At 37.0% G+C, this 143357-nt stretch overlaps 13 protein-coding genes, 1 long non-coding RNA gene, 1 other non-coding gene and 3 pseudogenes across 21 annotated transcripts in view; 13 read left to right on the top strand and 5 right to left on the bottom strand.

The window, feature by feature from the left end:
• Positions 1–2831: 2831 nt before the first annotated feature.
• Positions 2832–4495, top strand: LOC125472322 (ATP-dependent DNA helicase PIF2-like). The gene is given in 3 exon segments (XM_048573594.1): positions 2832–3125; positions 3128–4018; positions 4152–4495. Coding segments are annotated over 3 exon segments (1254 nt in total). The 5' UTR covers positions 2832–2845; the 3' UTR covers positions 4235–4495.
• Positions 4496–5430: 935 nt separating this feature from the next.
• On the top strand, positions 5431–6942 carry LOC103928705. Its single transcript, XM_018642884.2, has 3 exons — positions 5431–5464; positions 5711–5768; positions 6306–6942. Exons 1-3 carry the CDS (start codon positions 5431–5433, stop codon positions 6940–6942), a joined length of 729 nt encoding a protein of 242 aa, XP_018498400.2.
• Positions 6943–27571: 20629 nt separating this feature from the next.
• On the top strand, positions 27572–31188 carry LOC103928682. 3 transcript variants are annotated; one of them, XM_009337766.3, is made up of 4 exons: positions 27584–27795; positions 28600–28843; positions 29446–30650; positions 30752–31188. In XM_009337766.3, the coding sequence occupies exon 3, from the start codon at positions 29456–29458 to the stop codon at positions 30629–30631; it is 1176 nt and encodes a 391-aa protein (XP_009336041.2). In that variant the 5' UTR covers positions 27584–27795; positions 28600–28843; positions 29446–29455; the 3' UTR covers positions 30632–30650; positions 30752–31188. The 3 variants fall into 3 exon arrangements, with proteins under 3 accessions (XP_048429735.1, XP_048429734.1, XP_009336041.2); XM_048573778.1 differs by having other exon boundaries at positions 27572–27795; positions 28600–30650; positions 30761–31188; XM_048573777.1 differs by having other exon boundaries at positions 27582–27795; positions 28600–30650.
• A 2475-nt stretch (positions 31189–33663) lies between these two features.
• On the top strand, positions 33664–34741 carry LOC125472543. The gene is made up of 3 exons (XM_048574182.1): positions 33664–33990; positions 34359–34617; positions 34722–34741. Exons 1-3 carry the CDS (start codon positions 33664–33666, stop codon positions 34739–34741), a joined length of 606 nt encoding a protein of 201 aa, XP_048430139.1.
• A 7948-nt stretch (positions 34742–42689) lies between these two features.
• On the top strand, positions 42690–44882 carry LOC103928680 (annotated as a pseudogene).
• Positions 44883–49862: 4980 nt separating this feature from the next.
• Positions 49863–53892, top strand: LOC103928678 (glycine-rich cell wall structural protein 1.0). Its single transcript, XM_009337758.3, is given in 9 exon segments — positions 49863–50092; positions 51465–51545; positions 51633–51721; positions 51909–51983; positions 52150–52259; positions 52344–52490; positions 52657–52719; positions 53123–53253; positions 53256–53892. Coding segments are annotated over 9 exon segments (1143 nt in total). The 5' UTR covers positions 49863–49969; the 3' UTR covers positions 53580–53892.
• A 6311-nt stretch (positions 53893–60203) lies between these two features.
• Positions 60204–63644, top strand: LOC103928676 (protein SULFUR DEFICIENCY-INDUCED 1-like). Its single transcript, XM_009337756.2, is given in 4 exon segments — positions 60204–60418; positions 60421–60506; positions 62509–62877; positions 62953–63644. Coding segments are annotated over 4 exon segments (888 nt in total). The 5' UTR covers positions 60204–60387; the 3' UTR covers positions 63355–63644.
• A 6639-nt stretch (positions 63645–70283) lies between these two features.
• Positions 70284–74191, top strand: LOC103928677 (annotated as a pseudogene).
• A 2739-nt stretch (positions 74192–76930) lies between these two features.
• Positions 76931–79120, top strand: LOC103928674 (pantoate--beta-alanine ligase). The gene is made up of 4 exons (XM_009337752.3): positions 76931–77606; positions 78261–78374; positions 78496–78627; positions 78841–79120. The coding sequence occupies exons 1-4, from the start codon at positions 77019–77021 to the stop codon at positions 78955–78957; spliced, it is 951 nt and encodes a 316-aa protein (XP_009336027.2). The 5' UTR covers positions 76931–77018; the 3' UTR covers positions 78958–79120.
• Positions 79121–79165: 45 nt separating this feature from the next.
• On the bottom strand, positions 79166–82975 carry LOC103928704 (putative vesicle-associated membrane protein 726). The gene is made up of 5 exons (XM_009337778.3): positions 82666–82975; positions 80201–80342; positions 79983–80103; positions 79755–79817; positions 79166–79569 (listed from the first exon to the last, which is right to left on the bottom strand). Exons 1-5 carry the CDS (start codon positions 82853–82855, stop codon positions 79426–79428), a joined length of 660 nt encoding a protein of 219 aa, XP_009336053.2. The 5' UTR covers positions 82856–82975; the 3' UTR covers positions 79166–79425.
• Positions 82976–90798: 7823 nt separating this feature from the next.
• Positions 90799–92504, top strand: LOC125472480 (annotated as a pseudogene).
• Positions 92505–92687: 183 nt separating this feature from the next.
• On the bottom strand, positions 92688–96317 carry LOC103960658 (guanine nucleotide-binding protein-like NSN1). Its single transcript, XM_009373141.3, has 9 exons — positions 96160–96317; positions 95712–95953; positions 95170–95278; positions 94895–95068; positions 94567–94784; positions 94139–94403; positions 93780–93959; positions 93461–93672; positions 92688–93243 (listed from the first exon to the last, which is right to left on the bottom strand). Exons 1-9 carry the CDS (start codon positions 96176–96178, stop codon positions 92866–92868), a joined length of 1797 nt encoding a protein of 598 aa, XP_009371416.2. The 5' UTR covers positions 96179–96317; the 3' UTR covers positions 92688–92865.
• Positions 96318–96446: 129 nt separating this feature from the next.
• TRNAM-CAU lies at positions 96447–96531 on the bottom strand. The gene is given in 2 exon segments: positions 96447–96482; positions 96494–96531. It is a non-coding gene; the product is annotated as a tRNA-Met (tRNA).
• Positions 96532–104210: 7679 nt separating this feature from the next.
• Positions 104211–124065, top strand: LOC125472542. Its single transcript, XM_048574181.1, has 20 exons — positions 104211–104331; positions 104430–104512; positions 116782–117075; positions 118464–118512; positions 118691–118811; positions 118977–119074; positions 119169–119330; positions 119486–119622; positions 119779–119872; positions 120203–120340; positions 120595–120695; positions 121197–121310; positions 121403–121629; positions 121747–121804; positions 121893–122067; positions 122168–122291; positions 122388–122446; positions 123164–123309; positions 123397–123567; positions 123649–124065. Exons 1-20 carry the CDS (start codon positions 104211–104213, stop codon positions 123952–123954), a joined length of 2778 nt encoding a protein of 925 aa, XP_048430138.1. The 3' UTR covers positions 123955–124065.
• A 1875-nt stretch (positions 124066–125940) lies between these two features.
• On the top strand, positions 125941–128325 carry LOC103927731 (probable serine/threonine-protein kinase PBL26). The gene is given in 4 exon segments (XM_048574260.1): positions 125941–126404; positions 126620–127039; positions 127148–127530; positions 127780–128325. Coding segments are annotated over 4 exon segments (1335 nt in total). The 5' UTR covers positions 125941–126259; the 3' UTR covers positions 128167–128325.
• A 3185-nt stretch (positions 128326–131510) lies between these two features.
• LOC103927715 (uncharacterized transporter C405.03c) lies at positions 131511–133917 on the top strand. Of its 2 annotated transcripts, none has more exons than XM_009336661.3 (4): positions 131511–131649; positions 131948–132639; positions 132740–133163; positions 133447–133917. In XM_009336661.3, the coding sequence occupies exons 2-4, from the start codon at positions 132100–132102 to the stop codon at positions 133761–133763; spliced, it is 1281 nt and encodes a 426-aa protein (XP_009334936.2). In that variant the 5' UTR covers positions 131511–131649; positions 131948–132099; the 3' UTR covers positions 133764–133917. The 2 variants fall into 2 exon arrangements, with proteins under 2 accessions (XP_009334936.2, XP_048429807.1); XM_048573850.1 differs by having other exon boundaries at positions 131548–131649; positions 132057–132639.
• A 281-nt stretch (positions 133918–134198) lies between these two features.
• LOC103927713 (desumoylating isopeptidase 1) lies at positions 134199–136596 on the bottom strand. The gene is made up of 5 exons (XM_009336660.3): positions 136473–136596; positions 135712–135799; positions 135517–135614; positions 135097–135413; positions 134199–134886 (listed from the first exon to the last, which is right to left on the bottom strand). The coding sequence occupies exons 2-5, from the start codon at positions 135718–135720 to the stop codon at positions 134495–134497; spliced, it is 816 nt and encodes a 271-aa protein (XP_009334935.1). The 5' UTR covers positions 135721–135799; positions 136473–136596; the 3' UTR covers positions 134199–134494.
• A 5962-nt stretch (positions 136597–142558) lies between these two features.
• LOC125472379 overlaps positions 142559–143357 on the bottom strand; it is a 2861-nt gene continuing 2062 nt past the window's right edge. For 3 of the 4 annotated variants that reach the window (XR_007254321.1, XR_007254322.1, XR_007254319.1), the window contains exon 3: positions 142559–143357. This exon is cut by the window's right edge and continues 342 nt beyond it. This is a non-coding gene — a long non-coding RNA (uncharacterized LOC125472379). The other variant, XR_007254320.1, reaches the window with a different exon arrangement.

Genomic DNA, 143357 nt, shown 5'->3' with positions numbered 1-143357 from the left:
GATGCTCTCAATTCCTCCCCACAATGGTGAGCTTAGTATATAATTTTATCTTTATATAGATATGTGATTAGTTACAAAGAAAATTCTTATACTGAATGTTGGATATTCATGTAAAAATATCAGAAGAAGAACATGCAAATAGAACCAATTGTCATGTGCGCCAAACCAGAGGAAGAAGAAACCACAATTGTGTGCTAGAAATTATAATGAGAATCGGGGTATCCTAGGTTGCCAATTATCTGCTCCAACCACATGTCCGTACTGCTATGCACGATTGTTTGCTCGAGAAACTTTGAATATGTGTTGCTTGAAAGGAAGAATTGTTTTACCCCCAATACAATCCCCACCAGAAATGGTTGCTCTTTTCTCTGACCAAACAAATGAGGGTAGACACTTCAGGCAAAATATTCGAGCTTACAATCATGCATTTGCATTCACTTCAATGGGAGTACACGTGGATGAAAGAATTAATATTGGTGGTCGTGGGATTTACACATTTCGTGCTCAAGGTGCATTATATCATAAGATTGGTGGACTTTTACCAAATGAAGGGAACAGACCGCGATTTTTACAAGCTTATATATATGACACTGAGCATGAAGTTGAAAACCGAATGTGTGAAAGTGAAGTTTTAGATAGACGTGTGGTTGAAAAGATACAACATATGTTGAACAACCATAATCCTTTTGTTCATACATTGCGAAGCCTCGGACAACGCCAAGATTTGCCGAATTGCAAGTTGATCCTAAAAGAGCAACCAATAGATCGGCGTCAGTATAGTCTACCATCAGCATCACAAGTTGCGGCAATTATAATAGATGGAGATAATGCCACAATTGCAAATGGAAGGGATATCGTGGTGGAGACAATTAGTGGAAGACTTTCTCACGTCCGAGACTATGTTGGATTTTATGATCCCTTACAATATCCACTATTGCTGCCTTACGGTACATATGGATGGGATGTTAACAGTCGTGATGATGGTGGAAGAGCAATAACATGTTGCGACTATTATGCTTATATGTTACAGGTTTGTACTCATAACATAATTTATTTCCCGGTACATATAGATGAATTATGATTCCTATATTAAAAGCAATATATGAAATTTGCTTTTGTAGATACGCCATAATGGATCATCACTTTTGCTTCGAGGTGGACGTCTCTTGCAACAATATGCTGTAGATAACTACATTAAAATTGAATCACAAAAACTTAGATGGTTGCGTTCTAATCAAGCCACAGTTAGAGCGGATCTCTACAAAGGACTTGAAGACTCTCTAAATGCAGGTCAACACAATGCAGGTATATATATCGTTTCAGTCATCGTTATTTAGAAATATAACTTTGTTTAAAGTGTGTACAATATATATAGCTAATTGAAAATAAAATATTATTAGGTAGCATCGGGCGTAGAATTATTTTACCATCATCATTTGTTGGAAGCCCACGTGACATGTACCAACGATATCAAGACGCAATGACTTTGGTTCAAAGATTCGGAAAGCCAGATCTTTTTATTACCATGACATGTAACCCAAGTTGGGAAGAAATCAAAAGCGAATTACTCGCTGGACAAACTCCACAAGATCGCCCTGACTTACTCACTAGAGTATTTCGTGCAAAACTTGAGCAACTAAAAGAAGACATCATTGAAAAGGGGGTATTGGGCAGTGTTGTTGCTTACGCATACGTTATTGAGTTTCAGAAACGTGGTCTTCCACATGTGCATATGCTGGTTGTGTTAGATGAAAATGATAAGATCAATAACCCAGATGAGTATGACCGAATTGTTAGAGCTGAAATACCAAATGAAGATGTAGAGCCTCAACTTTATAATGTGGTGTTAAAGCATATGATTCATGGCCCGTGTGGGATTCATAATCCTCTATCTCCATGTATGAAAAATGGGAGTTGTAAGAGAAAGTTTCCCAAACCATTTGCACCAGTCACCGTTCAAGGGAATGATTCGTATCCAATTTATCAAAGGCGAGGAAATCGATTGCCCGTCTCACTTAATCGACAAGGAAACATAATGGTTGATAATAGTTGGATCATTCCATATAATCCATGGTTGCTGTTAAGGTATGATTGTCACATCAATGTCGAAATTTGCGCAAGCATAAAAAGTGTCAAGTACTTATATAAGTATGTTTACAAAGGCCCAGACAGAGTGACAGTTGAAGTGCAATCAGACCCTCAATACGATGAAATAAAGCAGTTTCAGGATGCAAGATGGGTTTGCGCACCAGAGGCATTATGGAAAATATTCAAGTTCATTATTAATCGAATTTATCCATCTGTTGAGCGAATGCAAATACATCTTCCTAATATGCACCAAGTTCAGTTTCGTGCCGATGAAAGCATAACAAATATTCTACATGATGAGAGTACAAGAAAGACAATGTTGACTGAATTTTTTACACTTAATCATGTGGATGCAGAAGCGCGACATTATTTATACATGGAGATACCATCACATTACAGATGGATTCAAGCTCAAAGAAAGTGGTATAAAAGAAAGAATCGTAACAAAGTTATTGGGCGAATATATGCAGTTTCACCTGCTGAAGGCGAAAAATTTTACCTTCGAATTCTTCTTAATCATGTTAGAGGACCAACATCCTTCACAAACTTGAGAACAGTTAATGGGGTTTTGCATCCAACATTTAAGCAGGCAGCAGAACAACGAGGTTTGTTAGAAAGAGATGACAGTATTCGACAATGTTTGTTAGAGGCCTCCACAATTCAGATGCCGTCGGCTTTAAGAAGATTATTCGTCACCATATTGGTATATTGTGCACCAATTGGTGTTCGAGGGTTATGGGATGAGTTCTGTCCATTCATGATGGAAGATTATGTTTCCATGACTAACATAACTCCCACACTTGCTACCAACATACTCTTGCGTGAGTTGAACATACTTTTGGTTCAATTTAACAAGAGTATAAACGAGTTTGATTTGCCCCAAATGACAAGAGGAAATGAATCAAGTTCAGGAATGACCGGATGTATTGAAGATGAAATATCCATATGTATTCCACAACAAGATCTTGATGCAATTGAACGCTTAAATGATGACCAAAAAAGTGCGTTTAACATAATAATGGGTGCAATTCAACATCGGATAATGCAACTTTTTTTGTGGATGGTCCCGGTGGAACTGGAAAAACTTACTTATATCGCGCATTGTTAGCAAGCTTGAGAAGGTTGGGGCACATAGTATTAGCAACAACATCATCTGGAATAGCAGCTACGATATTGCCTGGTGGGAGGACAGTACATTCTAAATTCAAGATACCACTTAGTCTCGATGCATCATCGATGTGTTCGATCGGTAAACAATCTGATTTAGCAAAGCTAATACAAAAGGCAAAGGCAATTATTTGGGATGAAGCAACAATGACGCATCGTCATGCATTTGAAGCACTCGATCGAACGTTCAGAGACTTAACAGATATTGACTTACCATTTGGGGGGAAGATAATGATATTTGGGGGAGATTTTCGACAAGTTCTTCCTGTTATCCGGAAAGGAACCAAGTCCGAACTAATCCAAGCAAGTGTTGTTAAGGCATCATTTTGGTCACAAGTAAAGATTTTAAAACTCAAACAAAACATGAGATCCATAAATGATTGTGAATTTTCAGAATTTTTACTTCGTGTTGGTGATGGGAATGAAGATGTTATTATGGATGATATGGTAAAACTACCTGAATGCATGGTGATACCATGGGAGAGTGAGCATTCCATTAATCAATTAATTGCCAAAATCTTCCCTGACTTAGAGGATCATATAAATGATGCAACCTACATGGTGGAAAGGGCAGTGGTAACTCCTACAAATGAAGACGTTGATATGTTGAATGAAAAGATAATCAATATGTTTCCGGGTTTAGAAGAGACAATGTATTCATTTGATTCAGTTGAGGATGACGCAAGGAATTTGTATCAGCCAGAGTTCTTGAATTCAATCTCACTTGGTGGTTTGCCTCCGCACAAGTTAACTCTGAAAAGAGGTGCTCCAATCATGCTTTTAAGAAATATTGATCCGAAATTGGGATTGTGTAATGGTACAAGATTATTGTGTCGTGGTTCTTACCGAAATCTTATTGATGCTGAAATTCTAACTGGACAATTTGCCGGATCCAGAGTTTTCTTACCAAGAATCCCTCTCAAAAGTACTGATACTGCTGGGCTTCCATTTGAACTTACAAGAAAGCAATTTCCAGTGAAACTAAGTTTCTCTATCACTATAAACAAATCTCAAGGTCAGACAATACCACATGTAGGCGTTTACCTTCCAGATCATGTCTTCAGCCATGGACAATTATATGTGGCTTTATCGAGGGGGGTCTCAAAGTCAACCACAACCGTGTTAGTAAAAAGTGGCTCCATAGTAGGCCAACAAGGTGTATTTACACGGAATGTAGTATACAAAGAAGTCTTGCTTCATTCCAGCTAATTATGGTGATTCCTAATAGGTAACAGCTTTATTAACGATAGCCTTTCAGTATGCATTTCTCACTTATCAATTAACTCTTTTTATTTGATTTTTAATTTTCTCACTATCGTTTGTAGATTGGCAATGAAAATTTGAAGCATCAATCATGAACAAATGGGTGGAAATTGCAGCATTGATGTCAATATGTAAACTTTCTTTTCAAAAGAAATAGTGACATATACACTCTATGAGTATTGTGAATAATGTACATATTATTATGTAGGATTTATATTTTGACATTTAAATTGTTTTGTATTTTGCTACGAGTACTTACTGTTTTCATCTACTATTTTTTATTTATTTACATATACTTGCTATCGTTCATAGGCTTTAGGTAGGAACTTGCATCTAAAATCGTATGTTGTTTGATAAGTGCATGAATAACATTTAAATCATTACTTTACACAAAGTAAAAATGAAAAACATGATAACTTTTTAGGACGTGCATGATAAAAAAAAAAGTTCCTCTTTGCACAATACATTTAAAGTATATCTTGACAATTACAATGGGAAAAACTAACACAATACACCTTTAGGGGCGCGTAGCGCCCGTGATGCAAAAATGCCTCTCGCACGCACGTTAGTGCGTGCAGAGAGGCTAGTATTTATTTAAATAACATGTATTTTTTAATTTAGAATGTTAATTATTAAATTCCATATATATTCTTTTGGCCTAATATATTCCTAAACCGTATTTCTGTACGTGGCCTTTTTTTAAGGATGTGCCGCTGGTTTGTGTTTCCAGAATTCTTCTTCCACGTTTGAATTTTGTGATCTCATATTTGAATTTTGAATGGACTTATCCATTTCACTTAGTAGTTATTTTCGTTATTTTATATTGATATCATGTGAGATAATTAGACTTATTCTTTATTTTCGAATGCCTGAGGCTGTTATGTTTAGAAGGTTTTATCGAGATTCTCTACAATGTCGACCTTGCTGTCTGTGGTACGTTCAGAAGGTTTTCAGATAATTATCTTGTTGTGTGTTTCATCGATTTTAGTCTGGGTTCGAAAAGGGATTGGGATTGATTATTTTGTTGTGCGTTTGCTGCTTAATGCTCTATTTGCTTGTATTTCTTCTGGTTTATGCTTAAATACTAGTATTTCTTTTTGTATGTTAATTAACATCATGCTGTATTAATTCTGTTATATTTTTTAATTAACATCATGCTGTATTAATTCTGTTATATTTTTCATTTGTATAGGTTTTTTCCCTCTTGCATTTGCTTTGGTTGATGCTGAAGATGAGGCTAACTGGACTTGGTTTTTGATGAACTTATCTGCCGTATTATCTGAAGATGAACGTACCATTACATTCATATCGGGCCGGCACAAAGGATTGCTTCAATCTGTGGCAAATGTTTTCCCTACTTCTCCACATGGATTTTGTATTTACCACATAGAAAAGAATATTAAGAAAACATATCCCATTGGCTTTGGGAAAAAGTTTCGAAAGACAATGGTCCAATTATTCAAGAACTGTGCTTATTCATCCACTCCAGAAGTGTTCGACGTAAACCTGCAGATTTTGAGAAAAAAGGGTGGTGGACTAATTGACAAATTTTTGGAGGATTTGCCCAAAGAGAACTATTTAATGAAGAGGTGCTTGTGTACATGATTTGGTTTAAGACTTGCCGTCCTACCACTATTCCTTTTCCTCAATTTTATTCCTTCTCGTATTATGCTTTCATTGAACAGTATATTTTTAGGAGTTTTCAGTTGGTATGAAATCTTGGTTATGGAACAACATAATGTTAGGATTATGCAGTGATTTGATTGACATTTTTTTTTTTTTGGCAGGTACGGTGAGATGTGGTCAAATGTTGCCGAGTCATTCAATTCTTGGATTAGGAAAGAACGATTATTACCAATATTCCAATTGGTAGAAAGCATAAGAGTTAAATTGATGGTGATGAATGTTGAGAGACGTATTGCTGCAGAGAAATGGAACTCTTATTTATGCCCCGAAATAGAGAACCAGTTGGATAAGTTAATGGAGGTGGGAAGACATTGGCACATTAGCCGGTCAAGCGAGTTTGTATTTGAAGTACGTAGCGATGACTCGGTAATGGTGGACTTGGAAAAATGGTATTGTTCATGTTGTCAGTGGCAGATTAAAGGTTTCCCTTGCTCACACGCAGTTGCAGCTATCATGCACAACGATGGCAATCCTTATGATTACATTGAAGACTATTTCACAGCTGATTACTGTAAGTCTTCATATTCTTTTCCAATTGAACCGATTCCTGACATCCATCAACCCCCACTTGATATAGTGAAGGATTTTGTCATCAAGCCTCCAGTGACAAGAAAACAACCCGGCAAACCAAGGGTTAAGAGGATTAAGTCTAATGGGGAAGAATCAAGACCAATGAAGTGTGGGAGGTGCAAGAAGCTTGGACACCACAATAAGAACACTTGCTCAGCGCCCTTTTGATTATCAATCATATCTATCTTCTTTTTTTTTAATTTGCTCAGCACCCTTTTGATTTTGCCCAATATTATGTTTTTGGTAATAAATCATTATATTTTTTTATCTTACCATTATAAACGCTTATCTTTCATACTCAATGTTGTATGTGATCAGTTATCATACACTTTTGAAAGACAGCTCATCTTCAAAATATTCTCAATATCCCAAAAACTCATATATTAGGGAACCATTTGATAATCAATATTATCTATATCGCTCAGTAAATTACATGGTAATTTACAATAGTTCAAACTTATCGTATTAATATGTCAATATAATGCTCATTAACGTACCTATTAGTTGATAGTTTAATACCAATTGATCATTAATATGTCAATATACACCAACACTTCGGTAGCTTCTTATGTTTCAAAAATAAAAAGCTTTATGTACCAAACGCCTGAAATGATCTGATTTAATATTATTTTCTAAACCAAACGATCAATATGAGTCAGTGTAACATTAAGTAACGTATCAAACTCCTGGTACATTACAAACACATATTGTATAACGTTTTTCCAAACCGATACGTTTCAAATATAAAAAAACTATACATACCAAACGCCTGGAATGATCTAATTTAATATTATTTCATGAATCAAACTATCAATATGAGTTAGTGTAACATTAAGTAACGTACCAAACACCTGGTACATTACAAATACACATTGTGTAACGTTTTTCCAGAAGGATACGTTTCAAAAATAAAAAACTTTAGGTACCAAATGCCTGGAATTATCTAATTTAATATTATTTCATGAATCAAACTATCAATATGAGTCAGTGTAACATTAAGTAACATACCAAACACCTGGTACATTACAAATACACATTGTATAACGTTTTTCCAGACAGATACGTTTCAAAAATAAAAAACTTTACGCACCAAACGCCTGGAATGATCTAATTTAATATTATTTTATGAATCAAACTATCAATATGAGTCAATGTAACATTACGTAACATACCAAATACCTGGTACATTACAAATACATACTGTATAACGTGCCACGATGTACCTGAAATATTTTTAGTCAAATAATTTGTACCATTATATATATATATATATATATATATATATTCTAAGCTGCCAAATGTCCACACGAATCATATATATAGCACACTACACGGCTCATAAATCCTAGGCTGCAAACGTACCAAAAGCTACCAATTAAAAATTGCGATCTACATAATGTTAGGATTATGCAGTTGGTATGAAATCTTGGTTACGGAACAACATAATGTTAGGCTTATGCAGTGTTTTGATTGACTTTTATTTTTTTGGCAAGTACGGTGAAATGTGCCGATTCATTCAATTCTTGGATTAGGAAAGAAAGGCTTCTGAAACTTAGTGTTTCCTAGTGTTTCCTCGCCTCAGTATCTTTCTCATACAGTCCCTCTACTACTCTATATTAGTCCCGCTGTCCAGGCGCATCACTGGCCATCCCCACGGTGCTTCTCAGCTTCAGAGAGTGGGGATAGGCCTGGCGGTTTCAATCCTATCTGTGGCGTGGGCGGCAATTTTTGAAAGGTACCGAAGGAATTATGCGATACAGCAGGGATACGAGGCTAGTCTCTTAAGTGCAATGCCCAACCTAAGTGCAACAACCAAATCATAGCCAACACACAAAAAGATCAAAAACCTTCGACTTCAAAAGATAATCAAAATCAACGCATCCAACTGATAATTTGAATAAAAATCAATAACTAGAACCTGAATACCAACGTCGACCTTAGTGCGGAAAGAAGGCTTCTGAAACTTATGGTACGTTCATAGGAAGGAAGAAAGTGCCGCTGGAAAATTGAATTCACTAGAGATAAATAACATTGTTAATATCCTTCTTATATTCAACAATTAGTATTCTACTTGGATTAAAACTCTAAGACATTAGTTAGCAAGAATCTAGGAGCCTTGCGTGCAGTTTGGCGTGAAGAAACTGGATACGGGAAACACGTATGTTAAAGGCTATAGCAAATTATGTAATTTAGCTACATTACAATGGGTTAATTAAAATACACATGGTCCCAAAATTGTAGGAGAATGTTTAATCAAATTGTTAAAATGAATAGATGTTTAATCTAAGAAGCCTAAAAATGAAGGGTCTATATCAAAACGCCCCAAAAATGAATGTATTCTCTTCAATTTTTTTTTCAAATTATTTTATTTATTTATATTATAACATGTAATGTACTAATTTATTTCATCAATATATGAAAGAATCTATCGAAGCTAATTTTTAGAGATGTTGTAAGCTTCTACATTTTTTTTTAACCAATTGTCAAAGTTGGTGAATTTTTTCGTTATATTGAGTGTAAGTTTCGTACATTGAAATAGATAAATTAACTTAAATTATGATAAATATGATAGTTCAAATGATTTAAATATAACCCAATTTAATTTTCTCTTCTCTCCTCATTAGAGCCTTTCTCTCCGTTTTGTGAGAGTCTTTCTCACTACTCGTGTGAGCTTTCAAATTCCATCAAGTAGTTTAGCTGTCGGCCCTTGCCTTAGCAAAGGTTAGTGGCAGTCCTTTTTCCTTCTTATTTTCCTTTCCTTCCGTCTTTGTCTGCCTGTTTTTCCCCATGTTTTTCAACCCAATTTTCTTCGTTCTCCAAATCTCCCTGCCTTTGATTTAACCGCTCCTAGCCCAAGATCGAAAAGACCTATTTCTCATCCCTCCTTTCCACGATTTTCCCAATCTGCAACCACCTCTTTCATAGTGTTTCGTGACTTTATTGGAGGTTGTGTAGAGCTCCGACTTAGGTACACATACCACTACCTTCCTTGTGTTTGCCGTTCTTGGCTCTGTTGCCATGTAATTTCCCGTTGACTTCCTTTGTTTTGTGGTTTAGATCTTTGTTGTGGTTGCTTGTGGATGTTGAAGATTTCTTATTTTTCGATTTTGGGGATTGGAGTGTGCTCGAGCGAAGATTTCTCGGGAGAGGGCTCCTCAGCTCTCAGCACATCTCCCCAAGGGATTGGCACTTTGGAGGTGTAGTCGGGCTCTTACTTGCTGATGTGCTGCAAGAATAGGACAAAGTTAGTTTTGAAATGTGCCTTTATAGGGCCTTAGGTGTAGGCCTTGAGGCTCGCAATAAAAACTAACCAAGTGCTAGGCGTGCCAATGTTATCTCAGTATAGCAGATGTAGAACAAGATTGTGTTTAGTCGATTACTTGTGCCCCAAGTTACTCGGACTTCTTATTATCAAAGGATTATCGTGGATGGGTTTTAATCCACATTAAGTTCTTTTTCTTGCCTTCTGACCAAGGACTTTTAGTTCATAGTCTTGTATATTTCGAATAATGGGAGTCCAGATCCTTTAAGTCATTTGTTTGGTTCTTGATTGGTTTTAAATGAAAGCATAGCCATTAAGCTGACTAAATCCAGATGCAAATGAGACTCTTAAAGTAGGAACATAAATGGATATGACTTGAATACATGTTGGATAATACATTAAGCAGTAAATCTATTATCTTAGAAAACACACAAAGAACTTTAAGTAAGATTTCACCTTGTCGGGTAAGGTTGAACTTCTTGCAATCACTTCTCTTTGAGTTTACAGAGGTTTCTATGCTAAAAAGGGGATGGATGGTAAGCCAGTTTACATAAGAGAATCGATAGTACACCACTAGGGGTGATAACAGAGCTTTAAACTAGATAAAAGATAGCTTTTGTAAGGGAGATATCCTAAAAATGGCTGAGATCTGGGCGAATTACAGCTTTTGGATCCAAATCTGGCTTGAGAGGAGAGTTTGTATGTTTGTTTGTTTGATTGGTTGAGTGTCCTTGTCTCTAGGGCTTCTTCCTCCTTTTATAAGCAGATTAGCCCGACTCCAGTGACTTTGCTCTTGCCCGAAAGCACTTAGAGGGTAGTGAGTCATCAACTTTTTACTTGTATTGCCATTGAAAAGTGCTTTTTGGCTGATTGTGAGTTAGTCCCCATCACTTGACGTTCAAATCATAGGCACATGGCCTATGTATTAATGGGAATGCGCCAATATATCTCTGGGCTTGATGCTTGGGCCTCGGGCAAGTCTCCCTTTAATTGGTATCTCTAGGCTTCCATACATTTGCAGCCCAATGTTCAAATATTAACCTAAACAGTGCCCCCTTTAATCATTGTTGAGGCTACAATCCCAGGCACTAATAATGATTAAATAATCGTCACACATTAACAACCGTCGCATGCCTTCACTTGGGGCTCGCACCATTTAAAGCAACCGTTGGTTAACAAAACCTTTGCACTAACCCAGGAACTCCACTGTTAAGTAACCACCTATTATATAATCCTTACTTAACCTCTTCAGCAATGCACCTTAACCATTTCAAGCCTTCAAATTCTCAGAAATTCCAGTACATTCTTGCCTTCTCAGTTCTTCAATCCTTCCCTCCTTAATTCCAACTTTTCCCCTCTCAAAGTCCTCAATGGCACCCAAAGTTGCTTTAATTCAATCTCCTTACGAGACTAGTGAGGGGATTTCCACCATGGGCTGTCTTCTCAATGGCCTTCATCGTCATCGGGCAGGCCTGCACACTGAATTTTCTTCGAGGAGGGAGGAATGCACTCTTTAGGACCTACATAAATTTCTCAATTATTGGCTTCTGTAGCATCCTCAGAAAGGCGCACTGCGTCCAACTTCTGTTTTAGGACTTCTATGGCTTTGGGGAGTAGCCGGGCAGCTTTAATCGCACCGGTAGATTCCTCTTGTGAATATAAAGCTATCTTCCCTTGCACTGGTATCCACAAAGCCCAAACTTCCCCATATCTTCTATTTTCTTGATCAATTCATCATCATATATGTATGCTTCAGGATCAACTACCACGACAATGTCAAAGACTTTAGTAGAACTTGTGGAAGAAGGCTCTACTATAGAGGCAAGGATTATAGAAGTGTCTTCTGCGATTAAAAGGTTGGAGGAGTAATCGTCCGTACGAAACAGCCTTACCAGAAGATAGTCAAGAAAGTAAATGTGGAAGTTGAAGATGTTGAAGCTCAGTTAGCCATTTTAGGATAGTTACCTTAGCCAAGGATGTAAAACTATTGATCTATAATTTCAACATTAATGAAATGAAAATGACTTATTTAATCTTCTTTAACTTGTATTTTCTCCTTGAAGCTAACTATAATGAGCAAATAAACTAACTCTCGGATCCCTTATAATGTTTAAGCTTCTTCAATGTAACAATTCCCAACATCCCACAAGGTTGGGTAATACTTCTTTAAAAACTTAGCATTGATGGATTCCTCTACAAGCTTCCTTCCAAATCTGCCAAGTAATATCCTCTTTTGTCCAATACTTGGTTGATAATGAAAGACCCTCCCAAGTCGGGCTCCACTTCTCAAAGCCTCTAATCTGAGCTCCCAAAGGCAGAATTTCCTTCCACACTAACTATCATTTCTCGAAGTTCTTCAACTTCACCTTCTTATTGTATGTTCGGGCAACAATTTTCTTCCCCTCTTGAATTTTATCTAGAGCTTTGATTCGAGCTACATCTAGATCTTCAACTCCTTGACACATAGCCTAAATATATTCTTCACTGTGCAACCCAAATTGATTTTGAATCCTAACAGAACTCACATTTATCTCCATGGGGAGAACAACATCTTACCCAAAGGTTAAGGCATAAGGAGTAGTTACAGTTCCTGTTCTCTTGGAGGTTCTGTAGGCCCACAAAGTATCTCTCAACTTCTCATGACACTTCTCTGGACTATTTACCACCATTATTTTGATAATGTTCACTAAGACTTTGTTGATGGCTTCTGCTTGACCATTTGACTGAGGGTAGTAAGGACTAGATTGGATCATCTTAGTCTTGAACCTACAGCTGAAGCTTCCACCCACTTAGTGAAATAAAATGTTGCCACGATTATGAATGTATGTCCTTTACTAGAAGCTGGATGAATTTGCCCGATAAAGTCCATTGCGCATCCTCGGAAGGGTCAAGGATTAACCACAATGTTCAAAGGTACTAAGGGCACATGTTGGAGAGGTCTATGTCTTTGACATTCTTCACATCCTCGAGCATAGGCATTGCAGTCTTTCTCCATGTCCGGTTAGAAATAACCATATCTCCTAAGTAACCACCTTATCTTGGTTCCTGCCTGATGTGCTGCACAGTTTCTTTCATGTACTTCGGCCATTACCCTGATTGATTCTTCCTGGCCTAAGCATTTTAGAATCAGTCCATTTGGAGTCTTTCTTAGTGATTTTCCTCCCACAAAACATACTTAGTTTCTTGTTGTCTATTTTTCTTACTTGTGGGGAAGGATGACTCTTTTAAATACTGAATAATAGATGTCCTCCAATCCTCAATCTTTATTTCTTTAGTCATCACATATAGGCTGAATCCCCTTTCAAATATAGAAAGGAGATTTATTTTCTGAACCTTTATATCCCCTTCAAACTTTCTTTCTTGGATCTGTGCTCTAGAAGCCAATTGTGCCATCTCATTGGCAATTGCGTTTGACTTTCTGGGGATATGGCTGATTGATATTTCAATGCCCTAATAGCTCAATAGTTGTGTAGATGCCAAATAATAACTTGTCATGGTGATGTGTCTGCATTTGTACTCTCCATTTAGTGGATTAATCACCAACTCTGAATCACCAAATACTTTAACTTCAGTTGCCCCTAGCTCTATCAAGATCTCCAGGCCAATTATCAGCATCTCCTACTCTGCCCAATTGTTGGTAGTCTCTTAATAGTCTAGGAGAAATGAATAACAATGATGAGCACCTTTGGGATCAATGATAACAATCCTGGCTGCAGTAGCAGTTTGAGTGTAAGAACCATCAAAATACAATCTCTAATGAGTGATCCAGAGACAAGTTATTCTTTTTATCTCTTGTTGGATCCATTCTTCTCTGCCCAAGAAGGCTTTGCTCGATAAGATCCACATACTGGCTACCTCCAGGGTTCTTGGGATGTTGATAATCTCATCCTGAGACTCTTGGTGTTCAGGCAAAAAGTCTACAATTGCTTGCCCGTGATCGCTCTCTGGGGTACATACTGAAAGCTGAACTCTGAAAGTGCTAGAATCCACTTTCCAATCCTCCAAATTAGCATTGGTTTTGATAACATATACTTGATTGCGTCAGTCTTGGCAATAATGTGGATGTGGCAAGGTAACATGTAATGCCTTAGCTTGCATGCAGTGAAGTATAGAGACAAGCATAACCTCTTCCACTGGTGTATATTTTGTCTCTACTTCAGTAAGGATTCTACTAAGGTAGTAGATTGCTTGTTCTTTTCCTGCCTTCATTGTTCTGAACCAACAAGCTTCCCATTGATTTCTCAAAGGCAGAAATATAAAGCTTTAAAGGCTTCCCTCTCTAAGGTGGCATGAGCACTGGTGGAGAGACCAAGTAAGCCTTTTGATAAGCTCATATCTATATATATTTTACATCCAATTCACTTGTCTTTCTTAGTTAGTTCCTTATATTTTTAAGCTATTTACTTTGTTTTTGTGTTTTGTAGGATTTGTCAAGCAAAGAAAAGAAAAATAGCACAAGTGAAATTTTAACTAACAAATTCGTCAAAACTGCCTGTGCAGGTCAGCTAACTTTGGAAGCAGGTTACGGACAGCTCAGAATGAATTAGAGAATGAGCCTTATATGCTTGGAAATCTACGGATGTCTATTTTCTGGAACATTTCGCGGATTGTTAATATCACTTTTCTAGAAGAAGTTATGGTCAGTTTTAACACTGAAAGGTTCCCAAGAGGCTAAGCAGTTTGTAACTGACAAGAAAGCATTGAAAGCAATAAATCCAATAAAACTAACAGCCAAAACTGATGTAGCCAAGAACAAGCCAGCTAACACATATTCAAATATCAGAGGAAATGGAGAATTAAGTAAGAGTAATGGGCATAAAGGCTGCCCAAAAAGTTACAATTGTTTTAGCATTTCCTCTCACTTATTGTCATCACTAAATGGCTGTTAGTGGGGTGAGTTATGGAGAAAAAACTGTGGCAGCAGAAAAGAAGAAAAGACCTACAGGTTGCAGCAGCAAAGGGGAAGAAAAGCTGAAAAAAAAAGATAGAAAAAAGGAAGAAAAGTAAGGAAAAAAAAGAAGGCTGCTGCGTTGGGAATGAAGGAAATGAAGGAGGAAATCTTGGCATTCTCTTCTTTCGGTTTTATCTTCTCAAACTCATGTCTTTCTTTTGGTTTAATTTGAGAATTATGTGTAACTAATTTTTAGTAGTTAGGGGCTGTTTTAAAGCCCCGAATATGATTGCAAGTTTGTTATGACATTTCGTTTGAATTACTTTTATGATTGGATGAAAATTGGTTCACTACTTGTCTTATTGATGAATTCTTTATGTGTTTTCTACGGATGCATACTTAGTAAGCATATCTAGGATTCTAATGCTATGAATATGTGTGTGCCTGCCCTTGCCAAATGAGGACCTACATATGCTCTTGAGTAGTACTTGTTAATTGCGATTAACATGTGAACCAATTTCTAGGATAAGTAAGACAACGCCAGTACTTACGATGTCTTGTGATGACTCAAACTCTTTTCGTTCTTAATGATTTCTACTTGTTAAATCTATGAACACACCATTCGAGATTGCATTTGAGGAATTAAGTTAAGTTGAAAACGACATTCTCTTAACATACTACATAAGAAAGAGTAATAGGTTGAGTTCTAACATTGAGCCAACTTGAGCATTTTCATCCAAAAATGAAAGGAATTTGAATGAAACATAACATGTTTGCATGATTATTTGGTGGTGGATAGCAATTCCCCTAACTCGTTTTTCTTAATTTGTGAACTACTTAAAAATCTGTTTCTGTTGTGTTTTTGTTCGATTTAATTTAAATAGAAAATCAACTCCAACAAAAATCCAAAAAAATTGTGTGAGTGTAGGTCTGTGTGTCTAGTGTCTTCATATAAAATTTCGTAGACTTTAGATAAGTGTAAGTCGGTCTAATAATTATTTTTCGATGACTGGTCAGTAGGGACAGCAACACAATTTTTGTGACATTTTAAGTAGTTAGATGAGACAATCTTTTGCGGGAAAGACCCTTATTTTCATATGCTACAATTGACAAATCTTAGTGTTAATAAGGAAAATCAATAGGACATTTGTGTGCTACTTTGTGGTGTGCCTTTAATCCTATCACCTTTACTCTGTCAAATGCCTCTTGGTGTGGTGGACTCTGCTCAAATTCTTCTTTGTCTTTTAATTTTAGCAAAAGAGTTATTGGCTGAATCTTACTCGCCAAGTTGGCAATGAATCTTCTTAAGAAGTTGATCTTTCCCAGCAGCCTTTGCAATTGTACTTTATTAGTGGAATAAGGTGATTCCATGATTGCCCGAGCTTTGTTTTTATCAACTTCTACACCTCTTTGATGAAGAAGGAATCCCAATAAGTTACCCTGACCTTACTCCAAAAGCACATTTCTTTGGATTCATTTTTAGCTTATGAATCCTCATTCTTGTTAAGGCTTGTCTGAGGTCTACCAAGCGCTGCTCTTCAATTTTAGACTTCACCAGGATATCATCAATGTATACTTCCATGCTATGGTCAATCAAGTCATGAAAAATGGCATTCATCACTCTTTGATAGGTTGCACCAGTCATTTTTGAGCCCGAAAGGCATCACTAAGTATTTGTATGCTCCAACATGACATGGGCACCTAAAAGTTGTTTTGTGTATATCTTCTTTAGCCATTTTTATCTAATTATAACCGGCATTCCCATCCATGAAAGATAAGACTTTGTGTTTGGCAACTGCATCTATGGATAAGTTAGTCATAGGCATGGGATATTCATCTTTAGGCGTGGCTCCATTGATGTTCATATAGTCAACACAACATTGGACCACCTTAGTTATAGCTTTTAATACAGGTACAATGTTGGCCAACCACTCGACATATTCGGCAAACCTAATAAATCCAGTTTTTACCAGCCTTTCAATTTCTTCCTTGACCTTTTCTTCAATCTCTTTTGACATCCTCCGTGGTGCTTGCTTCACAAGTTTATACCCCTCCTTAATAAGTTTTCTATGTTCTACTAAGGTTGAATCTAAACCTGGTATTTTAGTGTAATGCCAAGCAAAACAGTCTTTGAACTCATGCAGAAGGCTGATTACCTTTCCTCGATCCTCAGTTTCTAATAAGCCATTGATCTGGATAGGCCTTGGATCTTGCTTAGTTCCCAAATCAATGGTTTCTAAAGGGTCTTGTACCTCTGGTGATGGTTTCTCAGGTTCTGCGCACACAAATTCAACTAACTCTAGGCTCTCGGGCAAGTCTTTTGGCCCATCCAGGTCATATATACATTCAGCCATTCGTATGGCTGCTTCCAATTATCTCCCAATAATCCTCTCTTCACCTATGTCCTGGCCACTTGAGACTTCTTCCTCTTATTCCTTTTCCAAGCCTTCCCTTTCTTGCTTTTTCTCTCTTCCATACACTAACAATCTTTTGATTAAAGACCTGACTGCAATCACTTGGTCATTCCTTCTTTGTTCTGACATTACTGGTGTCGGGGAGTTGAGACAACATGGAGTCTATCCCATTCTTCCCTGGTAAGGAACAATCATTACTCCAAAATCTTTTAGGTCGTCACCTTAGTTGAACGGCCGTTCTTATCAGCTCCTAAGCACTGGAGAATACCAATACTAGGATTATAAAGGTTGGCTTCTACCACATTGGCAGTAAGGAGGAATGGTCGTGACTCGGCCTCTACAATCTCCCAAAATCCTGGTCCCAAGGTTCATTCTTCATGGTAAACTGCTACTTCTTGATGCAGGGTGGAAGGCATAGAGAGAACTTTGATGAATCCAATCTCGGCCCAGTAAAGCTCCATATGTGGAAGTACTATCCACAACGAAGAAAGCTAACATGATTTGCTTGGAACCCAAGTTAAGCTCCAAGGGTAATATCCCATAAGTTTTAGTGATGGCTCTAGAAAATCTGGAAACTGTTAAGTCCATGGGGATGAGATTCTTCTCACTTCTACATACCTCTTCATCTGCTTGAAAGGCAACACATTGACCGTGGCTTCCCCATCAATCAAAACCTTTTGAAGGGCACTTCCTTCAGATAAGCAATTACATAAATTGGCTTAAGATGGTTGGCTAGGGTCAAACTCGAGTGACTGAAGACCATTCTATCGGTGTAAACTCTCTCAAGCTCCATCCTTGTAGGCTCAGGAAAACTTACTTCTCTTCTAGTTTTCAGGGAAATCTTCTCTATACTTCTTAACACTTGCACCATGGTGGCTTGCAAGTCTTCGTTGGTTACCATTCCCCCCGACTTCTCATATGAGGTCGGGCTTCTCAGGACAGCGGGTCCTTGTAAGGAGGGAACATTCTCCAGGTAATCTGTCATGCTTGATTTTGGTAGACACTGAAGTGGCCCGTATTCTGTATTCCACCTGAAGGTTTTTTCCTTCCTTCCTTCTTCTTGGCATACAAGACTAAATATGTCACATCGAGCGTGCCAAAACTATGTTTGGGCGAAGATTTCTCAAGAGATAGCTTCTCGGCTCTTAGCATAGCTCCCTAAGGGATTAGCACTTTGGAGGTGTAGTCGGGCTTTTGCTTGCTGATGTGCTGTGTAACATCTCACATCGCCCAGAGGAGTGATCCTTATATGTATATTCTCATCCCTACCTAGCACGAGGACTTTTGGGAGCTCACTGGCTTCGGGTTCCGTAAGAACTCCGAAGTTAAGCGAGAAGGGGGCTAGAGCAATCTCATAATGGGTAACCCACTGGGAAGTTGCTCGTGAGTTCCCAAAAACAAAACTGTAAGGGAATGGTAAGCCCAAAGCGGACAATATCGTGATACGGTGGTGGAGCGGGCCTGGGAAGTGATCCGCCCCCAGGCCGAGATGTGACAATTTGGTATCAAAGCTTAACCCTGGCCATGGTGTGCCGATGAGGACGTCGGGCCCCTAAGGGGGGTGGATTGTAACATCCCACATCGCCCAAGGGAGTGATCCTTATATGTATATTCTCATCCCTACCTAGCACGACGCCTTTTGGGAGCTCACTGGCTTCGGGTTCCGTAGAAACTCCGAAGTTAAGCAAGAATGGGGCTAAAGCAATCTGAAGATGGGTGACCCACTGGGAAGTTGCTCGTGAGTTCCCAAAAACAAAACCGTGAGGGAATGGTAAGCCCAAAGCGGATAATATAGTGCTACGGTGGTGGAGCGGGCCCGGGAAGTGATCCGCCCCCGGGCGGGGATGTGACAATTTGGTATCAGAGCTTAACCCTGGCTATGGTGTGCCGACGAGGACGTCGGGCCCCTAAGGGGGGTGGATTGTAACATCCCACATCGCCCAGGGAAGTGATCCTTATATGTATATTCCCATCCCTACCTAGCACGAGGCCTTTTAGGAGCTCACTGGCTTCGGGTTCCGTAGGAACTCCGAAGTTAAGCGATAAGGGGGCTAGAGCAATCCTATGGTAGGTGACCCACTGGGAAGTTGCTCGTGAGTTCCCAAAAACAAAACCGTGAGGGAATGGTAAGCCCAAAGCGGACAATATCGTGCTACGATGACGGAACAGGCACGGGAAGTGATCCGCCCCCGGGCCGGGATGTGACAATTTGGTATCAGAGCTTAACCCTGGCTATGGTGTGCCAATAAGGACGTCGGGCCCCTAAGGGGGGTGGATTGTAACATCCCACATCGGCCAGGGAAGTGATCCTTATATGTATATTCCCATCCTTACCTAGCACGAGGCCTTTTGGGAGCTTACTGGCTTCAGGTTCCGTAGGAACTCCGAAGTTAAGCGAGAAGGGGGCTAGAGCAATCCCATGATGGATGACCCACTGGGAAGTTGCTCGTGAGTTCCCAACAACAAAACCGTGAGGGAATGGTAAGCCCAAAGCGGACAATATCATGCTACGGTGGTGAAGCGGGCCAGGGAAGTGATCCACCCCCGGGCCGAGATGTGACATGCTACAAGAAGAGAACTGAGTTAGTTTTGAAAGGTGCCTTTATGAGGCCTTAGGTGCAGGCCTTGAGGCTCACAATCAAACTAACCAAGTGCTAAGCGTGCCACTGCTATCTCAGTATAGCATATGTAGAACAAGATTGTGTTTATTCGATTACTTACGCCCCAAGTTACTCGGACTTCTTGTTATCAAAGGATTGTCGTGGATGAGTTAAGTCCACATTAAGTTCTTTTTCTTGCCTTGTGACCAAGGACTTTCAGTTCATAGCCTTGTATATTTTGACTGAGAGGAGTCCAGGTCCCTTAAGTCATTTGTTTGGTTCTTGATTGGTTTTAAATGAAAGCATATCCATTAAGCTGACCAAATCCAGATGTAAATGAGACTCTTAAAGTAGGAAAACAAATGGATATGACTTGAATACATGCTGGAGAATACATTAAGTGGTAGATCTATTATCTTAGAAAACACACAAAGAACTTTAAGCAAGATTTCACCTTGTCGGGCAAGGTTAAACTTCTTGCAATCACTTTTCTTTGAGTTTACAGAGGTTTCTATGCTAAAAAAAAAAATGGATGGTAAACTAGTTTACACAAGAAAATCGATACTACGCCACTAGGGTTGATAGCAGAGCTCTAAACTAGACAAATGATAGCTTTTGTGAGGGATATCCTGAAAATGTTTGAGATTTAGGTTAATTACAGCTTTTGGATGCAAATCTGACTTGAGAGCAAAGTTTGTATGTTTGTTTGTTTGATTGGTTGAGTGTCCTTGTCTCTAGGGCCTCTTCCTCCTTTTATAGGCAGATTAGCCCGACTGCAATGCACTTTGCTCTTGCCCGAAAGCACTTGGAAGGTAGTGAGTCATCAACTTTTTACTTGTATTGCCACTGAAAAGTGCTTTCTGGCTGATTGTGAGTTAGTCCCCATCACTTAACATTCAAATCATAGGCACATAGCCTATGCATTAATGGGAATGCGCCAATTTGTCTTTGGACTTGATGCTTGGGCCTCGAGCAAGTCTCCCTTTAATTGGTCTCTCTGGGCTTCCACACATTGCAACCCAATGTTCAAATATTAACCCAAATAGAATGGCTTGATCTTGACATCTTCTGGAGGTGTTGGCTAGTGTAGGATTAGAGGCTACTCTGGCGGCGGCTAAGATAATAGGCTGCTAGGTTTTTTGCTTTGTGTTTTGCTATGTTGGGCTCCAAACCTTGTGTTGGGTTGAGCTTTCTTTGCTATGTGGAAGGTCCATTATTATGCTTTGTGCTTCACTTGTATTCGGACCTCCTTTTATATAAATTTGTTGTGCTGGTAATAAATTTCACTTTTGACCAAAAAAAAAAAATTGATTTAAATATTTTCAGAGCTCAAAACAAATTAAAAGTCGAAGCGTAAAATTAGACTGAAAGTTGAGTATATTACTATTGCCCAACCTGACACTTCTTGCGCATTTCCTTTAAGGGTAAAATGTGATTTAACCCCTGAACTATTTAAAATCAGCCAATTAACCTCTTGTCATTAGATTTCATTCATCATGCCATCAAATTCAATGGCAAATTAGTCATTTCATCATCATTTCTTACCTGTTAATGATAACCAACAATACAATTATGACATATGGACAGAAAATAATGTGTAAAACATATATAGCATAAAAAGAAAACATAAAAAAAAATGTGTAAAATAATGTAAAACATTATTTTGTGTCCATATGTCACAATTTTATTGTCAGTTATAGTTAACAAGTAAGAATTAATAATGAAAAGACTAATTTGCCTTCAATTTAACGAAATAGTGGATGGAATCTACCTACAAGGGATTAATTGCCTAATTTTAAATAGTTCAAGTGGTTAATTTACCAAAAAAATAGTTCAGATGATCAATTTCAACTAGGGGTAATAGTTTAAGGGGTCAAATAGCAGTTTACCCTTCCTTTAATTACTTTTTATATTAAAATAAGGACTCGTTTGAAAGTTTTTTTAAAATGACTGAAAGCATTTTTGGATAAAATATTTTTAAAACTAATTCTTATTAAAAATTCAAGTAAATCCTGAAAAATCACTTAAAATGTTTTTGGAAGCCGAAATCAATTTCAATATAAAGCTAGTCATTTGAAAAACACTTCTAAATGAACTCTTAAATGATTCCATATCTCAACATATAATAATATTAAACCTACATATTGGGTGAACAAACAAATAATAGTGTACAAAATGTGAAAAATGATGGTTGAGAAACATGAATCATATGACTCTTACAATTTTATAAAGGGGGTGAGTTAGGGATGTTTTGGTTTTTATGCTTTCTAAACGATTAGTATTTGGTAATTAAATAAAGAAAACAACATAATTGTTGTTTAATTTTATCTAAGAGGAAATTTGTTTTTCTTCATCCAAATATGTGATTGATATATTTGTCATTCTTTGGAAATTTGGCCAAAGATTTAAAAGGTGACTGGTTACATGTGACTAGTGAAATCACTACATTTGTGCTTTAGTATTTTCGTACTTAAACCAAAATATGTCTCACGTTAATTATGTTAAACAAAATTTACTAGAATTAGACAATGTCCCAAAGAAATAAACAAACCTAGTTGAAGATGACGGAAATATCATAAACAACTCCCAAATAACAAAGTTATTTATAACTTATTGGAATTGTATAGCCAACTTAGTTAGAACTTATAGAAGGTGTGAGACATGGTAAAAGCATTAAGGTTTGTCTGTGCATGTGCCAATATCTCAAACAAGCAAATCATGATGTCACAAGTGTAGGGTGCATACTGTTTAGCAGTTTATGTTTTGACTATTCTCACATTTTATAGATATGAGTAATCGTTTAAAAAATGAATTTTCAAAATGTCTGTATGCTTCAAATTATAAGTATATGGTAATCTAGGTTCCATTGTTTTTGGTCAATTTTCACCATTTAAGTTGCTGGCATGGACTAAATTACACAATTCATTCTTATGAATGAATACGTAAGCATATGTTTATTGCTTGTTTGAGTGCTAGCAATGAGATTCTCCAATATCAGCTAATAATAGTTAGGATTTTCAAAAGAAGATATCATTCTTTTGATGAGAAATAAAAAGGAATATAAAAAAATTGAATGGCTAAAGGTGAAGCAACTATTTTCTAAGAAACAGAATGAAAAACAACAAGAGTTGGAGTCTCAATGATATTCTACAATCAAGACAATTGGCTGAATCTTGAAACCATTTCATAAAAGTTCATTAATATCTTATTTTTATAAAGCAAATTGACTTCGATTCTTGAATAATCCACAACACTTCTGCTTCTACTGTAACAAAGGATACAAGTTGATGCTCACGATTTTGATAGCCATACTAGTGATTTCCCAATGGTATGTGCTTATGCATTACTCACCCGTCCACCTCTTCAAACACCTCTGACTTGCATGTGTTAAGCATTGCCGCTAAAGCTCATCCTGAGCCAGGATCAAATTTCATTAATGCATAGAAGACTATAATCACGAGAATTAAACGTGTGATCAACAACACTAGGTGTGAAATCCCGTTTCCGGATTTCACTGTTATAATCTACGTATTTGTATTATTGAGATTTTATATTATTTTTCGAGAATTTATATTAATTTATTTGAAATTAGATTTCAATTAAACTAGTTACGAAGAGTGAAGTTTGGAAAATTATTATTTACTCGTTGACCTTTCAAGGTCACAAGTAACGTTTTCAAATAGGTCTCCAAGCCACGAGCGCATAGGCGAAAGCTGTTTGCGAGTCCGGATTATAACAGTATGGTTATGAACATCTGAAGTGGTGTTTCTAAACTATAGACTTTAATTTTCTTTAAAACTCCCACTAGGTGGGATGGGGAACCAATGTAAGGCTTGGTTTTTGGCCCAATCACTTAAGGAAGAAAGGAAGGACCAAGAGAAGGAAAAAAAAAAAAAAAGGGATATTTTCCCCTCCATTCTCGTGGACCCATTTACCCGCGCCAACCGGGAGTGGTTTTCGGCCACTTCCACCATTTTTTCAAGTAAAATTCAACTATCCATCACCTACAACCTCTTCCACCATCTCCCATCTTCCATTTCCACCCCAAGGTGAGGTTTTTAGGTCCAAAACAGTGTAAAAACCGTGCGGGTGACCCATAGAGCTTTGATGGCGATTCCGCTGATCCGGTGAGTTTCATCACCCATCACCACCCTTAGTCAACTCCCCTTGGACCCAGGAACAAGACCCAACAGGTTGTAGAGGCGTTGGGACATCGAGGAAGTCAATTTGAAGAACACCCACCTTAGGGTTCTGGCGGTTTATGGCCAGTTTAGGGGTGTTTTCCTGCCAAATTGGCATTGGCCGCAGGTATAAAGTTTACTCTACTTGTTGAGATCTTCATTCTTGTGAAATTTGAGAATTTTTGGAAAAAGTCGAATTTTCCTATATATAACATTCGATTTATGAAATATTGTTGGTTGAGTATATTTTCGATAAGGTCCGCCACCTGAATATTCTAACAGTTGACGATCTTACCATTGAATTGACACCAAATTTTAGTATGCTATTGTAGATATGGTTTACGGACCTTAGGGAATTACTATGAAAATCTAGTAGGCCTATATTGGTTTGATACCGACTTGAATATATGAAATATGATTATTATCTTAATTTCTTATATTAGTATCATTTGTGAATATGAATTAGTCTTATAATTATGATTTCTATTGAAATGTGAATTTTATATATTTAGCCATAGACTTATGCTGATTAACTATGATTTGGCTTGTGTACTAATGATGTTTGTAATATATATGAGTTTAATTATCTTTTTAATAATGTGAATGATAATTATGATGAATGTTATGACAATTATGGGATCTAAATATTGTTTGATAATTATTTGGTTATGTTTGTCAACTGAATACCTATTTGAACTTGGCATTACTACCTAGCAATAAATGGAGATGGAAGTCAAGAGATGAGTTAGGTACTTTATTAGATTTTTAGTAGAAATAGTAATTAAGGGAATTCCTTGTGTTGTGCTCCATCTGACTTGATGCTGGTTGATATGTGGAATCGATGGCATGTATGCGTATAATTATGTTTAATGTGTGATGATGAGATTGCACCACGTAGTTGTGGTACATGGATGGTCCTGCTTGGTATATCCGCGATGGGGGGACCATATGTATTTAGGGGTGATCATGCTTGGTATATCCGCGATGGGTGATCACTGCTTGCACAATGAGTTTATGCCTATGGTCTTGCTTAGTATATTCGCGATGGGGAACCATACGCATTCTAGAGGTGATGATGACTAGTTGTACATGGTACATTTTTAGGCGATCATATATGGTTTGGTTCCGTTGAGTGGTCCGGAACCCAAGGTTGTTGGATTTCGTAGAGTGGTCTGAAATCCCATTATTTGAAAAGTAGCTTGACCTAACTGTGTCACTCTAGCCTTAGTTATATATATATATATATATATATATATATATATTTTTTTTTGTGTCAATGGTTTCGAGAATCTTGTGAATTGAGTTAGAAAAGATGTTGGACGTCGGGTGACTCCTTCAGGATTTTCTACGATTCAATTATGATTTCATAAGGTATGAATTTAGAAGATATGAGAATGATTGTTATTACTTTGATCAAATTAATTAATTAATGTGGCTAGAGAATGGTTTTCTGTTTCGTCGGTTCTTAAATATAATGTATGTTGTGAATTATGATATCATGATGAGACATAATGATTTATATGTTGGATGAAAGAGAAATCATGATTTCATGAGGGTTTGTTATGTAGCCTAAGCCCAGGAATTTCATGCTGTCAGGTTATAATAAATGTTTGAGGAATGCTATGCTTTTCTGCTTGAACTCAATGAGATAAACGTCTGATTTTGTGAATAGTGAACTCTGAATGGCTTGATCCCTATTGAGGGTACGTAGGCAGTTTAATGAGGAGGTTGGATGCAACCATAAGGTAAATGAAAATTTTCTTTGCAATTTGATTCTTGAATTGTGATTTGCCATATCCTGGAGACGGGGTATGTGAGATATACGAGTATTTGGTGACGTTATGTGTCAATCCTGGACGTATGTCGGGCGTATGTCAATCTGGACATATCCTGGAGTCGGGGTGACACTAGGGATGGGCACGGGCTGGGCCAGGCCCAAATTTGAAAGGACCGGACTGAACCAGCTTTAAAATGGAAGGGGCCTGGTATTGAAATTTCTGAAGTTGGAACCGGCCATAACCCGGCCTGTTTGAAACTGGTCGTTCGGGCCAGGTACACGGGTCCAATAGAAGGGAACGACGTCATTCAAGTTTGTCTTCCTCCAACGCGAAACCCAGATGCCCAACGACATCAAGAAGTCCAATCATAAAACTATCATGACTGAAAGGCACTGAAAACTTGATGCTCTTAAGCTTTGATGATCTTCACCACTTTAACGTGTAAGCTTACATACTTTGTGAACCAAAGTCTCAGTCAATTCAGTGATTGCATCAATAAATAAAACAAAAGGTTAATCAAATGTATTAGTTTTGTGCAGAAAACTGAATAATTTCCAATCATTCGTTAACAGAATAAGAAATCCCACGGAAACAAAAACCCTAGTCAAATTGAAAACTCTTAACTCTGAAGAAACCCAAACCCACCGCCACTAAACATGGGTTGGACCTTGGAAGGTTCTAGGTTATTTAAGCTTAGCCTGAACGATCATTTCGCTGATGAAATGGGAGGCCTCGCTTCTGGATCTTCGCGTCTAACGCCACGTGCTTACTTTCTCTTCGAACTTCTTGCAGACCTCCGCTGCCGCGCCGTTCAGCATCATCACGTCTCCTTCAAACGACTTCTGCGACGCTCGTAACAAAGCTTTGTACTCATTCAGTACTTCTGCACTCGCCATCTCAATCTCTCAGCTCCGCCCCTCTCAATCCCCTCTCTCTTTCTATAGAGTAACCCTCTCAGTCCCCTATCTCTCTCTGATCTGGACCCATGCACCATCTTCGTCCATCTAAGTGAGATTTCGATAAAATCGAAGGAGAGACTGAGCATATTACAGTAAAAAATAGAGGGATCTGAGGAAGTTTGGTGATGTTCGAATTGGGGGTGAGAGAGAAATGAGAGACGTCAAGAAGTTTGCTGGACTTGTAGAAAGTGAGAAAGAAATGAGAGACACATGAACTCGAAGAAAGGGTGGGTTCCGGTTTGGAATCAAAGAAAGGAGAACACTCTGAAAGCCTGGGAAGGTTTCATTTTGTATAATTATTGTAGAAACAAGGCCAATTTCATTATATTAGCATTATAGGAATGGGCCTATCCATTCAGGGGTTTCTATTCCCTCAGTAGTGCCTTCTATTGCATTATAAAAACAGGCTAGTCCGAGGTCCCGTGGGTCTGAAGATTTGGACCCATCCCATCCCGTATATATCACTGTCCCACTCCGCCCCGCCCTGTTTATTCTCAACAAAAAAAAATGGACCCGCCTGAAACCGTAATTATCCGTTCCGACCCACAGGTCCTCTACTCGTTTGCCCACCCACCCCTAAACGAGACTATGGATGCAAAAACGTTTCGTCTATTGGATGCAGGATCAAAACGCGAGATCAAATGGGCCTGCCAGTAGGCCCCACATCCACCTGATTACCGCCACGTGTCATCAACAGAAAGGGCAGGTAGTCTCGACCGCTCCATCCATGATGGCGGTTGCAAGAGCCGCTGGTTTGTGGTTACCCTCCATTTTCCCAAACGCATTATAAAATCCCTAATCTCATCTACCGCGTTTCCTCACAAAATTTCCCAAATTTCCGAAATTTCGATCGAAAATCTCAGCGACTTCTTCACGCAATCTGTCTATCTCTCAACCGCCACCAAATTCAAGGAAGAAATCAAATAATTGCTCTTTGTAAATCTTCGATTTCTTTGCGTGTCTTCAATTTTGGAATTCCAGTAATTTAATTTGTGTTGATCTTGTCATTTTTGTGGGTTTGATCTAGTTTGATCTTTACGAATCTGGTTTTTAATGGATTTTTGTGATTTTTTAGACCTGAATTTAATACCTTTTTGTTTGGTTTTCTGATCCCATGATGATTTGGAATCTGAAGTGTGCTAGATTTAGGATTAGGGTTTGGAAGCGATTTTGGGTTTATACGTGGGGTTTAGATACTGATTTTTTGATCGCGTAAAGATCGGATTTTTGTAATGATTTAATGACCATATTGATCCCTACCCGTTATAATGCTCAATTTATGTTTAATTTTGCTTATTTCCTCCTATTTTTGGTAATTAAGAGGATTATGGTTGCTTAAACTTTGAATTTTCACTCATTTTGTTCATGTGAAACGGGGCGGGTGGATATAAGAACTTTTAGAATCTCTAAACAGAAGGGGTGAACGCTTTTAGAATCTAAGAATAGCTATAGAATTGGTGCAAAATACTTAGCTGGTGATGTGGCATGATCCGATTGTATGTGTTGTAATCATGATCTGAAGTAAATGGGGTGCATGATATAGTGTTTTCGGTTTTTGTTAATGATCATACGATGGTGGTTAAGGTTTAAAATTTCGGTTCAAATTTCATCTGGTCTGGATACATTTATACATGATGATGTTTCTATTAATATTGCTTCTATATATTGCTGAAAAATTGCCTTGATTGAACTAAGATGTTGTGTACATGCCATTGCTTATGTCTTGTCATATAACTGCAGGTCTCAGCCGCATTTGTGACCTTGTGGCCTAAGACGTAGTCGTTATAACAAATCAAGAATTCAATTCCGTCACTCTGTACTGTTGTCCATTCGCTGCATTGTTTATCTCACGTTTGGAGCATTTGTAAGAGTGGTTGCATTGTGATTTCTGTTAGAGTCAAGTAAAGATTTGGTATTTTTCAGTTGGTAAAGCAGTAGAGATCAGAAGCCCGAGTAGGGAATTTATTTAGAACTTTGCCTTCTGGTAAGTGTATGTAGTTCAATGGTTCCTTATATATCTGATATATTTCAAATCATATGTGTTTTATATTAGGGATGTTTGTCTGGATGGATAATTATTCTGATTGCACATAATGTTAATTTCTTGGGAACAAAGGAATTACAGGTCCTGGCAGTAATAATTTGATAAACCCTCATAGTAGATGACTATTTTTCTTTTGTATTAGACTGACTACATTCTTTTAGAAACTCCAAACCTGATTGAACTTTTTTCTGTACGTTGTCATTGACCTAGATTTTGCGTAGGTTCTTATCTCCTGCTAGTCAAATTGAATTTGACAGTTGTTCAAAATTTTGTTAGTACTCCCGATTTGAAGACATATTGTTATGTGAATTGGATGGTGAAGGGATAATGTGAAACATTGTACAGAAATATATACCAGAAAACATTTGTACCCTGTGCAATCCACTTTGATGCTTCTATTGTTTATTTTGTGATAAGAGAATAAATTGCTTTTGTTTACAACATGACCGTAGTGTATTCCTGCTTATATAATTGATGAACTTTGATTATGCATGATGGTACTTTTGTCATAATAACTTCAACTTGCTTAGTAAATCAAACAGTGTATGCAAGATGGCTGGTGTGAAACGAAGATTAGATACTGATTCAGATATTTGTGCTCTTAACAAAGAACTGGATGCCGTTTCATGCCCCATCTGCATGGACCATCCACATAATGCCGTTCTCCTGCTTTGTAGCTCGCATGATAAAGGTTGCAGATCTTATATATGTGATACAAGTTACAGGCATTCAAATTGCCTGGACCGTTTTAAAAAGTTGAGGGAAAATACTAGGAACAGTCGAACTCTACCCAGTCCTTTACCTATAAACCGTTATGGTCCTAGTATTACTTCTGATCTGAACATCCCTCTGAGAATAGACTCAAATGAAGCTAATGAAAGTCACAACCTGATTGAAAGCAATTCTGTATTATCTGTTAATTTACCTGGACCGCCACAACAACATGTTATTCAAGATTTAAATAGGCCTTTTGAAGCACAACAAGAAGGTGTTATGGAAATGGTTGATTCTGAGTCATTTCAGGAAAGGGCTGAACATGATGATTTGGATGGGGAAATTTCACCGGAGTCCCAATTGAGCTTGAAATGCCCTATGTGCCGTGGAGCCATTCTTGGATGGGAGGTTGTAGAAGATGCCAGAAAATATCTTAACCTGAAGAAGCGAAGTTGTTCTCGGGAATCATGCTCATTTTCTGGAAACTACCAGGAGTTGCGCCGGCATGCCAGGAGAGTTCACCCAACCACTAGACCCTCTGACATTGATCCGTCTAGAGAACGAGCCTGGCGACACCTTGAGCACCAGAGAGAATTTGGTGATGTTGCAAGTGCTATTCATTCAGCCATGCCAGGTGCTGTTGTGGTTGGGGACTATGTTATTGAAAATGGAGATAGGCTACCGGGTGGAGGGGAAAGTGCTGCAGGTGAAGCTAATGGGCCTTGGTGGACTACTCTGTTTTTGTTTCAGATGATTGGCTCAGCTGACCGTGCTGGGGAACCAAGGGCTCGATCGAGGGCTTGGACAAGACATCGGCGGTCAGCAGGTGCTTTAAATGAACGCCGGTTTCTTTGGGGTGAGAATTTGTTAGGTCTTCAGGATGATGACGATGATGACGATGATGAGGACGATGATGATGACAATATGCCTATGATTAATCACAGAGATTTGTCTCCAATCCCCAGAAGGCGTCGGCGTTTAACACGCTTGAGGTCTGATGAGGATCGACCATGAGAAGTGTCCTTTTAATCTGGTAAAAATTTACAGTTCCTTGACCAAAAATTGATATATACTGGATTTTTATATCAATTTGCCTTTGGTTGACTCCATTGGTGTCTTTGACAATTGTTCCAGTAACTGCAGAAAATCCCAGTCAGATGAGACTGCCTACTCCAAGAACTGCATCAGCTTGTTGGAACTTAGAAGAGTGTTGAAAAAGATCAAGCTGATCGTTGTGGGGCAATGGCGGTGCTAATTTGAAGGGGATTCTCTTAAGCCCGTGTTCTCTTTACCTGTGGGAGGAATGAGCCTGTGGTTCACGTCTAGCAGCCCTAATCCTCTATTTCAAGTAGGCAGAGGTTGCCAACAGAAGTTGAGCCACAACTCTTTCACTTTCTGGCCGACACGAGCCAAATGCTATTCCGTACTTGTATGATATGGTTATGAAGTCGATATCAGTTCTACTCTATGCTTGTTTATAAATAACATTAGACTTTGTTTGTATTAAAATGTAAATAGTTTATGCATCAATCAAATTTCAGGTTGAATAAAAGATTGAAATTTTCAAGCAAGCCGAGTGTGTGTGTTGGCAGAAGTTTGAAACTTGCCCAACTTCATGGTTATTCGTTTCGACTTTGTATTGTATGGAAAATGTTAAGCTTTTAATTCTCATTCAAAGATTGGCCGACGGGGAACGTAATCACCCGAGAGCGCGGCTAATTCTACGAAATGTCGTCCAAGACGAAGAATGACCCCCGTCAAAACCATCACAGGCGAAGGCTTCTCGTGTTCGTGTTGCTGAGCACATTGTGACAGCTTGTGAGAGAGCGTGGATGGTATTACAACCAAGAGAAGCAAGCAGAATTTGACATGAATGATAAAACAGTGACAGGATTAGTGAGAGCAACTTATTCCTTCCCAACAGTGAGCATTTCTGGGGAACCAAATATTAAGATATAAAAGAGCATGAGCCACGTCACTCTTCCTTGGCCTTCATCAAGAATGTGGTGTACAATGGAGTTCCCACAACCTCAGCCCTTGATTTTATTTGCTTCAATGGTGGAGATTGCTGTGAGTTGCAGATGCAGTTGCTGCCACAAGTTCAGGGGAGCTAACATATTCCATGAAACCCCAATGAAAATGAAAGGGCAGAGAAGGCTCAGACACAGACAAAAGCTCCACAAACAAGACCTCTAGGCCTATAACCGGTTCTATATTCTGCTCTCCTCATCTTTCACATTACGTAACTATTCACGTGATGTGAGAAATAGAGATAGAGAAATATACAACTGATTACACAGAAGAATCCCCAAGTTTAGTTTCTAGCCCCACGTGAAACACAAGAAGTTCTTGCAAGCACCAAGTATAACTGACGCAACCCTAAAATATCTCCTTCCCACATGCTCAACTCAAGCAACATGTAAATTCAATATTAACTTAGTTTTACGCATACGAACATAGTATGTGTGCGTATATGAATATAGATAACAGTAGTAGCCTTATTAATTATACAGCTCTAATCAGTTAGTAAGTTAGCACGATGCTATTCATTCATTTTCATTGACTTCCACTATGTAATTCTAGCATCCGAACTTTATTTCACAAAGACATTCGTCAAAATCGACAACCGTGACTTTTTGTTACCTCGAAATGTAGATGTATGTGTACGTGTGGAAATGGATAAAGAGCTGCCTGGAAATGCAGCCATGCCCAACTGGCCAAAATATTGTAAATGTTATGGAGTCTGGAAGACGGTGATGACCCTTTCTTCCTTAATTTGTAACATTTTTTTTAATATGCATTTCTAATGTGCCCCTTCTTTCTTTTGTTGATCTAATTTTAATCTTCAATATTAATGTGAATATGTACTCCGTTTTTGTGTCCTCTTGTTTGCAAGTCAAGTTGCAAGGTCCTGTATTCTAGCTCACAAATTATCTAATTAACCTTGCAATAATTCCCATGCCAACGAGCTTAATTTTTATCCCCACTTAAACTCAGTTTACTAGGGTAAATTAATATTTACAGAGGTAAATCTTGGACAAGTAAACTAATAGGTTTTTTAGCCAAAACAATTTCTAAGATTGGCATAACTACTCATTTTAATCCCTAACATTAAAAATCAATAGAAATGATTCTTAGTTTGTCCACCGTCAATCATTTTGGTCATTCCGTGAAAAACTTCCATTAAGTTGAGGATATTTTTTACCAATCATTCCCCTACTTGTTTTTCCATTTAATGGAGATTTTTCCGGAAATACCAAAATGATTGGCCGTAGACGAACTTGTGGACCACTTCTATTAATTTTTAATGTGAAAGACCAAGGTAAAGAGTTATGTCATTCTCAAAAACAATTTTAGCTAAAATGCTATGCAGACAAGGGGACCAATAAGAGTGATGAATCATGCAGGTAAAAAAAAAGCGTGTAAATATTTGTATATAGTAGCATTTTTGGATCAAAACTGATCTCTCTTGTAAACAAAGCAGCTTCTTCAATGGCTATTTAGAGCTAAAGTTGGACAAGAAAGGGAGGAGATTTCTAGTTCTACCAACAAGAAAGCAACAACTAATGGTAAGATATCAAACTCGATTTACTTAATCAGGGCAGTTTCGTTGATAATTGTCAATTTTAATAAGAAACTATTTAAGATAATAGTCGATTGCAATAACAGCTGGGTTCATGTTTTATTTTCCCTTCAAAATTATGTTTTAAGTGTTTTTTGGCTGTGAAACCGAGTTTTGACCATTAACATTAGGACATAGATTTTACTAACCTATTTATTAATTTATGAACTTTCCATCCTGATTTTCAGATCAAGAAGTTAAACCAAATTACGTAATCGTCTTTAGGCGCGGCAGCGTTGGTGTTTATCGAAAATCAAAAGGAGTTGAAGAAAGCAAATTGGGTAGCAAGAAGTTCAAGCCATTTACATTTCTACGTCAAAAAGATGTGGCAACGGCTTGCTTTTATAGCACTCTTCAGCTGAAGTGACCTAGTAGCGTAAACAGAAGGCAGGCAAGGCAGCATTGGATTCAATCTATGAAGATCATGAAGAAAGAAGATATTGCAAGAGGTCTGGGAATTAGTAGCACCAAGGCGGATTCGGCGAATGTAGGCAACAAGGTTTTACCGGTGACTGATTCAACGTTATCAACATCAACGAGCACAAATGCACAATGTGGCACGTCAGAGAAGAAAGAAACGCTTAAAGGGGACAGAACCAAAACCCTGTCAAGAATGAAGGAGCTTCTGAGATGGGCTGCTGCTTCAAAATCAGACAAGGGTGGAAAATACTTTCCTCGAAAGGTACGATTTTACTTTTTTGTTTGGTTAAACTTCATTGATAACCATTTTGTTTTTAGTTTTCGTTTTTTGTTTTTCTGATATTTTTTATTGGGTGGACGTGGACTAGACATATTGATACATATTCTGAGAGAAGCAGGTCCACAACGGTACTAGTTCTGCAGCCATACGTTGTTCTTGCGACCTTCTCTAGCCATTAATGTTCAAACTTACTACCACACATTGCAACTAGAGAATCTAGTAAAACTGTTACTGTGAATGTTTGTTACCTCCAGGTGGAAATCAAAGTTACATACTTTAACTGGTCCTAAATTATGCAGATATAGCATTACTTAACTCTATGTTTCTCATAACGTGCTCGTGGAGTCTTAAAAGTAACATCCACCCATCTATGATTGGTATCATTTATGGTTGAGACTTGAGTTATGTTGTCCATCCAGGTTATGCAATTTCAAAACCGGGCAACTCTGAAAGCGGTACCATATGATGATCAACTACGCAACGATTCACCGAAGATCAGGTTCAGATGGGATTTGGAGAGCTGCTCCACCTCATCCTCTGCCTATACAGCACTTTCAACAGCATCTTCACTCAAGAATGATCAGATCATAAGCCTTCCATCTTTGAATTCGACAAAATTTCAACACCTGGATGACTTGGAGCCCAGGAAAGGGAACTGGATCACCTCAAACTCAGAATGTATAGTTTCTGCTTAATCATTTCTTTTTTGTTAATTACTTGAATTTTAAATTTAAATTGCTAGTACTCTATATATTCAACTAATTATGTTTTTGCTTGAACAGTTGTGGTGCTAGAGCTATGAAAATCAAATCGAAGAATCATATTCATCCGCAACCGAATCGATCAACTGCTTAGTGATTGTATCATAATTAATGATTATATTTTGTGAGAGATTAAGATTGAAACGACAAATCAATGCAAGGAAAAGGACCAACTGCTTAGTCTTCCATGTAAATACTAATTCAGCATATACAAGTGGACCTCGAATATCATTTTTTTTCTATCATGCCCCAAAGTCTTTGTCACGTGTGTAGATATCAAATTTCGGTGAAAGCGAGATTTTAAAGGAATTAACTTGGCTGCTGAAAATTTCAGCATCATTCCTACTTACAACCAATCCTGTGTGGACACGTGTCCAACTTTTGATTTTAAAATCAAAAGTTGGATACGTGTCCACACAGGATTGGGTGTAAGTAGGAGTGGCTGCTGAAATTTCAGCAGCCAAGTCTTGTTCGATTTTAAATTGCACAATTGTGTGGCTCAATTATGTTGGTCTTGCAAACTCTTCCCCACATGAGATTGAGGAAGCTTATTTCTCCATGAACTTACTTGATTTGAAGTGTTGCCCAAAATCAATTAAAAGTTTCCACAAACATTTTCATAACATTTTTAGAAATAATTCGCCATTGATATATTCTTAAGTTTTGTACAAATCGAGAAAATACAACTAATATTGTTACAGTTGATAAGTACATAGAAGGATGTCGCTAACTTAAAGTTAAAACATAATCTTGTACAAAATAATTGGTTGGTTAAGACAGCTTAAGATAAACTACATTATTAATTCGCCAGCTTAACATTACGATTTGGAAGATGATAGAGATATTACCTAATACCAAGATTACGCAAAGATTTCGTTTCTAATCCAAATCGGGAGAAATTCTATCATGCTGCTGTAACCGGAAACACACTCACAAAGAATGGGATTACCCCGCACTCCCACATTCCCACACTCACAAGAGTGTGGAGTCTCGCTTAGCTCCCACAGAAGAATTTCTCCTAAAAGAGACATTGAAGAACTTTTTTTTTTTTTTTTTTACCAAACTCTATATCTACACTAAGGGAAAATAGGTGAGTTAACCTCATAATGGGCTAGCAATAATATGGTTCAAATTCGCCTTTGGCGAGAATCGAACTTAAGACTTCTCACTTACAAATGAAGAGGAATACCACTAGACCGTAATACTAAATGGTTAGACCTTGAAGAACTTGAAACAAAGAGTTTATCCGGGTAGTGTGACTATTGGATATTGGGCCACGGGCTCGTAGTCGAGAGTTTTGGTTTAGGCCAACGCTTAAGTAATTTGGCTATTGAATGACAACCACAATTACCACACCCTTATTTATTTTTAACATTTTATTTCTGATTATCATATTCAACAAAACAAACTTAAACAAGGAGCAAAATTAAAAAGAAACGTGTAAGACTAACTTCAACTCTTGGAGTAAGTCCTAAAATTTTCCTTCTATTCCCCCCTAAGTCTAAATTTCCTTCTATTCCCCCCCTATTGAATAATAACCACAATTACCACACCCTTATTTATTTTTAACATTTTATTTCTGATTATCAGATTCAACAAAACAAACTTAAACAAGGAGCAAAATTAAAAAGAAATGTGTAAGACTAACTTCAACTCTTGGAGTAAGTCCTAAAATTTTCCTTCTATTCCCCCCCCCCCCCAACCCCCAAAACCCCCAACAATTTCTTTCCAACCCTTGTGCTAAAATTGGGTTATGTTAGAACTCAAAAAATAAATAAAAAATAAAAATAAATAAATTCCCACTCAGCCAAGATTTAGCCCAAAATTAATTGTGGAGCCCACATGTGAGAGTAGAACAAAGGAATGAACTGGACCCACCAACCTAGACGCGTGCTAGGCTGGCTCAAGCTTCTTGGCCCATCCACGTGGCACTATCTCCCACTTGTTTGCTGGGAATTATGAGCCTAACGGCTCTTTTTCTGATCGTGCGGCCACAATCAATTGAGTCGTTGGTTGATTTAATGGTCCACATTCAAATCTTTTGTTTAGTTTTATATTTATATATGTATTAAATCCAACGGCTGAGATCAAATATAATCAAATTTAATGGTAAAAAAAAAAATCTAACAGCCCAAATTTAAATCCAACGGCTAAAATAATTAAAAAATTATTTAACTTAAAATTCTTTAAATCATTTTAAAAATATTTTCAAACGATCTTGCATATTAAATGAATATGTGTATTATAAACAAATTCCAGATTTTTAGGTGTATATTTTCCTGCTGCTGGACCAGTTCAAGATTCTAGAAAAACACCCAGGCCATTGGGATAATGACCAACCAAGTATGCTTCAAAATTTTGGGAAATAATATATCACTTTTCTTTGCTTCAAAGTCTTGAATATGATGTGTCACTTTTCTTGCTTCAAAGCCCTGAAAATGATGTCACTTTTCTTTGTTAAGTCGGTGGAAAATAGCCTATGGCGCTTTAGTGTATCCACGGAAAACAATTATATTTAGGCACTCTAGTCCTAGTTTGTTTATCACATATTCTTCACCCTTCTAATAACTAATTATTAAACTCATTAACGTTATCTCTCTAAAAATTGTGGAAAATAATCTCAAACGTTTGACCCAATTTAATTCTAATTCAGTTCTCTAATTATTGTGATTACTTGAACTAACCTCAATAACTTAACTTTTAACTTCACTTGAGTTTCAATTGAGCTTCGGTTGAATCTATTTTAGAGTCTACTTGAGAATACTTATGTAGTAGAAGTGTTTTTATTAAAAGCAACAGTAAGATATTTATTAACAATTCAAGTGTTTTCTAACAACTAACATGAAGGCGCTTTCTAGAAAAGCACTTCAAAGTGCTTTTTATTACATAAAAGTGTTTTTATGACCGGTTTTTCAATGTGCCAGAATATGGAGTAGTACACCACATGTAATTATACAAGTAAAGAAAAGTTTCATTTTTCATGTATTCTTTTGTTTGTATAATAACATATAGTGTACTACCCACTATCCTATATTTCGAACACATTAAAAAATCTCTCAAGAATTAGGCGAATCTGCTTTTCAAACCACCAAAATTGGACCCATTACTCATTTGGTAATTTAGTCCCACAGGATAATTTTCTTGTACTTGTGATTTCTTGAGTGCAATACTAAAATCTGTAAGCTAGGAGTAGCTAAGATTTCGTCTCCTTTCCAATTTCCATTAACAACAAAAACAAAAGAACAAAAGTTGGTTTTCCCATTTTTCAAACAACAATTACGTTCCATTTCGTGCATCTAAGTAGGTTATAATTTTTAGATTCACTAATTTCACTGCAAACAATCTACTCCAAACCAAAAGAATAAGTATGAAACAAGCTGTACAAACAACCACATTTTAGTAATATAAGGTATTTAATTTAGGAAAATACCTACAAATAGGACAATTTCTTAATTTTGGATAGAAATATGATATTTCAATATGCACACGCATGCACACGACATGCACAACAATCGAACATAAATAGGATTTACCTACACCTTGAAATGACTTAATTGTTTTCGTATATAAATGAGTTATTTCCTCTGATTTTCTTATTTTCTCTCTCTACTTTCTCTCTCTCTCTCTTTCCCTCTTCTCTCACTTTCTCCCTCATGCACTCTCTTCCCTTCTCACTGTGCACACATAGTGCATAGTCATCCCAACCAATATCGTCCAAATCGAAGCCACCACTAGTTTCATCTCGTCCTCACGAGTCGAAAACACCTAGCCTAGTCACGAATCTCATCCCTGATTGTTGGGATCAAAACTCAAGCAAGCCACGAGTTTTTCGGCAACACAGCAAATAATCGAGGCTCAGGACTAGGGTTGGGCAAATGAGTAGAGGAATCGCAGGTTGAGGTAGGTAATCACAGTTCGGGGCAGGTACGGGCCGGTTCCTAATATTTTAGAGAACAAATAGGGCAGGCTGGGCCAGGCCCTTTTCATTTATAGGGTCGGCCAAGTCCAGATACTTAGAAAAACGGGTACTCGACTGACCCGTTTCTAATTATAATGAACGATCGAGATTGAATGATAACCTATCATCCAATCTCAACCTTTGGTTTCAACCCTAGTGAATTCCTCCCGAGTTCCAAAATTAGACTCTTAAACCTTTTCCCTCAGTCCCTCGACTCCCTCGTCTTCAACTCTTAAATTCTCAATCGTCTTCTCCTCCTCACAGTGCCCACTCGCCTCACTTTACTGATGTTGTTGCTCAGCCCCGCCACCACTTCACCGAAGCCTTTTTACTCTTCAAGCAATCTTAGATTTGTAGTGCCGGTAAAGTTTTTCGTTCGATACCACGTCTCAGATGCTGAGTCAAAGATTTGGATGAGCAAGTCCGGGCACCGACTCCCTTCTTTCGACGACTTTGGCGCCATCGCAAGGCCTCGCGCTCCTGGCATCTAACAATGATGTTTTCATGGAGGAAGACTTTGTAAGTATTTTGAGGATCGACGAGAGTAGAAAGCATGGCCAAGCCTCAAAAGCCAGCCAATTAGGGTAATTCCTTTTCCATTTTCTTTAATTTATGTGTAATGCTTGCTGTTGCCAAGAAATTGAGACTTAGAGTTCTGATTTTCTTTAATTCTGTGTAATTTCAGTGTACGATTTAACTGATTCGATTTGCCGATTTGGTTATTTGTGAGATTGATTGCTTGTAGTTTTGTGTGTAAGAGTAATGGGTTCTGTTAGAAACTATGGATCTGAGATTTCATGGTTTGTTTATTTCGGGACATGCATGGAAGAATCGTTAACATGTGCGGAGTATATACATTGATTTGGTTGTGTTTAAACGCATGTAGTGGAGAAATGTTTGTAGGATTTGTTTTTCTGTGTTATGAGTAGTGCAAATGAGTGTCTAAAATGGTTGGTTTTGCTTCTGCTTCTGCTCAACAGATCGGTACCGTTCCCAAACTGAAAAAAGAAGAAGAAGTAATTAGACCCGTTGACCCGTCCCGAACTGGCCGGTTTGAAACGGGTCAGATTAGGTCTGGTTCCCAAACTAAAAACCTTATACCCAGCCTGACCCGACCCGCTACATTTTAAAATGGGTAGGTCCAGGTTCCTTCAAATTTAGGCCTAGCCCGACCCTGCCCAGTCCTACTCGAGACCACCACCATTGGACTCACATCAAGAGTGGAACAAAGCCCAGTCATTAACTATTGGTGCACAAAACCCATTTGTTTTTTGCTCTCTTCCTTCCAATATTTGTGTATTAGTGGGATTAAAGAAGTGAGCTTTTTCATATTTGGGGAAAAGAAAGGGAGAATAAACCCAGAAGTTGTATGAAGTAATAGTGAAACAAAATTTAATCAAATTCTCCCTCTTTTATGTCATAGGATTTAATTTTGATGCTGTTTACTAAATATTGGCAAAAATTGGTGTCTTGTTGGATGAATTTTTCAAGATATGCTCATGTGTGTACACAATATGCATATTATATGCTCATAGATCTGAGCCAATCCAAAAACCCAGAGCTCACAACTCTCTCTTCGAAATCAAAAAAATAACGTCATCACTTATGACGTCACCAACATATACACTATATGCACACCACATGCACAAAATTTGTGCAGCACATGCACATGATATGCACAGAACTAGACATCGCGCAACGAGCTACTTTTCACATTAATAAGAAACTTTAACGGCAACCTATTGCTATAGTGGATACAATTAAAACATAATTGTTACATATATAAGGTTACAGTGGCGGTTTGAAAAATCTTGTTATGTATATCAATCACCAATTAACCTGTGCACATGGAAAACATGATACTCGTTGTCATTATTTCATGGACACGCATGACCATTAACGTCTCTAAGCTTTCTTAATTTTGTTTTTCGCTAAAGCCGACTAAGTTGTGGTCATACTCACTAAATTCTGAGGCACAACATACGTGCATCATAACTAGTCAACATTTTCGCTTCTCATATTAAGATGTAGCCATGCACACCATATGCACATTACGGAAAATTTTTTGCAATTGAACACTTAAACCAGAAATTGTTCCATTCCAGTTTTGCAGCACGTCAAAACTTGAAATTTATTCCACAACCTATAGGCCCCAACATGAAACACGAACCCTAATTTAACTTCTAAGTATTAATTCATCTTACAAACAACTTATTTAATGACTGGGCTTCTAAGTATTTAACTTCATATTTGTAAGCATATCATGTGCATGTCGTGTACATAGAGTGAGCAAATCTTGAAAAATTCATCCAACAAAACACCAGCATTTAATGACTGGGCTTGTTCCTACCCTCGATGCGAGTCCAGTGGTGGTGCTCTCGAGCCTCGATTTGTTTGTTGTGTTGCCGAAAATTGGCCAAAAACTCGTGACCTGCTTGAGTCAATCCCAACAATCGGGGATGAGATTCGTGACAAGGCTAGGTGCTTTGGACTAGTGAAGATGAGATATAATTGGTGGTGGCTTCGATTTGGACAGTGTTGGTCAGGATGACAGTGCACCGTGTGTGCACAGTGAGAAGGGAAGAGAGAGTGCGTGAGGGAGAAAGTGAGAGAAGAGAGAGAGGAAGGGAAAGAGAGAGAGTAGAGAGAGAAATCAAAAAATAGGACGAAATAACCCATTTATATGTCGGTATTTTAGTAATTTCCATTTTGTACATAGTCGGTTTGTCCTATTTTTGTCTCAAGATTAAGAAATTGTCCCATTTTTAGGTATTTCGCTTTAATTTATGACTTTGTCTTGCTAAATTATGATTTTACACCCTTAATCTGGGTAGTTATTTTCTGTTGTGTTGTTCATATACACAGTCTAGTAACACAATCCTAACAAGAAAAGATACAAATATTATTAACAACTGCTGATGCACGTATAAATAGTTATCAACTATTAATGCGTTACGATACATATTAACAATAATTGTTGACAATCACTTATGTGCATGTGCAACTCACATAAGCTAAATAAAAAATAGGCCTAAAAAATAACCATTAATGACATTGAGAAGTAATCTTACAACATTTTTCCTCTTATTTTAGAGAATTGTTATTGGCACTCCAAAAATATCATTCTACACTCCAAACTTTCTTTATTTGGAAAGAAAAATACACTTGTGAGGAGTGTAGAATGAGATTTTTGGAGTGCCAATAAAACTTCCCTATTTTTATTGGCTAATGAAAAGGTCTTTAGCAAGTAGTCTTTTACCACAGTAGTAGAAAGGTGTTGAGTTATTGTATGACGGCGTGGGTTTCGAACCCTGTCGGTGGTTAATCTAACAAAATCTATTTTTTGACAAAAAAAAAATGTCTCTTTAATTTTCAAGAAGACTTTAAAACAAGAATAGTTTTTTGCAATAAGAAATGCTAAGAAGAGTCTCTTAAAATGAAAATTTTTCATAGATTCTCTTTCACCTCACAATTTAATGTTAGTTTTTGTTCTCACAGCTATAAAACATTGTGAAAAAAATATGACGTGCCAATGAGTCTATGAAGAGTCCTATTTTTGTGAAAGTCTCATTAGCATTTCTCTTTTGCAATATTAATCATCCATGGCATTAGATCAAGAGATCATGACTCAAATATGACTTTAGATATTGTTGAATTTTGTTAGAATAAATGTAAGTAGGTTATAATATGTTTGAATACAAAACTTAAAAAAAAAAAAAAAAAAAACTTAAAGTCAATATAAATAAACAAGTGCATTACCAAACTAAAAACATCACATTTTGTTTTTGACCCAAAAAAAAAAATAAATAAATAGACTAAAATCATCGCATGACGTTGTAAGTCTCTACAGTCTACTGTATTCTTTTTACGAGTAAGTAGTATTAATGGATACTGATGAGAAATATGGAGGGAAAAAGGGAGGACGGAGAATCTGTGAGTTAATCTTCCGATAAAGTCAAACTCCACCTCCATCAAACAACTACCTACCCCTCGGTCCCCTCCTCTCCTTTCTCCTCCAACCTCCTCTCTCAATTCTGTTTGACTCGGTTCAATCCACCCAACAAATGACGGAAATCAGCAGCCTTAGCTCTGACGTGACGGAGCTCATCCTCTTCTACCTCCCCATCCTCACCATCATCTGCGCCTCCGCCGTCTGCAAGCACTGGCATTCCCTCATCTCCTTCTCCACCTTCTCCTCCCTACACTCCCATAAATACCCTGGTTTTTCCTCTACTGGCATCCACAATACCTCATCAACTTCAACCAGTTGTTCGCCTTCGACCCCCTCTCCAACCTCTAGTTCCGCCTCCCCTCGCCCACCTTCCCTCCCGGTCCTCCTCCTTCTTCGGCGCCGACGGCTTCTTCCTCATCACCGCCCTCCTTTTCACATTCTCTCCTATTCTCAAGCACCACTGGCTCTCCACCTCCCCTCTCCGATTTTCCCGCATCAACCCCCTTGTTGGCGTCGATTCTCCCCCATCATCCTCCTCCCCCATCCCTAGTTTCGTCGTCGTCGGCGACGTTCGATTCATCGGTAATTTGGTCGACATCGAGGACCGTTTGGATGTCAAGATTTACAACCCCGATTCCGATTCCTAGCTCCTATGCCCTCCCCTCCCCGTCGATTTCGCTCCGGAAAACTCGTCCCAGTCGCTCTCCTCCGCCCTCTTCAAGCGCCGGTACTACGTCTTCGAAATCTACTCCTGCTTCGTTGCGTCTTTTGATCTCCGTACCCGTGCGTGGAGCGAAGTCTAGACCCTCCGCCCGCCCGGTGTCGTCTTCTCCTTCCTGATTTCCTCCACTGACCACCTCGTCCTCACCGGAATATGCAACGGTCCTCTCGGGCCTTCCTTCAACCTGTGGAAGGTGGAGGAGACCACAATGGAGTTCAGTGAGATCGCCATCATGCCGCAGAACTTGTTGTATGGATTGTTCGACGGCGATGAGGAAGACAAGTTTGCTAGCTTGAATTGTGTGGGATTAGGAAATCTTATATACGTGTTCAATGAGGAGTATCATAAGAAGTATCTGGCTTGTGTTTGAGAGATTGGTTCCGATGACAATGGCGGACTTTCGGGGAAGTGTAGCTGGAGGAGAATGCCCCAATTGCCTTCCCCTGTTAATAAATTCCATAAAGTTGTCAGCTTTTCTTCGACGGTTTCACTTCATAATATCCTTCGCGGCGAAGGGGAGGGCGAGGGAGACGGTGTTGGCGATTTGCAGCCTATGTTGGAATAATGTTGCCCTCCTCGGTTTGATGGTATGAATTCATCAATTTTCATAATTTGTTCTTCATTGATATCATCTTAAGATTGTTTGATTTTGCAATTGCTGTTTTGGTGGGTACGATTTTGTTAAGTAGGATTCGATTTCATTCACTGTGATGCTTTTTGATTGAATTAACAAGGGGTTTTATGCCAAATTAAGTTTAGATTAGTAGCTTATGTGACTAGTTCAGGCATGCCCGATTAGTGTTAATTACCAGTCACATCATTTAGTTTACAATTTTAGTTTCCAAATTTAGTCTCCATAACATTACTCTGTGGAGATTTTAGCTCTTCAGTCGTGCGTTGAATATCTACTCTACACTCACGTTATGTGCCGTTGGATAAATTTAATTTTTTGGGTTCATGTACCAACCTACCTTGGTTTTGAACGATGCCTTGAATGATATACTAACATTTAAAGGAAAACTAATGAAAATGACTTGAAAACTTTGAGTTTTAACGATAAGGACAAAATAAAAGGTAAAGTGAATAGTACCATGATTGACTTCTTAAAGTAAAAATATGGTTTTTCGTTAAAGTGAATAGTACTGTAGACTTTTCGTTAGAACTCCTAACATTTAATTGTCTGCAGTCTGTTTAGACAGCAATGCACATGAGAAAGATGCAAGATCAAACACTTGGTCAGGAAACTTCCATACAAGAGATGGAGGAATTGAATCGGAGGAGTATAGTCAACGTCCTCTGCGTTATCTGCCAACTCGCGTGGTTATTGACATCATAGTTCCTTGTATTCTTCGGTGTAGTTTTTCAGAATTTGTAAAATATGTATTGTTATCTACGTGTTATTGTATTGATGTTCAATTTGATGTGGTTGTGTGTAGTAATATATCTGTGACCCTAGTATTTGGTAAACATTTTGTAATTGGTGGTTTTGGTTTCGATGAAATTGTTTAAACTTCCCAATGGACTAGTCATAACAAGTTGGTTTTAATTTGCCTTTTGCGAGAATCAATATAAGATTTCTCACGGAAGACGAATACTACTCGACCATATTACTAATGAAAATAGAAACGCATATCAGACGTCCTGGTTTGACTATTAATAATATTGTTAAGGCGATTTGGGAAATTTTGGGAATTCTTGAATTGAATATTGAAGAAGAAAAAAAAAACCCTTATAGCGACTCAATCCGATAATTGTCCGGGTAATTAGTATTAAAAAATTATTTTTAATAAGTAAATAAAAAATAATATTATTTTCCTTTTTTGTCTCATTTCCTCCGTCGTAATTCATCACTCTCCACTCTCCCTCATTTTCTTCCTCTCTCACCATCCGTCCCTCCCTCCCTCGCTCCGTTTGTCTCTCCCTCTCCCTCTCGAAACGCATAGCCACTTCAGTCTTCTAAGCCAGATTTCTCAACGGCAGAGAAGCCGGACTCCTCCCTCGATCACCGTCTCCTACTAATGCACCGTCACCTGCAAAAAACTTTGTCAACATACTGATTTGGGTGAGCTGAAGCTGTTTTTGTTGGAGTAAAGGGATTGAATCACCGAATTGCCGTTGCAATTGGAAGTAGTGGAGTTGCTCTTATAGAAAATTCATTTTAGCCAAATAACTAGATATGATTGTTTTATTATAAAAAATGTTCCATCAACTATTACGAAATTATATTTTTATCCTTTGCATTTCCAAATTTACAATTGTATCAATCTGTCGTCTAAAATTTTATTTTGTATTGGTTAACTTTATCCATTAAATATTAATTATTATTCTATAATATCGACGTGATATCAATAATATGAGATAGGATGATTAAAATTATATCCTATAATCAAAAGTTATTCAGTAACATAATTGACAAATTCAGGTAACGTGAGACACTAATCTGACTCGGTAGCAAAAGTAAAAATAAAGTGATACTTAAAATACTGTTCGGGAGGTACTTTGATAAATAAGTCATATATTATTCAATTCCTCTAATTTAAAGGCGTATCATGTCATTGCATGAACCCACAACATGTCATATATTGATAAATAAGTCATATTATTCAATTCCTCTAATTTTTGTACAAGACCCATGATATACAAGAATTGATGTCAATCACAATGAGGTGGTTCCCAACCGCACCAACAGATACTGGTACCAAATAGGTGGTCCCCATCCATTAAATTCATCCAATTACTTAATTAGGACTTTTGAAATTTGATCTAACGGCTAAAGTTATTATAACTTTTAAAGAAGCTATTGTTTGTAGTCGTTGAATCAAATTTTAAGAGCGCGGATTGATTGATTGGGTGGATTTGATGGAAGGGATCCGGAGAGGATCTATTTCCAAGTTGAAAACATCACTTCCATGATAGATGTTACAAAAGGAGTAGAATTATCTTCTCTCCTATTCTCATCTCCTTCTCTCTCTTCCTCTCGCACTTTCCTTTTTGTCTTTTTGTTCTTATAAAAATATTAATATAAAATATTGACATAATTTAATCATAATTGTTCAAATATGAAGGGTCATAATCCTCCTAGTTGCAAAATCCACCACCCATCCCATCCTAGCTCAAAAACTCATCAATAAATTTTTTTGTTTTGTTTTGGGGCATCAAGTACATGTATCTTTATCAATTAATCAATTTCTAAATTATGGAGTAGATTCTAAAGAAATTCTGCTTTTTCATGAATTTATCTTGAATCGGGATCTTCTAGCTCAATTTTGTCCCTGTTTTGCTGAGGGGGCAACCCCATTTTTCACCATAAATTGGTCATAATATACAGAATTTCTTATTTTTTGTGAAGGATTAGAACTCAAGTTATTGATAATTCCTCAATTGCATGGTTCACATTAACAATGAAGAAGCTGCAAAATTGATATCCCCGGAAGGCGACTAAAAGTGAGAAAATTACTTGGTGTTAACAAAAAAAGAGGAGTCATTACGGACTTATGAATAATTCGAGGATAATTTTGGTTGCTGTCCCTCAATTGTTTGCTTGGAATCTTATTTAGCCAAATATTTTGATCAAAATCTAACATTTAAACGGTGCATCATTTAGGGAATTTAACTCCTGTATTTATCAAATTTATAACCCACAAATTATGAAATTTAAACAAATTCAAATTGTATTTTGAAAATATAATAATTTCTTAAAATCGATGACAAAATAATATTGTTCTTCACATAGTTTTTGCAAAAAAATAATATACTCACGTAACTATTGATATATTTTAAAACACAAAATAATTTCATGTATTAGTATGGGTACATTCATAAATGTCACATCCCAATCCGGGCTCAATTTCGCCGTAGCACGATATTGTCGACTTTGGACCCCAACCACACCCTCACTGTTTTGTTTCTGGGAACTCACACGAGAACTTTCCACCACATCCAGAGCTCGACTTTGCCGTAGCACGATATTGTCCGCTTTGAGCCCCGACCACACCATCACGGTTTTGTTTCTGGAAAATCACACGAGTTCCCAATGGGTCACCCATCTTGGGATTGCTCTTGCGCGAACTCGCTTAACTTTAGAGTTCCAATGAACTCCGAAGCCAGTGAGCTCCTAAAAGGTCTCGTGCTAAAGGAGGTAGGAATGTACATATAAGGCATAGATGATCCTCTTTCTTGGGCGATGTGGGATCTAACAATAAATAAAAAATATGAGTACAAATTAAATTAAAACATATGGTTGCATATCAAAATTTAAAATTAAAGGTACAAATCAAAGTATAAAAAATGGACATAAAAAAAAGTATACACATATGGGTATGAATTAAAGCTAAAAGCATATTGGTACAAAATTTAAAAGATAAGTACAATTAAATTAAAAAATATGGGTTCATATCAAAAATTAAAATTATGGGTACAAATTACAATTGTTGTTGTTTTTTATTTTATTTTAAATATGAGTACAGAACAGTGTTCTAAAAATCAGCCTAGACGGTGCCTAGACACTGGGCGATGACTAGCCATCGGGATTAACTCTTAATTGGAAGGAAAATTGGCAAAGGGATTAGGCAGGGATCAAGGCGCCCGACTGGTTGGCCTAGATGGTTTGGAATCTCAATTTTTTTTCTATTTTCGAACTTGAGAAAGAATGAATGAAGTGCGTTCTAAACTTTTTGGGTTGCTGGTCTGTGTTCTTACGAAAACGAAAAACGAAGAAGATGAGAAAATAAGTTTCTCTCTCTTCTTTTCATTCACGTGACCATTCTCAAACTTTTCTATTTAATTTTGTCGAATCACATTTGGAGAGCTAGCATCAATATGATTTTTCAAGGGAAAAATATGAGCTATCAGTACCTAGCTATTGATTGTTCTCATAAAAAAAAACATGGGATGTGAGTCCCTAGGCGTACTTTGGCTATTAAGTATTGGTGTAGCTCCCCATCTCTATGCGTATGATGTCCCACTTTGCATTCTACACCCACATATTTGACACCTTTATCTCTTTAAAGTCTATATTACACTCTTACATTATATTATTTTATTATTTTTCTTTTTATGATCGGAATAAGATCAGCTTATATTATACTCTTATATTAGATATGTGTGTGTATATATATATATATATTTTTTAAAAACGTCTTCCTCAATATTTAATCATTTACTATAAAATAAATTTAACTAATTCATATGGTATATAATATATTTATTTCAAGATATACAAGAACAATTTTTTGTAAATGTCAATATGCACTTATTTACAAGATATAAAAGAAATTTACCTAAATTCGTTTAGGCCGCCTAGACCTCGTTTAGCCGCCTAGGCACTAGGCAACAGCCGGCCGCTCAACTAGCGCCTAGCGTTTTTTAGAACATTGGTACATAAATAAATATGAAGTACATTAGTACATATACAAATTCAAAATTATGGGTACAAATCAATGTCTATAAAATATATGGCATAAAAAGAAATTAGAAACATATGGGTATAAATTAAAATTAAAAGAATATTGGTACAAAATTAAAATTATGGGTCGAAAATTAAAGTTTTCAACCTATTAAAAATATATGGTACAAATTAAAAATAAAATACGTGAAAATACTAAAATAATATATTTTATAGAATAAGTATTTCAAATTTAAAATTGAAATTATTTAATATTCAAATCATGATGTGGAAGTTAAAGAATTTTGATAAAAAAAAAAAAAAAGAAAAGGAAAAAGAATAAGGTTTAATTAATAAAAATGAAAATAAGTGACGAAAATGGGTTGATTAGAGGATTCAAAGTTCTACAAATGACTTGAGAGTTTAAATCTACTTCAATATTTGTTCATGTTATTATTTAATGCTAGTGACTTAAATGTTCATGATTCAGAATGTTAGGTGTTATTTGGAATATTTTAAAAGGTTGGGTAGTTATTCATGTTTTAACTTCTTTTTTCTTTTTCTTTTTTTTTTTATTATAAAGAAAGAGGTATTCACACAATTGTTTTTACCTTCCACACACTTTTGCTAATTTGGAGACACGTATCTTTTTCAATTTATTCGATTCAACGACAGAATAATAAGAGGGGATGTGTAAAAAGTAAAAAAATGGAGGACAAGGATCCTCTTCGGATCCTCTTTGTAGAGATCTAGAAGATCAATCAATCGTGTCCGTTCATCATACATGATCAGTTTTCATTAAGTACTATTTATATTTAATATAAAATTTAAAATTTAAAATAATTTCTAATTACACGATGATTAGATAAACATACACGATTAAATGATCATTCGAATCCTGACAAATAGCATCCGGAGAGGATCCTATTCCAAAAATGGATGTGTGGAGCACCACCTCCTATTCCAAAAATGGATGTGCGGAGCGTCACCCCTTATCAACCATGCAGTGATACGTGGACGCACACGATGAGTTGGAACATGTACGCTACTAAACCCTGGCTGTCGATTTGTGAAATATGGAGCGAAATCGAATTGGGCTTGGGCTTTTGAAAACCAAAATTTCGCCCTTTTTTTAACCGCTTCCCGTTCATACTTTGTCTCTCTCCTCTCTTCAGTGTTCTCTGACTCTCTCGCTCCTCCGCTAGGGTTTTATAGGGTTTTCTGTTTCTCCCAAATCCAAAAGTTCCGAAACGCCATGGAAAAGTTTCAGAGAGTCGAGAAGCCGAGGCCCGAATTGCCCATCAACGAGAACGAGATCCGCATCACCACCCAAGGCGCTATCAGAAACTACATCAGCTATGCCACCACTCTGCTGCAGGTTCATCTTCTCTCGCTTCGATCGTCGTCGTGTTTTGTTATATTGATTCATTCTTTTGTATTTTGGTTTCTGGGTATTTTTGCATGTCTTTGTTTTTGCATTGGGTTTTGTCCCTTCGGTTTATTGGGTTGTTTTTGCTTCCAATATGGATGGATTTTTCGCCCATTTTGTTATTTGTGGGTATTTGGTCTTGGTTGTTTGGTATGATAAATGCATTTGCATGTTGTTTTATGGACTTTTCTGGTTGTTTGTTATGGTTGAAATTTGAATCACATGAATGTAGCTGTTGTTATTGTTTAAATTGATGGTCTCGGCTAAGTTTTTGTTACTTGTATGCGGAAAGTCCTTCATGATTGTTAATTCGTGTTGGCGTGGGAGATGCTAGCCGGTAGGTCTTGACTGAAAAAGTGTCCATTGACAGTTTTAGTTTATTGGGAATGCCAGTTATCAATTATTTACGTCAGAATAGTTCTATTGACTTCAGTGAGGAGTTGGGTAGACTTAGTTTTCATGTTTGCGTCAATAATTCAGTTTACTGGACAACCCGTGTTGTATGCAGTATTGCAAATCTAGTTGTGTAGTTGTTTGCATCATATGCTATGTCATTGGATTATAGACCAATTAGGCTGAGAGTTCAGTGAAGGCTGAAGCTGTGAAAAAGGATAATCAATGTTCCAAAATTGTGGTTGTAAAGACATGAGTGAACTTTTTAATTATGGTTCTTAATGCCGATAATTTCTCTCCAACAAGTACACAAGGCCCTTTTTGGTATGAATGGTACTTTCCATTTTGTGATGGATTCTCCACCTGGGAAGGGTTTCCTTTAGTGTACTTGTCAAAATCTATCAACGAGGCGGTTAACTGTTTTTAGTCACAATAAGGCCTTACAAGAGTTTGGTTGACCCCTGTATTCAATCAGGGTTCAGCCTTTCTGTGGGTGAATATACCTTTGACGCTTGGCCAAAACACATTGACATGATAAGAAAAAATTGTTACATTAACGAGAGTGTTCCATAAATCACTCAGGTAATAAATAATAATAATATTTATTATGAGAATGGGCAAGAATTCGTACCTATTTACGGCTGTAAGATCAGTATGTACATGTTCTGTTTGAGCTTCTCTTTATTATGTCTCTTTGCTATAACTGTTGTTCTTTTACCTTTTTATGTTCTAGAAATCCTAAGGTTAACTTTATTTTCTCTCCCTGTGTTTTTTTCTGTCAGCTGGTACTCGAAGATCTATGTTATAGAACAAGTGTCTTAAATGATACTTTGTCTGAGTGGTCTGTATGCATGGTTATGGTGATTCATCTATCCTCGCATCTGATTTTTTGGAGCTAATCTACCAATTCTGTGGACATTTTTCATAGGATAAGCGCGGAAAAGAAATCGTCTTGAAGGCAATGGGACAGGCAATTAACAAGACAGTTGCAATTGCTGAAATTATAAAGGTCACTATCTCTCTCCCCTCCCGACAACTACCCAACAATCTCTCTCTCTTCATTGCACACTAACCAGCCATTTGTGTTTGAAAACAGAATAGAATTCCCTTGTTGCATCAAGAAACTGCCATCAGCTCTGTAAGCATAACTGATGTGTTTGAACCGATGGAAGAAGGTCTTCTCCCGTAAGTGTCGCAAAATAAATTTCCACTGCACAATTTTGTAAGCATGAATATATTTATGGTGATTACTTCGTCTGGTAAGGAAATGGCTTAAACAAATTTTTAGTGTATGCTATGTTCGTATGCATGGTTATTTTCTTTTTCTGCTTAATTAATAATGGGCGTATTAAGTTATAAACATGTGTTGCAGTGTGGAAACGACTCGTCATGTCTCAATGATTTCAATCACATTATCAACTAAGGAGCTAAACACAAATTCTCCTGGGTAAGTTCTGAAATATGTTGGGATCTTCACCAAGGTTGATTTTTAGATTAAGTTTGAAATTCTTCTGCGGTATATGCATAAAAATATTGAGCTTATGGAATTGTGATTCCTGTTCCTTTTCTAGTGCTTTTAATTTTAATATTTTTTACATGTTCCCTTTCCATAGGTATCAAGCCCCATATGTTGCGGATCAATCAAAGCCACAGCCGAAGTACCAACAGCAGCAGCAACCAAAACAAACACGTGTTTCTTACAATGCTGTTAATGAAGGTGATGGTAATGACAACTTATCATGTAGCTTTTATTTTAAGCACGTTTTAATGTTTCAATTTTAACATGCTTCCTTTATTTGGTGGTTAGATTCATATGGCCGAGGACGGGGACGTGGTAGAGGAAGAGGCCGGAATTGGGGCAGGGGTGGAGGAGGGTATGGCAATTATCAAGGCGGATATGGAAATCATCAAGGTCGATCTGGGAACTATCAAGGTGGTTATAGAAACTATCAAGGTACAATAATGAAATCACACAATTATTTTCTACATTGGGGATTTAAGTAATCTCCTTATGGTTTTATGAAGTCCCTCTTTATTATATATACATATATACATGTGTGTGTGTGTGTATAATTTATATAATATAAATCTGTCCTTGACTTGGACTTCTTTTCTAGTAGATAATGGTGGATATTCAAATCGGGGACAAGGTGGTGGACGTGGTAGGGGTTGGGGTAACCGTGGTAAGTTTACTTAACTTTCTATACAGGGTCTATGCAATAATCAAACTTGTTGATGAGTCTATGCATTCTTTTTAATAATTGCCTGTACAAGGAGAATATCCTGAGCAGCATTTTGGGTTAGGGGACGTTGAGGGATTATTTACAAAAGAGTTGGCCATATTTGAATGGTTGGCATTGTACTCTATTTTGAAGAGTGTTGGATCATTGTGTTTTTGTGTTTGCTTTCAATTGGGTGCATGTATTCAATAGTATCCCTATACCTCTCAGTCTGGTGGATACACTTAACCGCTTAAGATGTGTGCTTCAGATATGAATATGTTCTTTGATTGATCTGCATGTGAGCATTGGTCACATATGTGCAATGGACTGACTATTTCAAGCATATTATTTTCTTTTCTTATAGGTTCTGGTGGTGGGTATGAAAGAGGTGCTGGTAGCTATGAAAGAGGTTCTGGCGGTGGATATGAAAGAGGTTCTGGCGGTGGGTATGAAAGAGGTTCTGGCAGTGGGTATGAAAGAGGCGGTGCTGGCGGTGCTATGAAAGAGGTGCTGGTGGTGGATATGAAAGAGGTGCTGGTGGTGGATATGAAAGAGGTTCTGGCGGTGGGTATGAAAGAGGTTCTGGCGGTGGGTATGAAAGAGGCGGTGCTGGCAGAGGTTATGAAAGAGGTGGTGCTGGTGGAGGTTATGAAAGAGGCGGTGCTGGTGGCTATGAGAGAGGCGGTGCTGGTGGATATGAGAGAGGCGGTGCTGGTGGATATGAACGAGGTGGCAGAGGTGGAGGGGGCAGAGGGTACAACCGAGCAAGAGGACGGACGGGTGGGCACACAAGAGGTGATGGAACTGGAAACCAAGTATAATCTAAAATTGGTGATATTTTTTGCTTCAGCTACAATGCATATGCCCTTTGGCCCGTGAGGGTGGGTTTTCATGAGAGTACTGTTTCAATGGCGTGAAATGTGGCCTTTCGATGTTTGGCGTTGTTTAATCAGTTTCTATTTTGATGTTTCCTCCTGCATTGCATTATATTTTTGTGGGTATGGGCAGCCTTGTTTTGGGTCTTGCATTTAGCCGCCGGGTCAAAAAAGTGGTCGGTTCTAGTATTGCTGTAATTCTTTTGACATTATTGTATCTAGTGCTTCCTTAAAATATATCTTTATTTCTTTAAAACTACTGTTAACTTCCTATTTACCCATTCGCTCCTTGAAATTCATTTCTCCTTCTCGACAAATTACAGTTTGAAATGTGTGAAAACTTTTCCCATGAACTATTGTATGTATTGCTTTCTTCGTGATATCCCGGAGTACCGTAGAAAATATTCAATGATAACATTTGCTTTGTGCCTTCCAAGGGTTTAAGGACCCTCCAAAATTGCCTTTTCGTTAGTTGCCTTGGCAAACAAGTTTCCACGGACTTCCCAAGTAGGTAAAACCTAGCCCGATAAAGTATGGATAAAGCTCAGATGGTGGTCGACCATGGCCTATATGCTTCCAGTCTTAGGTCAGACCACTCCTGTTCAGTGGAATTTCGAACCATTCTGTATTCATATTCACATGTCATGGACTATCGACCTTATTGTTCTATCTATACGATTTGTATTTCGATTAGGTATATAGTTGTTGATATCGTGTTTATATGCTTGCGAGCGAGCGGAGTTCTAGACAGAAAGTAAATGACGATGTGTGTCATTGGGCAGCGTAACACACATCCTTGTACTCCAATACTCGAGAAAAACTTGGGTCAAACTGCATGACTGTCCGAAGGGTCAGGCCAGCGAACCTACACTGTCAATTACTAACCATGTAAGCTTCCACTAACATATAGACATGATATTGACAATCAAAGTATCGATATCATTAATGGTATGAAAGACATTTATAATCGAGGCCATGTACATATGCTTATCGATATTAATTGGTCAGACCGTCCAATTGATCAGCCGGTTTGACCCAAGTGTTTCTCCTACTCATTCTGATGAATAATGATCTTTGACCATATTGACAACTACATACCACCTCTACAATAAAAAAGAGTTTAACATGCATCGATGGAGTCCATTATTAGAAGGGTGGTCAACAGGTGCTCAGTACATTGTAGTCCATATAATAGCACTCTAAGGCCTTTCACAGTAGTTATGAGCATGATACTTATATATAAAAATCAAGCAGCAGTAGTTATGAGTGTGATACATGTGGAGTAAAAAATAATCAAGAAAAATATGAAGGTGACATGTGGATTTTTGGATTAAAAAGACAAGATTACCCTCGAGGAACACTGGGATTTTTACGCGCAAGCAATGGGCAATCATCCCTCAATCAAGTCAAAAGTGCCCAAAATAGGTATTTATTCAAAACCTATTTCATCCATCCTCATCAAATCTTCTTCACAAGGTAAATGCCAAATCATTCATTTCTAATTATATTAATTAGCTAATTAATTGATTTATTACCCAATTAATTTATTAATTAGCTAACAAATTATGAACCACACCCAAAAAACCATCCAAGTGGCCGGTTCCCATCCTCCCTAAGGGCCGGCCATACCCCTATAAATACAACCTCATTTTCTCCAAAACTCAATTCCAACTCTCTTGCAAAATTCTCTAAATTCTCCAAACATTTTTCTCTCAAAATTCTAACTTTGGCATCGGAGGTTCTTCTGCCAAAGCCCACCCCCCCTCCCCCCCTAAATTCATCGTGGGTGCGTGAGGCCATTGACCTTGACCTAAGGTGTTATTTGTTTTGTAAGTGCAATTTTGTCCAAGAACAAGAAGGAAGAAATTTGCATCCATAAATTGGTGCTTTCATTAAGAGTCTTGATCAAACGCTCGTAGAAGACTTTCGCATTCAAGGTTTTTCATTTTTTTGTTCATTTGTAGATTTTTCCTACGTTCTTATTCTTGGATTTTTTTCTAAACATTCTTCGATAAAACGTAAAAGAAAAGTACAATGGCAAGACATTCGGAAACCTCAATGAAAGGAAATTCCAACGTTCGAGGATTAGGACTGTGGTGATTTACAAGGCTCAACACAACGATGAGTGGAGCAACACCCCCCCCCCCACGGGGCACCATTGTGGCAACAACCATGGTGGCCACCACGGCAGCCACCCTCGGCAAGGCTCACGACACCACAACCACGGCCCAAGCCGTGGCATTCAAGCCCACACGGGCCCAAGAACAAGGTGAGACGGCTTGAGCCACTCAAGCCCAATGCGAACCCAATGCATTGCCAAGGCGAGCCCTAGCCTCGCACCCACGTGCGCCACACACCAGCAGCCCACTCCCATGGGTCAGCATGTTCTTGCAACCCAGCCTAGTCCTAAGGCCCAGCTTGGTCCCGCAACCCAGAGTGTTCTCGCAACCAAACCTGCTCCCGTGGCCTTCCAAGCAGCCCAAATTGGTCCAAGATTAATTTAACCGTCCCGGCTTCAAATTTTAGGGCCTCCGATTGAACCAGGGGCATTTTCACCACATTTCTCCACGGATTTGACATTTCCCAACTCAAATCTCGCGCCTGAAGTCTACCACCTATGGAGAAACCTACCATCCAAGCTCTTCTCACCTAAATGGCGAACCATACTTGTCTTGACAAGTCATAGAGTTGACAAACGCCTTCACACAACAAACGACCTTGGTGAATCAGCTCTTGCAGTGTACCGAGATGCAACGTGCCCCAGACGAGTTGTCCCGAAGTAGGATAAGGGCAAACAACGAACCTCTTCAGTAGCATCTCGGTATACAGCCACTTGACCAGTCAAGAACCAAGCGTTTTGGCAGTGTACACTTTCAACTGAGCCCCCGAGATAGCGTATACTCTCGTCTTAGTGCGCGGTGAAGCATACACTCTTAGTTAGGCCCACGGACGAGCATATCAATAGTTATCTCTTAAAACATTTTAACGAGTTATTTTAACTCTGGTTCTTAATCAATAGCTACCCTAAACTGAGTGGCTAAAATTATAAATTCACCAATTAAACTAACAATTTTTTTTTCCCAAAAAAAACCTCTTAGAGCTGTTGCAACTTGCAAGGTAAGAATTGCTTTTAAATGCCACATCATCATGTCCGCCAGAAAGGAGACAATTGCTATTGCATCATCAAAGTTGATATCTTAACCACGTTCCCCAATGCCTCAAAATTCAATTAGATCATTTTCGGTGAAGATGTATAAAAAAAAAAAAACAAAAAAAAAATTAAATGTAAATTGGAAGGCTTATGTATGTCAAATTTTATTTTGCTCCAACTCATGTTTTTTTCTATTCGATTAATATTTGTAGAAGGGTTTTTATCACAAATGATTCCTAAAATTTACCTTCATCATTGAGATGATTCTTGAAATTGAAAATCAATCAATGTAGTTCCTGAAAATAAGTGTCGCAAATCAATGTGGTCCTTCCATCACAATTCTGTTAAAAATTTTGTTAAGTGCTGATGTGGCACATAAATGGGCCCCACAAGATTTTCGGGTTTTAATCACAAATAGTTCCTGAAATTGACTCACACCATCAAGATGGTCCTGAAAATTGACCTACACCATCAAGATAGTCCCGAAAATTGAAAATCGATGAATGTAGTCTTGAAAATAGGTTTCGCAAATCAATATAATCCTTTCGCCACAATTCTATAAAAAAAAAATTGTTATTTGTTGATGTGGGTTTAATAACTAATTTAAAAAATTGTCTAAATACTTTTTTGCACCATAGAACTCTTTTTTCTTAAAGTAGGACCTACTCTAAAAAGAGATCTCTTCCATAAATTCTTAAAGGCACAAGGCTTAACCAAGGCCTAAGAGAGGTGTGGAAATAGTTTTTAACCAACAATAGACGCACCTCAGTTATAACCTCATTATCTTAAGGCAGACCTTGTCATTCTTTGAGTCACCAGACCACCAGGGAAGCGTCGGACAAGCTTTCTAAGATTAAGGTTGTGAGAATGTTGATCGCCTAAATGTTAACGGTAATGTCCCAGAAGTCGTTGTCAATCAGCCAAGTCGTCATCAAATATGATCTCGATCCAGGTTCAATTTGGTGGAGGTTGTCTAAGTGTGTAAATATGGGTGTTTTGAGAATTTTTTTTTAGAGAATAGATAGCGAAGGAGGTAGAGGAATGTGGATTGGAATTGGAGGTGATTGCGGGATTGGATTTTTGGGTTCACAACATTTATTAACTATTAAATTATTCAACCTATTTGTAAATTTTTTTTAATTTAATTAGACTTGTGTAATCCATTTATGTGTCACATCAGCACATAGCATAATTTTTGACAAAATTGTGACGGAATGACTACATTGATTTGGGACACTTACTTACGGGACTGCACTATTCGATTTTCAATTTCAGGGACCATTTTGATGTCGCAGATCAATTTCAAGGATCATTTTGATGTCACGGGTCAATTTTAAGGACCATTTGTGAGAAAAAATGACTTATGGGATCCATTTATGTGCTACATCAGTACTTAACAAAATTTTTAACAGAATTGTGATAGAATGACCACATCGATTGATTTTCAATTTTAGGGGCCATCTTGATGGCGAATGTCAATTTCAAAGACCATTTGTGACAAAAACAATCCACTCTTCAAAACAATAAATAAAAACTAATTTTCATGACTTATGATTGGTGCATTACTAGGACCCACAAAACATAACATTTAAAAAATAAGTTGACATCAAATTTTATCATATGCCAAAATTGACAACAACAATAGATATGTCAATCCACATAGGATTGACATATCGGTTGGAGCTCCTATCTGCCTTCAAATTTTATTACGTGGCATTCCACTTAAGATTTGGCATCTCCTTTAAAGATGATCATATATTTTCTATAAAAAATAGTGAACTAGAAGAAAAACACTTCGATAGTTATAAATTTCCAACAAAAACACTCTAATAATTTAGTTTGAGAAAATAAAAAAATCGATAATTTATTCAGTTGGCATATTTGAAGTGATTTTAATTGTGAAATTTTGTTTATTATTACAAAGTGATCTTAGTTTTATTTTTATTTTTTTTAATATTAGCAGACTTTGTATGTGAAAATTTCTAAAAGAACAACTAATAGAGCATGTTATTTAAGACCAACTCCACCAGTTTCTCGATACCTAGGCAACTGGGTGTCTTTACTGCTTTGAGGATGAGATTGCATAGAAAAGTATACATTGTTATTGTGAACTCTCGTGCTAATAGACAATAGCATAATCTTAAGTATAATTTTTCTCTCTTGCATATCATTATATCATTGACACAAAGCGTAACAGTGAACAACATTCATACTGTAAACATTCTCTCCACAAAATTAAGGTAAATTGAAGTTTGAGAGCCAACTTGGATCTTTTTTCTCATCTGACAATTGAAACAAGTTCTTCATACATCAAATGTTATAAGGCGGTGCTGATAGATATATAGTTGAACTATAGAAACAAACAATATGAAATTTTGATACGTCTACTCTTCTGGAACCATTTTTCCTAACTAGTCCAATGAACCTGTCCAGGTTCATCCATATATTTTCGCAGACCTTTCCCCCAACACCGCAGGGCATTAACACTTTCTTCTTATTTTGTTTTTCCACACACCTCTTCATTTCTTAATTTGGACGTAGAATGCAATGTAATTAGCTTGGTTAATTGAATTGGACACGCACTAATTAATAAGGATTAAGTGGTAAGATAATAAGTACGGTTCATGATTAAGAAAGGAAACAAAATAGCCGTTTCCTCTCGCATGAATTTGGTACAAAAAAAGAGAGACCACTGATGCTAATCTATCCGTTAAATACAATAAATAAAAGGCAATCTAGCATTCGCTATGTGACATGCATGTAAGGGTTACCATAGCTGGGCCAGAAGTATCAACATTGTGTAATCGTCAACTTTATAAGAGATGACATTGAGTATGTAATCAGAGACTACGTTTTATCGTGTATGTATAAGAATTCTCTTAATATATACATATTTATAACATTCGCATAACTTTCATCAATCACACATGATGTTTTTTATTATAAGAGTCTCAACATAATCACGTCCAAGTTCATCCCAAAATTGAAATATTATAGCGTAGGGAAGAATTATATGTTTATAATAATTAGGTAATTGAAAAACTAACCCCACCTTTAATAATTACCGAGAAAAACGTGACGACAGATCTGTTTATGCCGTAGGTTAGATTCAACTTTCACTAATCACATGAACAGGATTACATTATCCCTAATCAAAATGATTAAAGTGGAATGTACATACATTTAATATTGTCAACCGGTTTGCACGACTTATATGATCTTGTTTGGCTAATCGCAACAAATTAACCCAAGGGCGGAGCCCATTTAAACCCAAAAAGGTTGAATTTCAGCTTGACACGTTTCCGGGCCAACACGTTGTATCTAGTCGATTGGCTGGTGCGTGAGAACATACCTACAAAGATGAATCGGGTCGTGATATACCACAACGTTCATGATCATCTTACAAATCTAAAATATTATCAGATATGTGCTTTGTATAAATTGGACTCGTGATTTCTCTCCTCCTCTCTTTCCAGAGGGAGAGAGAAGAGTCAGAAGACCCAGCAGCTCCTCCAATATTATTGTTTTTATTTATTTATTTATTTTATTAATATTATTGCAGCCAATTAATCCAGAGAAATTAAGAGGGAAAAAGAAAAAAGAATGGAGGGAAGTTGGAAGATGAACAGCTGCAGCACAAAGGGAAGAAAGATGATCTTTATCATGTTATTCACAAAGTTCCTGCTGGTGATAGTCCTTATGTTAGAGCCAAACATGCTCAGGTTCGTTCCCAAACTTCAGTACTCTTTCAATTGAGCCGTTTTTCTTATCATAGCGATAAAAAATCTAAACAACGAGAAAGAGAATTCGAAGTTTGGGTGTGTAGAAGGGGAACACACTGCTGTAGCAAACTTGATTACGGCCAAGTCCGCGATCTAGTCTTTGGGGTCATCGTTGGTCAGTTCTTAAGCTGGTTCATGTCATAAAAACTCTTATCTTGCTTTTGCCGGATATGATGAGTTTGATTAGTAGGGATTGAGTTTGAATTACATGCTTAATTCTATGGCTAGGTTATTTTAGCTGCATATTTGCATTTTTCTATCTCACTAAAAACAAACATATATTCTTCATTATAAGTCACGTGACGGAAGAAATAAATAGATGAAAGATAGATCTCCAGCTATCCATCCTTAAAACACTCATTTCTATCTGCTTTTTTGTTTTGCGCGCCCTTTCGGCTTGACTCCAGCTACCCCAATTACCATGGAGATTATTGTTGTACCAAATCAAACATTTTTGCTTTGATGCTTCAATATGTCCTTAATTTTTCCCAATTCAAACACCTTATCAATTGAAAAGTACATGATTGTATTAAACTTCAAACACACTTTCTCTTTTCTCTTTTCCCAAATTCACAGCTGATTATTGCCTACCATGGAATCGAAATATCGACCTCGGCTTTCAATAATTTTATGGATGTTTTTAATAATTAATTAGGTTGTATATATGTGGTTGAGTGGTAAGTCAGATCTCAATGTCTTTCACAGGTGTAAATCAGACCTCAAATGTATAATTAATTTACGTGGTAATTGATTACGGTATTTGTATCTTCACCTAGGCAATAGTGAAGTTTTACCCATAATTAAATATATATTTTATTTTCCACTCAGGACTATGGTCTAGTGGGTATTTTTCTTCACTTGTAAGTGAGAAGTTTTATGTTCGAATCTCGTGAATGGCGAATTCGAATACTAAATTAGGTTGTCTATTACGTGGCTTAGCCGAACTCGTCATCCTCTTAGTGTAAAAATATATAGTTGTAATAAAAAAAATAAATACATACTTTAGTTAAACCAAATAGCTTAATCATTAATAAATTTTGTGAAATAGTTGACTTTGGGCTCGTAGAATGAAGAACATAAGTTGTTTATATACGCGATACACTGTCGGTGTTTAAAATATCTGCGAAATTATTGATATTTTCGTTGAAATATTCAAAAAATCAAGAATCAATATAGAAAGGGTGAGTGAATTGCAAACTTCACCTATATCGGTGGGATATAGGATAATTAATAAATACCGATGATATTTACTTATTCACTATACTAATTTGTCGGAACCCATTATAAATTTCAAAATTTTTAATTTTTTTTGAGCAATTTTTTTTTATTTATAAATTTCAACTAAATCTGAATGAGTTGATATAACCACCTCATTACAAATGTTTATAATTTCCGTCGAATGCAATCGATATATCGACAATACACTTGCATATCGATTTTTCTACCTATATCGGAATTTTAAACGTTGCACACGGTGAATATTTTGCAATTTATCATAGAGATAGAGAATACAATGTTCTAACTAATTTAGCTAAGTTGATATCTGGATAGAAGTTAGAAGTTAGAAGTTTAAGCCACTTCAAATGTTATTTAGGTGTCATAATTGATACTAAGGTATGCATGCAAATCCTCCCATAACTTTTAACTCATTTGTTTTCATTTTTCACAAAGATAAAAACTAATTATATATACATGCATTACGCCAAAATCTCGCCGATCATAAATAATTGCCTGACTACTTTTTTTTCTTTTCTGCCAGTCATAAATATAATAATAAATTTTGACTCAGTCTATCTATTTAGTGTTGGCCCACTTGATCTGGACCAGCCTGTGAAAAACAGGGAGACAGTGACAGTTTCTTCTATTTTGTGGGCCTGTCCATGAGGGCCCAAATTAGGCCAACTTTTTATTCTTACCAAACCTAATTTTTGTGTGCTTTCAGCTAGTTGAAAAGGACCCAGAGGCAGCAATAGTTTTGTTTTGGAAGGCAATAAATGCAGGAGACAGAGTGGACAGTGCCCTAAAAGACATGGCTGTGGTGATGAAGCAATTGGACAGAACTGGGGAGGCCATTGAAGCTGTCAAGTCCTTTAGAGGCCTTTGCTCCAAACAAGCCCAAGATTCACTTGACAATGTCCTCATTGACTTGTACAAGAAATGTGGCAAAGTTGAGGAGCAAATTGACTTGCTCAAGAGGAAGCTTAGGTTGATATACCAAGGCGCCGCCTTCAACGGAAGACCAACTAAAACCGCCCGCTCTCACGGAAAGAAGTTTCAGGTTTCGGTTACGCAAGAGACCTCGAGATTACTGGTGTGTTATGCTGTCAATTGCCTCGATTCATAATTTAGTAACATGTAATGTGACTTATTTGGATCTATTTTACAGGGCAATTTGGGTTGGGCCTATATGCAAAAGGGTAACTACATGATGGCAGAGGTCGTGTATCGAAAGGCCCAAATGATTGACCCTGACTCGAACAAGGCATGTAATTTGGGCCTGTGCCTAATCAAACAGGGCCGGCACGAAGAGGCCCGTTTGGTTCTAGAAGACGTGGTACACAGTAGACTTCCAGGATCCGAGGAGAGCAAGTCGAGGAAACGAGCAGACGAGTTGCTAATGGAGTTGAGGTCTATGAATGGTTTGCCAAAGTCATTGGATGTATTGAGCCTAGATGATGATTTTGTGAAGGGGCTTGAGCAATTGATGAATGAATGGGGTCCGTTTAGATCTAAAAGGCTTCCCATCTTTGAAGAGATCTCTCAATTTAGAGATCAAGTAGCATGTTAACACCTAATAGTTTGTTCTTTTGTTCATATGTAGGTCTGTTAAAAATTTAAAAAGTGTGTGTGATTAGTTAGGACCACCAACAACAACAAAAATAGAGAAGTTGTGTTCACCAAAAAAAAGAAAAAAAACAGAGAAGTTGGTGTTGCGTGGGTAAATTAGAATAAATTTCCCTTTGTACATAATGTGAGGGAGATGAAGTTTGTGTTGGAGAGAGTTAAGTTGGTAATGAGAAAGTGAATTGGGAACCAACAATTTAGTGGTTCTCGATTTGGTATCCAAATTTTATTTAAGTCATCGACTGTTTAAGATTCATATGTGTTAAACAAATTAACGGTTATGATGACGAATAATATTTTCATGATTCACTGTCAATATGATGACAAGTAATATTTCATGATTAACTGTCAATATGTTTGATTTATTTTGCCACTTAGTGTTATTCATCTTCACTTGTAAGTAAGAGATCTTAAGTTTGATTTTTGTCAAAGGCAACATAACCAAATTATTATGGCTCATATGAGTCTTAACCCATCCCTCACCCCTTAGTCTAGATAATATCGTAGGTATTAGAGAAAAAAAAACAAAAACATAATTTATATGGATACATTTTTTAAATAATACTTGCATTCCTTCCTTAGGGATAATCTTCAAATCAAAATTAAGACATTGAACGGCTTTATGAAATTTCTACGATAAAGATATGTTATTTGCAAGTGGAGGAATGAGCTCACCCCACCCAAGGGAAATACAAGTATTGTGATATCCCACATCGCCCAGGGGTGTGATCCTTATATGTATATTCCCATCCCTACCTAGCACAAGGCCTTTTGGGAGTTCACTGGCTTCGGATTCTGTTGGAACTCCGAAGTTAAGCGAGTAGCGTGCAAGAGCATTCCCAGGATGGGTGACCCATCGAGAAGTTCTCGTGTGAGTTCCCAAAAACAAAACTGTGAGGGCGTGGTTGGGGCCCAAAGCGGACAATATCGTGCTACGGTGGTGGAACGGGCCCGGGAAGTGGTCCCCCCCGAGCCGGGATGTGACAATTTGGTATCAGAGCCTAACCCTGGCCGCGTGTGTGCCGACGAGGACGTCGGGCCCCTAAGGGGGGGTGGATTGTGATATCCCACATCACCCAAGGGAGTGATCCTTATATGTATATTCTCATCCCTGCCTAGCACGAGGCCTTTTGGGAGCTCACTGGCTTCGGGTTCCGTTGGAACTCCGAAGTTAAGCGAGTAGTGCGATAGAGCATTCCCAGGATGGGTGACCCTATCGGGAAGTTTTCGTGTGAGCTCCCAAAAACAAAACCGTGAGGGCGTGGTTGGGGCCCAAAGTGGACAATATCGTGCTACGGTGGTGGAGCAAGTCTGGGAAGTGGTCCCCCCCCAAGCCGGGATGTGACAAGTATTATTTAAATACTTTTACAAATGGTATTTAAATGATGAAAGTATGGATAAAGAAAATTGAATAATACTTGCATTCCCCCTTGAAGAAATGAGCTCGCTCCTCCACTTTCAAGTGATGTATCTTTATCAAATAAATTTCTTAATCTTCATTTGAAGATCATTCTTACAAAAAACCATTCAAATCCGAGATCGTTTAGTCATCTAAATGTATCAAATAAGTGAACGGTTCATCATTTATATGATATTTAATACCTACACCGTTGATTTATTTGAAACATTTGAAGGATGAAATGACTTCTAATTCAAATGATTTTTGTAAAAATGATTTTCAAATGAAGATTAAAAAATTGAATAGTTCCGATTATAAAATTTCTATGATGAAAATACGCTATTTATAAGTGTTGGAAATAAGTTCATTCTCCAAAAGAAAAATACAAGTATTATCCAAGAAAATTTGCTCCTGTTCAAATTTACTCAAAACAATATAGTTAGATGGTTTAAAGTGACATATTCCTCGTATAAAAATGAAAAGATTTTTTGTTAAAAAAAAAAAAAAAAAAAAAAAAAAGAATTTGGATTTGATAAAAAAATATAGATAAATTTGATCGCTAATTATCAGGGTAAATTACATTTTATCCTCTCAGGTTTCGGTGCAATTACAATCTTATATAACATCTTTAAAATATTTCAATCTCATACATTTAGTATTATTTTATTTCAATTTCATGCAACCGTTAAAAAATTTGTTAAGTTAACCGTTAAGTGATGACGTGGTAAATATGAAGTCCCCATTTGTGCTAACGTGACTACCACATTTGTGCTTAATAAAAAAAAATTAAAATAATTAATTAAAGAAAAGTAAATAAAAAAAAACCAAAAATCCCCTTCGTCTTCCTCACCCAAGCTTACCCCTTTCTCCTATCCCCCATCACCCACCCCTTCCCCTATTTTGAACTCCTTCTCAAACCCCAAAAATAAAAAAAAATAAAAAACCAAAAACCTATCTTCCCCATCAAACACACCACATCTCCTTAACCTCTGTCATCGTCTGGTTTTCCAGTGATTCGACCTTCTTCTTCAACCACCTTTATCCAACCACCAAGCTCATGTTCAATTACAATGACATCAATCCTCCTCGAATCGGGACTTCCAGCATTAACACCAAACCGAGTCGGATCTGCGCCACCAAGCCGCATCATGCCGTTAATGTTGCTTGAAATCGGACCCACCTCATGCAATTCCTTCGTGATAGGCAAAGGGCGGCTACATCGTGCGAGTTGGGGTGGGAAATATTTGGGGCTAAGGGTTGGTGATAGTAGAATGAAGATGAAGAAAGGAACTTATGATTAGAGAAAAGTGTAAAAGTGATGGGGGAAGGGGGTGGATCGGCCTGCGACCTGGGATGGGAAAATTTTGGGGCAAAGGATTGGTGATAGGATAAGGAAGATGATGAGATTTATGGTTAGAGAAAGGTGCAGAAGTGATGGGGGAAAAGGGGTGGAGCTGTGGAGGGGATGAAGGGGTGGAGCTGTGGAGGGGATGAAGGGGCAGCTCAGGTAGAGAAGATGAAGAATGGGTTTCTGGCTTTTTTTTTTTTTTTCTTTAATTAATTATTTTAATATTTTAAATTTTTTATTAAGGGTTAAGTCATGTGGCACAAATGTTGCAGCCACGTCAGCACAAATGAGGATCCTATATTTGCCACGTCATCACTTAACAGTAAACTTAACAGATTTTTTAACGATTGTATGAAATTAAAATAAAATAATACTAAATGTATGAGATTAAAATGTTTTAAAGATGTTGTATAAGGTTATAATTGCATTGAAACCTGAGGGGGTAAAATGTAATTTACCCTAATAATTAGCAATCAAATTTATCTAGAGGAAACCTATTGGAGACAGGTACTCGCCCAGCAACATGATTCTCTTCTGGCCCAAGAGGATACCTATTCAAACAAAGGTCCAAGACAAGCTGGATGAGAGATGGAGGTCAGAACACTAAACTTTTCTCATCGAAGGGCATCCGTTTGCCGAAGCAAGAACTGGATAGCAGAATTGAAGGGCAACGATGGTGTTTGGTATGAGGAGGTATTGAGGGTGTGGTCATTAATTATTTTTCAAATATTTTCACCTCCAACCACCCTCTAGCTGATGGGGAAATTTTTTAAGCCATTGATAAACGTGTGACTGAGGATATGAATGCCTCTTTGATGCAGAAATTTGATCCCGGTGAAATTAAAAGGGTTGTCTTTCAGATACAACCTTCGACATCCCCTGGCCCCGATGGGCTCCCTCCTCTGTTCTTCCAGAAATTTTGGAGTATAATTGGTGAAGATGTATCAAGAGCAATACTTTTTTTTCTAAACTCGGGTAATCATCTAAAGAAAGTGAACTACATCTACATCACCCTCATTCCAAAGGTTAAGACCCCGGAAGACATGTCTTAACTCCGGCCCATTAGCCTCTGTAATGTGCTTTTCAAAATTGCTTCATAGGTAATTGCAAACCGTCTCAAGCCAATTCTCCAACATGTTATTTCCCATCACCAAAGCGCCTTTGTTCTAGGTCGACAAATCTATGACAATACAATTCTTGCCACGGAGCTATCTCACTTTATGTTCAAGAGGCACAGGGGAAAAAAAGGTTTTTTATCCTCGAAACTCGACATGAGCAAGGCTTATGATCAAATTGAATGGGGATATCTGAGAAATGTCCTTCTCTGTCTCGGTTTTTATAGCAAATGGACCAAATTGATCATGACTTATGTCTAGACAATTTCATATGCATTTCTAATCAATGGTGTGCCAAGAGGTTACCTCCACCCATCGAGAGGCTTGCGGCAAGGAGACCCATTGTCACCTTATCTTTTCCTCCTTTATGTCGAAGGTCTTTCGGCGTTGATTGCAAAAAAGGAACGTGATGGGCTCATCCATGGTATTTTAATTTGCTCCGGTACTCCCCATATTAACCACCTCATATTTGCGGATGATAGATATCTATTCGCAAGAGCAACTGAAGATGAGTGCCACCAAATTAAGTTAATCCTTCACAAGTACAAACTTGCCTCAGGCCAAATGATCAACTTACAGAAGAGCGAAGTCTGTTTTAGCATAAATGTCAAGCGAAACTTGCAGGATTCTTTGGCATCCAATCTGGGGGTGACATGGATGGCGCAACATGACAAGTACCTAAGCCTCCCAACGTTTGTGGGAAGGAATATAGGCCAATGCTTCAACTTTATAAAAGAACGTCTCTGGAAACAACTCCAAAACTGGAAAGCGAAGCTCTTAAGTTCGACGAGCCGTGAGATTTTGGTCAAAGTAGTTGTGCAGGCCCCTAGACTACAACTCTCTTTTTGTTAGCGATCTTATTAATGCGCAAAGGAAATACTGGAGATCCGATGTTATAATGGCTTTATTCTCAGAATTTGAGGCCAACCTCATCCTCTCACTTCCCATTAGTCACCGTCTCCTGGAGGAAAGGCTTATTTGGCATTTTGATAAGAAAGGAGTATTCTCGGTTCATAGCGCTTACCATGTTACTCTTGATTTGATTACGAGAAAATTTAATCGAGCCTCTTCCTCCAGGGAGTCTCAACTTTCTCTGTTTTGGAAGAAGGTCTAGGGAGCAAAAGTCCTGCCAAAAGTCCAAATGAATGTTTGGCGCTTCTGTAAAGACATCATATCGTCCAAGTCCAACCTGGTCAAACGTCGCATTACTACTGATTCCCGGTGTGTGCTTTGTGGCAGTAAAGGTGAAACTGGCATCCATATCCTCCGCAACTATCTTTTTGTAGCCTATGTGTGGAGCTTATTGATTTTGGGTTGTCTACCCAATGGCAATTTATCTCCCACGGTCGATGAGTGGATGATATCTCTCATTCCTATGCTGGATAAGTATATATTTGATTTAATCTTGATGCACTCCTATGCTATTTGGACTGCTCAGAATTCTATGCTTTGGTCTAGCAAATATGATCCTTCTAATGTCGTGGTCCCTTGCACTCTCTCCTGGTGGAAAATTTTCCAACTCGTCTCTACTCCTACTTCTTCCCTTTGCCGCTTCCCGACCTCTCCAGGGGTAAAGTGGGTAAAGCCTAGGCCTGGCCTGCTGAAGCTAAATGTAGATGGAGTTTGGAATGCAAATCGCCTTGTTGGTAATCGCCTTATTGGTGGAATGGGGGTGGTCCTCCGTGACTCAGTAGGAAATTTTTTGGCAGGTTTGTCTAAGTCTCTTCCTTATGTCCATTCCCCCCCCCCCTTTTTACTGAAGCTTTAGCGGTCAGGAAGAGTCTTGTTTTGGCGTCTTCCAAAGGTTTTCAAAACATTGTTATTGAGAGTGATTCGCTTCAGATCACCCAAGCTCTCTGCGCTTCCTCGTTAGACCTCTTCCATATTGGTCTCATTGTTGAGGGTTCCAAAAAGATTTCTTCAGGGATCACTGGAGTTTGTTTTACCCACATTAGGCGCCAAGCAAACAAAGTTGCTCACAAACTTACTCGTTACAGTCTCTCTTCCACCAGCCCTGGTCTTTGGTTTAAAGAATCACCCAATTTTATTTTAGATGTTTTACTTGAAGACTGTTTGTCTGAGGTCTGACTGCTCCTTTTGTTGTAATCCTCTTTCCTCTCATCAATACATCTATTGCCTTTGTCTCAAAAAGATTGTCTTCCTCTTTATGTTTTTTGTTTTTCCACACACCTCTTCATTTCTTAATTTGGACGTAGAATGCAATGTAATTAGCTTGGTTAATCGAAGTGGACGCATGCACTAATAATGATTAGGTGGTAAAATACTATTACAGTTCATTATTCAAAAGAAAAAAAAGCCATTTCCTCTCGGCTCTCACATGAATTTGGTACAAAAAAGAGAGACCACAGGTGCTAATCTATCCATTAATACAATAAATAAAAGGCAATTTAGGCATTCGATATGTGACATGCATGTAAGGGTTACGGTAGCTTGGACTAGAAGAATCGACATTGTGTAATCGTCAACTTTTATACACAATCAGATAGTGTGTTTTGTCATATATATAATAAGAATTCTTGTAATACTTATTTACAAAATCTGCATAACTTTCATCGATTACACACGATGCTTGTTATTAGAAGAGCCTCAACATAATCACGTCCAAGTTCATCCCAAAATTGAGATTATAAGGTAAGGGAAGAATTATATGTTTATATTAATTAGGCAATTGAAAAACTAACCCCACCTTTAATAATTACCGAGAAAAATATGACGACCGATCTGTTTATGCCATAGGTTAGATTCAACTTTCATTAATCACGTGAACAAGATTACATTATCCCTAATCAAAAGGATTAAAGTGGAATATACATTGGCAACTGGTTTGACTAATGGTAACAAATTAACCCTAGAGCGGGGCCCAAGGAATCCCAAAAAGGTTGAATTTCAGTGTGACACGTATCCCGCACGACACGTCGCTGGGTAGTCGACTGGCTGTTGCGTAAGAACAAACATACAACATATGAATGGGGCCGTGATATAGAACAATGTTCATGATGCTTGTATAAATTGGACTCGTGATTTCTCTCCTTCTCTCTTTCCAAAGGGAGAGAGGAGACCCAGCTCCTCCAATATTTTTGTTTTTATTTATTTTTCTTTTCTTTTTTTATTAATATTATTGCAGCCAATTAATCCAGAGAAATTAAGAGGGAAAAGGAGAAAGAATGGAGGGAAGTTGGAAGACGAACAGCTGCAGCACAAAAGGGAAGAAGGATGATCTTTATCATGTTATTCACAAGGTTCCTTCTGGTGATAGTCCTTATGTAAGAGCCAAACATGCTCAGGTTCGTCTCCAAACCTCAATACTCTTTCAATTGAGTCGTTTTTCCTAACATAGCGGTATAAAATCTAAACTACGAGAAAGAGAATTCGAAGTTTGGACGTGTAGAAGCAGAACACACTACTGTAGCAAACTTGACGACAGCTAAGTCCGCGATCTAGTCTTTGGGGTTATCGTTGGTCAATTTTAAACTGGTTCATGTCATAAAAACCTAGGGCTGGAAAAAATTTCTGAAAATCCCAAACCAAACCAAAAGAATCCCGATTCCAAACCAAAATTCCCTAGATTTTCGGGATCAAATATCGAACCGATCCTAAAATTTCAGTTGGGGATTTGGTATTGTCTACTCAATCTTACGGTAATCCCATACCGAATCGAAAATAAATAATATATATGATTATATATTTATATATGTATTATTATACATTTGAATTGTTGTTGACTACTAGTAGCAATATAATTGGTGTGGTCTAAGGTAGTAACCATAGCCTTTTATCGCCACATTTGTCAGTACGAACCTCTCAGAAATGTGTCTGTTTCTTCAACACGAAATCAAAAAATTGTATTGTTAATTTTCAAACATATATTAGGTTCGTAACTTATTTTTTTGCTTTTGGGTTTGTTACTTAATTTATTTTGGTTGCATGTTAATTTAACTTGGTATGAATGATTACTATTTCAATTTGTATGAAATTTGGGAATACCAAACCATCCCGAAATACCGAAAATATTTCTGGATTCCCAAAAATTGTAAATACTGAAATTTTGGTTTGGGATTAATCTTCAAATTTCTATCCCGAAAATTTTAGGTTTGAGATCTCATACCAAACCACCCCTAATAAAACCCCTTATCTTGCTTTTGCCGGATATGATGAGTTTGATTAGTAGGGATTGAGTTTGAATTACATGCTTAATTCCATGGCAAGATGTATTTTTCTTAGCTGCATATATTGCATTTTTCTGTCGCACGTAAAACAAAAATACATCCTCATTACTATGATTATAACTTAAGTGACGAAAGAAATAAATAGAAGAGAGATAGATCGCCAGCTATGCCTAAGTTTTTCTGCTTGCCTTGATGTATTATCCATCTTTAAAACTCTCTCATTTCTATCTGCTTTGTTGTTTTGCGCGCCCTTTAGGCTTGAGTCCAGCTGTTCCTCCAATTGCCATGGAGATTATAGTATTACCAAATCAAGCATTTTTGTTTTTGATGCTCCAATACTTCCTCAATTTTTCCCAATTCAAACACCTCAACAATTGAAAAATACATGATTGTATTTAACTTCATACACACTTTCTCTTTTCTCTTTTCCCAAATTCACAGCTGATTATTGCCTACCATGCAATCGAAATATCGACCTCGTTTTTCAATAATTTTATGGCTCTTTTTAATAATTAATTAGGTTGTTTATATGGGGTTAAGTGGTAAGTCAGATCTCAATGTCAGTCACTGGTGTAAATCAGATCTCAAACATATAGTTAAACTATGTGGTAATTGATTACAAGATATGTATCTTCACCTAGGCAATAGTGAAGTTTTATCCATAATTAAATACATACTTTCGTTAAACCAAATAGCTTAATCATTAATAAATTTCGTGAAATAGTTAACTTTGGGCTCGTAGAATGTAGAGCAGTAGAAGTTGTATATATTAGTGCGCGCAGCCAGTGTTTAAAATATTCATAAAATTGTTGATATTTTTGTCGAAATGTCCAAAAATTTAAGAAACGATATGGAAAGGAAGGGTGATATACCCACTCCATAACTTTCCATGTGGTCTAACATTCTAATAGATAGAGTCCTGGATTCGAAACTCATCATCCCCTTAATTATTGTAAGTTTCAAATCCTCCCCCTCCCTTTAATAATAATAAATTTGTAAAATAATAAAATAAAAAAAAGTTTTATATATACCCATCCAGTATAAATTTCCATAGTTTCCGTCAAAGGCAACCAATGTCAATATATCTATCAATATTTCTATAAATTTGCATATCGATACTTCCACCTATATTAATATTTTGAACACAGGCAGATAGTGAATATTTTGCAATTTATCATAGAGATAAAAAAAAATACAATGTTCCAACCAATTTATCTAAGTTCATATCTGCGTACAAGATAGAAGTTTAAACCACTTCAAATGTTATATTAGGTATCCTAATTGATACTAAGGCATGCATGCAAATCCTCCCATAAGTTTTAACTCATTTGTTTTTTTTCTTTTTCTTTTCACAAAGGTAAAACCTAATTATACATATGTGTCATTACGCCGAATGTCGACGGTCGTAATTAATTGCCTGAATACTTTTTCTTAACAACAAAAATCAATTCCTAGTATTTCTTTTTTACTGTCATAAAAAATAATAATAAGTGTTGGCCCACTTGATCTGGACCAGTCTGTGAAAAATAGGGAGAGAGTGACAGTTTCTTATATATATGGGTCTTTCCATGGGAGCCCAAATACTAGCCCAACTTTTTCATCCTTATCAAGCCCATTTTTTTTTTTTTGTGTAATATTTCAGCTAGTTGAAAAGGATCCGGAGGCAGCAATAGTTTTGTTTTGGAAGGCAATAAATGCAGGAGACAGAGTGGACAGTGCCCTAAAAGACATGGCTGTGGTGATGAAGCAACTGGACAGAACTGAGGAGGCCATTGAAGCTGTCAAGTCCTTTAGAGGCCTTTGCTCCAAACAAGCCCAAGATTCACTTGATAATGTCCTCATTGACTTGTACAAGAAATGTGGCAAAGTTGAGGAGCAAATTGACTTGCTCAAGAGGAAGCTTAGGTTGATATACCAAGGCGCCGCCTTCAACGGAAAACCAACTAAAATCGCCCGCTCTCACGGAAAGAAGTTTCAGGTTTCAGTTACACAAGAGACCTCGAGATTACTAGTATGTTACGCTATCAATTGTCTCGATTCACAATTTAGTAACATGTTACATTAGTAATGTGACTTATCTGGATACATTTTACAGGGCAATTTGGGCTTGGGCCTATGTGCAAAAGGGTAACTACATGATGGCGGAGGTTGTGTATCGAAAGGCCCAAATGATCAACCCTAACTCAAACAAGGCATGTAACTTGGGCATGTGCCTGATCAAACAAGGCCGACACGAAGAGGCCCATTTGGTTCTCGAAGATGTGGTGCACAGTAGACTTCCAGGATCTGAGGAGAGCAAGTCGAGGAAACAGGCAGACGAGTTGCTAATGGAGTTGAGGTCTATGAATTGTTTGCTAGAGTCATTGGATGTATTGAGCATAGATGATGATTTTGTGAAGGGGCTTGAGCAGTTGATGAATGAATGGGGTCCGTTTAGATCTAAAAGGCTTCCCATCTTTGAAGAGATCTCTTAATTTAGAGATCAAGTGGCATGCTAATAGTGTTTCTCTAGTTGTTCATATGTAGATGTGTTAAAAATTAAAAGAGGTTGTATGTTTAGTTAGGCCCAACAACAAAAAAGAGAAGCTTTGTTGTGTTGTGTGGGTAAATTAGAATAAGGTCCCTTTTGTACATAATGTGAGGGAGGTGATGCTTGTGTTGGAGAGAATTAAGTTGGTAATGAGAAAGTGAATTGAGAACCAACAATTTAGTGTTTCTATTTCGTATCCAAATCAGTGCTAGTCTTCCCAACAAAGTATTATGTTTTGGATGATACTTGACTCTTTACATAATATTACATCATTTTATCGTATTCAACTTCAAATTGTTCATTCTTTTTATATCAAGTCTTGAAAATTTATTTAATTCAATGATTGTTTAGCGATTCATATGTGTTGAACAAATCAATCGTTATGATGACAAGTCATATTTTTATGAATAACTGTTAGTATGTTTGATTTGTTTTGTCACTTAGTAGTATGGTCTAGTTGCATTCTTCTCCACTTGTAAGTGAGAGGTCTTAGGTTCGATTCTCGTCAAAAGTAAATTTGAGTCAAATTATTATGGTTAGCCCATTTTTAGCTCATTGTAGATAATATTGTATGTATTAGAAAGAAAAAAGAAGACATAATTTATATGGATAACTAAACAGCCTTTGAATTGAATAATTTTTTGTAATAATACTTGCATGAGGCATCTCCTCCTTCAGGATAATCTTCGATCAAAATTAATATATTGAATGGTTTCAATTATAAAATTTAAACGATGAAGATACGTTATTTGCAAGTGTGTATTAAAAAAAAGAATTAATTTATATGAATAACTAAATAGCCTCTAAATTGAATAAATTTTTTGAATAATACCTACATTTCCTCCATGGGATAATCTTCAAATCAAAATTAAGACATTGAACGTTCCAATTATGAAAATTTTACGATAAAGATACATTATTCACAAGTGAAAGAATAAGCTCATCCCACAAAGGGGGAATGCAAGTATTATTTAAAATGTTTGTGTAAATGATATTTAAATGATAAACGTATGGATAAAGAAAATCGAATAATACTTGTATTCTCCCTTGAAGAAATGAGTTTGCTCCTCACTTGCAAATGACATATCTTTACCAATAAAACCCTAAACCTGAAGATCATCTCTACAAAAAAAAACATTCAATAGGAGATCGTTTAGTCATCTAAATGTATCAAATAAATGAGCAGTTCATCATTAATATGATACTTAATACCTACACCTTTGGTTATTTGATACATTTGAATGACTAAACGATCTCCAATTCAAATGATTTTTGTAAGAATGATTTTCAAATGAAGATTAAAAAATTGAACATTTCTGATTATGAAATTTATATGATGAAACTACTTTATTTATAAGTGGAGAAATATGTACATTCTCCAAGAGGGAATACAAGTATTCTTCAAGAGAATTTGCTCGGGTTCAAACATTCATACAAATTTGGAGCAATGGTCCCTAAACTAAAATTTCATGACCATTGGTCTCTTAACTCATCAAAATGTGGCAGTTATGGTCATTTTTGTTAACTCCGTTAAAATTCCATCAAAATGAGTTATGTTGGAAGAACCAGTACTATAATTGGGTTAAAGTTGATGGACCATTGCTCCAATTGAGTTAAAGTTGAGGGACCATTTCTACAGTCAGGTTAAAGTTGATGTACCATTGCTACAATTTTTTCTCATTTAGTTTTTTATATTTGCCTTCCGATTCAATCTCATGTGCATGACATGTGACTCATTTTGACGAATATTTGCCTTTCTCATTTAGTTTTGGAAAAACTAATGAAAATAGGCTTAAAAACTTTGGGTTTTAACGATAAGAACAAAATAAAGGGTAAAGTGAATAATACCAGAATTAACATTTTAATGTAAAAATATGGTTTTTTATTAAAGTGAACAGTAGCGGGAGCTTTTCGTTAAAGTTCTCTTTAGTTTTTCATATTTGCCTTTCGATTTAGCCTTATGTGCTATGACATGTAACTCATTTTGACGAAAGTTCTAACGGAGTTCATAAAAATGACTATAGTTGCACGTTTTAAGGAGTTAAGAGACAAACTAGTCATGAATTTTAGTTGAGATAATCATTACTCTAATTAGGCTAAAATTGAAAAAACATTGTTACAATTTCCTCTATTATTAAACATATCCTTATTTTCCGGTCAGCGTAGGCAGGCGTGACCCAACCTACCCGCCACATAAACGGTTTCCTCCTCACTTGTCACTTCACCTTTGCTTTCTTAAATTCCACCAATCCTTCACACTTTCCTCCTCAAAACGCTGATTCAATGGCGGCCAAAGAGCCAGAGTATATCAGGGACAAGGACCAGATGAGGAGGTGGTCACGCGCCATGAGAGCCCAAGGCAAGACCATCGGATTAGTACCCATAATGGGCTACCTCCACGAGAATTTGCTTGGGTTCAAACATTTCATACAAATTTGGAGCGATGGTCCTAAACTAAAATTTCATAATTATTGATCTCTTAATTCATCAAAACGTGCAACTATGATCATTTTCGTTAACTCTGTTAGAATTCCATCAAAATGAGTTATGTTGGAAGAACTAATACTATAGTTGGGTTAAAGTTGAGAGACCATTGCTGCAATTGAGTTAAAGTTGATGGATCATTTTCATAGTCGTGTTAAAGTTGATGCACCATTGCTATAATTTTTCGCATTTAGTTTTTCATATTTGCCTTTCGATTCAGCCTCATGTGTGTGACATGTGACTCATTTTGACGAAAGTTCTAACGGAGCTCATAAAAATAACTATAGTTGAACGTTTTAAGGAGTTAAGAGACAAATTAGTCACGGAATTTTAGTTAAGATGATCATTACTCTAATTAGGTTAAAATTGAGGAACTATTGCTATAATTTCTCTATTATTAAATCGTATACTTATTCCGGTCAGCTTAGGCAGGCGTGACCCAACCTACCCGCCACATAAACGGTTTCCGCCTCACTTGTCACTTCACCTTTGCTTTCTTAAATTCCACCAATCCTTCTCACTTTCCTCCTCAAAACGCTGATACAATGGCGGCCAAAGAACCAGAGATTATCAGGGACAAGGACCAGATGAGGAGGTGGTCACGCGCCATGAGAGCCCAAGGCAAGACCATCGGATTAGTACCCACAATGGGCTACCTCCACGAAGGACACGTTTCCCTCATCCGAGAAGCCCGCACCCACGCCGACGTCCTCGCCGTCTCGATCTACGTGAACCCGGGTCAGTTCGCCCCCTCCGAAGACCTCTCCACATACCCGTCCGATTTCCACGGCGACATCCGGAAGCTTACACAAATTCCCGGCGGCGTCGACGTCGTCTTCAACCCCCACAACCTGTACGACTACGGAGGAAGCACGGACGCAAGCGCACGTGCGAGTAATGGGGCGGTTAAGAGCGGCGGCGGCGAAACGGTGTCGTGCTTGGAGGACAAGGGGGTTGGGCACGAGACGTGGGTTAGGGTCGAGAGGTTGGAGAAGGGGATGTGCGGGCGGAGCAGGCCGGTGTTTTTCAGAGGGGTTGCGACGGTTGTGAGCAAGCTGTTTAATATCGTGGAGCCTGATGTTGCGGTGTTTGGGAAGAAGGATTATCAACAATGGCGGATAATTCAGCGGATGGTGAGTTCCTGTTCAATTTTTGAGCTCCATTTTCAATCGGTTTTGCGAATATCTACAAAATGTATGATGAAATCTATTTTCGTGGAATTTTCGCCGCGCCATAAGCTTCTAGAAGTTAATGAATTGGAGCATGAAAGTGTAAAACTTTGAAAGATTTTGTCGGAAAAGTGATGGCCAAGACATGATTTAGTACCTCTTGTCTTGTCGCTACATTTTCAATTGCATCCAATTTTTGTCTTTGTTGTTTGCATTCTGTTTAGTGTTTGAATTCGAGGACGTGTGTATGTCAACTTCCGTTAAATTCTTGTACGAAATTGTCACTTTTGCGGCACATGGGAGGATAAATTTTGATGGATTTCATGTAAGAAATGACAAAATGTTCGGTGTGAGAACTTATTGTGTGAACCTGATGCCAATGTTGTGCTCATTGAGGATTTGAGTTGCTTGCGGTAATTGAATGGATAATTGTTGCAGATCATATATTTCGGGTTTGGGTTAAAACCGGTTTCAAAAACTTTGTTTGCTTTACTTAAGTTGGCTATTTCAAACCTAATTGCTGCAGTAGTTTTAGACATGACATATTTGATTAGATGATGTTTAGCCACATTTGTAGGAAGCTGCTTATTGATTATCGCTCTTTTTGTATTTGTACAGGTTCGAGATCTCGATTTTTCCGTTAGAGTGATAGGATCTGAAATAGTGCGAGAACACGATGGCCTGGCAATGAGTTCACGCAATGTGCGCCTCTCACCTGAAGAACGGGAAAAGGTTTGCAACTGCATTTAGCCTTTCTCGTTATTTGCGAATATAGAACTTGAGTTGTGCAGCATTCTTGCTCTTGCAGTGTCTTCTGTTCAAGTATTAGTGTGTTATTTTCGGTGATATGCAGGCACTGTCTATAAGCAAGTCATTGTCAGAAGCTAGATCTTCTGCAGAAAAGGGACAAGTTAATTGTAAAGAGTTGAGAGCCTTGGTCATCCAAGCGATTAGTGAAGCCGGTGGAAGAGTCGATTATGCTGAGGTGAGCGTCGTAGAATGAACTTGTTTTACTGCATTGGCTTTTCTTATAGCTTTGCATTTTAAAACCCCTATTTTGAAAGAATCTGTACCTTACTTCGTTTTTCTTGTATTAATTTGTTCCTCCTTTACGGGAGACGTCTTGTAAGCTAATTTTTCAGCAAACTTAACGAAGCTTCGCTCGAAATTTCTAATTGTTTGTGAATTATGCCGCCAGATTGTCGACCAAGAAAGCTTGGAGTCGGTAGCAGAGGTCAGAAGGCCTGTTGTGTTCTGTGTCGCTGCCTGGTTTGGAAAGGTTCGACTGATCGACAACATGGAGATCAACATATGACCATTGTCTTGGTACTTCGTACTTCATATACATAGAAGAAAGTCGAAAAACTTGGACTCGTTTTTCTGTTCGGCAAAAGCCATTTTCATACATTATTCTCAAGGGACATTTCCCTTCGTGTTTTCGATTCTCAATTGAAGGCGAAAGCAACACATTTCCTTCACCTTTCATTTGCATGTTCGACACTTCTCACTTGTTGAATATCAAATCTAGAAACACTCACAGTTGTTTTGCCAAATCAGTCACAAAGTGCTACAACATAAGTTCCACGGAACAAAAGGAATCAAAGAGCAATTCACACTTCCGAGCGGGCCTATTATAGAAAGAATTCGCGAATACAAGCTATACAAACGGTCTTACAATACAAAATATTGCAGAAAGTAGGATTTGCCAAAAATAATTATACGTAGACCAGAAATCTGCGCGAGGAACGAACGTCATCCAGTCTGCAGTAAGAGTCTGGACACATCAGCATTTGAAGCCATTGCACACGGATAGAACGATGATGAGAATCAATGCGATTAAGATTCCCAAAACTATCAGCTTGACCTTCATGTTCTGCAACCACATCTTCCTCCTCATCTGGGTCCCCTGCTGCCTGAAATCTTGTGCCTGCATCACCCAAATCAATCAGTAACACATAATACAGAAGAAAATTAATGGAACTGAACCAAAATGCACAACCAACAAAAGATAAAGATAACCTACTCTAAGCCTACAGCGACTAAGGGTTTACTGGTGCTAAGTAATTGACTCGGCTATGGCAGGGTACAATAAAAATGACAACGGTTGCTAACCTGTGAGCGGAGGTTCTCTGTTTTATCCACCAGAAGTTCAATCTTCTCCCCACGATCAAGAACCTACAAAGCACATAATCAATCAAATAACGTCGAACCACATTACTCCCAATCTCTAAAATTTTATTACTGAATATCAATCCCGCAAAAAAATGTCCACAAGAAATAGATATCTAACTAAATAAAGGTTTTTTTGTTTTGTACATATAAATAGTCACAAGGCCTTACCTTCTCAATATTTTCCATCATAACTCCTTTGACTTCGGAAACCTGAGCTTTCACTTTTGCAAGCTTGCTGATCTCTTCGGGATGATCCACACAGTATTGCATGTGCTCCTTCAGTTTGGACCTATATATTGCCACCAAAATTATGGGATTAGAAGGACTTCATAGGAAATCACAACAGCATTCAATTCAATGAATGGAAAACAAAAAAGCAACAATACCCAAATTCCTTGTTCAGGCTATTTGCAACTGCTGTTGCAGCTTTTCCCCCACCATATCTACCGGTAAAATCCTCCTTGATCCGCTCAAGGAAGGCAATAGGAACTTGTCGACCAACCGCCTCAACTGCGACTACACAATATGCTGTAGCATCAAATGAGTAAAGTTAGTTCAACTCCTATAGACATAAATGTATCAAACTTTAAAGAGTTGAGAGAAACAAAAATGAATAAAAAGATACCCATCATCCAACTACGCGTAATGTATAAAAACTACATATCCATGCAACTACTTATAAAAACTGAAATGTTTTGCCACTGAAAAGTAATTTCAGGCAGCTCTTTCTTCTTTTTTTTTGTTTTTATGGTCGAAAACTTAAATTCATTACACAAAGGAAGGGTTACATGGAGCCAACCAAAGGGATGCTGGAAACCAATAAACATTGGGAGAAACCAAACACACATAAGCCCAACCCAATAAGCAGAAAGACATAACAGAACCCTAAATCTTATCGTCCAAGAGCAGTGAACAACTGCCGCCGCCGCCGCCATGAACACCTTGCCAGCAGTCACCAAGGCAGCCACACTGGAGAAAACGAATGAGTGAACAATTGAACCAAGACATCATAGCACAAAAGCTACAAACCCATAACCAAATGAGCACCTGCAACCAAAATTTGTCACCAGAAATGCCGATCCGAACGATAGCCACTGAATCTAGATTAACTTCACCAAACCCTGCAAGTATATACAAATACAGTAACAGATGGAAGAGTGGTGAGGCTAAGAGGTATGTGAAATACCCCTACTTTGGCAGAAGCCAAAGAATCCAGCATGCTGGTTGGGGTAGGGGCAATGAAAAACGAAAATGACTTGGCCACCATCTTCGGCTCGTCGCTCGTGGATTTGAGCAATAGTTTGGGGTGTGGATGAATTATGAGGGTGTGTGGTAGAGGGAAGAGATGGAAGAGGATGGAGGATTGGGTTTGAAAGGGGGTGACACCATGATACGGATATAGGAGGGGTGGAAAACAGAGGAAAATAAGACAGCAAAAACTGGCAATAAAAGCCGGGTAAGCGGCGAAGAATGCTGAGCCCACATACCACCGACTCTCAAACCAGCAGAGACGATTGAGAGCGGAGTGCGGGGAATAAAAAAGATGAAAAGGGGGCAAAAGAGGGGGACAAAGAGACAGGAGGAAGGAGGAAGGGGAAAAGAGGGGAAAAGTGAGGGGGTGGGAAAGGAAACGGAAGGAAGGGAGGGAGCTAGGTTGTAGTAAGTAGGAGGGGCAAAGAAGAAGGGAAGAAAGGAGGAGGTATCTAGCTGCCTCCAACCCCAAGCAAGAGCAAGGGGCTTCAAAAACTCAAGGTTCTGGTGCAAGCATTCATGTCAGAGAAATGATCTTGACAGATTAATTAACAAGAGCTGTTCGCAGTGGCTGATCATAGTACTCCATTTCCACAGGTTCCTTAAAGTGAGACAATTCATGTTCAACTTCTTCAACTAATTATGTTTTGGTAATGTTGACAAACTTGGTAGAAACATACATACCAATAAACAACAATGCTATTCTTACCATCTATTCGTATCATCGCTCAATAGAGATGGGACTCACATGTGTTGGTGGCCCTACTTCTAATAGAGAAATGATACAAATGATGGTATAAATAGATAGTAAGTGTAGCATTACTCAACAATAAAACATTAATTCAGATTTGACGATTAATGACTTTCTTGCCATATTTCCTATAGCATAATCTGGTAATTACAAAAAAAGTAGAAGCTAAAATACCGTACTCATTCAACTTATTTCAGCTGAGAGTTTTTTCATTGGTTAATTCTGAAAACAAGGAACACTTTGAATTTTTGAAAGCCATTAGAATGCACAAGTGAATAAGCTTTACAAAACCAGAAGAGACACAAAGCCATGCTCATCTGGCTTGCAGAATATTTTTGAGAAAGCTACAACTAACATAATTCGGATACAATAATATTTATTAACTGAATCCTGAAAAACAAATACCCAAATAAAAACTTCAATCGTGAATTTTATTTCTCTCATATCAGGAACCAATCAACACTCATATCAAACGAATCAATTTAAATTCACAACAGCGGTTACGAGGTTTACTTCTACCAATTTTTTTCCATTTCACAGCACAAACTTTGACTCTATCATTCTCCACAAACATATTCTCACCTACCAAACAGCCTAACAAAATCCGAGAAAAACGCACAAGAAATTACGAGCTTGAGAATCTATACGAATCTTATCCTCCAGCCTCAAAGCGAGAAAAATCTATGCCAATCGAACTAAAAATAAATGATTTTCCAAAAATAGCATAGAAACATGGAGGCAATCCAAATCAAGCAAAATTAGCGGATCAAATCCATGACCAAGACACGGATCCGACCGGAAACTAAAAACATAAATCAGAAAAGATCTGATGAGAGAGAGAGGAATTACTGAAGCCATTATCGACGAGGTAGTTGAAGGTGTGGCCGTCGCAGTTGTAGGTGAACTTGTTGTTGGTGGCCGGAAGTTTCTGGAGGCACTGGGAGGCTATGCTGGTGAAGTTTCCGGTGAATTCCGTGTACTCTGCGAGGACCACCGTGCCGCGCGCCACGAAGCTGTAGATCAACGACTGCTGCCCCATCGATTCGATCCCCGAACCCTAAACCTAGGATAGAGAGAGTGGAGGTTTCGGTTGCGGATTAGAGAGAGAGAGAGAGAGAGAGAGAGAGAGAGGGCGGAGGTTCTGAGGGTTAATTTTGTTGCAGAGAGAGAAGCAAAGTCGCGGTTGTTTTATTGTGATGAGAGAGAGAGAGAGAGAGAGAGAGAGAGAGAGAGGAGTTTTGCCTAGATGAGAAGCTAGGTAGCGACGGGTCTTTGTTGTGAATTTGTTAGCTACCCTCCAACTTTAGAGTAAATAACGAAAATGCCACGCAGTTTCTGAGCTGCGGTTGAATTTTGAAGTTTTTGGAAACATCTGAATGGTCGTTTCTACCAAAGTCAAGGAGACGCAGATAGGCCCCCACTAGAATGTTTAAAACTCTTTCAAATCAAAGGACCTCATCCAACACGTTTTTCTTTCTTTTACTTTTTTCTTAATTTTGAACTCTATTTTTATTTACTAAAGTAATGTTGACGAACGGAGATAATTTTCGTATGCAGAACATGTGATCAAATTTGTGCGATGATCCAATAATAAATTGATACGTTGTCGTTAGTGGTAGAATTAATCAAAATACAAGAGAAACTTTGTATGCATTTAAGAAAAAAGGTGAGACCAAATAAGGTAGCTGGTTGCACTACCCTTTTTTTTCCAAAAAAAAAAAAAAAAAAAAAAAATGAAAACGAAAGATCAATAGTTAAACCTTGTAAACTATAAGCCTTGGATAATTTTGTTAATATTAAGTGCTGTCATTCATTATGTCGATTACTCCTGAATATTAAAGAAGATTACTGCCCAATTAAGTACTTATAATTTTGAGTTGAGATCCAAGTGATGGTCCACCAACCAGGTTGCATTTCAATGGAAACATATGACCTAAGCACTAATTTCCTCAAGTGAAACCTAAAAACTGCCCCCAATTATTCATTAATATCAGCCCAAACTTTTTTTATGATCATCATATTTTTAAGGGTTTTTATTACAAATGGTTTCTGAAATTGAACTAATTAATCACTTTGGCTCCTCAATTTGAAAATCAATCAATATCTTTCTTGAAATTCATTACTGCACATCGATGTGATCCTTATAGTCAAAATCCAATAAATTTTCTGGTATGATGACATCCTACATAGCCAATAACTTGGTGCGGCACAGACAAATTAAAAAATAATTTTTTTTAAATTAAAGTAAACGAAATGAAATATTTGAAAAACTAAATCAACCAAAAAATAAAAATAAAACCCAGTCAACATCTTCCCCCATCCCCATCCGCCTCTATCTCTCTCCCTCTAGACCCCCACCCCACCCCCCCGGCGCAAAACAACACCAAAACAATGTCATGACATCAAAAAACTTGGAAGAAAGAGAAAGGATTTCAATTACGGAGTCCATGGCGACCTGGTTGCAGAGAATCAATCCCAACCTCCGGTCCACCTCTCCCGTCATTGTACGAACCAAAAGTGATTATAAGATATTTTTCTTATAAGTAAAGAGAAATACTATAAATACTACTAGACAGTAGTATTAAGTTTTTAATATTGCCACATCGGATTTGTATCTTCCACATGGTGTCAAATTATTGGTTATGTAAGCTCTATGTGCCATGTATCAAATTAACATAAAATATAACAATTTTGCTGGCAGAAACCATATTGATGTGCAAAATAAAATTCAAGTACGAGATTAATTGAATTGCAAATTGAGAAACCTAAATGATAAGTTAAGTCAAGTTCACAGACAATTTATAATAAAAATCCTATTTTTAATTCTCAACTCTAAATGATCGAAGTAAAACTACAAACACATGCTCTATGATTTTTCTAAAATGGGATAATTATAAAGTTTATAACTTCAGTAGCAGTACTGCTCTCACGTGTTCAAGATGAGCCAAATGGCAGTCCGACTCTTGTTTTTTCATTCACGTCATAAGAAAAATATGATAAATTTTAATTCAGAATTACTTGATGGGTGGCTCGATGTATCTGTTTGTTTCAAGCACATAATATTAATAATATTAGATAAATGTAGTGGTGCCAGAGTGGTTCCAGAACATGATCTCAAGAATTTATCGAACCCAGATAAACATCACTTCATAGAGTTAGTCCATTCCCTCGTACTTCACAAAAATATTTATATTTTTCATTTCCGGTTTAATTAATTTGTTAATGGTAAATAGGGGAATAAAATTGCGGAGTGAACAATCCACCTATCAATTACAAATAGGGGAATAAAATTAAAATTAATTATATCCTTGTCATTGGATTGGAAATTCCGTACGTAGTTTACTACCATTTTTGTTTTTTCATTTCAAATTTTGTGGATTACTACTTTTTATTGGATAGACTTGATAAATGTCGTTGAAGTGTTTTTAAAATTGTTGAAAACATTTTTGGTTAAAATATTTTTAGGATCAATTTTTAGTAAAAATGTAAATAAATTTTGAAAAAGTAGTTAAAGTACTTCCTAAAATAAGCACAATAATTGGTGCTTTTTGCAGAAAACACTTCAAGTACTTTTGAGACCCAAAAACATTTTATCTAAAAGCATTTTCAGTTATTTTAAAAGCACTTCTAAACGAGCTCTTCATTATCTCAATAAGGCAACGCCTTGAATTTTCATGGTAATACCCTGTTAGTTTGAACTTTTCTTTTTAACTCATAACGTTCTATGTTTAAACACAAACTTGCTCAATATTTTGATGTTTGTATTATTAATTACAGACAACGAATTTATGCACTAAGGTATAATATCAATAAGGGTTTTTTTAACTTTAATCCTTCAAGAAAGATTGAAATTTAAAATAAACCTGGTGTTAGATTAGATATTGATTATAATCCCTTGATGTGTCATTAATTCAAAATAATTAATGTGCATTTTATTTAATGTCTCCCATTAAATATTTAAATTTATTAACATACAAATTTATTTTTTTTTTTGACCAAAAAAGAGTTTTCTAATTTATTAATTTTATTTAACATTCTTCAAACTTGAAAGACTCAATTAATGTACCTAAATGCTAGTACCCGAAATGTGTGTACCGAAATGTATTATATTGAACTAATGTGTTTAAATATTAGTACTGAAATGTATGTACCTAAATATATGCACCGAAATGTAATATATTAAATTCATGTACCTAAATGTGTGTACCAATATACCGAAATGTGTACCTAAATGTGTATACCGAAATGTATTATATTGAATTAATGTACCTAAATGTTTGTATCGAAATGATGTACCAAAATGTGTGTACCTAAATGTATGCACTGAAATGTATTATAATGAATTTAATGTACCTAAATGAAGAAGACAATGTACATCAAAATATATTATATAACAAAAATTAGTTTATCTAAATGTTGACAACAAAATATATTGCGATAAATGAAATGAAAATGAAAATGAAAATTATAATGAAATAAAATTAATACATTAAAAATTAGAAAGAAAAAGAGAAATAATAAACAAATCAAAATATAATCAATAAATGAGGTTATCAATGTATCAAAGGACTAAAATTAGATCTTGATCTACTCATGGTTTTAATCTAAAAGTCATCTTTACCAAGAATTAAAATGAAGTTTTCTATATCAATAAACATACACGTATTTCTTAAACATCGTTCCAATGCCAGCGAAAATCTCAGTACGCATACGACGATGAGCCAAAAAATGAGTTGTAAATACAAGAATTAAACAAAGTTTACTGGGTGATTTCAATGCTAACACCATCAACATTTTCAAGTTCTTGTTCTTGTTCTAACCTGGAGAGATGCATAGCTCCTTATACCTTATAATAATGAGGGAGTGCTACGATCAGACACACGCGTATCTACTGTAAAAAAAAGCTCAAATGCTTGATTGACCATAGCGAATCCTTATCACAATAGCATATATAGCACAAACAACATATATTTTAACTCAACCAACAATCAATGAACATCAGATCAGTTCTGCTACTGGAAAAAAAAATTCCGATCAGTTCCTACTATATTTGTGCGCCTCTTCCTTCTTCCTGAACAAATTTGATGCATTGCTGTCTATGTCCATCGTCCACTCAAACTAGGTCAAGTCCACCTTGGGGGTCTAGGAAAGCAAAATGAAGCTGCAACCGCCTAAACGTACATTCAATTCCAACAAAATTGGTGACGAGGCAGAAATTCATTAGAAGAGGGACTTTAAGCTAATAAAAGAAGAGTAAATTGTAGCAATGGTCCCTCAAATTTAATCAAATTTGAACAATGGTCCCTCAACTAAAAATTTTTTACCATTGGTCCCTTAACTTATCAAAATGCGTAGCTATAGTTATTTTCATCAATTTTGTCAAAATAAGTTATGTTGGAATAACCATTTATATAATTAGGTTCCCTCAACTCATCAAAGTGTGTAATTATGGTCATTTTCGTCAACAACGTCAAAATTTTTGTCAAAACGAGTTATGTTAGAAAGACCATTGGTACAATTGTATTAAAGTTAAGGGACCATTTCTCCAGTTGAATTAAAGTTAAGGGACCAATAGTAATGGATTTTTAGTTAAGGAATCATAGCTGCACGTTTTAATGAGTTGAGGGACCAATGGTAATTGATTTTTAGTTGAGGGACCATTGCTCCAATTGAGTTAAAGTTAAGGGACTGTAGCTACAATTTACTCATGAAAGAAATTAGAAAAAAAAAATAGTTACAAATATAATTAATTGGAGAACGATGAAAGATTTCTTGTTATTGTTTTGTATTTTCATGAAAACTTTTAATTAAACAACACTGATAGAGCATTAAAATTTGTATAAAAAATTTAGTATTTGAGATCATTATATCATAACAACAAAGTTTGTTTACGAGCTTTAATAAAAAAAGGATCAACACATTAGATTTGAAAAAAAATTAAAGTCAAGGATAGTTCGAAACTATTATTACCATGTGATTTTTCTTTCAACATAATTAGATCTTCCTCTACATTGTATAGATTTTGTATTATATGAACTGACAAAGAAAAAAAGAATTAGTTTAAAAAAAAAAATCATAAAAATGTTGGCTTTAGAAGGCTTATATAGCAAAACAGAATGCTAGTTTTGTCTTGAAAAGACGTAAAATTGGAGATGTGGGTCCAGTTGTATTACCATGATGTATATAATTAAAGGCCCATTTAAATGCAGATGTGTTAGTTGTGGTAATGAGTACTAGTGTTTGTGCTTGTGATGGTAATTATGGTGAAGTTGATAATCAGGGTAAGCGACGAACAAACAAATGGAATATAAAAGGTTTGTTTTATTAACATTCTACACATTGTTGAATACACTCTATATACTAAATACGTCATATATCTACTTTTTCAATCAAAATTTATCTTAGTATACCCCACATACTTTTTATACTACCCTCACACCCCAAACTTTCTACATACAACTCACATTCTTCACGTACATTCAACATTCTCTCATTGCTCATTCTCACCACACCTCTAAACTTCAATACTCATGCTAAACATATAAATGCTAATTATGAGATCAACTACATGACATTCGATTGTTGGTTTATTTTACTAGTAGAGCACAAATCCAAAATTTGTATCCGTCTCTGTTACTCCTCTAGAGTCAAATCTCACAAAATTTTGACCAAAAAAAAATGATAGGACATGGGTGATTTTTTTATTTTTTATTTTTTCAAAATTATAATGGGTTCAATTCTTTTTATTGTACAAAACTTAAAAGGAAGTAGTGCCAACTACCACGCTTACCACTTAGAGAAATTTTTTTAATTTTATATTATAATGGATTTATTCTTTTTCTTTTTTTTTCTGTTTTTGGAGAAATCGAAAATTTGTTTTGGAGTAGTTATAGATTTTGATAACAAAAAAAAAGTTGTAGTTCTTACAAAATCCAAAGTATGTCTGATTAGGAATTCGTAACATTTTTTTTTATTTTTAGGGTTTAGGTTTCTATTAATTTGGGGGTTTTTGTCAATTAGGGGTTTTAGGATTTTAGGGTTTGGGTTTAGACAACCAATTTAGAGTTAGGGTTCATGTTAGTAAATAATTTGTGTATTCAATTTCTTTTAAATATTTGGGGGCTAAATAGTTATTTCATGTTAAGATATATGAGTGATTCAATAATACATATTTATGTGAAGTGTATTCAACAATATGTGGAGTGCTAAACTGCTAATAAAAAAACCCAATATAAAATAATGTTTATTAATTGAAGGTAAAGAAACATTACAAATTGTCAAGAAGGCTAACCTAAAAGGACTATATTTTGACTAACTTACCTAAAACAGAAAGGCAGTTATAAGGCTTAGATGGTAAGAAAATCATAAAATTGTTTGCATAAATAAGCATCGAACCCATGACTTGCTAGAAACTTTAAACTCTACTCCACTAATGGACCATATACTCTTTATTGTATAAACTAACAAACAACGTATAAATGAGAGAAATTTCAAAATAGGCCCCGGGCCTTCATGTGGCTCCGCCTCCTGAACTGAATGGTATTAGGACCAAAAACCTTAACATAACCGAATTAATTGGGCGAAACACATGTCAAAACAATCATCTTTCGTAGTTATTACACACATAGGTATTTTATGTAGTAGTCAGAAGCCCCTGGAGTACACAGATTATATGTTCTACTTCATCTCTTATCATCCTATATGCACAGTAATCTATAGAAACCCTAAGCTAGACGAGTTGAAACGTACATAGAAACCACTTTGACACCCCCACCACGACAGCAGAACTGAAAAAAGAAACAGCTTCCTTACAGTGTCAATAGTAAGATGGGTACCTGCAGATTGAGCCGGCGAACACTAAAGATGTCCTTCATAGGGTGTGAATTATTGGCTAACAGATAAGATGTATATGCCTCTTTCGCTGACTTGCAAAGAGCATGGTTGAGAGCGACCATCGTCTCCTGCATCAGTCAAAGCAACACAAGGTTCCTTAGAAACCAGTTATTATTGTATAATAGCATTCAACAATAGAACATCAAAAACAGGATTTTACCAGTTTAGAGTGCACATTTTTTGCCTGGACACGAGGAAGACCATAGAGATGAAGAAATTGTTGATGAAATTTTACTCATAGGCGAGAGATAGATGTTGAACAAGAAAGAATTGCTAATCTTCTTATGTCTGGTTAATATTTATTTCATATTTGATTGTCACGAACTGAACTATAACGTGTCCTTTTGTTTTTAAGAAACAAATTGTCAACTACATATATTTTTAATTAAGTATTTTATCATTTTATTAACGATCATTAATTTTTTAATTGAATTTTCATCAACAATTTAATCAAGTTGTATGCTAATTATATAAGAAAAATACTCATGCAAAAAATCTTGAGAAAAAAGTCGTTAATTTATTAGTACTAAAAGTGCATTTCATTTCACAGCGGAACACTATTTAATATCAAAAACACTTATATACAATCCAAAATAACTAGTTGTTGCTTGTAAGACAATAAATTGCTTACTCGTAAAAGCACTACTAAAAAGTGCTACGAACAAAAACACTTGCGAATAAAAAGCGATTTATAAAGTATTACACCCAAACGAGTCTTAAGAGAATTTTTCCAGTCAAGTGTAGTATACACGGTCCAGATGACGAATGACGATATGTTACAACCGGATTGACAAAACTTTTCTTTCAATCCCAACTCATACACTTGTTAATTGTTAATCTTCTCGTCCTTACAATTAAAACACGTGAAAGCGACTGATAATAATAAAACTCTAACAAATACCATAGCACACAAAATCCCACAAACAGATGTGCTTGAGCTCGTAGTGTTGTCAAATCAAATCACCATGAAGTTCAAGAAACATAAGTTTTGATAGCACGATAGTATTGTCAAATCAAATCATCATCAAACTCAAGAACATAAGTTTTGATAGCAAGGTGTGTGAGACGTGTATTAAGTTAGCAGAGACTGCACTTGTTTTGTATGTCGACATATTTGTATACAAGTTTTGGCCCATGTCTTTAATACCAACCACAAACCCTACACCCGAACCCGACCGTACTGCAACAAGCGAACTCAGAAGATTTTTGTTCTGTTGAGCTGACAAGAAAAGGGGAGAAACAACGAGAAAGTGACAGAATCTGAGACTCTGAAGTAAAACATGATTTGTGGGGTCTTAGCTTCTGCTTCTGCTCCCACACAAGCACTTTCTTCCCCGTTTTCTAAACCCAGAAGCAGCAGCTTTTCTCTGCATCGTCTTCAAGCTCTGGAAAGGTTCACACAGATTTGAATGCTCAAAAGCGTCGGATTTTATGGAAGAAAAGGATCTCAGAGAAGCATAGTTCACTGCAGTAGCAGCGCAGAACCCGGTGGACCCGGATTTGGTATTGTTCTTACCTCTATTTCTTCAAATTTTTAATTTTTTTTTTTTATATGTAATTTCTGTGTTTGCTGTTGAAATGAATGTTGTGGTGGAAACTGTTGAAATATATGAATTGGGGTTTTCTCTAAATTAAGAAAGAACAAAGCTTTGTGGTTCTTTGTTAGTTCTGTGAGGTGCTTACTGGGTTTTGTTTGTGTTAATATTTCATTGATGAACAGTAATTTTTTGGTAATGGATTGAGAGTATGTCGTTACCCTTTACCAGAATTGTCGAGTTTTATTGGTGAAATGTAAATTTTCAATTGGAATTTGCGAAGGTTTGATGACTGAATGTTGCAGTTGAGGGTGATAGCAGGAGTGTTCTGGATTCCTTTTTCTTGGGGAAAGCTCTAGCTGAAGCTATAAACGAGCGCATTGAGTCCGGTGTAGGCGAGTTTTTGAGCACGATTGGTAGGCTGCAAGCTGAGCAGCAGAAGCAAGTTGACGAGTTTCAGGTAAGAAGTTCCAGTTGCATTCTTTCTCCTTGTGAAATTTCTGCTTTACAAATTTGTTGTTCAGCACTTCTGTAGCGAAAAATATTTCCAGAATTGATGGATTGAAATCTGCTTTAGATCCTTCTACTTGATATGCACTACATAATTCGATATTCCCAGTTTTAGAGCGAATAGCGTGGGATCATCGGCTACATAATTATGTTACTGGTTGTTCTAGATTTCGTGTGGAATAATGTGGGGGGTTGATTACGGGAAGTGATTTCTGCACACCATTTTTTTCCCTCTACACCCCTGTTTATTTCTCTATGTTGGTGGTTGTGCTAATAAGGTGCGTCGAGGTCATTCCCCTACATACCATTTTTGCTCGTCAGTTTTATAAGGCATACGCTTGATTTGTTGATTATACACAGGAAGACGTACTGGAAAGAGCAAGGCCAAAGAGAGAGCAGCACGCTAGACTGTGGAGGCACAAGGAATCGTGACATCCACTACAGAAGACATAACACCAGTCGCAATCAATAAGACGTTACAGCAGTATCTTCAACAACCACCACGACTATCGTCACTCCTGTGAATCAATCCTCGACTGAACCAGCTCCGTCGACAACTAAGGATAAACAAGATCCTGCCGATGATGACATGGTTTTAGGGGTGCCAATTGATGACTGAGATTCATCTTCATGTATTAGCATATCTTACACCTTCCAGCCAATGCAGTTGGTTTTTAAACTGGTGTAGATTACTCAAAAGTCATGGTAGCTTAATTTTGGATTGCAAATACACATGCTAGCTACATTATACGTCCTCCATTGCGATATTGTAATCCAATTTCAGTTAGACTTGGCCTGAATCGCAGTTCAGATTCAGGTCGGTTCAGCGAGGGCAACCGCGTAAGCCGCAATCTTTATAGCATACAGAATTTTGCGGTTGCCATATCAAATTATTTATCAATCATGTGTGTGTAGCGAGAGCAGGACCAACAATTGAATCAAAGCTTTTCTATTGTATGCAGATATAACTCCGGTCCGTAAACAATAATCTGAAAACCAGCAGTATTCAAATATAATTTAAAGAGAACAAAAACGCAGGCTAACTCAAGACCAAACTTGGGTATGCATCTTGAAGCGCCTCTGATGATACAATTATATTCCATCGTCCTGGCTATTCCTCCGGTTCATCGAATCCAGTACCAGACATGGGAACCTTTCCAATACCTTGACCATCACTAACATCCATAGCAGATCCCTTCTTGTAATCCACTTTAAAGTCGTAGTCACCGTCAGCGTCCATAGCGTCAACTGAGGCTGCGGCTGACTTTGCCTTTTTCTTTTTCTTCTTCTCTGCTTTCTTTAGCTTAGGATTGAGAATACCTTCAGCTGTGTACAATTTCTCATTTTGCCTGATAGTTCTAGTCGCTTTCTTATCCTTGGGTTTACCGGCATCTTCTTCTTCACATGCCATGGACTGGTCATCGTCTCCATCAACCATATCTTCAGGACTTTCATCAACGTGACTTGATGGTCCTTGTGCCGCATCAACCTGGTGTGTGACAAAATGCGAAAACAAATTACATTGAGAATTTGATAATCCTTCACGAAATTTAAAATCAAATGTGAATCGGTCGGCTTCCTAGAAAGACTACTGAATGTACCCGAAAACATGCAGAGACAATTCAATTTACCATAGTTTAACTACTTCAAAGCTGAATAACAGAAAAGGATTCAGGAGTGATATGGTATTAGCACAGAGTTCAAACCTCTTCAATATCTTCATCAAAATTGAGCGGGCAACTCGGAGGAACTTCAACAGGATGGAAATCACTAACGGACTTGAGGCTTCCTATGTATGAAGATTCAGCATTGTATACTTCATCAATGTTAAATGCCTTGCCCAGCTGCAAAACAATGTTTGCCTCTGAAGGTTCATCTTGATTCCTAACTGGGGGCATAGTGTAGTATGGAATTTTACCTGAAACACATTGAATATTTAACATCAATTATCAAATCTTTCAGCATATTTACAGAATTTTTTTTTCCAACACAGTTCTTGTCTAATGCAAGAAGGTCAATGCGTACCCTCATTCCAGTCGTGCAGAACAATTCTTGCAGCAGCGCCGATATCTACAACACCACCCTTTTTGAGCTTACCCCTAACTGTAGCCACCTTATGCAGAAAGTCATCGACTGAATCGAAACTTGGGAGCTTGTATAGAGTCACCAAAAGTCTCTCTGGGCAAAGCTTCAAAATTTCCTTTACTGTTCAACAAAGGGTAAAGTGAGTAAATCTTGTTTGCAACTAAATTCCCGAAGGATTGCAATACATGTAAGTTTCATATACAACAGCACTATAAGAAATTCATGGTAGATCAATGCATGCTTAGGGCACTCGAGCAGATTAAAAGGGTTAACCGAATAATTAGACAATGGGTAAATACCTGGAGCAATTGGATCCTCTAACTTCTCAATTCTTTTGCAATTTCGAAGTGCTATAGAGGCATCATTCTCTTTAGATCTAAGCATTACAACACCAGGGCAGTCCAACAATTTGACATTATTATCCAATTGAACTTCTTGCAGTGATCTTGTTAATCCTGGAGTAGAACCAACATTGACAACACGGCTTCTCTTCAAACTGTTAATCAGACTACTCTTTCCAACATTAGGAAGGCCGATAACACCCACAGTAATTGATTTCTTGATCTGTGAAGGACAAAAGCTCACATTTACACCAGAAATAATGTGATGAAATTATTCAAACCTACTCTTATGCCAGCAATGAAAACCCTAATTTCAGAGGGATATATATAATATGCCTCTGCGTGTGTGTGTGCGGCATTGCTTCCTGAACAGATGATATTCGTACCTCATGACTTCTGGAATAGTTCTTCAACAATTTAAGAAGAGTTTCAGCTCCCAGACAGTCACTCGTCTGGAGAAGGCTGCTTGGTTTTGATTTCTTTGAAGATGATTTCCACCCTAAGTTTGACCTTTGCTCTTGGGTGTTGCACTTGAAGGCAACAGCTGGTAACTCTTCCCTAAGATAAGTCAGCCACTTCTCAGCAGCTTCTCGCGGGACAAGATCTGAGATCCAAGAACCATCACAGTTAATAAAGGCTAAAGCTTAGAAACAAGAAAATAAATGAAAGTGCAAATCAATGTCTTAAGATACTAGAAAGCATGCAATGTATTACCAATTTTGTTCAGAAGTAAGACGAGATGCTTATTAGGACCCGATTTCATCACCATCTTTTCCATATCAATACATCGGGTACCCAGGGGATCTCGAGCATCAAGAACTTCCAAAATAACATCTGAGGCTTCAATAACTTTAACCAATTCCTTGTAGAAAGCCCTATCTGAGCTATCTGTACAGAGCAAAAAGCATTTCAAGAACAATTAAAGAAATAGAAAAGGTAGTGATATATTCAAGCTGAACCTTCCTTAAAAACACCAAGTAACAACATACCCCGATTATTCCCAAAGCCAGTAGACTCATCAATACTCCTTTCTTCTGCCAATTCCTCTGAACTGGGGACATCTTCGTCCTCTACAATCCCCATCTTCCTCTTTTTAGCCTGAATAAGAATAAAGAGTTTTCTTACCAATAAGATAAAGCCGAAAGTGTGTACTAAAAGCAGCCAAGTGACTGTATCTAAACGATGAAATCCGCAAATAGGCTGAGCAAATATTATTGACAACTTCTACATTAGAACTCGAAGATCGAAACTTCATATGCACACAAAATGGATACTCTATCGATGAAGAAAAATACCCATTCATTCTCAGTTATTAATGCATCATATGCTATGAACTTTAAAACCCAATTTCAATTGCCAAGCTGAATGTCAAATGCATAAGTAAATAGAAAGGGCTGTATTTCGTATCCAACCGCTCGAAAACTCAATAAACTCTAATTTGTAAACTGTTACTTAAAACAATTCAAACAAAAACCAATCACAAAAACAGAAACCAATGCAGCAATACTTGACTAATATACTAAAACAGTACCCTTTCCTTGCGAGCAGCCTTCTTTTGCTCTTCTTCTTCGATATATTTAGCCCGACGGACTTCGAGGGCCTTGAGCTCCTGCTCCTTGAAGGGCCAGTCATTTGGGATACCAGGGTCCTTCTCGACCTTCTTGTTATTGAAGCCGAGCTTCTTGGCCTCCTTGGCCTTCTTCTTGTGGTGCTCCTTCACCTTCCTTATGACCTTGTACTTCTTCTTCAACGTCACTCTCTTGCTCTTGCTCTCTGCAACCCATTAATCCAATTACAATCAATTCCAGAAACAAAATACAAAATAATCAAAACAAATTAACAAAAATAATAAAATTTCGGTGAAATTTTCTCTCTTACTCTTAATCTTTGCAACCCATTAAATTCAAATTCCAATTAATTCAACAAAAGAACAATAATTAACAAAAATGAGAGACTTTCAGTAACGTTAAGAGGCTTACTTCTGCTCTTCTTCACCATCGTTGGGTGTCCTTGAAATGAATAACAGAAGCTGTAGAGAGAGAAAGGAGACGAGAGAGAGAGAGGAGGCCCCTGAATCGGTTTAGGGTTTTGGGGAAAGTGAAAGAAGATGGAGCTCTGATGCCGCTTAGGGTTTATCTACTTTGGGATTTGGGTCGCTGTGGAGCTGACTTTGGGCTGACCCGAATGATTTTCTAATTGAGTATGGGAGCCAGAGTTTGACCGGGCCTAGGCCCAACCTAAATAACTGAAAGCGAAAAAAATAATTTGGGGTGAGAGAGGCTCGAACTCTCGACCTCAGGATCACTCAGAAGCTATGAGACCTACGCGCTAGCCAACTGCGCCACCACCCCGTCGTTGTCAATGCTTGACATTTACTCTTTATAGCTTAGGCCTCATTTTTTAACTAGGAGATGTTTAACAAATTGGAATGGATAAGACACTACTGTTAACATATGGTAAAAGAAGAAATGAAAATTTGTGACAGAATTAGAGGTATGAGAATGATTCCTTAAGAAGAAATTCATCAATTCTAAGCATTTTCAAATTAGTAGGATTAGAAGAGAGAAGTTTTCTTCATGTATAATTTTCTTCTAATCCTTTCAAAAATGAGAAATCATTCTCCTCCATCTTCAATATGTCTTAAATGTAGGGGGTTTTCAAAACCCAATCTTTATACCAAACGAGGGCTTAGTTATGAATGTCTCAATTATCTTTTGCCGGGTGTGTTTTTATTTTGAAAATGCAATATTTTTTTGTCTCTTTTTCAATTTTTATTCAATAAAGCGATATTATTTATACTAAATAGTGGAAGATTCGGGCTAAAGCCACACACAATATACCAACTATGATAATTTGGTATCGAATTCGTCATGCACGAGAAATCAAATTAAAACCTCTCACTTACAAGTTGGGATGAATAATAGTCTTTTTTCAATAATCTAATGAAAAAATTATCTTTATAAAGTAGATTCAATCTCAAGGGAGTTAGCAAAGTGTCCTTGAGAAATGTTGAGCAATTGATGGATTGTTAGAGAATAAAGCTTAACTTTGAATTTGCATAGCATATGCGCCTTATTGACAAAATGTTGTGCTCCTTGTAGTGGTATCCAATAGTTGCTTGATCATGAGTTTTCTATAGAATTAGGTCTAGGGTGATGGTGTGCTTGAAAATTTAGGATGCCAACCAATGATGCTTTGTCATCTCGTTAGTTGTTTTCAAGTGATAAACTTTAAGCATCTGCTTTAAGATTTTGACCAAAAAAAAAAAGGCATATGTATTAAGATAGTCAATTGTGTTACACTAATTGATTATTTAGAGTTTCACACTAAGGTGTCTCGAGTTCAATGACTTGTTATTTATGAAGTAACTTTAAATGCTAAAGAGAAACGGAATATTCAATTTAGTGTGTCTTATAAAATAAAAAATGGAACAAAATCTATGCATATGAGTTACATCTTCAACTTAATTAAGTTCGTCTTATAAAAACTAATATCATCATCCTTCGAGGGTTGTACGTCACATTTAGTCTAAATTGGAAGGAAAAACAATCTCCAGCCAAATGACAAATGAATAAATAAATAAATATTATAGAGAAATTAGGTTATCATCCTTAATTGTTATATAGTATCGATTGAAATCTTATTGGTTTTAAGTTTTTGATCAAAGTCCTTTGACATTGTCCCATGTCATTTTTTTAATTGATTTTTCTTTTCAAAATTGTATTATTAAATTTCACATATCATTTTGTTGGATTGTTTCGGGAAAGTTGACCTGGTTGGCCTAAATTTTAGGGATTTGAAATTTGAAAACTTTTATGAGTTATATTACCTTCACGGTTAGCAACATTAGTACAAAAACATATTTACATGACGACAATTTGCATGATAGAGCAAATTGCGTTGCGCAAAGTATGTTTGTGCAACGATGGCAACAAAACATCATGCAAAGACATTTTGTGCAATAGAACTTCGCGCGACGCAGACTGACGTCGCGCAAAATAGCTTTGAGCAACGAAGCTGCACCTTCATCGCGCAAAGTCAACGAATTTTTCCACACTACTAAATTTGTTTTGTACATGATTTTTGTACAAAATATCATTGAAGAACGAATTTGAAGGTATTTTCTTCAACTTGCATATGGAATTTTTGTATATGTACCTTTGCCTACTTGCTATGCGCTTTTTTGGTAATGGTGGTGTTTTGTGGGATTGAATTTTTAATTAATCTTTATTAATTTTACCGATTAAAAGGAGTGAGACTGTATATATATTGCTGAAGACTTGTTTGGGCTTCATTTGGAATTAGCATTTGAACTTTATCGGGGTTAACTTATATATTTACACTGAAGAACTTGTACGAAATGTTGGGTTCCCCTTGAAATTTCCTTGATTTGTGTTATACGGTTGAACTGAGGGTAAATCTAATGCACCGCAAGTAATTAAGAATTATATTGAAGAAAGTCACATTTATTAAGTAGCTTTAAATATATTTATTTTGTTATAACACTTAAGAAATTGAATGGTATATATATTTAGGGAGTTTTAACGAAAAACCCACGGTACTGTTCACTTTAACGAAAAACCACATTTTTACACTAAAAGTCAATTCTGGTACTATTCACTTTACCCTTTATTTTGTCCTTATCATTAAAACTCAAAGTTTTCAAACCATTTTCATTAGTTTTCCTATATATTTATTAAGCTGCTTTAAATTTATTATTGTAGTTCGGATCGGGTTTTTGTTTGAAAAATATATTATTGTGTTTTATGAATTGAATTTGAAATGAGTTAAGTCACATTTTCAGTAAATTTTATAATAATTAAAAAAAAAAAAAAAAAAAAAAAACTAACTTGTGCGATGTCACAATTGGATCATTGCGCAAACACACTTTGCGCGACGCACCAACCAATGCATTACACAAAGACTGTTTGCGCGACGTAGCAACCAATGCGTCACGCAAAGGTTGTTTGCAGGACAAACAAACTGCATCACGCAAAGTGTTTTTGTGGTCCACTAGTGTAAATATTTTCAAATGCCGATCGAATTAGTTCATTGTATTTGTATAAAATCAAGGAGTGTATCTGTAAAAAAAATCATCAAAATCGGAGTTAAAATTACCGTTAAATCGTGATTTTTCGTTTATAACTATCGAAAAGTTTTGTCCCGTTACTTGATCTTTAAATGTTTGTTTTTTACGATTTTTGGCGTATGCGATTCTGAAGTATATACAAACAAGTTTGACGATTCGATCATTGAAACTAGTTTCGTCGTAGAATGCGTATCCCATCAAATCAATAGATTCACTAACACTTAGAGTTTGTTTATACTTTTATTAAGTATAACATAATATTTTATGGTATCCACTAGTGTAAATATTTTAAATTGAAGACCGAATTTAGTTCATTATATTCATATAGGGTCAAGGAGTGTAGCTGTAAAAAATCATCAAAATCGGAGTTAAAATTACCGTTAAATCATGATTTTTCGTTTATAACCGTCAAAAAGTTTTGTCCCGTTACTTGATATCTGAATGTTTGTTTTTTGCGATTTTTGGCGTATGTGATCTCGAAGTATATACAAAAAAGTTTAGCGGTTGGATCGTTGAAATTAGTTTCGTAGAATGCGTATCCCATCAAAACGATAGATTAACTAACACTTAAAGTTTATTTATACTTTCATTAAGTATAACATAAGATTTTGTGGTATCCACTAGTGTAAATATACAAACAAGTTTGATGGTTGGATCGTTGAAACTAGTTGCGTACAATGCGTATGTATATTTATTAAGTAGCTTTAAATTTATTATTGTAGTTCGGGTCGGGTTTTTGTCAGAAAAATATATTATTGTGGGTTTTATTTAAAAAGAAATTGAATTTGAAGGGAGTAAAGTCACATTTTCAGTATATTTTATAATAATTTAAAAAAAAAAAAAAACAATACCTTCCGCGACGCCACAATGTGGCCGTTGCGCAAAACCACTTTATGTGACATCCCACATCGCCTAGGGGAGTGATCCTTAAATGTATATTCCCATCTTTACCTAGCATGAGGCCTTTTGGGAGCTCACTGGCTTCGGGTTCCATGGGAACTCCAAAGTTAAGCGAGTAGCGCGCGAGAGCACTCCCAGGATGGGTGACCCATCAGAAAGTTCTCGTGTGAGTTCCCATAAACAAAACCGTGAGGGCGTGGTTGGGGCCCAAAGCGGACAATATCGTGCTACGGTGGTGGAGCAGGCCCGGGAAGTGATCCGCCCCGGGCCGGGATGTGACAATTGGTATCAGAGCCTAACCCTGGTCGCGAATGTGCCGACGAGGACATCGGGCCCCTAAGGGGGGTGGATTGTGACATCCCACATCGCCCAGGGGAGTGATCCTTAAATGTATATTCCCATCTTTACCTAGCATGAGGCATTTTGGGAGCTCACTGGCTTCGGGTTCCATGAGAACTCCGAAGTTAAGCGAGTAGCGCGCGAGAGCACTCCCAGGATGGATGACCCATCGGAAAGTTCTCGTGTGAGTTCCCATAAACAAAACCATGAGGGCGTGGTCGGGGCCCAAAGCGGACAATATCGTGCTACGGTGGTGGAGCAGGCCCGGGAAGTGATCTGCCCCGGGCTGGGATGTGACAATTGGTATCAGAGCTTAACCCTGGTCGCGAGTGTGCTGACGAAGACGTCGGGCCCCTAAGGGGGGTGGATTGTGACATCCCACATCGCCCAGGGGAGTGATCCTTAAATGTATATTCCCATCTTTACCTAGCACGAGGCCTTTTGGGAGCTCACTGGCTTCGGGTTCCATGGGAACTCCGAAGTTAAGCGAGTAGCGCGCGAGAGCACTCCCAGGATGGGTGACCCATCGGGAAGTTCTCGTGTGAGTTCCCAGAAACAAAACCGTGAGGGCGTGGTCGGGGCCCAAAGCGGACAATATCGTGCTACGATGGTGGAGTGGGCCGGGGAAGTGGTCCCCCCCGGGCAGGGATGTGACACTTTACGCGACGCCAAAATGTATACCTGAGTCCCGCCATGTAAAAAATAGGCGCTTTTTTTTTTTTTTTTTAATTTTCCCAAATGGAGGTGCAAACCGTGCAATTGAAAACAGTCGATCTTTCTTCCTTCTCTCTCACTCGGTATCTCTCTTATTCCCGTAGCTTCCTCCTCATCACTCCTCCTTATCCATCCTCCTCATCGCTCATCTCAGCCAGTCCTCATCCTCCTCATCCTCCCTCTCTCTCATTGCTTATTTCCATCCCTAATCTCAGCCACTCTCGATTGCAAACTGTGCCATAGATTCATTTCAGAATCAGGTATCTATCTTTTCTAAATTCTTACTTTTTCTTCTTTCTAAGGTCATAATCAGGCTTTAATGCCTTAATTTGAAGATTTTGGTATTGTAATTAGATTCAATTTGGAATATTAAATTAGAAATTGGGGGTTTTAGTGTTAAATTGAATTTTAGGGTTAGGATTCAATATTAGCAAAGTCCTTCAACGATATTGGTGGATTCTTCACCCTCTACAACCAGCCATAGATCTCACCATATAATTTATCAAAACTCATATAGTTATAACACACAAAAGAACTTTAAGTTCCAATTATGAACCTTCCTTTGGTCAAAATTGAGAGGCAAAACTTAAAGTTTTGTAATAGTTAAGGAAAGATTTCTGGGTAGTGACATTTTTATGTGATTTAAAATATTCAAAACATTTCTATTGCTTGAAGAATTTGATTTGTTATCCAAAAGATTTGTATGTTTCCCCCTCAGTCATTTGGCACACTTCACTTTTCGGCGTTTTCGCTCTAGAAGAGTTGCATAGAGCAACTAAGCCATCTGGTAAGTTTTCATTGCATTTCGAAATCATTGGTAATTTCATATGTTGTTTATTGCAATGATCCGGTAATTAAGATAATATTTCTGCAAGAGAGGGGATCAACTAAAGGATGCACAACTATGAAGCTAACATTATGGTTAAAGATCTTGATATGAATACCACTTCCATGTCAAGAAATAAGAAACCAAAAATTGCTATTTTTCAAAATATATTGATCATCAATGGTCACCTCAGTTGTATCCCATTTTCTTTCACAATCTAAAGATGAAAACATAGGATTCATAAAGACTACTTAGACCCCCAAAAGAATCTGATGCTTTAGTTCAACAATATATTCAAGACATTAATATTTTTGAAACAAAGAATCATAATCATGTTAGTCAAAAAAGCTTTATCAATTTCCTCAGGCCATGTTATCCCCAACTGTATTCTTACCTGTTATAAGAAGAAAAAAAAGATAGAAACAATGAATCATAAACAGAGTAGGGTAGTATAATCTCCACAAGAGTAGGGTAGTATAATCCCCTAGTGGCATATGAATTTTTTATTCTCTCTTTCTTTTTTTTTTTTTTCTTTTTTTTTTTTTTTTTTTTTTGAACCCCAAATACCATACCATAAAAAGGCCTACAAAGAGGCAAACAAAACACAATACCAAGCAGTGACAAGGGATAACCACAACGACCCCTCCACCAAGTGGAGGCGTCACCCCAGCACCACCAAAACCACATTAATGAGGGCAAGGAAGTCCGTCATTGTTCAATACAAAGACCAACGAAGATGGGGGCCTAACGACCCAAACAACATCACTCTCTCTTTCTTTTCTGCCCAGAAAACATGAGTGTTGCTTGCTTTAAGATTGTAAATAACAATTAATTATTGCACTACGATGATGTAATGCACCCACATGCATAGCTTAATTACTAATTCACTTTTCTTTTCAATGGTGGTTAACTGTTAATTATGCTATGCACTTGGGTTCTTGTTGTTGCATTGGATGTCTGCATTGTTGTCATGGATTCTCAGTGAGGTAGTGAATGAATTGTCTGCATTTTTTCCCCTATCTTTCTTGGGTAATGACATGAGCTTAACTTCCTTCTTGTGTGTGTACTATGGTTTCTTGCTTTCTCCAAACCTTTAGAGATTTTGCATTTTCTGTAATTTTATTAAATTGGGGAGCTGCTGTAGGATAGTTTTTAGAGTTGTATTGCAATGTTAGAGGTGTATTTTTGGATTTGATTCTAGGGCTATATAATATAGTGGGTGGACCTCTGGTTCAGTAGGTTTTTTCATCTCAATTTTAGCTCTTTAATAAAATTCCATTTCTCAGATATGTGGAGTCTGGAAAACACAAGGTAACACTAGTGGATTGAAGAAACTTAGTGGATATTTCTTTTAAAACACAAGGTAACACTAGTGGATTGAAGAAACTTAGTAGATATTTCTTTTGTTGTCTTATCTTCAATCTGAAGTGTGATTGATAGTTGCATAGGATATTTAAATTGTAAGGGTCTTCAACCAACTGCTGGCTAATGAAGAAGTCGACTCACCTTCAATCCAGAAAACCTTCTAGTTTTGGTTTTTCTCTTTTAACAATGTGTCTAGTCAAGTTCCATTTAATTGGAGTCCATACCTGAATGGTCTCAGAGTGAACTAATTTTGGTCAAAGAACTACGCTATCTAGCCATAGTCTAAGCTTATAGTGTGGTAAACTCTAGTATTAACACGTTCTTGGCATAATTTCATATTATAATCAAAGTTGGTTGAGGCCTTCAAGCTTCTTACACATGTTGTCATGATATCTTCAATAAAAGTACAACAAATAAAAATACGACAGATTAAAGTTGTGTACCGTGTTAACATCTGATCCCATTAGTTTAAAGTATAGTTGACATCTTTAATTAGTATTGTTTCTACTGTTGCATTATTGCTTTATATATATGTGAACAAATGCAAGAAAGGATATGATATTACTTTGCTGCTAATTGATTAGTTTCAAATGCAAGAAAGGATTAGTTTCTAATGTTATTTTTATGGTTCAAAAAGTGTATAGATGTCGTAGTTGATCACTCGTCGTTGGAGTGTGACCAATGCGCCTCCCGCATCATCAGCATCTTTTACTCTAGGCGTGAGTGCTCCATTGATTGGGGAGCCTACACCCCTTACTAAGGCTGCTTCCACGGCGTCCCAAGTGCCTGTATCATTGATGTCATCAGTGTCGGTTCAGCCGCTCAGGGCACGACGGCCTCACCAGCACCGCCACAAGTCGGAGCATTTTGATCACACTTCCTTGACATCCAGAGTCAAGGGTGGGGCCTCCCAGCCAAGTAGTTTTTTTCTAACTCTCACTACGTTGTATTTTTTTTTTTTTCATTTTAAAACTATTAGTTTTATGATTGTGAAAATTTGCTGGATTGTGAAACAGGTGCCTCATCTTCCAGATTAACCACAGGAGATGTCAATGCCTTGAAGGAGGAAGTGTCAACCCTAAAAGGTCAGCTTCTCATGGTAAGCAGATGAGTATTATTGTACGGGCCTTACAGATGTTTGGCCTCCAAATCCTGATGCCAGCACCTGATCTTGCTCCACCTTTGACCTCCCAACCACTTCGCCCAACCGATACTCAATAGCCTGATGTATCAAACTTAGAAGACTATTTGTTGTAGTTTTTTCTCTTTTATTCAGACATCTTGTATGTACATTTTCAAATATTTTATAATTAAATACTTTTCTTGGTTTATTAATTATTGTTTAGAATTTAATTACAATATTTATTAAAAATTAAATAAAAAATATTTTTGCCCCAAAAAAAAAAAAAATCCAAGAGTTTGCACGACGAAGAAGTAACATGCGTCTCTCAAAGTGTCTTTGTGCGATGCAGGTCCCTATGTCGCGCAAAGACATGTTACTTCTTCGTCGCGCAAACCTTGCTTTCACTACCTTGGTGTGAGGGTTGGCGCGCAATGAAGGCTTCGTCATGCTAATTTTCAGGCAACGTTTTTTGACTTTGCGCGACAAAGGACCTACGTTGCGCCAAGTGTTTTTTGTACTAGTGTAGTGTGTTAATTAACCTCCATTGTAGGCATAACCGCTTTTGGTATATGGCCTCATCCCTCAAATCTTTGCCTACACCAACAATTTCCCCATAGAGATCCTCCAAGCCCAGAGCATAGTGTTCCCTAATGCCTACGTCTTAACGGTGCGCTTGTGGTTCACATTGTGTTAAGTTGGGTGGCAGTGTACAAATGATGCTAAGTGTTTCTTGGTGAATTGTACAATTTTTGTACATTCTTTTCTTTGATTACATTTGTCACATCCCGGTCCGGGCCCCCACCATATCTCGAGTTCGACTTCACCGTAGCAATCTATATTGGCATGATTATAATGTAACCAATCTGTGCCCAAAATAACATCAAAATCAACAATATCCAACGGAATGAGGTTAGTGAGCATAACAACATCCTCCACCAAAACGTGCTGACCGTCACGCCTTGATTTTGGTTGGGGTGTGTCAACATTCTCTTTCAAGGTGCAAACACACACACATAGAGGTTTTAGCATTGATCAGGGCAATATTTACGTGTGTATATTCTTTTCCTTGGGTACATTCTTTGTATTTTTTTAATAGTTTGTTGAGCCAAAATTAATGGGTACATTCTTTTCCTTGTGTTTTAAATGTACCCATGAGTTTTTCCTCTTATCCCTTTTTATTTGGGTACAATGTTATTTGAGTACGTACATTGCTGTTGTCAAGTTCATGGGTACATGCAATATTAATTTACCGGGGGTACGTTATTTCGCTTGACACTCCTCAGTAAAATTTGCAAAACTTTGTGCACAATTGTTTGTTGTGTACATTGTTATTAGTCTCATAATCCTTGAGATTTTTACCATTTATAATCTGATAATTATGGGATTTTAAATTTCATAAATGGTGAGATTTGTTAAATACAATTTTAAGTTAAAAGAAAAAATAACTGACATAAAATATATCAATGCTAATATGCTGACGTGTACAAAGTCAAGGGACTTTAATCAAAATATAAAAATCAATAAGGTTTCAGTTAAAAATTATTGGTGACTAGGGACCGAATCCAAAGTATTCCTATTTTTATTCTTACATCTATTTTTCTGGAACTTTATTCTAAATGTCATCTGGTCACAAATGAAGAAACTATTGGTTTAGGATACGAAACTTCCTTTGATGCCTGTGGTGTGGACCTAGTATGTATGTAGAGAGAGCTAGGTGGTTTTACATATTGTATGATAGTTTCGTTTGATGTTTGTTTTTTCATTGGAAAAATAATCCCAATTGTTCACCAAGACGTCATTTATTTCAGGTAGCTTTGTACCAATGGTTGCATCAAAATCTGGAGGCAGTTGCATCAATGTATGAGGATCGATTTGATTTATGGACGTTTCAGAGCTAACTCATTAAGGAATCAGACGATAGCTGGACCGGGGATTATAGTTGGTGGAAGTGGCTTACCCGGAAAAGAACTGACTCATCAGCATTACATCAGGTTGTGATATGTCAATTCTCTATGCCTGTAAAGCGAACAAAAGAATTAAGGGCCCTTACAGGGTGGAATGCTCTTTCTCCTTGCCTCACATTTTTTTCTCATCTTTTGCATTTACCTGCTCTAATGCTGAAATAAATGAATATGGATGAGTTTTTGTCTATCGCAGGAGGTATTACTTCAGCCTATTCCTCGAGTTATTTGACATCAGCAAGGGTCTCTCGTTTTTTCTAAAATGCTTGATTGGAAGGTCATTAGGACTCGTCTATACCGGAATTAGACAGTCTCTACGATGGAAGTCATACACCAGTATTCCTTTCCATTGTTCATTGCAATTTGCCCTTTTTGATAGGGAAGAGTTGGTTAGAAGAAATTGAAGAATGTAAATCAAATCTCTCAGATTCAAAAATTCATTTATAGTTGGGCCATTTGAGGCACTCCTTGTACCCCATTGGTTAACAATCTGAGAATTACAATGAATTTAAATTTTGGCATCTCTCATTCAATCTATCTTTCTAGTATCGAGTGACGGAGTGACTGTTGTACTGAAGAATTACTCCTTCAGGTTTGTCTCATCATATTCCATATATGTCATAAAATATTATGTCTAAGTTCTTAAACTGGATTTCAAAATATTTTTGCATTGTGTGTTTGCTTGTTTGCTACCCCACTCGTAAGGGTGGGATGCCCCTACTAACCTAAGAGCCTAAGGTCGTGCTTAATGAAGAAAATGGTGGGAAACAAGAATTTGAGAAAATGACTGGCACATAATGATTTTACTTTGCAGAAGATCACAAAAGCAAAAGTTTATTTCAACAGAAGATAATCCTTCATCCTTGTGTCGTGTTAGGCCCTACCATCTTTACATCCTAATCTTTCCTTATGCTAAGAAACTTCTTAGACACTAATCAATTCATTGTGTCCACTCCTTTATGTAAAGCATGGTTTCCCACTTTTAGACTTTACCTTTTAACTTACCAAATTACGAAGAGCAAACATTATTGGGAAAATTAGATACTTGCATCTCCAAAATTATGCATAAGTTTAACAACTCAATCATTCAAAGCCATGCAATTGTTGGCTTTGAGTTGTGCGACGCTCAATTGCAAACAGATGCGTGACGGTATCTCAGTTTTTTGATGTGTGTGAGTCTCACTGAGAGACCGTCGACGTACGAACGAGCCACTGATATAGCATTTTCGTTATTGGATTGAGGTCTAAGAAAAGAAATTTTTGTGCAGCGCACTGCCCGACCAAGACTTTCTCTCCTCTTAAAAATATACATGATCTGGCCATATTCATTGAGAAGCCCTGGCAGACATGACGGGCAGAGAAATGGAAGAACACAACAAAAGAGGAGAAAAAGTTATGATTAAAGGGTTGAGGAAGCATCACTATCAAAACAAAACAGTACGAATTTATTTTGTACAACGCTATATTTATACAAAGTTGATAAAAAATTCGTGTTAACTCGCTAAATGAGTTAGTCATAATAAATTAGTAATAAACTCGTCATTCATTGAAGTCAAAGCTAAGAACTCTCACTTACAATTGAAAATAAACATCATTAGACCATAATAACACCTTATGTTTGGCTGGGAAGTCGAAGTTAAGAACCCTTACTTACATTTACAAATGAATATCTCTTAATCATACAATGGAGCAAACACCTTTTCTTAGCCATGATTAGACAATTATAAAGAAAATCATTGGTTATTATTTGTGTGTAATTCTGTGGACCACACTGCTTTTGGCCACTTTTTCTAACCTTTAATACGTGGTTGTCTGATGACAAGAACCTTACACTAGACTAATCAGGCTAATTGGAACTGTAGTTAACTGTACCTATTTGACGTTGATTACGAACCTTGATGTGCAAGTGATCTAATCAAGAAGAAGAAAAGTCGAAGAAAAATTGAAGAAATATATTTAGAGTTCTACCAACACGCTGACGATCTGTGATCATTGATCAATGTTGAAATTTTATTATGAGTTTACAAGCTACCTGGTTTTAACAAATATGTGCATGAGTAAATTTTGAGAATTAAGTCGTTGCAACGTAAAGAGAGGAGCAAGATTCACTCTCCCAACTTTAAATCTAAACTTTTGGCTTCATATGACTACAGATTACGAGGTTCGTTTTTCAAATTTCGAAGGCCTGTGGCAAAATTTATAAAAATGCCCTTCAAATAGTTTTCAAAAAAAAAAAAAGATAGGACAATGTATTTATGCTATAAAACAATGATTTAAATCAAACAAACTTTAGGACTCAATAATTATAAATTTGCAAATATCATTAAATAATGTAAAAAGAGGATAAGCATAACCTTCATTAAATACTCACAAGAAGATCAATCTTAATTCTAAAACAACCAAACAAGAAAAAAAAATTCAAAAACTCAAACTTTAAAGTTGCACTTGAATATATAACCTTATTATATAATAAAACTGAAGAAAAGAAAAATCTGTTTAGGGTGTTTTAATGGCACTCTAAATATCTTATTGTGCACTCCAAATTTTTATATTTAGAAGGAAAAATATTTATACTTATAACGAGTATACAATGAGATTTAAAGTGCTAATACAAGTATTTTTTTTAATATATAACATTATTACATATGAATATTAAATAACAAAAATCTTTATTCCCTTTCAAATTTGAGGCTGATTATACATTTCCCTCCCTCAAAAGCTGCCTCTTTAAATTACAAATAACACAGCTACTTTTTCATTTCGTATTTTAATTCGTTGTTTACTTGAAGAATTATGTCACCACTAGAATTAAACATTATTCAAAGGGAAAGATGGATAACCCTTCATCTTATTAAATAAAATAGATAAGATTACCCATCAAAAGACAAAACATGTAATCTTATTCTGAGATATTGAAGTTAATTATTTGCATGGAGACGTGCAATGCAACCCATACAAGTAAAACGGCCACCCATATCATACTTTCTTCTTCTCCTTCCTTCCATATTTGACCAATCTTTCTGCTTATAAAAACCTAAGCAGATTTGACTATAATTGTTTGACTGTGATGATCCAAAAGTTAAAGGCATCATATTATCTATATATAAGGTTGGCAGGAAACTGAATCAAAAGGAAACAATAAGCCACTCAGTACAGAAAATTACAAAGTAGCTACCAGTCAATGGCACACATAATGTATTTATTTATACAATTAAAGGTGATAATAGCGGGGTAGCCCCATACCTAGAATTACATGTGTAGGAACTGTTTGGGAGGCATAAAGTATAAATGAATAGCTTCTGCATGCCTTCATATTAAAGATGAATTGACCAAAACTATTTGGCTATTGAGTAGCAAGATTAATGTTTATGTATATATAAAAGAAAGTTAAAACGCTAATTAGTTAGTAATTTAATATGGAGTTGACTACTCGTCAAATTTACTACATAATATTTCTTATAATTTGCAATCATCTTTAAGGTTGTGATATGATTAAAAGAGCGTCCCAACAAAAAATCACAAGAACCGGAAGCCCTTTAGTTATTATCTAACTATGACCTAATAAATATAAGATCACAATGTTGCCAAAAAAACAATGAAATGTTTACAATAATAATTAAAAGCTAAACAATTTTTCATTTGAGTAAACTTTTACAACGATAACCTATGAATTATGACCTATAAAATGAATAGTTTGAATCATTAATTAGATTACTTTGTACAGCGAGCCAAAACAAGTAGTTAGTATCATTTTAAGTTACCCTTTACTAACTTGTTAAGGCTCGAAGATTCACAAAAAGTGGCACTGATCAAATTCTTTGGCAGATAATAAGCAACTCGTATACCATTAATGGGTTCAAGGTTCAGCTAAACTTCTAAAGTCTTAAGCTCCAAACGCAGCCCTAGGGCTTGAAAAAAACACAAAATTTCCGACCATTAATATTCTCAATTTTCACACATTTTTTTCTTTATTAAAATAAAAGAACGCACACTTATATAGCGTCTTCTACTTGCCTTGATTTCCATGTTTGAAAATGTATTAGTGATTGATTCAGTTGAATTATTGGAAATCTGAGCCAAATTGGGTACATCAATTATTCATGTTGGTTCATTGCATATATATGTTCGTTGCATATGAACTAATTCATTTATACTAAACACACTCAACCGATAACATGTCAGATTCCATACAACCAGTCAGGTCAAGTGGCCCAAACTGATCAAATGCCATACATGCACAGTGGGTAGGGTTTCTGTTCTGACATTAGACACGACCCACATTGCTAATCTGATTGAATAGACGACCTTACAACTCGTTTTATAGATATTGGGTTACAGCCATTTATGTAAAGTTGGAACAATTAAGTTAGATATGCTGTGTGTGTTCTAATAAAAGGTGATCTCAAGCTAACAAGTCTTTCAGTTTTGTGAGATCGAGGGGAGGAACGTCTATCGTACGCAACTTTATTTTTGCTTTACAAAATCCACGACTCGAACCCATGACCTTTTATGCTCTGATATAAACCCTAATTCCCTATAGTAGTGACGTTAAAAGGACGCCTTATAAATTTTCACCTTCAATTAGTTGATTGGGAAATACTGGGATATATCCAACATGTTAATTTTTCGCATATTTTGTGATATGTGATTCATTGCGTGTCATGTGGTGTTTGAGAAAGAAATGATGAAGATATATCTTGACATCTTGTTTTACATGAGTTTGGCACCAATTACCATTGAATTGTTTGACATTAATTTATCCACACTGCATTTGCATGTCAATAGTAACATATGTAAGTGGGAAAAGAATTATGATCATATAGGAAGCAATTAAAATATGCTTTCTAAAGTGATTCCTTACACAAAGGAGTGGTTATCTTGGACATTCGCTTCCCACCTAAATATTGGAATTTAATTATTTGACTATTAAGTAGCGGCGAGGAAATAAAGGAGGAAAATAAAGTATCAGATACATAAAGTTTGTGCAAGTATTCAAATCATGCAGACAACACTAATACATATTCTAACGGGTTAATTATAATTATTTGCTTCAGCATGTGATTTGTTTAGGTCACATCTATACAATGCATCATTTTGGATGTGACTGATGCTATATATTTCCATGCGATTGTCTCAGTCTTCCTGTGGATATATCCCTAATTAAACGGTAGAATCTCCATTAATTGTTAATCTTTGTACTCATGCAATTTTTTCTGCCAGAAAAGGAAGAAAAGGATTGTGATTATGCATATTCATAATTCCTTGGGTCGACTTCTTGATAATATTATTATGATTAACGACTTTTTATGATGAAGGACTTTCTTAATATTACCAAGAAAAAGCAACAATGTTTACTCAAAAAAGAAAACACGCATTAATTATTTTTCCATTGACAAAACCTGTTAAGGGCAACCAATGCACAAAACGATATTATCTAGATGAGGGTTAAGAGCTTACCTCAATTTGTTGACATTTCGAGCAAATAATAGTAGTGTGTGATACTGGTTTTGGTTTGCTGCTAGCCCTAGATTTACTATCATACCTAACTTAAAGAAAATATACATTTGTATATGAAGGCTGTCTTGTCTTTGTCCCTTTGAGATACTGAAATCAATTTTTGCAGATTTATGGCTGTTAACTTACATCACCCGAATTCTAAAACAAATTTTTGGAAGGTCCACTCAATTGACTTCTGGCTTTTGGTCCCAGATGTCATGGAACCATATACACACGAACACAGCACATGGCCTCTACGCCCATTTTTTGAATGATGTTTATTCTTCAATATTTTTTTCAAATTTATTTACATATTTTTGCAGACGTAGACTATTTGTCCCCTGTGGCATTAGCATGATATTAACTAGAAGTGGCTTCTTCGTGAATGTTTTACCTTATCCTTACCAAAATGAAGGTTATGTTATCAGTTTTGCTTTTCTTTGCTGAAGAAATAGGAACAAGCTGAAACTTGACCTTGTATTGATAAGGTGGGTGAGGAGTTTGTATCGACAGTGTTCAATCAGTCTTTGTTGATGACGCATTATGTTTAGAAAAGTAGCTTTTGTCATTTTCATCAGATAGTTTTCTTTACCCTTTTGATTCCCGTTTCAATTATACAAGCCATATTAGGTGAGAAAACGGAACACAACAACTCCAGAAGCAAAAGTTACTCTTATCTAGTACTAATACATATGTTTATGAAGAAAGTTACATGACTCGGCAGTTTAACAACCTACATGCACATAAGTCGTTGAAAATTAAGAAGAAGATCTCTTATTAATTGCGTTTTAATTCAGTCACAAACACCAAATACATATATTTGCCATGATTCACTTATTTATTTAGGATAACTACTCCATCATTGTCGGAGACATGTGATCGTTATGGTCAAACAAATCAACCCATGATTCACTCAATCAATCCCACAAATCTCTCTAGCTTCCCAAACAACAATGTACTGATATACATATATACATATTGATTTGTATATATGTATGTACCTATATATGGAATTCCCAACATAACCTTAACGTACCATCCCTCTCTTGAACCGAGGTCGTGGGGACCCATGCATCACCCATCGTGGGAGACATTACATACAATGTGTCCTTGGCCTCTTTCAGTAATCACTATCATAACATTATATAAAATAATCCATATATATATATATATTACACACACACACACAGAGAAATATATGAGTCATGACTCACGACTTATGAGAGAAGCAGCACTATGTTTATATGATATAGAATACGATGCTTTGCTTTCCATGTGCTTTTTCCTATTTTGTTTCCAGGGCAGACCAAATTTTTTTCTATACAAACCCACTCTCAGCTCAAAAGGGCTTTGCTCACACTCTTTAACATTCAATTTCAAATATATAAAAAAGTATTATCATGAAATGAGACAACATGTAAGTGAGAGGATATGGTGTATTATCAATAGTATTAATTACAAAAAAATATGTACAATAATACATTCAAATGCGTGTTTTTAATTCTCTTCACATAGTTATAAACTCACGTGATTAATTTGATTTTCAAATTGATATATCATCTATTATTGGCAATTTAATATCCATTAGTTAATTTTCGTGAATTTGTTTACCAATTTTTGGACTTCATATTACAAATTATGATGGCTATCATATATAGGGCAAATCAAGAATATTAGAGTGTGCAAATTACGCAAGAATGGAAGGGAAAGTGAATGAATTCTCTCCATGAAAAGAAAAATAACGCAAAGAACAAAATCAGTATATTTTTCTTTTCTTAGGGTTCTCCAAGTCAAAGAAAGATTTTTTGAGGAACCGGCCAAACAAGAAAAAGCCACCACCTCCCTATCTCCTTTCTCTGTGGTGCATTGCCTTTTTACTTTCCTCTTTAATATTTCATTCATTTGTGCATTTGAGTACCAAATTGTCCTCGTTTCATTACATTTTACAAGGGTGTTTTGGTTATTTCATCACCCCGTTTCGGTACCATAATTTCATATTTAATTGGCTCTATTTTTGAACTTTATATAACAACTTTATCGTCTAATTATATCCCGTGTCAAGTATTATTTCGGGTACACAAATTTTTTTTTTTCACTTGGGTTTCTCATATATACAAATGTGTATCGAATTTCAAAACCTACTTTATATTGTTCACTTTTGCTGAAGCTTCTCTTCTCCTCTTTCTCCCTTGTCCCTCTCCCCTCTCCCCTCTCTTTCTCTCTTTCTGATCATCATCACCACTTTCCCTCTGTCTCTCTCTCTAGATCTCTCTCTTTCTCTTCCCTTATTCTTAGCTAGCCTTGGTGCTGGTCTATGGATATTGAACCCTTGTGGGCTCTTGGGGGGTGGTTTCTTCTTCCAAATTGCATGGCAGCTGCACCTAAAACATCACCATCACCGTCGTCATCACCATCCATCTCTGAATTCCCCACCAAAGTAAACCCTAATTTACTTCTCTTTCTTGCCCTAGTTTTTTTCATTTTTCTTCTTGTTGTCAGTCCATCATCAATGACCTCCTCCTCCTCCACATCACCAATCACAAGCAAAAGGCTTCTCTCCGAGCCCTTATCAAAGTCTACCACAAATTTCCACCCAAAAAACACCCAAAACCCAACAACTACGTCGTCGTCTTCAAATCCGAGTGCCAGAAGAGATTTTGGAGCTGAAGCTCATGAAGTTCCCAGCGGACCAAACCCTATATCAAACTAGCTGCAGAGATGGTGAAGGTAGAGAGAAGAAAAGGATCGTAACGGCAACAGTTATTATGGTTGTCATCTTTGTGGTTATTGTTTTAAAACTGCTTTGTCCCGCAGTGATGAATGAGGTTTGTTACCTTTAAATTGTTGTTCTCGTCATCCGTATTAATTAGCATTACCTTTTCTTTTATTATTTTCCTTCTTTTTTTTTGCTTTTGGATTGGGGTTAGAAATGTATAGCAAGAGTACACTTTGGTTATAATTAATATTTCATATTATGTAATTTCATATGTAGATGATAATGGTATGATTTTGGGTGGTGGTATAGATTATAAATGGGATTGTTCCTTTTGCTCTGATTAATTATAATAAAATTATGAAATACTTTAATGTTGATGGTGAAATTCGGTTTTAGTTTTTTTTTTTTTTTTTTTTTTGGATCAAAATTCGGTTTTAGTTTGTTCATATATATTGTCAATAGATTTATGAAAACTCTAATTTACTTTTAGTCAAATTGGTAATAATGATTCCCAACTCTGTAAATTATTTTGATAAAACAGCTATTGTTTTACTTCTTTTTTTTAAATTAAAAAAAGAAAAAGAACTCTGTAAACTTTTTGATAAGTTTACATGGTACCCCTTCAAATTGAAGAAAGAAATGCATACACTTTATATATTTTGGAAAAAGAAGGAAGAAGAAAATCAGATGTATCATGTGGGTTTATTGCGCGGAATGGTAGTGATTCTTTAAAGCTGAAAAAAATAGTGATTCTTTAAAGCTGAAAAAAAAAGGGGGGGAGATAATACGCTGAGAAATCTGAGATAAAGAGGGAGGGAAGCAGTGGTGTCAGATCTCTCTGTGACAAATGCAGTAGTGGAAGCACTGGAGGTAGGGGAGGACCTTTTGTTTTGCCTGCTTAGAAATTTAAATTATTTGATCGACTTTTTGGAATTTGGCTTTTGTCTTCTCAAACACAAAATCCGAGAAAGCTGATTCCAACCAAGCAACCAAAACTAAAGTCATGATTTTGATAATGATAATAGTATCATTGCCTGTTGCTGAATAAGCTGCTCCCAATCATAGGCTTTATCATTTTGCGTTTGAAAATTGATTTTCTAAAAAATATATAATTAATTTCAGAATTTTCTTGTATGCTCCCGTATATCAGCGCAAGAGCATACAAAAATTTCCGAAAAATCTCTCAAGTTGGAGAGATTTTTTAATATGATTGGCACACAAGGTTCATCATGTGTTATTATACAAATGATGAGATATGTGTGTTAAAAAGTTAATAACTTAAAAAATAAAATTTCTCACCATTTACATAAAAACACGTGGTGTACCATCCGTGTTCCCGTCACAATAAAAAATTTCTCCTCAAGTTGAATGTGAGAGAGGTCTTATTGGATGGGAACTAATTATTTTAAATTTTAATGATATTACGTTGCTTTCAAATTCACATTACGGTGTAGAGGTTATATTATCATTGTGTGTCACCAAAAAATGTAACGTTAAATCTGTCAATTTAAAAAAAAAAAACAGGTCATTGTCCGTATTGTCATCAAATTAACAACTTGCAAGCCCAAAAAAAGTGGCACCATTTTATCTCAGAAGGCATCAATGTACGTGTTAATAATGAAACCATACATTATATATTGTAATTGTTTTTGCCAATTTTCCAATTTAGAAATTTCAACAAAATATGTACATTAAACTAAAACCGACACAAAAATCATCAAAGACCGAGTGCCATATGAACTTTAAAACGAAGACTTGAGCTATTTCTTTTTCCAAATTAATGTTTGTTTTGTAGTTTATACTTTGGAAAGGCAACTACAGACAGTAACTTTTACTTTAATCTTAGTCAAAGACAAAAAAAAGAGATTTGTCACAATTAAAAATTTCATGCTTAGAGCAGTTCCACCATGGGTAATAGCTAAGTGAACTGGCTCTCAAAGAGGGCCAGAAAGTCCGAGCAACTTGGTCCAGCGTGTGCTGGCGATGGAGCCCAAGCGGGCTCGAGGGAGAGGTCCGACAGAAGTTGCCAACCCAAGAGCCAGAAGGGCATGTGACACAAGGCTAACGTCTAGGCGACATCAGCCACGTGGTGGACGGGCCTGGACAGAGTCAAAGAGCGGCAACACCTTAATGCGGTGGTGGACGGGCCTAGACAGCTCTTCACAGAGGTCGATCTCCACGCCGATGACATCGATATCCCCGAGACGGAGGGTGAGCTTCTCGCTGACGCGAGAGGCGACAACAACGACTCTCCCCAATGCCTCCTCCTCCCTTTGCAAAACGATGCCCAGTCGGAGTCCTCCGCATTAGCGACACGTGTCCCGCTCGCCAACACGCCGATCCTCATGTTCGTCTGCTTCCATAAGGCGTTGCAGGCCTAGCTCCTCGATTATCACCTCGTGACCGCCGCCGCCTTGGAGAGTGGATCACGTGACCGCCAAGATCACGACTTCGTTCTCCTACTTCTGCGGTGGTTTGAGTTCCTCAAGCTCACGTATGAGTACCACTGCTCTGCAGATGATCAGGTCAACTCAAAGTTTTCCGAATTGATTAACGGTTCCTAATATTTCGTAATTTAACTAATCAACTAAATCAAATTCTTTAAAGCTGAATTCTTTAGTTCCGAATTAGCTAATTGTTTCTAATTTCTAATTAGAAATTAGAATTGCATAATTTGATTAGTTAATTGCTTGAGCAAATTGTTTTAAAGTTTAGTCAAAATTTGACTAGTGTGAGAAGCTGCATTAACTTTGCAATGGAATTTGCATCTTTAATCTTTAATCTTTAATTTTTACTTTTCTTAAAATAATTATTTTGTATTATTTTATAAATAAAAAAATATTATTGCCTATTGCCAGGGCTATTCATTATAGGGGTGAAGATGCAAAAGGCAGTTACTGTTTATTAAGGGCAATTACTGTTCACTGGGTGGATTAAATAGTGAATAGCCCTGGGGGGGGGGCTTAGCAACGGTGGAGTTGCTCTTATGGTTTCATTATTAAAGGGTAGGAAGTGGGAAACACCTTCAAATTTATTACAAAATGTACATCCTCAAGTTGAACCATTTCAATCTTTGAAATCACACGTTTATTTATCCTTCAATATTTCAATTAAAAGTTCTTGAGGAGACAACAAGGGATAGATTCTTATGTTTCATTGGTACGAGGATGGGAAGATTGTTACATTCCGAGGGTTAAAAAACATCGCCATTAGTTTTAAGGTAGAACCTCATATTTCTTTATGGCACCAAAATAAGTTTGTATACATGTTAAACCTAACTACCACACGTGGTTTTCGCCACCTAGTTAATCTTGTCTATATGTTAAGCTTAAAAGTTCGTCATACGTGATAGGACGTATGAAGATTGAAGATGTAAAAATTGTCTCACGTCAGAAAGTTAAGAAACTTTATAAGAGTTATAAAGAGTTGGACTATTCCTCTATCTCTCGCATTACACGACAATTACAGATTCACTGATTCACGTATGAAAGAAAAAGACACATTGAAGAAACAAAAGTAGAAAAAGTTTACCCTACATTATGAACGTTTTTTTCATCTGATTAAAATATTTGGGCCAAATGGGAATTTTTTGGGTCTGGTCCTAAAGGCCCAATCCAATGCCTAAAACCCTCAAAAGGGCTAAACCCTAAGCCCAAAAGATTAAAACCCCGCCGTCGGCCGTTGACGTCAAACCAAAACCCCAAAGCCAAGAGCCAGAGAAACCACAAGCTTCCGTTAGAAAAATGGCTCTCAGATATCGGCGTTTCAGAGAAATCTCACGATATTGCCGCGAATTCACTCCGGTAAGCTTCACCCTCCGTAGATATAAACTGAACTCAAAGTTTCTATAATCTCAAATGTATAATTCAATTTTGGCATGAAAGAAATCACTTTAACCTGCAATTTGTTGAAATTAGGAAGTAGAAGTCCAGTAATGTTAATTTGAGTTTAAAGTTTGAATCTTTGATGTGTTGGGTGCAGGTGATCATCTTCTACAATGTAGATTGGTTACCAAGTTATCGGCTTTGTCCATAATTCCACAGTCACACGCTCTGGAAAGAATTGATGAATGGATTTCACAATGTGGGTTTCGTACCCAGCGGTAATTATACCGATAATTTTAAGTAAAATTTCACCTGTAGTTTTGTGATATAATCATACTGTTTGCTCAGTGTTCAATTGTTGCTTGGCTCGAATTTTAGTTTGTAAGTTTCACTTCGTTTATTTTTTTTTTTTGGTAATCAGAGCTTTGCCTTCTGATTGACAGTCTCTTTCAGGCTATCAACCACGTCAAAAGTATCACACGAGCGTACCGTGAACTTGATCTTTTGTCCTTCATTAAATCCACATTAAATGTGCTCGAAGGTACTCAATTGCTTCTTTGTAAAGAAATGCTTTTGCAAATGTCAGTTTCTTAATCTTTTTTATGTTCTTATTTAGTTTCTATATTAATGTACAGGTCCTTGCCATTGTTGGTTGAATAGGTCCAAGGGAGGCAAAGATTCCTTTAAAAGAGATGGAACTTTCTTGGTTCTTGCTGGACGGTGTCTTGAAGCTTCTTTAACAACTAGTTCCGAAGCTGTTATCATGTTAGAAAAAGTGAAGTCACTTCAACAGAGGTAAAAGAAACAAAATTTCGTATTTGTTTCTTTCCACATAGAGAATTAGAAGAAATATGTTTCTGTAGATGTTTGTTTTCTCTGCTTAGAATTGGATGATTTGGGCGAGCGGGTAGTCATTCTAAAGGTCTTTTCTTTATGTGTATTCTATTGTAGGTTCCTCGTCTCCACATTATCGGCTTTCTGTCAGGTGGGTCGATTCACTCGGCTGCTGATCGAAGCCATGTAATCCAATATACACTGACGGAATACATAACATTTCCTATTATATTGTCGAACAAGAACTTCACTGAGGTGAGGTAAAGATCCTTGGTTTGTCTTGTGAAAAGACCTACACAAACAAATCTTTTATATCTATAACTATGTACACATTCATTGGCTTGTTTATGGTTCTAAACATTGTTTCTTACATGTATTATGTTTTTATTAGTTTTCTTTTAATGTATTTAGATGGCAAACGGGGCATGCTGCATTTTGTTTAAAGGTTTTAAAAGTCCAGTGGTTTACCATGAGAAGGACATGGATCTCAAAGTTCTTAGTAAAGGTATGCAAGTATCCCTTCCTGTGCTAAAAGTTTGTTTGGGATAATGTGTTTCCTCTGATACGTGTTGATGGCTTTATATTGTCAATTTGTCACGCAATTTTTTGTTGCTTAAAATTCCAGTTGAACTTCAAAACAACCCAGGGTACTTCCCGCTTTCAACATCTTTCTTTTCTACTTTGGCTCTTAAGCATCTCTTTTCTACTGCTACTAGACCGGACACCAAATATGTTGTTTATTATTATTTTTAGTATGTCGTTCGACTGAATGCATACAGTGACTCATTTTAATATATATACATATTCCATGATACATGTTAATGCGCTTGTGCAGCTGTTGAGGACTTGCTTGTGCAAGATGATAGGAGTTCCAAGTCACTTACTAACTTGAAAAGCACTTGGGCGAAGCAACCTGAGATCATTAAGGAACCATATACTGATTCTTTAAGGAATTTTCTCTTCCACTTCCCAGGTATAGGCTCCCTATGCATCACTGACTTGCTCCATTATAATAGCATCTGCATTGTAGGATATTGCGGAGCTGTGTTCTGCGAAAAACTCAAAGTATTCCTTTTAACATAGCTATAATTTACTTCGACTGATACATGTCATATGACTAGTGAAGTTCGGTCGAAATAGTAAATGTTCTTTTGAAATACACAAAAATAAAGAAAATGTTTCCTGAACCCAAGTTTTAAGCGTTTCTTTTATTCTTCTCCATTACAGGCTGCATCTCTGCAGATGAAAGTGGGAACCGCCTCTTCCTTTCTGACAGCAATCATCATCGGATTATTGTATTTGATGGAAATGGGCATATTCTGGACTGTGTATGTATGATAAATGATATGTGGACTGTTCTTCTATGTTTTATAGTAACCATCAATTTATACACTGTACACAGACATGATAAAAAAATTTAACACTCACTTAGATGATGATCTGAGCAATTCAGTAATCAGTTATTGGCAGCTCAATATTCTTATTAGCCGAGATTTGATGATTTTGTAGTGCATATATGTTTATCAGGATTTTGTGTACGTGACTTGCTCACTTTATATATGTCAACTCTGAATTAAGCATAATCAATGATGATTATAAATTTCTGATATCTGAAAAGGAGAAAAGTAGTTTCCCTTGTCTACATGGGAAGGGCTTCTTTGGGATTCATCTTTGTTTTTCACAAAATTGGCCTTATCGAATTATTCTGGGAAAGTTGGTGTGTTTCCATGTAGATGTTAAATTTAATCTTAGTAATTGTAGTTTTCTTGAATTTTTAAAGATAAAAAGAAGAAAATTCAAGTTTGTATTTTCATTCTTTGTGTGTCCAGATTGGTTCCTCCCCAGGTTTTGAGGATGGAAACTTTGAATCTTCCAAGTTGGCACGCCCTGCAGCTTCATTTTATGTTGCCGCTGAGGATTGCCTATATTTTGTTGATTCAGAGGTATGCATTGACTTGTAAGTTATAATGTGATTTATGCAGCTATATTGCATACTTATGTAACTAACCAGTTTGCATGTGGGGTCTCTACTAAGAATCATGCCATCAGGAAAGCTGATATGGAGAGCCGGGTTCTGGAAACCGTCTATCCAGTGGGAGACACTACTAAGAAGAGTAATCAATTTTGGACCTGGATCACAACCAAGCTAGGTTTGAAACGCAATGCCCATACAAGGACTGAAGGATTTGATTTACAATCATTGATGTATCCATGGCATCTGATGAAATCTATTGATGACAGTCTTGTTGTTATGAACCGAAGGTAAAACCACCACATCAATTGTCATAGTTTCTTAATCAATAAATCCTGGGTCACTTGCCTTTTATTTTTTTAACTTTTAATATAGGCATTGGTGCGATTAATTAATTTGAATGGCAGCTTTGATACTCTATGGATCCTAAATTTGGCTTCAGGAGAGATAAAGCAGTCGTCAGAGGTTTGCTTTTTCCTTTTTTCTTCTTTCTAGTTTATTTAAATTACATTTAATGTAGTCTAACATCAGGACTTGAAAAGGGTTCCCGAAGATTTTGGAGGTCTGTGGACCGCAGATCATGGAGAAAGTAGCGCTGTTGAAACAGATGCCACATGATTGGTTGCAAGAGCAGACCAAGGTTGTTTGTTCACCAGAGCTGCTCCCATATGCTGGCCTATTATCTTCATTTACCACCTTGCAGAATCACGTAATCCTTTGTGATATGGGTACCTATTTAACTGGATTTTCTTTCCTCTTCAAAATGAATTTGTTTTGTACTTTGTTTATAATACTCAATTACTCATTTCAACGCATGTAATTTTGAAGTTGGACAGAGGATTTTGAAACTAAGTGAAGAATCTGGAGTATGTTCGACCTTTCAGTTTTCAAATTTTGGAATCCTTGGACTGCCATATTGGTTGCCATCCTCATTGGAGAAAGTATATACTAAGTATGTTACAAACTAGTTTCCTTGGACATCCAATATTCTTTTATCTTTTGTTTCATGAATTGTTTTCTTACGAAGTCTATGTTTTTCTTCATAAAGTGGAGGTGGAGTTGAGGGAGTGATTGATCATCTTGAATCTTTCAGTTCGTTATTACCAGGTATTTTTCTTAATCTTAAGTATGCTTCTTGTACTCTTAGTTGACATTGTATTTCACTATTTCGTGTGACATGTGAGTTGGTTCTGCCTAGGGATATTGATGATCATTAGCTCATCTCTTGCTAATCTCTCTCTCTCTCTCTCTCATCAACTATATCACATCTAAAGCTTCCAATCTCCACTGATGGCAGCTTCTTCCTTTCAAATTGTAAAATTGAACTCTTATAAAGTAATTGTTCTGTAGTCCGGAAAGAAAAATGAACAAAAACCTCAAATTTATTAGAGGCAAGTTCTCCACGATTGCGGCGACAATGGCCAACATCAGAGGAAAGGGAAGGGGAGGTCTGAGATTCAGATCGAGCAGCGGTGGGGGTGGGTTGTGTAGGACGAATGTGTGGGAACCGGAGCAGTTGAGGTGGTGGACCGATGGTGGTGGATAGGATCGCGGAGCAGCTAGTGGGGGAGGTTGGGTCGCAGAGGGTGGTGGGGTGGAGTGGTGGTTATTGTTGACTTTTTATTTTTATTTGTAAGGTTTATTAGTTTTTTTTTTTCTTTCTATTTGCTGGAGGCTGGAGCTGTTTTTTTTCTTTTTCCTTTCCCAGTTGAGTGTTATTTTTTTTTCAATATTCTCATGTACAGTATGCTGTTGCTGTCAACTATGCAAACATAATATGTTATGTGATTCTTCGATCCGAGAATTCCACTGTCTATGTAACAGGAAGAATTGGGATACAGTTAAATGTGGAGGTCCCTGAGGATACTGAGCTTGTGGAACAGTTACAAGAAGGCTGCATATGGCGCCAGGCAAGAGGAGCTGCTACTGAAGTGTCAAGGGTAGAGGATGTAGGAGGATCTTCCGAGAAGGTTCCTATCTGGAAGAACTTAATTCCTTGTATAGTATTATATTCCATCTTTTAGTAGCTTAGGATTTCATCTCTTTCGAGTTTTCAGGTTGGTGTTGCTCAACAATGGTACGATGAACTGGACAATCTTGCCTTGTCGATATCAGAACCTGATCCAGAGTCAACTGTCGAAGATGAGAGTACGACTAGGGAAATAGGATTTCAGGACGGGAGAGTACACATCAATTGTGTTGTCAATACTAGTCCTGGAACGAGCGAGGTGTGCGCATTTAGTTTTCTTCCTATTTGTTTTACGGGCAGTTTTGGTGCCAGTTAAATCTTCACTCTTGTTATCATGCAGGTTATTGTTTACGCTGTTTTGTATTTAAAACTTAAAAGAAAGCAAGAAGTAGCAGAGAATAATCAGGAGAAATATGCAGCAAGAATAGCAGATATTTTAAACTCGGAGAAGAGTGGAAAGCTGGGAAGAGATTCATGCATTCAGCTCTTGTTAAAATCAAACAGAGATTTAAGAGATGTCATCTTTATGAAACCTCTACATTTCAGGATAAAATTGGATTGCCTTGATCACCCGAAGGCTACTAACTCGAAAGAAATTATCCTAACGGACACCAACGTCGAGGTCAATGTATCGCTTAACTTGTAAGATTCAGAGTCGCTGTCTGCATTACTTCTTGTACTCTTAGAATTTGATTGTGTTGTAGTGCTCGTATCCATCATTGTGGTTTATGATTATTTATAGTTTTATTTCCAGTTCCATATAAAAGAGTAAGAACTGCAAGCTCATGTTTCAAAAGTTCCAGTCTCAAACTCGACGTTACAGGCTTAGGCGAAAAATGAAGAAAAGTTCCACGTTATTGATAGCGAACAACGTCAGACCTCTCTGTTAATGGGCGATGCAAAAAAAAAATATTAAAAAGGAAAAAAGAAGCATAAATTTTGTTAAGCAATTTTCTATCTTTAAGGAGCTACCACAAATAGCAGACATTGACTTAGCCATGTAGCATAGAGCAATGCCCCTATGCATTCAGGTTCGAATTTCTTTCCTACAATTTATTGATCATTACCTTCCATGTTATTGCCTTCCTCGTTAGCGTAACCATCATTGCCTTGATTAGCTTCATCATCATTGTATTGCTGCCACCGCCACCACCATTGCCATTGTTGTTTCCCCTTCTTTTTTACAAAAAAATAAATATTTCATTTGATGAATAACCAAGACTTCATTGTTTATTGTTGATTCTAGCAACTGTAAGTTGTGAACCCATTGTGGCAAAATAATATAATCATCATGAACTCGAAAGGTAGTTGCCCTACCCTCTTCTTTATTGCCATAGACCAACTTCAATTGCACTGCATGGTTAATATTTCCCAAGTTTACGCGCGAGCTGCTGTCAGCGATTCCATTGCTACGACTACTACTCGCCTTAAAGAAGGCGTATAGCATACCAGAAGAAAACAAAATATCAACAGATTCTTTTCATGTTCTAAATCCTGGACGACGCTTCATGTCGCGTCTTCAGGTCTACACAAACCCAATACCCTACTGTGAACATTAGAACCCAGAAACATTGCTGCGACCGTACAAGATTCGGAATTAATATCTGAGGTAGATAACACAACTTTGGCACAGAAAACCCTGACACCAAGATTATTAAACTCTTCGACGCACCTTCGGAAATATGGAACTGTTTTCAACGACGGAAGTTGGTGCATCACTTTTGAAATAGGGTTTAGTAGAAACGTCTGGGAGTCTAGTCCATCTTCCTTGACCATAAGGTCCATAACCAACCAACCTTTAGAGGACGTGCAAAACCTCGCTCCTCGAACTGGCTTGGGCAGCTTCAACTTGTGAACTTTGTCGTCAGAGAGGTTGGCAAATTGGTGGCCATGGATTTAACAGTGCTGCTTCGCAAAGTTTCGGTCAAAAACATTTGTGGTCGAATTCTCTCTCAAAGAAATGGAGTACTAATGTTCTTACCAACCGAGTTATAAGATCCCTTACCAAATCTATGAGGGGTCTAATTATCATGGAAATGGGTGTGTCCCCCTATCTATCTACTAAGGAGAAACCTGTCATCGTTATCGAATTCGTTTACTTTCTTTATCATTATTTAATTTGCCTTCACGTATATGTCACTAGCAAGCTATTTACAGTTTTACACTGATAAAAGGGACAAAATCAACTTATTGTTCTTGAATTGCAATAATTAGTAAATAACAATGGCTAAATTGCGACAATTCAAGCAAGACCGAAGTGGAAAGATCCCCTAATCAAGATTTGGCCTATATCTATTTTTATCTGTTATATTTAACTGCAGCTTAGAAAGATCCCATATGCTACAACCACCACAAAAAATAATTAAGCTCTCCTTTTTTGGAATTAATAAATTAATTAAGCAGATTTGGTTCCCACGTTTTGCTCTTTAATTAAGACACATTAACAACCTCATTCTTCTTCTCTACCATGCTCTGCGGAAGCACCAAAAGATATGTAATTAACCTATGTTTGGTTTCTTCCTGACCTACACTTTCCCCATTTTTCCGGGAAATCGCAACGACGGTTTTTCTTTTGCGTGCCTGGAAGTTTGTTGGTTCTTTCAGTTTCATAATGGTTTCAGTTTTCAGGTAGTTGTTCGAGAGATTCAAACATGGTTGTACTGAAAAAATCTTGTTTTTCTGTTTTATGTTTATAACCCCCTCTTGTCTTCCCATGCATTCCAATTCAATTCATGGCACATTTCTTTTGAGCCTTATCTGCATTCCACATTCTCTCCAAATCTATGAAACTTCTGTTTGCTTTCGGGAGATTTTCGTGATCAAATTTTTACCTGCAGTCATCTGCAGTTGATCTCAACATGGCAGGGATCATAAACTGAGATATATTTCATTTGCAAGGAATTTTTTAGATACGTTTTATATAGATCCCTAGCGATTATATTGCGCGTGAGATGAGTTGCTTTTCTTGCTTTTCATCCCATGAAAAGAAAGCATCTAACAAAAGATCAAATAGTGGGAGGAAAGAACAATTGCCTACCAATCTTTCTCAAGAACACAATGTTCCACCAGCACAACAGCCTCGGCCTCCTCCAGATGGTAAGTCGCATTTGTTTTTCCCTTTTTTATTTTTTTTTATTTTTATTTTTTTGCCTTTCTAAAGAGTAAAAATTGTGGTAATGTGTAATTGTTTCGTGTGCCGAAATGATTGCCAATTCAGCCTTCCCAGCATGGTTGAAAATTGTTCTTCCGATTTTTTTGCCCTTTCGTAGGGCAAATTATTAGCTTTCTAATAATTGGTTATGTATAAGCAGAAGTTCCTAAACCAAAACCTACACCACCAGCTGAGGATCCAGCATCAAACACCAGTAGTGCCAATAAAGAACCCGTAAACCACAACAACATTGCTGCGCAAACTTTCACATTCCGGGAATTGGCGACAGCAACGAAGAACTTCAGGCAAGAATGTCTCATTGGAGAGGGCGGATTTGGAAGAGTTTACAAGGGAAAACTTGATAAAACAGCACAGGTTGTGGCTGTGAAGCAACTTGACAGGAATGGCTTGCAAGGAAACCGAGAGTTTCTTGTCGAGGTGTTGATGTTGAGCCTCTTACACCACGAACATTTAGTAAATCTTATCGGATATTGCGCGGACGGTGATCAGAGACTTCTTGTGTACGAGTACATGCCCTTGGGATCTGTGGAAGACCATTTACTAGGTACTATTTTGAAGTGTTTTTGAATTGATTTTCCCCCCATCTTTCATGCTTCTTCCATTTGTATCCGCAAAGGGCTTAAACCCGGCTTCTCATGTTTTGTATCTTGATATTTAGATCTTCCAGAAGACCAGAAGCCACTAGATTGGTTCAAAAGAATGAGAATAGCTCTGGGAGCTGCCAAGGGTCTAGAATACTTGCATGACAAGGCAAATCCGCCTGTTATCTACCGCGATTTAAAATCTTCCAACATTTTACTTGACGCTGATTTCAATGCAAAACTCTCCGATTTTGGGCTAGCTAAGCTTGGACCTATTGGAGACAAGACTCACGTATCTTCAAGAGTAATGGGAACATATGGTTATTGTGCCCCAGAGTACCAAAGAACAGGACAGCTCACTGTCAAGTCCGATGTCTACAGTTTCGGAGTTGTTTTGTTGGAATTGATCACTGGAAGGAGAGCCATTGACACCACACTAACAACCAGGGAGCAAAATCTAGTTGCTTGGGTAAATATCCCTACACATTTTCTTCTTATTCTTATTTAAGGCATGTGCTTTGTGTTGAAGAATCATCAGAAACTTAACAAAATAATACATAAATGGTTTCACTAGTATAGCACCGAGGCTCACACCTGCTAGACTATGCAGGTGGTTAAGTTAGGAACAATATTGTGTTCGACTAATTAGTAGTGGACTGCTTGTCCGTCTCTATGAAATCTTTTAACTTTTTCTTATAATTTTTTTTGTATTTAACAGGCACAACCTGTATTCAAGGATCCTAATAGGTATCCAGAACTAGCTGATCCACTTCTTCAAGGTAACTTGCCGATGAGAGCACTAAATCAAGCTGTGGCAATTGCAGCAATGTGCCTCCATGAGGAAGCGCCCGTTCGTCCCTTGATGAGCGATGTGGTCAGTGCTCTTAGTTTCCTCGGTACAGGTCCGGACACTGCTACCTCACCTATAAGCAGCCTTCCCTCTCCATCACCGGATCAAACAATGTCGGTCATAAACAAGGATCCTCAGCTCGAAGACAGTGTTGCTGAACGCCAACGCGCTGTGGCAGAAGCCATGGAATGGGGTTCGAGTTCAAGGCACAATGGAGTAGAAGCATTACGGTGTGGAAGTACCTCTTCATTGTAAAACTACAAGTTGCATACTACAATGTTGTTTCCATAGAGCATTTAATCTCTGTTGTAAAACATGTCTTTATGATTCTTTGCTCATGAATTACACAAATTTGTTCGAGCAATGTCAGATTTTAACAATGTATCAAGTTGTAAAAGGCTACAAAATCGAACAGATCGAATGTGAAGGAAATTATATCAAAGGAGAAATTTTTTTTCTCAACTTATGATTTTCGTCTGTTATGGCTTCCAGGATCTATCAAAGATTTATGATCAGTTGCTTAGCTAATTAAAAGAGAGAAACCATATATGTCACCGTAGATTTATTGTAGCACATTTACTTGAGTTCAGTTGCATAGATGGATTCTAAGTCCCCCGAGAGACAGGCTTGCACAATACAGTTCAACAATTAAATGTGGTACATGTAGCATTATTCTGCGACTTGACACAAGTCAACACTTCAACAGTGACATTAACCTTCTTGTTAAGAAGAATTAACCAACTAATTATGATGAAAACAAATTCCTTTATAGTTATAGCTTATGACCTGTAGTTTTATGGTTTCAAACACATAAATTAGTTGATAAAGTTACAAAAAAAAAACAGTTTTAGATACTTCTTTTACTACTTTCCTTCATGTCTTCTTCCTCTTTCTCTTTAATTGAAATACAAGACAAATCATATTAGCCAAAACAAATAACATAAAACGATACCTGTGTAATGTGTAATAAGGTTTTGATTTAAAGTAGACAGGAAATTGCTTGGCTGCACACACATGAATGTAGAACTTTCCTCCTCCAAGGGAAGGATCCAAAGTATTATCCAACTAGAAATAGTGGAACAATAAACAGATGATTTCAGGAGCACTAAACTGTGTTATATATAAAACTTATTGTTTGTTTGGTGTTGGTCATGTTTTTTTTATACAATGATACATTTTTATTGGGATTTGAGTTAAGCCAGAATGTAGATCAGCCATAATAATTTAATATTGAACTCGTCATCCACTTAAGCCGCAAAATGAATATGCCATAATAATTTGGTTTGCATTTGTCATTTACTGGAGTCAAATATGAGTCTTACACCTTACAAGTGAAGATCATAAATACCACAAAATCATAAAACTAAGTGGCCAACATACATAGTTTCATTTTTGTTTAAAAGCTTGTAACTGACGTGAAACTAATGTTCAAGAGAAAGTAGAGTGAGGATGTGGGAAAGAGAAGAGAATTCCTCATGTAATACAAGTCATACAAGGAAAGGACCTTCCAGATCTTATAGGATTCCTCCTTTAAGTTTACACAATCATACAAGTTGTAAAACACTATTCATTACACTCCTCATTGAGTGTCTACAATTTAAGAAGTAGTCGCATTAAATCTTCATGATTAGAAGATGGCGGTTGTTGTCATTTGTTCTTGTTTGGCACAGGCAATGCATACGAGAGTCTCTAGTAAGATAAAGTCTCACCAAAACTTGGTTACGGTAAATCCAGTGGAACAAACCTACAGTCTAAGTAAAAAAAAAAAAGGTAAGTTAATGCAATGTCGATACTTGTCATCTTTAAGATGTATCAAGTAATGGAAATTGCACACAAGGGTATGACTAGCTCGATATGGGTGCCTCATCAAAACCTTGTCAGATTTGTAAGAGCCCAATAGGGAAAAATGCTCCCTATCTAAAAGAAAAAATGACATTAAGGCCAAGTAAGTAAAATCCATGATACTCCTCTTGAGTTCGATAAAACTGCCCCTGAGAACTACAAGCGTTGCAAATGAGATAGGTCACGCAATCCAATACCTTGGTAAACTTCTGGAAGGTAGACATCGGAAGGGAAAACCTACAATCCGAGCGATTGATCACGCTTCTAGTCGAAGACAGATGATTGACTAGATGTTGGAATACCATGTTGTCCACACATGGATGGCATGCCCTATTAGAGACGACAAACTGTCCTTCAGGGACGACACATCTATTAAGAGATGTTAACTTGACGTCCGTTAAGTATGTCTATCCTTGCAAACTTGTTTGTAGATGGTATACATGATCTCATCACTTTAGTTAGAGCAGAGAAATGTGTCTGTAGCAACATTCTAAAACCTAGAATACATTGCACGTGCTTATCACTATGTGCAATACGGATATTGAGATGAGTATAGTGGGTAATGTCCACGCTAAATCGCATTGTTTACAAGAACGTTGACATTCTTATGTCTAAACAATGGGAAAACTATCTCATTGAAGTGACAATCCAAAATAAACGGTAAAGAAATTGCTTGCATGAACCTAAATAGCTAATTACAGGAGAATCGTAATAAAAAAAATATATTCACATCCTTCTTTGAGGACCTATAATGATACGCTATGCGGAAGTAGCCTGTCACATAAACTGCACACCCAAATGCATAAGTACGAAATAGTTAGGTCACATCTATTAACCAACTGTAATGCTAATTAAGGTTGGGTGATGATGGGTCTTAGGCGGGCCAACGTAGCTGCATTGTGTAGCCCTAGGCAAACCCAAAAGCGTGGTGCATTCACCAAGGTCAAGGCGATCAATTGATTAAGCGTTTTATGATTGTTTATGCGAGATCGTTTTCCGATGAACATGGGGAATAATTAAATCCAAAAAACATGCAATACTTATTTTAAAAAATAAAAAAAAAACCTTCGATGTAAACTCTCTAGCGTTATCCAGTCTTTCAGACTTCATGGGATTATTAGGGTGGTAAGCCTTTAAGTTAAAATCGTCACAAGGTTAGCAACATGTGTGTGTGGACAAACATATGACCATAGTGTCATTACATCACCTAAAAACCATAAGGTATCTAAATGGTCCACATTTTGGTTGTATTGGTCCACAACTATTCCCTTGGATTCACTGTAAAAGAGGGTTCATAATGGTCTTTGCTAAGGATGTTATAGAAATACTTTCCCAATTACCAGACTTGGCAAAATGCTCTTGTAAGCACAAGATCCTTACTTCAGGTAAAGAGATACTTTGTGTAACACATGGCATCAATTTTCATCCCACTCATTCCAAATGGTCATGCCAAAATAAGAAAGTGATCAAATCATAATAAGAGTAACCAATTTACTTGCCTTACAAGTAATACAAATCATACAAGAAAAAAATCTTCCAAATCCTTTAAGATTCCTCCTTTTAAGTTTATACAATCGTACTAATTATACAACACTGCTTACAACGGTAACCAATTTATTTGTGCATTCTTCACCATACTGTGGACTGTGGAGCACCATATATTTTCTTTGTCTTCCACGAGCAAACGAAAAAGAAAAATTATTATTTATTTATTTTTCCGTCGAAACTGGTTGGCTTGGCTAAAAGATCATAAAAATTTCCGAAGCTGGGCCTAACTGGGCTGACAAGTACCCGCCAACTTCTATCCAACTGTATTACAAAGTTTACAGCAAATTCGATGACCTCTCTCTCCGTCACAACGGCGAACCTCTGAATCCGATCTGAATCTCATCCCAGGTACATTCCGCATCCCCTTCAATACGCTCGATTTTTTTTTTCTCAATATTTTAATATTTTTTTATTTTTTGGTATGCAAATTCATCTTCTTGTTTCTTCTGGCTTCAAATCCACATTAAACTTGAATTTTATTAAATGTTCATGTATTAGGATTTGGGTTTGAAATTAATTCAATTGATATCGTAATTGTATCGAAAAGATTGTGTGTTGGTGCAGTTTAGTAGTATGGGTTAATTCCACATTAATTTTTTTGCCTTAATATTGGTGGGTTTTTTTATCTTCTTTTTGGTTGTTTCAGGTGAGATTTCGGGTTGTTAGTGGCATGGGAAATTGTTATAATTCTCCGAAAGCACATAAAGTTTTACGTTTTCGGGCTTCGGAAATCGAAAAGCTGATTTTTTTTTTAGCAAGATTTGGGAGCTGATTTGATTTGGGATTGAGTGGAAAGACATGAAAAGTGAAGTTGGGAAGTGGGTATTAGGTTTGGTATACATATTTGCTGTTGCATCTATCTGGATAGCTGCCAGTTTCGTAGTACAGTCGGTTGTAGATGCCGGTGTGTCCCCGTTCCTCATCACGTACGTATGCAATTCTCTGTTTGTGATCTACATTCCCTTGGTTGAAATCGGGCGGTATTTGGAGGATAATTTTGAGGGGTTTTGGATTTGGAGAAGTAGGAAGAGTAGCCCCCCTTTGCAAAGATTAGGAGATTTGGAGCAAATCACTCTCCTTGAGGAGACTGACGGTGTTGTGAAAGCAGATGCGGAAGAAGGGGAAGTTAATCTTGGTGCAGAACCGAAAGTTGTATTGTACGAGCTTGTTGGAACTTCAGCAACTCAAGACAATGGCACTGAAACGGTAGATAAGCAAGTGGATGAAAAAGGGCGTTGGACACGAACTCGAGTGGCTAAAGTTAGCCTACTGATTTCCCCGTTTTGGTTTTTCGCACAGCTGACTTTCAATTTGTCATTGAAGTATACTACCGTTACGGTAAGCATTCTTAGCGTTGCATGGCACACCCTGCTTCTTAAATTTGTCCATTTGTTTCATGATATCGGTATGATTGATTTTCTGTGCTTGTTGCATGCAGTCGAATACAATCTTAAGCAGTTCATCCAGCCTTTTCACCTTTTTGGTCGCCCTAGTATTCTTAGGGGAGCAGTTTACTTTGGTTAAGCTTATTAGCGTTCTTCTTTGCATGGGAGGAACGGTAATTGTCAGCCTTGGTGACTCACGAACTGCTCTAAGTGCAATTGCTTCAAACCCTCTCCTCGGAGACATACTTGCTCTTGTCTCCGCTGCCTTCTATTCCGTGTATATTACCCTCATTCGCAAGAAATTACCTGATGAGGATGATGAAAAAAGCGGCCGTGCCAGTATGGCTCAGTTTCTAGGATTTCTAGGGCTTTCCAACCTTCTTATATTTCTTCCGGTTGCCCTTATACTTCATTTCTCCAAGCTGGAGCCGTTTTATATGCTTACCTGGGAGCAGGTCGGTCTCATCATTGGTAAAGGTGTGTTCTTAACTTATACTTTACGTTCTTTTAACTTGGAGTTACCCGTACAGGAGTTTGCTTTGCTTTTTTCTATCTGTCTATGCATGCATTCTTACGATTGGAACGCTAAAGACTCCGATCCTAGAATTCTGGATTCGGCAGGATTTCATTTCGTCAAATTTTTAGGCAAGATGCGAACTAGTTGACGTGAGGCGCAGTGATACGTACAGATGATGTCGAGTTTTATGCAGTACAGTATTTCTCCTGTACTGAATCATGTAGATCTTTGTGTTGTGCTTAGGTTTGTTGGATAATGTTCTGAGCGACTACTTATGGGCCAAGGCCGTTCTTCTAACCACCACGACGGTAGCAACGGCCGGTCTGACCATCCAGGTTCCGTTGGCGGCAATTGTTGACTCAATGACTGGCCATGCTCCTCATTTTGCTGATTACCTTGGAGCCGTGGCGGTGATGATCGGATTCGCTGGCATAAACATTCCCGCTGATGCTTTTAACAGACCAAGAGAAGCTATACTCGCGAGAGAGAATGAAAATATCAGTGCAACCGGTGAAGCTCGCAATTCATCAGGCAGCCCGATTTCAGCTGCCCCTTCATAGCATGCTGAGGTCACTTTGCATTTTGCAAGTGCAAATATGCGCGTTGTATTGTACCGTTATTAGAATTAATTTTTTTGTAAATGCAACTACTACAGTTTTTTTTTTTTTTTTCAATTATCAATTACTGATATAGAAACAACTATTTACCGAGCCATATTACTACTCTAAATTACGCAGGCAGACGGAAATCAAGGTTATAGACTGTTGGTTCAAGTGATCAACCAAATCTAAATGCACATATCACTCAGTATTATAGTCTGGCGGTATTCCTCTTCACTTGGAAATAAGAGATTATAGGTTCAAATCTCGTGGATGACAAATTCGAATCCACATTAGGCTATCTGTTGTATGATTTAACCGAACTCTCCCTTCCATTAGTGTAAAAATATCAATGTACTAAAAAAAAAAAAAAAAAAATCTAAATGCACATAACGGTGAACTAAAACCATTCAATTCCAAATCACTCAAATCCAAATGAGGCCTCTTTGAGGACAAGTATTCGGCTCTACAAGTAGTCCTTAAATATTTTAGACTACGAAGCCACGGATGAAACGCTACAAGATCATTAATTATTCAACAGAAAATACAAACACCCTATGATCATCGTCTACGGATTCAGCTTCATACAGGTAACATGATCACTTGATTTTATAATGTTCGGAAGCAAATCGAATTGCAGCTTCCAAAAATAATTGCCAAACTCCAACACAACTCTGAAACAACGCAAACCCTTAACCCTGTGACATCGTGGTACCTGCATGACCATATCTCTGCATCACTCTTCTTGTTGCAAGCGCTGCAGCCTCGCTTGCCCGCAGTGTTCCACTTGCCATGATTGCAGCAAACTCAGCAGAGATCTCCTCTTGCACCTTACTTCGAGCATCCCCGAGAGGATCTACAACTCCGTTGGGAGGTTTAACCACACTTCCTGATGCTCCCTGCTCCTCTGACTTGGTGCGCTGCTGCGCTCCAGATTTCAATTTGTCACCAATCTCTTTTTTGGAAGTGCTCAAGGGTTTCGCAGTGCTAGTGGTCGTTCGCACCATGGAAGCAGGCCTGAACTGCGGAGCTTGAGGAGCTGCACCACTTCTCAATGTTGCTTCCAGATTCTGTATCATGGGCACTGCAAAACAACGGCAGAGAAAACCCCGCATTAGAATATTTAACCACATGGTTCTCCCATTAACCACAATCCTTATTTCAATTTAAAGTCACTGTCGGAAATTAAATGGCTTTAATCTAAATTTCCAAGTACAAATACGCAAACATGGAAGACTCTATACTATCACTAATCAAATAGAGCACAGCATTAGCAATGGATAAAATAACTTACTAATAAGAGCTCCCATTGGACTGCCCATAACTTCATTAGGAAGCTGCAAAATATAGTCTGGAATGGCTGCACCCACCAAAAACTGAGCAACCTCATTGCTAAAGTTGTTGCAATTGTGAGTAAGCAAACTATAGGTTTCTGCAGTATACCGGGGACTGATCTCCTGCAAATACATCTCAAATACATCCTTGGGCACATGTGTGACACCCAAATCTACCACTTTAATTGGTGTGCCATACGGTGTTGACCCAGCAGGAGCATGTTGTATGCCTCCCCCAAAATAGTACTCATTACCATAAACCACCAATCCCGTGTGCCTGCGATTGAAAATTCGCATAGAAGATTTAATTACCTTTACACAAGCCTTGCTGAGAAGAAATTGACGTGCTCCTTGTAATTCCAATGAACAAAGAAACTTACCATATGCCCTCGATGGCTTTCCCCAAGAAAGCCATGGACATTTGCCTAGCTAATCCTTGGCTTAAGTCGTATACATTCAAAATAACCTTGTGAACCTCCTGCAACCAAATTAATACATCAATTATTGGAAACCCAGAAAGGAAGTACCCACAATGGAACACTAGACTAAAATACAATAAATATTACAGTACACACCTCTGCCATCTCCGCAGTCCAATATCAAAATGATCCGTAGACAAAAATGCGGGGTGTTGAACTAATTAAGATCGCGTATCCAATCACACTGAAAAATAACCATTAAAGAAAAATGGTAAGATCCAAAACTTAGACAAATAATAGATTGAGTTTCAACAGCTCAAGCAAACCAAGGAATTTCCTAATCCATTCTCGATTGCCAGAATCGAGAACGCCCCAATTCCTAAAGTTATGTATATTGCCAATACAAGTTAGAAAAGTAGTACTTCTGGTTTGCTCCTGTGCTTCAACCACCAAAACCAAAAACCTTACAAAAATACCCGATTTTATACGTTTCTTTGTTCAGCATCATGAACATATATGCCCAATTGCAAAACTAAACCAATAATTGAAGCCACATTGTTAGAATCTACACTAATAACCATCCAAATTATTGAAATTAATTAACAAAAAACCAAAATTAGCCTTATAAAAATAAAAAAACAACTTTTAAATACTCAAATTCAACAATAATATACAGCAATCAACCTAAAACGTTGGATCACACAGATCAAACAAAAACCCCCGAAATTCTACACACAAAAAAACCCAATATTTCGGCCGCACGCTACCTTTAAAGTTCAAATATTCTACAAATTCTCAACAAAATTGAAAATTTTATAAAGCACATTTGGGAAATCAAATTCGACTAAGCTACTGAAAGGCTCATGGATTATGAGTAGGGTTTCAATTGGGCTTTTCTAACGAGAAAGAGAGCGTACCTGAGGGCGAAGAAGCCACGATGAAAAGTTCTCTTTTCTGCGATATGCGCGACCCACAGAGAGGGGACGGATTGGGATCTGTCGGTTTAAATACTTTCCCAACCAATTGAGACGAGAGTTTGGATTCCGTTCACACCCACTTCTACGACCTTCTAGAACTTACTGACCAATCGTGTTCGGACACGTGGATTGCCATTCAAAGTCCACGCGATCTCTGGAACACGTTTTTTTTTTCATCTTCCTATTTTTGACGCGACCTCCCGTTACCTTCCTGCTGGTCTTTTCCTTGCATAAAAAACAAGAATAAAAATTAGGCCATTTATTTTTTTTAAGAACTGATATTAATATTTTAAAATTTTCATTCTATACTTATTATAAATGTATTTTTTTCTTCTAATTATAAAAAGTTTAGAATACAAAATAAGATTTTTAGAGTGTCAATAACAATTCTTTTTCTTTTTCAAGAAATTTAATTGAGGTCTTACTATTTCTTTTTTAGGAAATTTAATTTATAGGTAATAATTTTTATATATTTAGACATAAGTTGATGTTTTAATATGAATTTTCAACTAGTATCAACAAAAACAATTTTTTTTTTAATTTATCTAAATTACATATTAATAAAACTTTATTTGTCAACCAAAAACAACTAATGAAATTACTATTATACCCTTTCTATACATAACTAACAAAAATATTAGAAAAGGAAAAAAATTGGACATTATAGTAATTTCGCACAAACAAGTTTTTGCTTTTTTTTTTTTTTTTTTTTCGAACCTCACAGCTGTGTCATCCTATGAACATCTAAACTTACACCTTCTATCTCTCTCACTTGCACCCACCCACATCCACTGTTTTCCCACTTTTACTAACTTCCTCAATCCACTAACTTTTTAACATAAATTTAATTTAATTCTTCTTAAATTTTAAATCACACAGTGTGTGATTTAAAATTTTACATTCTTCTTAAATTTTTACATTCCAATACCATTCCTTAAATTGTATTAATTGTAGGAAAATGTTAGATCTCACATCACCCAAGGGAGAGGATTCTCTATGCCTTATATGTACATGCTCTCCTCCCTATAACACAAGGCCTTTTGGGAGCTCACTGACTTCGGGTTCCATCGGAACTCTGAAGTTAAGTGAGTTTGCGCGAAAGCAATCCTAGGATGGGTGACCCACTGGGAAGTTCTCACGTGATTTCCCAAAAACAAAACCGTGAGGGCATGGTCGGGGCCCAAAGCAGACAATATCGTGCTACGGTGAAGTCGAGCTCTGGATGTGGTGGAGCCCAGGTCGGGATGTGACAATTTGGTATCAGAGCCACTTTTTCATTTGGTACAAGTGTGTCGACGACGACGTCAGGCCCCTAAGGGCTGTGGATTGTTAGATCCCACATCGCCTAGGGGAGAAGATCCTCTATGCCTTATATGTACATGTTCCCCTCTCTATAGCACGAGGCCTTTTGGGAGCTCACTGGCTTCGAGCTTCATCGAAATTCCAAAGTTAAGCGAGTTCTCGCGAGGGCAATCACAGGATGGGTGACCTATTGGGAAGTTCTCACATGAGTTTCCAGAAACAAAACTGTGAGGGCGCGGTCGAGGCCCAAAGCGGACAATATTGTACTACGACGGAGTCGAGCTCGGGATGTGGTGGAGCCCGGGTCGAGATGTGACAAAAATGTATCTCAAACATGGTGAGGCTGATCTTTCTAAAATTAAAGTCTAGAAGGGTGCTTCTTCTTCTTGGATGAGTATTACTTATGGTGTTGAAACTTTACATAAATCCTTGAAATGGAGAATTGGAAATGGTTAAAATACAAATTTCTGGTCTGATATTTGGGTTGGAAACGATACCTTGATTAATTATGTTCTACCTTCAGTTCATGGCTTGGTTCCAAATTTAAAAGTTGCAGACTTCATCGAGAATGGGTCTTGGAATGTTGATAAGTTAAGTCTTATGATTCCTTCCCAAGTTATACAAAACATTCTTTGTATTCCGGCTGCTTTGTCCTGTGGTGGCAATGACTCAATGATCTAAATGGCACCAATAATGGAGAGTTCAGTGTGAAAAGTGCCTATCTTATGAATTTTCCTAACCAGGAATTTGCTGATAGTTACTTGGGCTTTCATTTGGAAAATCAAGTTTCCTCCTAAAGTTAAATGCTTTCTTTGGATTTTGTCTCATGGTAAGCTGCTGACTAATGAGCAACCTTTTAAAAGACACATGTTTAGCAACACTTTTTGTCAGATTTGTAGTTCTGCAGTGGAGAATATGTCACATGTTTTCTCAAGTTGTCATGCTGCTATATGGGTCTGGAGAAATATTATGTTCCACATCATCTTCATTGGAACCAATTTGATTCATTCCTTGGTTGTGTGGAGGCAAATTGAAAATGCAATGATCTGCATGAGCTTGGGTTACCTTGGAATCTTGTTTTTGCTATAGCCTTCTGGTTCATATGGAAGTGGAGGTGTTGTGCTATATTTTGTCCTAAATTTATTAAACCTCCTGATCCAAAGAAATGCATCTTGGAGTATTCTACTGAATGGCTCAAAGCTAATGTTAGCATCTCTAGTAAACATAATCGTGTGCAGGTTCTCTTGGCTTGGGTTCTTCCTCCGTCTAGGACTTTTAAGTTAAATGTGGATGATGCTAGGCTTGATTCTAATGGGGTGATTGGAAGTGGAGGAATAATTAGAGACTCGCACAGTAATTGGATTACTGGCTTTATTGCTAAAAAAAGAGTTGGGGAAGTTCTCCATGCTTAGCTTTGGGCTTTGTTTTATAGGTTGAAGATAGCTAAAGTTAGAAATTTCTCTCATCTTGTTGTGGAGGCTGATTCTACTTTGGTAGTCTCTCTCAGTCATGGTTCACCTAGCCTTATTAATCATCATCTCTATGGTCTTGTCTTAGAGTGTAGAAGTTTGATCATAGAGAATTAGAGTTGTAATGTGCAACACGTTCATAGACAGCGTAATTTTGCAACTGACGGGTTAGCCAAATTGGGTTTAAATAGCGAGATGGAGTTTCAAGAGCTTGCGGAGCCTCCTCCTTGTTTAGTTCAAACTCTTTCAGATGACTGCTCTAGAGATGCTATACCTAGATTAGTTGTTTCTTAGTATTTTCTTTTTCTTCTTCCATGTTACCAAAAAAAAAAATTGTATTGGTTGTCCTAAGGCTTTAATATTTAAGTTAGTTTGCAAAAAAAAAACACACACACACACACCGTACCTTGGCAAACAAAAGGTAGCATCGAAAAAAAAAAAAGAGTGGAATGTTGGTTTAAATAAAGAGTGATGCTGGACTTATCCACTGTTCTATTTTCTCACACATTATCATTTTACTCATCATACAAATTTAAAAATTAAAACGATTTTCTCCCGTCACCATATTTCCAAAATACCCCTAACACATTTCATTTAAAAAACCCTAATATATCTGCAAATAATATGAAAATAAATGAATACAAATTAAAAATTCAAGAAAACGCAAGAGCCATAAAACATACCAACTCAAAAATATCAAAATCCTATCAAATCTTTGACCCAAAAGCTACTATCCATCTATAAAATAAAGGAACCTTTTACAAATATGATCGCATAAAACCCACGCCAAGTATCTCTATTACTTGCATGAAGGTACCTTCTAAACCTCTCTTGGTTTGTCGTTCTCTCTAAGTAGTCATGTTTATATATTTTTTTGTATTGGAGCAACGATGATTATTTGAGGAAGTCATGCACCGCTCTTATGATTTTAATTATGTTGGAATTTTTTAGATCTATGGGTTTGGTGTCCACTTTAACGACACCAATAGTCTTAACTTGGTAATTACCACCTGTCCATTTTATCACAAAAAGGCTTTAATATTAGTTAGAGTGGGGTAATCATATTCAAAGTCATTATTTTTTACTTTCCCCACGGATGTGGGATAGCTAACAAATTAGGAGGGTGTAGTCAAATTAGGATTTCGTAGGATTTTAATAGTTAGGGATAGTCAATCATGATTTTGAAAGAGGATTTTAGAAGACTTTGAAATTATGATGTAGTCAAATTAGGATTTAAGGGGATTTTAAAGAATACGTCCAACTCTAAGGATAGTCGATTAAGATTTTTAAAAAGTCCACACAATTCTAAGGGTAGTGAGAATACCAAAGATTTGCTAGGATTTTAATGGGAGAGGGATTTTGCTGGATTTGGGGGTGGTGGTATAAATACCAAATGCCATCAAGAATCCAACCATTACCTCTCTGATTTCTTTATCTTTCGTCAAATTAGGGTTTGTTTTCTCTAGAGTTCGTGTTGGGATGTATTTTTTCTGAAAGTCTTTTTAGAGGACGAAGGTTACATATATTCACAACCTGGGCATGTTCTTAGCCTCTTGATTTTTCAGTTCACTCTTTCTTCACAGTTTCTACTTTGATTATTGGGTAAATTACACTTTCATACCTTAGGTTTGGGGTCTATTTCAATTCCTTACAACATCTTTAAAACATTGCACTTTCATACCTTAAGTACTGTTTTATTTCAAAATAATACATCTGTTACATTTTTCATCTATTGATCCGTTAAGTGATGACGTGGCTGCCACGTTGCTACCAAATGTATTACATGTGGCAAAAAAAAAAATATTTTTTTATTTTTTTTAAACCTTAATTTTCAAAAAAAAAAAAAAAAAAACAAAAACAAAAATCAAAAGATGCAACACATCCCTGCAACCCACCCAAAACCAAAACCCATTAATCCCCTCCCCCCCCTGAGCGCCGTCGAAACCCCATCCCCTTCATCATCATCCCCATTCGTTGTCCCTCCCTGCAAGTCAAATCCAAAACCACTCCCACCCATCCTCCACATCCTCCTCCACACCCATCCTCCACGCACCCATCTTCCCATCCCCCTAACCCGAGCCCAACCTGCAACCCAGAAGAAGAAGAAAAAAAAAAAAAAAAAAAAACCACCCCTTTCTTCTCCCTCCCGTCTTCCCCAAACCCATTGTGCACCCATCCTCCACCTCCTCCTCCGCACCCACTACCTGCAACCCAGAAAAGAAAAGGAAAAAAAAAAATAAACCCACCTCATTTGCCTACAACCCAGATCCTTCCAATAGGTGTGGATTTAAGGAGTGGAATGTGTAGAAGAGGGTGGGTGCGGAGGGTGGGTTTCTAGGTGAGGTGGGTCATGGAGGAAGGTGGCTTTGAGTGGGTCGTTCGCGCGCCGGGAGGGGGGGGTGGAAGGAATAATGGGCGGGGGTGGGTTGCAGGGATGTGTTGCAGCTTTTGATTTTATTTTATTTGATTTTTTTTTTTTTTTGAAGATTAAGGTTTTAAAAAAAAAAATTTAATTTTTTTTTTGCCACGTGTAATACATTTGACAGCCACGTCAGCACTTAACGGATCAATAGATAGAAAATGTAACGGAGGTATTATTTTGAAATAAAATAGTACTTAAGGTATGAAAGTGAAATGTTTTGAAGATGTTGTAAGGAATTGAAATAGACCCCAAACATGAGGTATGAAAGTGTAATTTACCCTTGATTATTATTTTGGAATATGTTTGTTTTGTTTACCAAGACAATCTTTTTCTTTAATAGGAGTGAAAACTTGAATTTTTTGGGGTGTAGAAAAAATTTGCATTTACCAAAACTGTAACAATTTTTGAGTGGGTTAGATGCATGCAATTGAAAAAATATTGGGTTTTTTGTTTGGATTTGATTCAATTCGTGTATTTGCCATTTATGTTTGTTTTTGTTTGATTAGAAAATGGAAAGACATTGTTTTTGGGGAATTCCCTTTGCTAGTTTGGTGAGTTAGGGTTACGCAAATTTGGCCTGTTTGTTTGATTAGATGCTTCAAAGAAGTACCTGACGAATCAGTTGGGTTTTTTTGCTCCTCTTTTTTGTCTAATGAAGTTCATGTTTGACATGCCCCAACCTAGATATTCTATCTAATGATACATGGATGACACGTGTTAGCCGACATTTGAGAGTGACAAAAGCCATAAATATATAAATACGCAATAATACAAGAGAACCTGTAATTCAAAGGTCATATAACAAATAACGATGATTCTGAATATACAAATGCTAGGAGACAATAATAAGATTCTGAATTAAACATGTGTGTAACGGAAGGTCCAACAATCATAAATCCGAAACAAAAGATGCACAAATATGCCCAAAGCACACAACTACTCGGAAGTACAAGTGAAGGTAAGAAATCAAATTACAATTATAATAAAGAATCATACACAAGTGGAAGGTCGTAAAGTCACTGGTAGGGTAATGCCTCGATGCTCGTGTCATATTCCTCGTCACTATGTCTTGAGGGGGCACAAAAACAAAAGGTGAGTGGACCATAATTTATACTAATACTAATAATAATCAGAACCTAAATTCTTTCTGAACATAATAACCCCCTGTTTTGAAAACATATAATGTACTACATATAGGTTTTTCTAGCATGCAGGAAATGTTCGTAGCCGTAAAATCATCTCTAAAAACAATATCAAAATGCCCGAAGGCAAAACCCAAAAATCTCATAACTCAAATCAATGATAAAATCAACTAGGAGTATCATAGTAGCCTGAAGGTATAACCTGTCCATCACCCGAAGGTAAAGCTGTACGACATTGGGTTATGCCAGTGAAGAAACACTGTAGGCCCCATCACCCGAAGGTGAAGCTGTACAACTTTGGGTTACGCTAGAGAAGAAATATATCTATATATAGCATAACATACTGACATTAGCTGTGGCTAGTGAAGCTGTCCAACACTGGTTTCGCCAATGAAGCTAGGGGTATAACATAAGTATCCTCAATTGTGTTCTATGACCATAAACTACATACCCGTGTTGTGTGTATGTGTCGTATGATAACCCACTAGAT

Source organism: the organism of the source record quoted next, unplaced genomic scaffold (genome assembly GCF_019419815.1).
Source record: "Pyrus x bretschneideri cultivar Hongxiangsu unplaced genomic scaffold, Pyrus_bretschneideri_v1 Contig7, whole genome shotgun sequence".
NCBI lineage: Eukaryota > Viridiplantae > Streptophyta > Magnoliopsida > Rosales > Rosaceae > Pyrus > Pyrus x bretschneideri.
This window is presented reverse-complemented; position numbering and strand designations above follow the sequence as displayed.

Excerpts from the sequence above, each read along its gene's own strand:
- LOC125472543 (XM_048574182.1), top strand. The coding sequence starts at position 33,664 with ATGAAGAAAGAAGATATTGCAAGAGGTCTGGGAATTAGTAGCACCAAG. Across the intron at positions 33,991-34,358 it reads TTTTTAGTTTTCGTTTTTTG|GTTATGCAATTTCAAAACCG; the intron begins TTTTTCTGATAT and ends TTGTCCATCCAG. Across the intron at positions 34,618-34,721 it reads GATCACCTCAAACTCAGAAT|TTGTGGTGCTAGAGCTATGA; the intron begins GTATAGTTTCTG and ends TTGCTTGAACAG.
- LOC125472542 (XM_048574181.1), top strand. The coding sequence starts at position 104,211 with ATGTCATCAGTGTCGGTTCAGCCGCTCAGGGCACGACGGCCTCACCAG. Across the intron at positions 119,873-120,202 it reads TCTCAAAGTTCTTAGTAAAG|CTGTTGAGGACTTGCTTGTG; the intron begins GTATGCAAGTAT and ends GCGCTTGTGCAG. Across the intron at positions 122,447-123,163 it reads TTTCAGTTCGTTATTACCAG|GAAGAATTGGGATACAGTTA; the intron begins GTATTTTTCTTA and ends TCTATGTAACAG.
- LOC103927713 (XM_009336660.3), bottom strand. Across the intron at positions 135,414-135,516 it reads AAAGCCATCGAGGGCATATG|GCACACGGGATTGGTGGTTT; the intron begins GTAAGTTTCTTT and ends TTTCAATCGCAG. Across the intron at positions 134,887-135,096 it reads TCCAATGGGAGCTCTTATTA|TGCCCATGATACAGAATCTG; the intron begins GTAAGTTATTTT and ends GTTGTTTTGCAG.
- LOC103928704 (XM_009337778.3), bottom strand. The coding sequence starts at position 82,855 with ATGGGGCAGCAGTCGTTGATCTACAGCTTCGTGGCGCGCGGCACGGTG. Across the intron at positions 79,818-79,982 it reads TGATGGAAAATATTGAGAAG|GTTCTTGATCGTGGGGAGAA; the intron begins GTAAGGCCTTGT and ends TGTGCTTTGTAG. Across the intron at positions 79,570-79,754 it reads CAGAGAACCTCCGCTCACAG|GCACAAGATTTCAGGCAGCA; the intron begins GTTAGCAACCGT and ends TGGGTGATGCAG.
- LOC103928705 (XM_018642884.2), top strand. The coding sequence starts at position 5,431 with ATGTCGACCTTGCTGTCTGTGGTACGTTCAGAAG. Across the intron at positions 5,465-5,710 it reads GTCTGTGGTACGTTCAGAAG|GTTTTTTCCCTCTTGCATTT; the intron begins GTTTTCAGATAA and ends TCATTTGTATAG. Across the intron at positions 5,769-6,305 it reads GATGAGGCTAACTGGACTTG|GTACGGTGAGATGTGGTCAA; the intron begins GTTTTTGATGAA and ends TTTTTTTGGCAG.
- LOC103928682 (XM_048573778.1), top strand. The coding sequence starts at position 29,456 with ATGGCTGGTGTGAAACGAAGATTAGATACTGATTCAGATATTTGTGCT.
- LOC103927715 (XM_009336661.3), top strand. The coding sequence starts at position 132,100 with ATGAAAAGTGAAGTTGGGAAGTGGGTATTAGGTTTGGTATACATATTT. Across the intron at positions 132,640-132,739 it reads TGAAGTATACTACCGTTACG|TCGAATACAATCTTAAGCAG; the intron begins GTAAGCATTCTT and ends TGTTGCATGCAG. Across the intron at positions 133,164-133,446 it reads CGGTCTCATCATTGGTAAAG|GTTTGTTGGATAATGTTCTG; the intron begins GTGTGTTCTTAA and ends TGTTGTGCTTAG.
- LOC103928674 (XM_009337752.3), top strand. The coding sequence starts at position 77,019 with ATGGCGGCCAAAGAACCAGAGATTATCAGGGACAAGGACCAGATGAGG. Across the intron at positions 78,375-78,495 it reads CACCTGAAGAACGGGAAAAG|GCACTGTCTATAAGCAAGTC; the intron begins GTTTGCAACTGC and ends GGTGATATGCAG. Across the intron at positions 78,628-78,840 it reads GAAGAGTCGATTATGCTGAG|ATTGTCGACCAAGAAAGCTT; the intron begins GTGAGCGTCGTA and ends TTATGCCGCCAG.
- LOC103960658 (XM_009373141.3), bottom strand. Across the intron at positions 95,069-95,169 it reads TGGCTTTGGGAATAATCGGG|ATAGCTCAGATAGGGCTTTC; the intron begins GTATGTTGTTAC and ends TGCTCTGTACAG. Across the intron at positions 94,785-94,894 it reads CTTACTTCTGAACAAAATTG|ATCTTGTCCCGCGAGAAGCT; the intron begins GTAATACATTGC and ends CTTGGATCTCAG.